The sequence below is a fragment of the Tachyglossus aculeatus genome, chromosome 1 (assembly GCF_015852505.1).
Source record: "Tachyglossus aculeatus isolate mTacAcu1 chromosome 1, mTacAcu1.pri, whole genome shotgun sequence".
Lineage (NCBI taxonomy): Eukaryota > Metazoa > Chordata > Mammalia > Monotremata > Tachyglossidae > Tachyglossus > Tachyglossus aculeatus.
This window is the reverse complement of record NC_052066.1, coordinates 36,198,060-36,342,238: the sequence shown is the minus strand read 5'-3', so window position 1 is coordinate 36,342,238 and position 144,179 is coordinate 36,198,060. Positions and strand designations below refer to the sequence as shown.

At 41.2% G+C, this 144,179-nt stretch overlaps 1 protein-coding gene and 2 non-coding genes across 3 annotated transcripts; 2 read left to right on the top strand and 1 right to left on the bottom strand.

Annotated features, from left to right (window-relative positions):
• Positions 1-34,218: 34,218 nt before the first annotated feature.
• Positions 34,219-117,841, bottom strand: SI (sucrase-isomaltase). Its single transcript, XM_038744099.1, has 24 exons — positions 117,727-117,841; positions 116,764-116,870; positions 113,203-113,320; positions 113,004-113,113; positions 110,722-110,873; positions 103,691-103,862; positions 99,794-99,893; positions 97,653-97,765; positions 96,211-96,336; positions 92,453-92,584; positions 92,246-92,368; positions 80,464-80,577; positions 78,063-78,147; positions 76,607-76,724; positions 74,989-75,160; positions 74,320-74,436; positions 73,532-73,686; positions 64,710-64,794; positions 55,909-55,965; positions 50,556-50,680; positions 48,569-48,657; positions 45,187-45,236; positions 41,063-41,227; positions 34,219-35,040 (listed from the first exon to the last, which is right to left on the bottom strand). Exons 1-24 carry the CDS (start codon positions 117,839-117,841, stop codon positions 34,978-34,980), a joined length of 2,763 nt encoding a protein of 920 aa, XP_038600027.1. The 3' UTR covers positions 34,219-34,977.
• Positions 95,325-95,462, top strand: LOC119933658. The gene has a single exon (XR_005452587.1). It is a non-coding gene; the product is annotated as a small nucleolar RNA SNORA7 (small nucleolar RNA).
• A 3,533-nt stretch (positions 117,842-121,374) lies between the features above and the next one.
• Positions 121,375-121,447, top strand: TRNAV-CAC. The gene has a single exon. It is a non-coding gene; the product is annotated as a tRNA-Val (tRNA).
• Positions 121,448-144,179: the final 22,732 nt, after the last annotated feature.

Sequence of the window (144,179 nt, the reverse complement as noted above, 5' to 3'; positions counted from 1 at the left end):
TTAGGTAGTTACAAAAGATTTAACCATTCCCTTAAAACTGTTTTTCTACATGTATTATTTTTTTTTACAGTAAATAATTGCTCTTTTTTTAGAGCAGTTTAAAGGAAAAGTAGAAGTCTTCCCAGAAATAAAATTGATACAATCCAAATATTTTACTTCAATAATATTGCATTCAAGTAAACTGTAAAGGTTCTCTGTACTCTTTAGATTGTGGTTCTCCAAAGTGGCAAAATAAAATGAGCAGGATATAATAATAATAACAATGATAATAATAATAATAATAATGTCATTCATTCATTCAATCATATTTATTGAGCACTTACTGTGTGCAGAGCACTGTACTAAGCGCTTGGGAAGTACAAGTTGGCGACATACAGAGACGGTCCCTACCCAACAGTGGATTCACAGTCTAGAAGGGGGAGACAGAGAGAAAAACAAAACATATTAACAAAATAAAATAAATAGAATAAATACGCACAAATAAAATAAATAAATAAATAGAGTAATAAATTCATACAAACATATATACATATATACAAGTGCACCTACTAAGGCAAAGCACTGTTCTAAGCACTGGGGAGGTTACAAGGTTATCAGGTTGTTCCATGGGGGGGCTCACAGTATTAATCCCCATTTTACAGATGAGGTAACTGAGACACAGAGAAGTTAAGTGACTTGCCCAAAGTCACACAGATGACAATTGGTGGAGCTGAGATTTGAACCCATGACCTCTGACTCCAAAGCCCATGCTCTTTCTACTGAGCCATGCTGCTTCTCAATAATAATAATGGTGTTTATTGTGTACCAGGCATTATACTAAGTGCTGGGGTGGATACAATCAATCGTATTTATTGAGCGCTTACTATGTGCAGAGCACTGTACTAAGCGCTTACAAGCAAATCATGTTGGAAGCAGTCCCTGTCCCACAAAGGCTCACAGTATTTATCCCCATTTTACATATGAGGCAACTGAGGCCCAGAGAAGTTCAGTGACTTGCCCAAGGTCACACAGTAGACAAGTGATGGAGCTGGAATTAGAACCCATGCCCTTCTGTCTCCGAGGCCCATGCTCTAACCACTGTGCCAGGCTGCTTCATAGAAACATATAAAAATATAAACATATAAGCATATAAACTTGACTGCAAAAGCAATTCATTCTTGTGCTTAATTCTTGAAGTTGTACAAGCTAGCCTCGCACTTGGAGGAAAAAGAAACAGTGATAAGCGCTTAGTACAGTGCTCTGCACACAGTAAGCACTCAATGAATACAATTGAATTGAATGAATGAAAAAGAAAGATGGGTTAGGGCAACTAAACACTGGAGGCTGCTGGAGGAGGAGGAAACTCTTCCACAGACCCTTCACTGAGGGAAAGCTAGAGAGACCTATTAGCTGCTGCTACTTGGAAACCCAAATATTTGGGGGCACTGGGATAGGAAGAGGGGGCTCTAGAATGAAGAAAAGTCCCTCAGCCATTCTGAGGGGAACTGCTTCTTTGATCCAATGCTGTTGAGTGAAGGCACACGAGGAAAATCAGGAATGTGATCCTGGAGTGTGACAGGTAGCAGGAGAAAAGTTCCCCATGGGAGGAATCTGAAGGAAGGATCCCTGATGATTGAGCCTAACAACCCCAAATCAAGTGAAGAATCGTAAGGATTGATGGCCTCATCATCATCATCAATCGTATTTATTGAGCGCTTACTATGTGCAGAGCACTGTACTAAGCGCTTGGGAAGTACAAATTGGCAACATATAGAGACAGTGCCTACGCAACAGTGGGCTCACAGTCTAAAAGGGGGAGACAGAGAACAAAACGAAACATACTAACAAAATAAAATAAAATAGATACGTACAAGTAAAATAAATAAATAAATAAATAGAGTAATAAATATGTACAAACACATATACATATATACAGCTGCTGTGGGGAAGGGAAGGAGGTAAGATGGGGGGGATGGAGAGGGGGATGAGGGGGAGAGGAAGGAAGGGGCTCAGTCTAGAAAGGCCTCCTGGAGGAGGTGAGCTCTCAGTAGGGCCTTGAAGGGAGGAAGAGAGCTAGCTTGGCAGAAAAATATGGAATGCTTCACGAATTTGCGTGTCATATCCTGACATCTGAGGATCTGCGGAAAGGACTCATTCATTCATTCATTCATTCAGTTGTATTTATTGAGCACTTACTGTGTGCAGAGCACTGTACTAAGCGCTTGTGAAGTACAAGTTGGCAACATATTGCCAGCTCAGAGAGGTTTTATATAAAAATTCTTATGTAAATATTCTCATAGTCTACTAGTTTCCCTGTCTGTAACCTATTTTAACATCTGCATTACCCTGTAGACTGTAAGCTCTTTGTGGGCAAGGATTGCATCCACTAATTAGGTTGTATTGTACTTTCATAGTATGGTGCTCTGCACAAGTAAGCACTCTAATCATTGACTGATTGATTGATGGATGGGAAAGGACCAGAAGAACTTGCACACCAGGATGCCTACTGGAAAGCAGTAATAATAATACCAATAATAATAATGGTATTTGTTAAGCCCTTACTATGTGCCAAGCATTGTTCTAAGTGCTGAGGTAGATACAAGGTAATAATGTTGTCCCACGTGGGGCTCACAGTCTAAATCCCCATTTTATGGATGAGGTAATGGAGGCACAGAGACGTTAAGCAGCTTGCCCAAGGTCACACAGTAGACAAGTGGCAGATCCAGGATTAGAACCCACGTCCTCTGACTTCCAAGCCCGTGCTCTTTCCACTAAGCCATGCTGTTTCTCAGTACCTACTAAAAACCCTAGTCAACCTAGAAGCTAGAAAAAGATTCAAATGCTGTTCTACTTGTTATCAAATTGATTTGTAAATTATATATATATATATATATATATATATATGTATATATATATGCCATTCCTCCATTAAACACTCTTCAGAGCCTTACCGTTCTATAGGCCTGTGCTGTGGATGTAGGTGGTTTGGGAGGTGAGGACATGTTTTCAAGGCACTCAGTCAACTCTCTCCCCCACTACCTACCTGCTCTCACTACAACTTAGCCACGTATTTTGCTTCTCTAATATCTAAATATCTGCTGAAATGAGAGCTGAAACTGAAAAAATGAAAGCAAGGGGGGCAGAAAAAGTGTTTTAAGGATGTGGTAAAAAACAGTCTATGATGATGATGATAATGGCATTTGTTAAGCGCTACTATGTGCAAAGCACGGTTCTAAGTGCTGGGAAAGATGCAAGGCGATCAGGTTATCCAGTCAGTCAGTTGTATTTATTGAGTGCTTACTGTGTGCAGAGCATTGCACTAAGCGCTTAGATGATGCTGTGTCAGAGTTGAAAACTGGCAGAACTGGTCTGTATGGTGCAAAATGGAGGGAGTGCCTCTTTTTGAGCAATAGTACTGAAAGAAAGGGAAACAAGGGAAGTACAGAGAAAAAGAAAAAGAGAAATTGGTATCAAATGCTGCAAACTACAAGCACCACAAGATGTGACAACCATTTTGCATGCATAATGTGGTCAAGAATATGGCTCCAACATTAGCCTTCCAAGTCACCTGAGATTAAGTTCACCATCAGTGGCATCCTTTGATAATATAACTGTCATATTTGTTTATTCATCCTTTCATTCACTCAGTCATATTTATTGAGTGCTTACTGTGTGCAGAGCACTGTACTAAGTGCTTGGGAGAATACAATATAACAATAAACAGACACATATTTAAACACATATCAAGCACTATAGTAAGCATTGGGGAAGATGCATAGTCAGTCAGGCAGATTTATTAAGGGCTTGTGTGCAAAACAGTAAACTAAGCTCCTGGGAGAGTACAATATAACAATATTAATTCATTCATATTTGTTAAGTGCTTACGGAGTACAGAGCACTGTACTCAGTGCTTGGGAAACTCTAACAGAAAAATAAACAGTGACATTCTCTGCCCACAGTGAATTTATCGTCTAGAGTGGCAGAGAAAGACATCAATACAAATGAATGAAATTACAGAAATGTCATAGGTGCTGTGGGGCTGGGAGGGCAGAAGAGCAAAGGGAGCAAGTCAGAGCGATGCAGAAGGGAGTGGGAGATGAGGAACAATTGGGGCTTAGTCTGGGAAGGCCTCTTGGAGGAGGTGGGCCTTCAGTAAGGCTTTGAAGTGGGGGAAAGTGGTTGTCTTTCAGATTAGAGAAGGGAGGATGTTTCAGGCCAATCGGCAGTGAGTCAGGCAAGATCGAGGCACAGTGAAAAGGTTAGCTGGTTTGTAATAATAATAATGGCATTTATTAAGCACTTACTATGTACAAAGCACTGTTCTCAGCACTGGGGAGGTTACAAGGTGATCAGTTGTCCCACGGGGGTCTCACAGTCTTAGTTTCCATTTTACAGATGAGGTAACTGAGGCACAGAGAAGTCACCCAAAGTCACACAGCTGGCAGTTGGCAGAGCTGGGATTCGAACCCATGACCTCTGACTCTAAGCAAGGTGAGGTAGAAGGGGGAAAAGTGGTGGAGTGCTTTACAGCCAATGGAGAGGAGTTTTTGTTTTATATGGAGGAGGATGGGCAACCACTGGAGTTTTTTGTTGAGTGGGATGATATGTCCTGACTGTTTCTGTAGAAAAATGATCCAGGCAGCAGATTGAAGTATAGACTGGAGTCCGGAGAGACTGGAGGCTGGGAGGTCAGCAAGGAGACTGATGCAGGAATCCAGGTGGGGGAGGATGAGTGATTGCATTAATGTGGTAGCAGTACGGATAGAGAGGAAAGGGTACATTTTAGTGGTGTTGTGAAGGTGGGACTGACAGGATTTGGTGACTGATCGAATATGTGGGTTGAATGAAAGAGAGGAGTCAAGGATAATACCAGGATTACAGGCTTGTGAGACAGGAAGGATGTTGGTGCCATCTACGGTGATGGGAAAGTCAGGGGGAGGACAGGGTTTGGGTGGGAAGATAAGGAGTTCTGTTTTGAACATGGTAAGTTTGAGGTAATAATAATAATAATGGAATTTGTTAAGCGCTTACTATGTGCCAAGCGCTGTTCTAAGCGCTGGGGGAGATACAAGGTAATCAGGTTGTCCCACATGGGCCTCACAGTCTTAATCCCCATTTTACAGTTGAGGTAACTGAGGCACAGAGAAGTTAAGTGACTTGTCCAAAGTCACACAGCTGACAAGTTATGGAGGTGGAATTAGAACCCACGACTTCTGACTCCTAAACCTGTGCTCTTTCCACTGAGCCACGCTATTCCATTCTGCTGAGGTGAAGGGAGGACATTCAAGAGATGTCTTGAATATAACAATATAACAAACTCATTCCCTGCTCACAACAAGCTTACAGTCTAGAGTGGGAGACAGACACTAATATAAATAAATAAATTACAGATATTCATTCAATCATATTTATTGAGTGCTTACTGTGTGCAGAGCACTGTACTAAGTGTTTGGGAAGTACAAATCAGCAACATATAGAGACAGTCACTACCCAACAATGTGCTCACAGTCTAGAAGGGGGAGACAGACAACAAAACAAAACAAGTAGACAGGTGTCAATACCATCAGAATAAATAGAGTTATAGATGTATACACATTATTGATAAAATTAGTATAGTAAATATGTACAAATAAAATGAATAGAGGAATAAGTACAAATATATACAAGTGCTGTGGGGAGGAGAAGGGGGTAGGGCAGGTGGGATGGTGAGGAGGAGAGGAAAAAGGGGGCTCAGTCTGGGAAGGTCTCCCAGAGGAATTGAGCTCTCAGTAGGGCTTTGAAGGGAGGAAGAGAGCTAGTTTGGTGGATGTGTGGAGGGAGGGCATTCCAGGACAGAGGAAGGATGTGGGCCATGGGTCGATGGGGGGACAGGCGAGAACGAGGCACAGTGAGGAGGTTAGTGGCAGAGGAGCAGAGTGTGCGGGCTGGGCTGTAGAATGAGAAAAGGGAGGTGAAGTAGGAGGGGGCGAGGTGACGGGTAGCCTTGAAGCCGAGCATGAGGAGTTTTTGCTTGATTCAAAGGTCGATAGGCAACCACTGGAAATTTTAGAGGAGGGGAGTGACGTGCCCAGACCATTTCTGTAAGAAGATAATCCAGACAGCAGAGTGAAATACAGACTGAAGCAGGGAGATACAGGAGGATGGGAAATCAGAAAAGAGGCTGATGCAATAATCCAATCAGGATAGGATGAGACATTTAACCAGCAAGGTAGCAGTTTGGGTGGAGAGGAAAGGGTGGATCTTGGTGATGTTGTGGAGGTGAGACCGGCAGGGTTTGGTGATGGATTGGATGTGTGGGGTGAATGAGAGAGTGAAGTCACGGATGACACCAAGTTTGTGGGCTTGTGAGGCGGGAAGGAAGGTAGTGCCGTCTACAGTGACGGGAAAGTCAGGGAGTGGTCAGATTTGGGGATGGAAGATAAGAAGCTCAGTCTTGGACATGTTGCATTTTAGATGGTGGGCAGACATCCAGATGGAGATGTCCTGAAGGCAGGAGGAGATACAAGCCTGGAGGGAGAGAGAGAGAACAGCGGTGGAGATGTAGATTTGGGTGTCATCAGCGTAGAGATGATGGTTGAAGCTGTGGGAGTAAATGAGTTCACCAAGGGAGTGAGCATAGATAGAGAACAGAAGGGGACCAAGAATTGACCCTTGAGGAACCCCTACAGTAAGGGGAAGGGAGGGGGAGGAGGAGCCCGCAAAGGAGACTGAGAATGAATGGCTGGAGAGATAAGAGGAGAACCAGGAGAGGACGGAGTCTGTGAAGCCAGGGTTGGATAGCATGTTGAGAAGAAGGGGATGGTCCATAGTGTCGAAGGCAGCTGAGAGGTCGAGGAGGATTAGGATAGAGTATAAGTGCTATGGGGCTCAGAGGGGGCGTGAATAAAGGGAGCAAGCCAGATGGTAGCAGAAGGGAGTGGGAGAAGAGCAAAAGAGAGCTTAGGGAAGGCCTCTTGGAGGAGATGTGCCGTCAACAAGGCTTTGAAATGGGGAGAGTAATTGTCTGTCTGCCTGAGAAGGGAGGGCATTCCAGGCCAGAAGCAAGACATGGGCCGGAGGTTGGTGGCGAGATAGATGACATCAAGGTACTGTGAGAAGGTTAGCATTAGAAGAGCAAAGTTTGTGTGCTGGGTAGAAGAGTGGAAGTGAGGTAGGAGGCAGCTAATGGTGAGGAGTCTTCTTTTTTTGACATGGAGGTGGATGAACAAACCACTCGAGGTTCTTGAGAAGTCTGAAAAAATGCCCTGAACTTTTCTGTTCAGAAATATGATCCAGATACAGTCCTTATTTCTAATGGGGCTCAGGGAAGGGAGGGGAGAGGAAGAAGAGGTATTTAATACAAAAGGACAGATATTTAATTAAAAGAAAACTAGATTTTAAGGGTAGTTACCTAATGCAAAAGGAAAAACAACATAGAAAAGGAAGAAAATTCATGAAATATTAATTGAAAAAAATCCTGAGCTGAAAAGCAATATGCTCAAATACATCCATTTCATTAACATAGGAGGAAAACCACATCATTTTCCATGAAATGAGGTACTAGTTCAATAAACTCACATTTTTCCAAACTATAGTGTTCAACTGAGATCAGTTTCTGTTTCATTCTTCATATTTTGAGAAATCTAAGTCCATTAAATTTGATAGTAATAACTCCTTAGAAATTTCATGAGGTAAAGTTCAAGACTTAATGCTTTCTAATTCTAAAACCACAAGACAGTAAGTAAACAGCATGAAAGTCTTTGTGAAGCCAATATAGCTTTTTTTGTTCGTTCTACTCCCCTACCACTTATCTAGTCGATTACACAATGCTTTGGGTCCTCCTCCATCGTAATAAATCAGAGACTTTAGTACCTAGAGCTTGACTCGCTTCATCTCAATCATCCATCGATATGATGAACTGTAATGGCTGCTTTAAACCATTATGTTTTATTTGATCAATAAACTTCAGATTAGAGATGTACATCAATAGCACCAATGTAATTTACCGTAGCCATTTCCGTTTCTTGCATGATTGGCCTGTAGGTAGATCTGGGAGACATATTTGAAGTGTTTCTGATAATGAATATACACTTATTGAGAGCCTCATATTCTATAGTATGCCTTCAGGTGAGCTTATTTCTTCTGAGATTGGGCTGTGAGAAGCACTGTTATATCCTATAACAAGTTTGGGTGAATGATATTTAATTTCGTACTTATTTCAAACAGTCTCCTGGGAAGGGGAAATAGAGATATAATGCATAATCCTTAATAATAATAATAATAATGGAATTTATTAAGCGCTTACTATGTGCAAAACACTGTTCTAAGCGCTGGGGAGGTTACAAGGTGATCAGGTTTTCCCACAGGTGGCTCACAGTCTTAATCCCCATTTTACAGATGAGGTAACTGAGGCACAGAGAAGTTAAGTGACTTGCCCAAAGTCACACAGCTGACAATTGGCAGAGCCAGGATTTGAGCCCATGACCTCTGACTTCAAAGCCCATGCTCTTTCCACTGAGCCACACTGCTTCTCTATCAATCAACTGAGTTTTGTGTTAACATACTAAAAGAAGGATAACCAGTTTTTTTTTTTTTTAAGTGCAACTTTGGCTTAGAATGAAGTGAAAAATTTTAAAACCTATGAATATTTAGGGTCAGGATGCTTAAGGTCAATTATGAGTACCAAAATATCATAATCTTGTTTCAACATTGCTTTACCTATTTTAAAATATAAATAATGTTATATAATACAGTTATATCTATGAATTATATGAGAAAATAATTCTCAATCCTTAATTAATATTTCTCAACAGTGAAAATGAGGGAGTCATATAAATCAATCAATTAATCAGTGGTATTTATTGAGCTCTTCCAATGTCCAGAACACAGTACTAAATGCATGGAAGAGTACACTGCAACAGAATTAGCAGATATACTCCCTGCCCACAGTTTAGTTTACAGTTTAGAGGGGAAGGTGAACTCCATTTACAATAAGATTAAAAGGAACCAGGAAAAAATATTCTATCATTTTTGTTTATGCAATGTATGTTTCATGGATTGTTCATAAGTAACATAGATGACTTTTTTCCTTGAACCTAAATAGCCCTTCTCACTTGCAAATATGGAATCCATTCCAGGCCCCAACCTCCCCGAATTATCTGGCTTTCTTTCTCATTCCTTGAAGCTGTCTCTATGTTTCTCTGATCTTCCATACCTCCAACTACTCTGTATCATCAATCATCATCAGTCGTATTTATTGAGTGCTTACTGTGTGCAGAGCACTGTACTAAGCGCTTATCAATCCTTTAAACTTTTATTTCTTTTTCTACAGGTCCAACACTGCTGGTCTTCAATCAATCAATGGTATTTATTGAGCACTTACTGTGTGCAAAATGCTAAGCCATTGGGAAAGCAAAATATAATAGAGTTGGCAGAAAGGATCTCTGACCACAAGGTGTTTACATCCTACAGGGTGAGACAGGCATTAAAATACATTTCTGATATAGGAAAATAATAATAATAATAACAATGGTATTTGTTAAGTACTTACTATGTGCCAGGCACTGTTCTAAGTGCTGGGATGGATACAAGCAAATTGGGGTGGACACAGTCCCTGTCCCATGTGGGGCTCACAGTCTCCATCTCCATTTTACAGATGAGGGAACTGAGGCCCAGAGAAGTGAAGTTACTTGCCCAAGGTCACACAGTAGACAAGTGGCAGAGCTAGGATTGGAACCCATGACCCTCTGGCTCCCAGGCCTGTGGTCTGAGGACATATTTTTAAGTGCTGTGGCTGGAGCTGGGATGAATATCGGAAGTACATCAAGTGCTGACTCCCAGGCTGGATGTGCTGTGGAGATGGGATGGAGGATGGGAGCAAGTCAGGGTGATGCAGATGGGAGTGGGAGAAGAGGAGAGAAGGGCTTAGTCAAGGAAGACTTCTTGAAGGAGATGCGCCTTTTAAAACTGCCTGCGAGAAATAGGCAAATCATACGCTGATTATGCTGACAACAAGCAATAATAATAATAATGTGAGGTGTATTGCTATCCTGTCAGCAATTTTAAATGTTGACCAACAATTACACATTGACATTTCACTAAATATAACACCAAGTCTCATAAATACAAACGGCCTTAGTATTTTTTCTCTTCATCGTAATATAATAATAATAACAATAACAATAATGGCATTTGTTAAGTGCTTACTTTGTGTGAAGCATTGATATAAGCACTGGGGGGATACAAGGTGATCAGGTTGTCCCACGTGGGGCTCACAGTCTTAATCCCCATTTTAAAGATGATGTAACTGAGGCTCAGAGAAGTGAAGTGACTTGCCCAAGGTCACACAGCAGACATGTGGTGGAGCCAGGATTAGAACCCATGACCTCTGAATCCCAAGCCCAGACTCTTACCACTTAGCCACCCTGCTTCTCTGTATCAAAAGTACAAAGGGCTAAGGCATTAGTGCTATTCTTTGCTCGCTCCTTCAATTGGAAATGAAACAACAGCTATGTTGCCATTATAGCAGATATTACCTAGAATAAAATGGAGTTATTAAGGAATTCATATTGAAAAATTGAAAAATTGACATTGGAACTCAGAATGTCAATTGATCATTGTCTTTCCTTCTTATAACCACTTACCTAAAGAGTGCTTTCACTGTCAATGGTTTTAAAAAGACTGCAAGTCACAACTTGTCCATTTCACTTCACAGAGGAAGTGAGGTATTAAGTTCACATTTCCAAAGAGAACATACCTAATTTTCTGGTTGTGCTTCCAGTGGACCCAGCTAAACCCTGACCGCAGCAGCTAATGAATGCTTATCATATCCTTTCCCAATTCTGCCATCCATACAATAGCTGAGCTGGTAGGAGTCCTGCTTATGTATTAGAGAGTTCACCTAGTCCTCTAGACTGTAAACTCCTTTTGGGCAGGGAATATGTCTATCAAACTCTTAAAATTTCTAGCAGGCACTTAGTTCAGTGATCTGCACAGAGTGTGTTCAATGAACACCACCGGTTGATTGATTAATTTACAATTTTATCCGGAGCACAGAGCACTGCCACCAGCTCAGTGGCTTGGCGTTCTTCTGGCACCTGGAATCAGCACTCAGCTCCAGGACTCCAGCTCCCGGGAATCATGAATATCATATTCCAGAAAAGTGCACAGAGATCTGTACAGCAGGTATCACGGGTCTAGCTGGACATCAAATAGTTTCACATGTGAGTTTCCCGTGTGAAACAGTTCATTCATTCATTCATTCATTCATTCATTCATTCATTCATTCAATCGTATTTATTGAGCACTTCATTCATTCATTTAATCGTATTTATTGAGCGCTTACTGTGTGCAGAGCACACTAAGCGCTTGGGAAGTACAAGTTGGCAACATCTAGAGACGGTCCCTACCCAGCAGTGGGCTCACAGTCTAGAAGGGGAAGACAGAGAACAAAACAAAACATATTAACAGAATAAAATAAATAGAATAAATATGGACAGGTAAAATGAATAAATAGGGTAATAAATATGTACAAACCTATCAATCGTATTTATTGAGTGCTTACTGTGTGCAGAGCACTGTACTAAGTGCTTGGGAAGTACAAGTTGGCAACATATAGAGACAGTCCCTACCCAACAGTGGGCTCACAGTCTAGCATATGTTTGTATGAGGCCCAGAGAAGTGAAGCGACTTGCCCAAGGTCACAGAGCAGGCAAGTGGCAGAGCCAGGATTCGAACCCACAACCTACGACTCCCAAGCCCGGGCTCTTTCCACTGAGCCACGCATGTTGTGCTCACAGTCTCAATCCCCATTTTCCAGCTTCATTCAGTCGAATTTATTGAGTGCTTACTGTGTGTGAGATCATCATCATCATCAATCGTATTTATTGAGCGCTTACTGTGTGCAGAGCACTGTACTAAGCACTTGGGAAGTACAAGTTGGCAACATATAGAGACAGTCCCTACCCAATAGTGGGCTCACAGTCTAAAAGGGGGAGACAGAGAACAAAACCAAACATACTAACAAAATAAAATGAATAGAATAGATATGTACAAGTAAAATAAGTAAATAAATAATGTACAAACATATATACATATATACTATGCCCCTTGGGGCCACCAGTCCCTTACTACTGTGTGCAGAGCACTGTACTAAGCACTTGGGAAGTACAATTTGGCAACATATAGAGATGGTCCCTACCCAACAGTGGGCTCACAGTCTAGAAGGGGGAGACAGAGAACAAAACAGAACATATTAACAAAATAAAATAAATAGAATAAATATGTACCAACATATATACATATATACAGGTGCTGTGGGGAAGGGAAGGCGATAAGATGAGGGGGATGGAGAGGGGGACGAGGGGGAGAGGAAGGAAGGGGCTCAGTCTGGGAAGGCCTCCTGGAGGAGGTGAGCTCTCAGTAGGGCTTTGAAGGGAAATGTTTGAAGGGAACATGTTCCCTTCACCATGTTTGAAGGGAATCAGTGAGTGAGCAAATGGGATTTTGTTCAAATTGCTTTATCTAAATAAGTTAATTTCATTTTAATTAATGGCTTATGGGTGAATACTTACATCAATCAATCAACGGTGATTACTGAGTGGTTACTGTGTTCAGAACACTGGGACAAGAAGGTGGGGTGAATAGCAAATACTTAAAGGGTATAAATCTACATGCATGTGACACAGAAAAGAGATGGGAAATTAGGACTGTCCTAATGAATTAGGAATTTCCTAATTTCCTAATTAGGCCTCTCGGATGGGATGGGATTTTAGTTAGACTATGAAGGTAAGGAGAGTTGTGGTATGTTAGATAGGAAAGGAGTGGGAGGGAGTTCCAGGCCAGAGAGAGGACATGGGCAAATGGTCAACAGTGAGGTAATAATAATAATAATAGTAATAATTATGGTATTTGTTAAGTGCTTACTATGTTCAAAGCACTGTTCTAAGCACTGGGGGGATACAAGGTGATCAGGTTGTCCCAAGGGGGGCTCACAGTCTTAATCCCCATTTTCCAGATGAGGGAACTGAGGCACAGAGAAGTTAAGTGACTTGCCCAAAGTCACACAGCTGACAATTGGCGGAGCTGGGATTTAAACCCATGACCTCTGACTCCAAAGCCTGGGCTCTTTCCACTGAGCCACGTTGCTTCACCCAAATTATTGTACACTTTCAGATTTCAAATATTTTTTTTCAACTTAACTATGGTCCCTTCAAGGCCCTGCTGAGAGCTCACCTCCTCCAGGAGGCCTTCCCAGACTGAGCCCCTTCTTTCCTCTCCCCCCTCGTCCCCCTCTCCATCCCCCCCGTCTTACCTCCTTCCCTTCCCCACAGCACCTGTATATATGTATATATGGTTGTACATATTTATTACTCTATTTATTTATTTATTTTACTTGTACATTTCTATCCTACTTATTTTATTTTGTTGGTATGTTTGGTTCTGTTCTCTGTCTCCCCCTTTTAGACTGTGAGCCCATTGTTGGGAAGGGACTGTCTCTATGTGATGCCAATTTGTACTTCCCAAGCGTTTAGTACAGTGCTCTGCACATAGTAAGCACTCAATAAATACGATTGATTGATTGATTGATTGGAATATTTACCTTCACATTTTACAGATCATCTGTAAAATGGGGATTCAGACTGTGAGCCCCCCTTGGGACATCCTGATCACCTTGTATCCTCCCTAGTGCTTAGAACAGTGCTCTGCACACAGTAAGCACTTAACAAATGCCATCATTAATTAATTAATTAACCATTTTGGCCCCAAGCTATGTTATGCAAAGAGATCACGTGAACAAGTATCCATTCAATGTAAGCTTACAGATGACCTCATAAACTACTTTGTTGGCAAAGTTGAAGCATCAGGAGAGAACTGCAAAAGGTTCTGCATTACCTCCTCACCAATCTACTTCCTTCTCCTTATCATTCTCCTGCATTTATCCTTGCTGCTTCCCAAGGCATCTCCCACATACTCTCCCCCTTCTAGACTGTGAGCCTGCTGTTGGGTAGGGACCGTCTCTATATGTTGCCAACTTGAACTTCCCAAGCGCTCAGTACAGTGCTGTGCACACAGTAAGCACTCAATAAATACGATTGAATGAATGAATGAATACTCTCAAAATCTACACCACTGTCCCTATCGCTTTGATTGACAAAAATCACTTTCTTCCACTTTAGTCCCTCCTGCACTGCTACCTTCAATCTCTCACTGTTTGTTAGGGAACACCAGTCATTTCCTTATATTCAAATCCGGTGGTTTCTACTCCAGCCTCATCCACTTTGACCTCTTGGCTGCTTTTGTCAGTGTGGACAGCTCTTCCCTGAAATGTTTTCAGATTTTATTTTTTCTGACAATGGATTCCTGGGTCTTCTCTGTCCATTTCTTCTCAGTTTCATCTGCTGGCTCTTCTTCTGCCTCCATTCCTTTTAAAGTGGCATCCAACAAAACTCTGTTTTGAGTCTTTTACTCATCTTGCTTTATTCAGTTCCTCAGGGAGCAAATCCACTCTCATGGGCTCAGCTACCACCTCTATGTAGATAGCTCCAAAATCTACCTCTCTAGCTCTGTCTTTTCATCCGACAAGCAATCTCACATCTAATCTTGCCAAATAACAATAAAAATAATTATTATTACTGCTGTTGTTATTATAAAAGCAGTGGTATTTCTTAAGCCAATTCTATGTGTCAAGCTCTGTATTAAGCACTGGAGTCTTGTCCTCACTTATGCTGTCAACTTGTCTTTGACCCATAGCAACGCCATTCCATAGATTCTGCATTGCATTAATTATCATTTAGCTGGTCATGGGTTTAAATCCCGGCTCTGCAACTTGTCAGTTGGGTGACCTTGGGCAAGCCACTTAACTTCTCTGTGCCTCAGTTCCCTCATCTGTAAAATGGGGATTAAGACTGTGAACCCCACATGGGACAACCTAATCACCTTGTATCCCCCCCAGCACTTAGACACTTAGAACAGTGCTTTGCACATAGTAAGTGCTTAACAAATACCATTATTATTATTATTATTATTATTATTATTATTATTATTATTATTGACACATCTCTCCCAGAATGCTCCACCTCCATCTGAAATTGTTCTGGTAGTGTATCCATAAAGTTTCCATGGCAAAAAATATGAAGGTAGTTTACCATTGCCTCCTTCTATGCAGTAAACTTGCAACTCTAGAAAGACCTAGAATCTAATCCTGACTCTAGCACTTGTCTGCTGTGTGACCTTGGGCAAGTCACTTCATAGCTCTGCACCTCGGTTACCTCATCTGTAAAATGGGGAGTAAGCCTGTAAGACCCATTTGGGGCATGGACTGCGTCCAACCTGATTAGCTTTTATCTAACCCAGTGCTTATTTGCAACACCTGACACACAGGAAGCAACTTAACAAATACCATTTTTTAAAAAAACCCAGTAAGCATACCAGGCTGTAGTCACAGTAAATGTGAATGGATCCTGTAAGTAAAATACCTTTACAGGCACTTTAGAATGTGCTGCACATCTGCCCACCTGCACTCTAAATTAGCAAGTAGTAGTTGGTGCTGATGGGACAGAACACATTACCAATAATCAATTCCTCCATGCAGGTTCTCATTCATCCCCCACAGGAAACTCTATCATGGTGACATAGGCAGCCGAGAGTTGATAAAATGAGATTTAACTTCCAACAGAATCGTTATAATAGAAATGAATAAAAACCCCATGGAAGCATTACTCTGGGGGAAAGAAGAAATTGAGAACAGTTTCGTCCCAATGTATAATGAAATGAATGTCTGATCCATGTCTCCTTAGTATTTATCGTGTGATATAAACATATGGAAGCATATTAGAAGCAGCGTGGCTCAGTGGAAAGAGCAAGGGCTTTGGAGTCAGAGGTCATGGGTTCAAATCCCAATTCTGCCACATGTCTGCTGTGTGACCTTGAGCAAGTCACTTAACTTCTCTGAGCCTCAGTTACCTCATCTGTAAAATGGGGATTAAGACTGTGAGCCCCACGTGGGACAACTTGATCACCTCGTATCCCCCCCAGCGCTTAGAACAGTGCTCTGCACGTAGTAAGCACTTAACAAATGCCATTATTATTATTATTATTATATGGGTTGCATTTTTTAGCAGATGACTTGAATTAACTATGTTTTTGCCATCTGTTGCTTGGTCCTTCAGACTGCCCTTTCTGTAAATCTCACATGAGGTTAGCACGTTGTGGAAGGACTTTAGAAGAGAAATGGATAAGAACAGAAAGAGAAATGAAAAAAAAAGAATGATATAAAGTAGTTAACAGCTCACTAGTTGTCTAAATCTCTAAGCTTTATCTATCCTACACCTTTTTGTTTCCTTTCGTAGTAAGAATTTTCCCCTCTCAGGGTCACACCTGGAGAGTTTCCAGTACTCTACCAATCTCAAGTACAGGAGGGACTGTCAAGCAGAAGCCTACTCATTCAATTTCTAGCTTGGGCAGTGGCTAGTGAGTGGAAGCCAATCTGCTACAAGTCAAAACTCACCAGTGCTGGGCAGCAGTAACATGGGAGAGAGTTGAGGGCAGAGACTCAAGTTTACTGAGCAGAAGGAGTCTATGGTAAACCACTTCTGTATTTTTATCAAGGAAACTCTATGGATACACTACCAGAACGATTGCAGATGGAGGTGGGGCATCTGAGAGAGATGTGTCCATGGAGTACAGACGACTTGACAAGGTAAGACAAGAAAAGACTTATGAATTTAGACTTAATGAACCAAACTTTCTCAGTCCATCAATGGTACTTCTTGAGTGTTTACTATGTGTAGACCATATCACCTACTTTCTTTTCTTTCTCCTCCATCTTAGAGTTCATGCTTAAGAAGTTGAAATCAACCTTCTTCACTGGGGGGAAAATGACTCAGCTTTTTAATCATTAGTGCTCTACCGCTGAACGGCTTCTGGCAAACAGATGCTATTCCAGGCACACAGAATCTATTAATTGATAGTATTTCAGTAAACATTACTGCAAAGTAAACAGGCCTGAGAGCCAAGAGACCTGTGTTCTCGTCTCATCTCTGCACTGGCCTACGGTGCACCCAATTTGTTTCAGTCCCCTCGTCTGTGGCAGCATGGCTCAATAGAAGGAGCACGGCTTTTGGAGTCACAGGTCATGGATTCAAATCCAGACTCCACCAGTTGTCAGCTGAGTGACTTTGGGCAAGTCACTTCACTTCTCTGGGCCTCGGTTCCTTCATCTGTAAAATGGGGATGAAGACTGTGAGCCACCTGTGGGACAACCTGATCACCTTGTAACCTCCCCAGCGCTTAGAACAGTGCTTTGTGCATAGTAAGCACTTAATAAATGCCATTATTATTATTATTATCTGTAACATGGTGATTAAATATGTATTTCCCTCCTTAAACTCTGCACACCATGTAGAACAGGGACTGGATCCAAACTGATATTTTTGTATCTACACCAGCCTCTAGCAATTCTTGTAGCTACTCAATCAATCAATGGTATTTATTGAGCACTTACTGTGTGCAAAGCACTGTACTAAGCGCTTGGGAAGTACAAGTTGGCAACATATAGAGACTGTCCCTACCCAACAGTGGGCTCACAGTCTAGAAGGGGGAGACAGAGAACAAAACCAAACATGTTAAAATAAAATAAATAGAATAGATATATACAAGTAAAATAAATAAATAAATGAAGTAATAAATATGTACAAACATATATACATATATACAGGTACTGTGGGGAAGGGAAGGAGGTAAGATGGGGGGATGGAGAGGGGAACGAGGGGGAGAGGAAGGAGGGGGCTCAGTCTGGGAAGGCCTCCTGGAGGAGGTGAGCTCTCAGTAGGGCCTTGAAGGGAGGAAGAGAGCTAGCTTGGTGGATGGGCAGAGGGAGGGCATTCCAGGCCAGGGGGAGGACGTGGGCCGGGAGTCGATGGCGGGACAGGCGAAAGCGAGGCACGGTGAGGAGATTAGTGGCAGAGGAGCGGAGGGTGCGGACTGGGCTGGAGAAGGAGAGAAGGGAGGTGAGGTAGGAGGGAGCGAGGTGATGGACAGCCTTGAAGCCCGGGGTGAGGAGTTTCTGCCTGATGCACAGATTGATTGGTAGCCACTGGAGATTTTTGAGGAGGGGAGTAACACGCCCAGAGCGTTTCTGGACAAAGACAATCCGGGCAGCGGCGTGAAGTATGGATTGAAGTGGGGAGAGACACGAGGATGGGAGATTGGAGAGGAGGCTAATACAGTAGTCCAGACGGGATAGGATGAGAGCTTGAATGAGCAGGGTAGTGGTTTGGATGGAGAGGAAATGACGGATCTTGGCAATGTTGCGGAGCTGAGACCGGCAGGTTTTGGTGACGGCTTGGATGTGAGGGGTGAATGAGAGAGCGGAGTCGAGGATGACACCAAGGTTGCGGGCCTGTGAGATGGGAAGGATGGTAGTGCCGTCAACAGTGATGGGAAAGTCAGGGATAGGGCAGGGTTTGGGAGGGAAGACAAGGAGTTCAGTCTTGGACATGTTGAGTTTTAGGTGGTGGGCAGACATCCAGATGGAGATGTCCTGAAGGCAAGAGGAGATGCAAGCCTGGAGAGAGGGGGAGAGAGCAGGGGCAGAGATGTAGATCTGGGTGTCATCAGCGTAGAGATGATGGTTGAAGCCGTGGGAGCCAATGAGGCCACCAAGGGAGTGAGTGTAGATCATCATCATCATCAATCATATTTATTGAGCGCTTACTTTGTGCAGAGCACTGTACTAAGCACTTGGGAAGTACAAATTGGCAACATATAGAGACAGTCCCTACCCAACAGTGGGCTCACAGTCTAAAAGATTGAGAACAGAGGGGGACCAAGAACTGAACCTTGAGGAACCCACACAGTAAGGGGATGGGAGGGGGAGAAGGAGCCCACAAAGGAGACTGAGAATGAGCGACTGGAGAGAGGAGAACCAGGAGAGCATGGAGTCTGTGAAGTCAAGGTTGGATAGCATGTTGAGGAGAAGAGGGTGGTCCGTAGTGTTGAAAGCAGCTGAGAGGGCGAGGAGGATTAGGATAGAGTATGAGCTGTTGGATTTGGCAAGCAGGATGTCATTGGTGACCTTTGAGAAGGCAGTTTCCGTGGAATGTAGGGGATGGAAGCCAGACTGGAGGGGGTCGAGGAGAGAGATGGTGTTGAGGAATTCGAGGCAGCGCGTGTAGATGACTCGTTCAAGGAGTTTGTAAAGGAATGGTAGGAGGGAGATGGGGTGATAACTAGAAGGTGAGGTGGGGTCAAGAGAGGGTTTTTTTTTTAGGATAGGAGGGACATGGGCATGTTTGAAGGCAGAGGGGAAGGAACTAGTGAAGAGTGAGCGGTTGAAGATGGAAGTTAAGGAGGGGAGAAGGGACGGAGTGAGAGATTTCATAAGATGAGAGGGAATGGGGTCAGAAGCACTGGTGGCCGGAGTAGCACTTGAGAGGAGGGAGGAGAGCTGCTCTGAGGATACTGCTGGGAAGAATGGGAGAGTAGCGGAGAGTGTTGAGAGCTGGGGGGTTGGAGAAGTGGGGGGAGTGACTTTGGGGAGGTCAGACCAGATGGATTTAATTTTATTAATGAAGTAGGAGACCAGATCGTTGGGAGTGAGGGAGGGAGGAGGGGGTGGAACCGGGGGCCTGAGCAGGGAGTTGAATGTATGGAAGAGCTGACGGGGATGATGCGCATGGGTGTCAATAAGGAAGGAGAAATAGTTTTGTCTGGCAGAGGAGAGGGTTGAGTTAAGGCAGGAAAGGATAAACATGAAGTGAACGAGGTTGGCATGGTGTGTAGACTTTCGCCAGCAGCGTTCAGCAGTTCGAGCATATGAGCGAAGGAGGCGGGCAGTGCCAGTGATCCAGGGCTGTGGGTTAGTGGTACGAGAGCGGCGAAGGGAAAGGGGAGCGAGTGACTCCAGCATCTAACACTGTATTGGGCATATAGTAAGCATTTATAAATATCATAATCATTATTGAGCATTTACTGTAGGCAGAACACTTGGGAGAGTGCTAGAATATAAGCTCGTTGTGGGCAGGGACTGTGTCATGTTGTATATACTCTCCCAAGGTTTAGATACTAAATATGATCTATTGATTGATTGAGAGTAACATAAGGATAGAAGAACCCAGTCAACAAACAGGGTTGCCATGTTCTGACCATCCAGAAACTCTATAATGCAATGCTATTCATCCTGCTACTCTTCTGGCTCTGTCTAGCCCTGTGCACTTAAGGTGATTTAAAATGGCTTCAGCTAGCCACTAATTTCCTAAAACAGTATGTCTAGATTGATGTTTTTGCGGCCCAAATACCAAGCATAGAATGGTGCATCCTTCATGAAAATAATTAATTTTTCAAAACCTTTATTTTGTTTTTACTTTGGTCTTTAGTTCTTTATACACTTCCAGGATGCTATGGAATCTTCTATTTCTCATTTGAAAGGAAGAAAACATTCTTAAAGAGAGTATGCTAATGTCTAAAAGCACAATGTCAAGTCTATGATGAACTTCTGTTAGGTCATAACTTTCTTTTTAAGAGCTCTCTTCTAATACAAGCAATGACCCTGTTGAATTATAGCTGTCTGATACAAAAAAGTATAATACTCAGGTGAAAATAAAATGATAGCCAAAAATGGAGCATAAAGAGTTTTGCTAGGCATACCAGTATTCAGAGATCTGGATTTAGTTATTTTAAGGACACGTTATTACTGTTTTTCAAAATGGCATTGGCATTCACAACCTGGCAGAGATGTGTGTTCTTCATATAAAGTGAGAAAAACTGAGAATATAGATAATACCAACAACTTGCACATTCTTAGAGGAAAGTTGCCATTTAAACTTAGAACCATACATATGAACAATTCACATATATGTCTTATACAGAACTCCTCAACTTTCCCTTGAAACCTACTACTCTCTCCTAACTTTCCCATATCAGCCAATAGCACCATCATGTTCCCCATTCCAGAGTCCCACAACCTTGGTGTCATTCTTGACTCTGCTATCATCCCACTCACATATTAACTTTACTACCAGATCCTTCTGGTTATACCTTCCTATCCTCCATATCCATTCATTTGTTTCCACTCAAAAGTATTATTGTTATTATTATTATTATCATTATTATTTATTGCACACTTACTATGGGTCAAGCACTTTTCTAAACCCTGCAGTAGATACGTGATAATCAGGTCAGACACATTCCTTATCCCACATAGGGCTCACAGTCTGAGTGGAAAGCAAACCTTCTACCTACCTGATGCAAAATTCTGGTTTTATTCTGGCTACCCAGTAGCATTATCCTCCTCACTGACCTCCCAGCCTCCAACCTCTCCTCCATCCAAGTTAAGCTACATGTTGCAGTGTGGATCATTTTCTCCAGTATTCTTTGGCCCACATCTCTCCTTGACTCAAAACCCTCCATTGGCTCTTATAACTCTCTGCATCACACTGAACATCTCGGAATGTGGCCCGGAATATCCTATTTCTTTATTCCATATTTCCCAAACATCTGGTATATATAGTTCATATAGTGTGCTTTATATAGAGAGCATTGATGTGTTTGTACTTCCCAAGTGCTTAGTACAGTGCTCTGCACACAGTAAGTGCTTAATAAATATGATTGAATGAATGAATTGTACCAAGTGGATGGAAGATAAATGCTACTATTACTACTACAAAATATTTACAATTAGACTTTCATTCATTCAATTCAATCAATTGTATTTATTGAGTGCTTACAGTGTGCAGAGTACTGCATTAAGCACTTGGAAAGTACAAATCGGCAACATATAGAGATGATCCCTACCGAACAACGGGCACACAGTCTAGAAGAGGGAGACAGACAACAAAACAAAATAAGTACACAGGTGTCAATACCAACAGAATAGATACATAGAATTATAGCTCTCTATTCATCATTAATAAAATAGAGTAATAAATATGTACAAATATACACAAGTGCTGTGGGGAGGGGAAAGGGGTAGTGCAGAGGGAGGGAGTGGGGCTGATGGCGAGGGGAGGAGGAGTAGAGGAAAAGGGAGGCTCAATCTGGGAAGGCCTCCTGTAGGAGGTAAGCTCTCAGTAGGACTTTGAAGGGAGGAAGAGAGCTAGCTTGGCAGATGTGTGGAGGGATGGCATTCCAGGCCAGAGGTAGGACGTGAGCCAGGAGTCGACGGCGGGACTGGTGAGAACAAGGCACAGTGAAGAGGTTAGTGGCAGAGGAGCGGAGTGTGTGAGCTGGGCTGTAGAAGGAGAGAAGTGAGGTGAGGGAGGAGGAGGTGAGGTGATGAAGAGCTTTGAAGCCGATAGAGAGGTGTTTTGCTTCATGCGAAGGTTGATAGGCAACCACTGGAGATTTTTGAGGAGGGGAGTGACATGCCCAGAGCTTTTCTGTAGAAAAATAATCCGGGCAGCAGAGTGAAGAATAGCTTGAAGCAGGGAGAGACAGGAAGATGGGAGATGAGAAAGGAGGCCGATGCAGTAATCCAGTTGGGATAGGATGAAAGACTTGTCTAATAGAACAGTTAAGTACTTTTAAATATATATATAATCATTGATTTAGCTTTTACTGTGTGTGGAGCACTGTACTAAGTACTTGGGAGAGTACAATTTAACATGGATGTCAACTACAGCTACTATTTCTACTATTACTACCATGCCCTCTTTCACCATGGCCAAGCAAAGTATCCTTGTGAACTGCTGCCTTCCCTTCTACCACAACTGGCTCCTCCAGTTGTCAGCTGTGTGACTTTGGGCAAGTCACTTCACTTCTCTTGGCCTCAGTTCCCTCATCTGTAAAATAGGGATGAAGACTGTGAGCCCTATGTGAGACAATCTGATCACCTTGTAAACTCCCCAGCACTTAGAACAGTGCTTTGCACATAGAAAGAGCTTAATAAATGCCATTATTATTATTATTATTATTATTATTATTACCACAGAGGGCTCATTCATTCATTAATTCAGTTGTATTTACTGAGCGCTTACTGTGTGCAGAGCACTGTACTAAGCACTTGGGAAGTACAAGTTGATAACATATAGAGACGGTCCCTATCCAACAGTGGGCTCCCAGACTAGAAGGGGGAGACGGACAACAAAACAAAACGTGTTCTGTGCACTATGGGCTGCGGATAAAAGCTACTGTTGCATTCTCTCAGCACACCTTCCACCAGACAGACAGACAGCCATGCTGCCTCCTTGAAAAATTTTCTACAAACAGGCAGAGCTTCACCTGGAAAATTTTCCAAATGGTAGGATTCTAAGACATTTAATAGGTGAAAGGTTTCAAATTATGTAGCTAGCTCATAAAATTCAGATCTAGATTTTCTTTCAAAACTGGGAGAGGGAAGAAGAAAAAGGGGAGATAGGGTAAATCAATCAATCAATCAATCGTATTTATTGAGCACTTACTGTGTCTAGAGCACTGTACTAAGCACTTGGGAAGTACAAGTTGGCAACATGTAGAGACAGTCCCTACCCAACGGTGGGCTCACAGTCTAAAAGGGGGAGACAGAGAACAAAACCAAACATACTAACAAAATAAAATATATAGAATAGATATGTACAAGTAAAATGGAGTAATAAATATGTACAAACATATATACATATATACAGGTGACTGTATATAAAGCTACTCTCCTTTCTGGCTGCACATCTTTGCCACTACTGTCTCCGTCTAACTCTAAGCAGTGGAATGGATTAACTAAGAAGGCAAACTGCTATGATGGTGATCCAAACATTTTTCACATTCCAACTTGACTACTGCATTTGCTTCCTCATTGGTATCCCTGTCACTTGTTGTTCCCCTCCCCAGTCCTTACTTCACTGCTCCCCACGTCATTTTTCCGGAAGAAAAACAATTCAGTTCACATCTCCACAGTCTTCAAAATCTTCAATATAGTTGGTTCTTATGAGAAGAGTAAGGTCAGCTGTCAGAGTGGAAAGGGTTACCAAGGTTTAGGGGAGTCAGCAAGGTATAGAGTCATTAAGAAACTAATGGAAGTGAGTTGGAAAAGAGTGAAGATTGTTAGGGGAGAAAAAGAAATTCGGCTGATCACACTGGGTAATGTGAACTTTGGATGAGGGAGGCAGGGGAGATTGGGAAATTGCAATGTCTTTTGAAATAAGAATGAATGATGATTCTCATTTCAGTCACCATCAGGACACCATGGGTCTCCCAGATCTGCCCTTTGGTAATGATTGAAGGTGTGATCTCAAACTCAAGGTCCCCTAGGGAACCTTGCAGTGATGCCCCCTTCTCTTAATAATAATAAAAATAGCATTTATTAAGCACTTACTATGAGCCAAGCTCTGTTCTAAACACTGGGGTATATACAAGGTAATCAGGTTGGACACAGTCCCTGTCCCACGTGGGGCTAACAATCTTAATCCCCATTTTACAGATGAGGTAACTGAGGTACAGAGAAGTGAAGTGGCTTGCCCAGGGTCACGCAGCCAACAGGTGGGAAACCTAGCAGGCAAACTCTAGCTTGGAATACTCTGATTCATTGGATTTCAAATTCCAACAGTCAAAATCTACCCATAGACAAAGCCTTGGTAATTCAGTAATTTTAATTAAATCACACAAAATTTACTAAAGCACAAACCCATTTAAATTGTTTCGGGCATCATCAGTTCTATTTGTATTATTTCAAAGGCGATAATGTCATCAGACTTTATTTTTATAATATTGATAAAACTGTCCCTTAATCAGCCAATTTTACTTGGCTATTTCAAATATAAAATCACTAAAAAAGAGAAAATAATATTTTTTCAAGATACCCAATCTGCTTCTATATCAGGGTCCAGGTAAATATGTTTTTTTTTTTCTTTCTGTTCAGATTAGAGAAGCAATCATAAACTTCTAGAGAGGTAGAGTGAGAGTAGAATTTCTGTCGGACCAATAGGTCTGCAGTCATTATAATGACTTTATCATGTCATTTATTTCCCTGATTGGCGGTTTAAATTTTCATTTTAAATCTTCCCTTTTGAAATCACCTTGTCTAGCTTTCTGAATCTTTCTGACTCAGTAATACTCCTCTTAATTAACCTGTGGTGACAGCTGAGAAACCAATCATTTGGACGGGCAGCTTCTGCCTTGGTATCACAGGCTTGGTTTCTGGGTCCTCAGAAGTAACAGATTTCTTTGCAGTTATGCTCACTGGGGCTCAATCCACAGGAGTTATGGTCTCATCAACCTCGCTCATGCCTCTCATGAGACCTGAGTGTTTCCAGTTTGGGCTGAATAAAACCTCCAAATGGTGGCTTTCTGGCCTAATAGGTGTTGAAGCCTAATCCCTTCCACCGCCAGGCCACCTAAAATTCCTGTCCCATATCTGACTCCATAGTCACAAGGAGAAGTTGACACCTACGCCTATGCTTTCAGCCTGCACGCTTCGTTCCTCCAACACCAACGTACTCCTTGTACCTCGATCTCATCAATCTCGCTATTGACCCCAGCTGCATGTCCTCCCTCTGACATGGAACTCCTTCCCTCTGACAGACCACCACTCTCCCACTTACAGAGCCTTATAAAATCCCTTCTCCTCCAAATGACTTTTCCTTTCTAACCCATTATTTCCTCTATTTCCTCTCTCTTCTGCATTGTCCATGCGCTTGGATCTGTACCCTTCATTCATTCTGTCATATTTATTGAGCGCTTACTGTGTGTATATATATATATATATATATATACACACACAGTAAGCGCTCAATAAATATGACTGAATGAATATATATATATATGAATATATATATATATACCTGTATATATGTATATATGTTTGTACATATTTATTACTCTATTTATTTATTTAATTATTTTACCTGTACGTATCTATTCTATTTATTTTATTTTGTTAGTATGTTTGGTTTTGTTCTGTCTCCCCCTTTTAGACTGTGAGCCCACTGTTGAGTAGGGACTGTCTCTATATGTTGCCAACTTGTACTTTCCAAGTGCTTAGTACAGTGCTCTGCACACAGTAAGCGCTCAATAAATATGATTGATTGATTAATTGCAGAGCACTGTACTAAGCGCTTGGGAAGTACGAGTTGGCAACGTACATTCACTTATATTCAATGACTTTCAGCCCCACAACACTTAAGTCTGGAGCCATAATTTATTTTTAATGTCTGTCTCCCTGTCTAGACTGTAATCTCCTAGTAAAGAGGGGATGTATGTACTTTCCCAAGTGTTTAGTGCTCTGCACACAGTAAGTGCTCAATAAATACCACTGATTGACTAAGGCTGTTAGGGAAGCTCACACTGTAGGGTTTTTAGCTCCTTCCTATTAATCTGCATATATTAAACTTCTAGACTGTGAGCCTACTGTTGGGTAGGGACCATCTCTATATGTTGCCAAATTGTACTTCCCAAGCAGTTAGTACAGTGCTCTGCACACAGTAAGCGCTCAATAAATACGATTGAATGAATATAGAAAGACATATTTAAAGGCACATGCTCTATAATAATAATGATGATGGCATTTGCTAAGGGCTTACTATGTGCCAAGCACTGTTCTCAGGTGTCTGCGTCTAATGAGGATTACAACCATTAGAATATATGCTGGTCTTTGTAAACATGTCTACACCAAGATTGTACAAGATATCCAAAGTTTCAGACTTGATACATATTGGAGGCTATGTGAAAGAAGGGCCTAGAAGCAATTTTGCCTAATGGATAGAGCATTGGCCTGGATGTCATAAGGACGTGGGTTCTAATCATTCATTCAATCATATTTATTGAGCGCTTACTTACTGTGTACAGTAATCCTTGCTCGGCCACCTATCCATTGTAGGATGGGGGGCTAGTCACTTAACTTCACTGTGCCTCAGTTACCTCATCTGTAAAATGGGGATTAAGACTCATCCATTCATTCATTCAATTGTATTTATTGAGCACTTACTGTGTGCAGAGCACTGTACTAAGTGATTGGAAAGTACAATTCAATAACAGATAGAAACAATCCCTTCTTAACAATGGGATCACAGTCTAGAAGGGGGGAGACAGACAAAAAAACAACACAAGTAGACAGGCATCAATATAAATAAATAGAATTATAGATATATGCACATCATTAATAAAATAAATAGAATAATACATCTGTACATACATACATACACAAAGGCTGTGGGGAGAGGATGGGGGTAGAGCAGAGGGAAGGAGTCGGGTCGATGGGGAGAGGAGGAGGAGGAGCAGAGGGAAAGGGGGCTCAGTCTGGGAAGGCCATCAGGTGAGCTTCTGAGCCTTATGTGGGACAGGGACTGTGTTCAATCTGATTATCTTGAATTTACCCCAGAACTTAGTACAGTGCCTGGCACATATTAAGCAAAGTTGGCTGGCTAGTTATGGCAGCAATACTAAAAGGGAACTCCTAATTGTGCCTTCCACCTTTAGCATTCCATCAGAAACCTGCAATCCAGGAAGGGGGACTGATCTTCAAACCTTGGTGACGTTTTCCTCAACATCAGATACCACCAAAATCACCATTTTCAAGAAGGAAGGGGAAAGGACTGACTGAAAAGGTATGGAATAATCTTCCTGCTTTGCATGTTGGCAGGAATCTAGCCTACAGTTAGCTCAATTGAGCAGGGTGGTTGCTCTCCTTGAGTGGAGGATTTTAATTAATGTAGTAAGGGATAGACTTACAAAAAGACAAAAGACCTTTTGGGAGCAAATTCAACAGTGCAGCAAGAAATCATCCTTCAGTGCTCACAGTATGGACTAGCATGTCATTCTTGCATTTGTCTTTCAACTACATCTGTACACCCAGATTGGATTTCACTGCCAATAGTGTCATCTTCTAAAATACAAGGCAGAAATATGTCTTTACATGTGAAATTCTACTGCCATTTAACTCGAGGCTTATTTTACACTGACAATGCAAATCAAATTCAGTTTCCCTTGTGTGGGTCAAAACTGTGTCTCGAGTTAAATGGCATTACAATTTCAGTATATGACATTTCTTTGTACCCACCTAAACTCATGGTCATGCTAAAATAGGTAATTATGTTTCCTCAGAAAGGACCGGGTTTCATCAATTTCCCACTTTCTAAGCAAGATACTTCAAAAAATTCAGCTGAGAAGAATTGTGTAACATTCTTAAATATTGATACATTTACTTATGTGAAATGCCTCTGCTACTATAATAAATCATTTTTGCAAGCAGTTTTCACTATTTAATAGGGAAAAGTCCAAGGTTATAAGGATGAAAAAAAGAATGATCAGGCAATTCTTGGAACATAGCCTATTCAAAAGCTGAGTATCACTGCTTTTATAAATACCATCATTATTATTATAAATGCCCACTCTGCAAAGTATAGACCAGTTCACTTTCAGTTATTAATATAACCTTTTGCTCACTGCATAATCATTTTTATGAATGAGTGGACAGTTATATGAAGTGAAAAGTGTTGTTTTTTAGTTTAAATCTCAACCGCTGTAGTACCTTAAATGGGTTGAGACAATACAAGTTGCAATTTAACATCATAATCATCATCATCATCATCATCAATCGTATTTATTGAGTGCTTACTATGTGCAGAGCACTGTACTAAGCGCTTGGAAAGTACAAATTGGCAACACATAGAGACAGTCCCTACCCAACAGTGGGCTCACAGTCTATAAGGGGGAGACAGAGAACAAAACCAAACATGCTAACAAAATAAAATAAATAGAATAGATATGTACAAGTTAAATAAATAAATAAATAAATAAATAATGTGCACTATCTCAATAATAAGTGTTTTCACTTCCTGACTGAGAGGTTCTGACAGATACATTTCTCTTCACCATTCTATCCTGTTGGAAGGAAGAGTGCAGTGAGCTTCCAAGAGTGCAGAGAAATTTCAAATGACTTGGCCTAGAGTGGGATGAGAAGGGACTTCTTTCCCAGGTTAAAATGTATAAATATCGTCAGATATGCTGATCTGAACCTGTTCTGCATGGGAACATTATGGTTTTTGAAGATTAACCACAGAAAAGTATGGTTGGACAAATCTGCACTAAGCCACCAGAATATTGAAGAACAACCTCCTTTAGGTTTTGGGATTTTCTACGGTCTAACGTCATTGCTTTGTCCTATGGCTTGCTTAGAGGGAATGGGGGAGTCCATTGAATCCAGAAAGACTGACAGAAGGGACAAGCCCAGTGCAACTCTGCCGGGACCACTAATTAGAATCTTTTTGATCAGATAGGTTCACAGTCTAATTAGGAGGCATGCAAAAATATCTTGATGGCTTGAATTCAACCTAATATTTTTGAGAACTACTATGCAACTTCCGACAAAGTACAAGTATCCAATAATGAGTTGTCTAATGGAATCAATTGTTAAATTTGCCTCTAAACCAGCTGATGGTGACTATAATACTTCAAAGGATCTATTTTCAATAATATTCATTCACCAAATGATATACTTGATATTGCAAACCTACTTTATAAATGGTGATGGCAAGAGACTACGGGAAAAGCAGTAAGGTTGGAATTTTGATGGTATTATCACTCTAATTCAGCATGGCATAGTGGATAGAGAATGGACCTAAGAGTCTGAAGGTCATGGGTTCTAGTCCCGTATCCTCCACTTGTCTTATAGGTGACCTTGGGCAAGTCACTTCACTTCTCTGTGCCTCAGTTACCTCATCTGTAAAGTGGGGATTGAGACAGTGAACCCCATGTAGGACAGGGACTGTGCCTAACCTGATTTGCTTGTATCTACCCCAGGGCTTAATACAGTGCCCGGCACATAGTAAATGCTTAACAAATACCAAAATTATTATTATTGTTATATTATTAATATTATTATTCAACTGAGACTCTTTAACAAGAATGGAAGCATTACATTCAAACCTATGCTCATCAGAAAAAAATCATTTTTTGTTAGTGCTGAGTACCTTTATGCTATTATTTTGACAGAAAAAAGTACTTTCAATTTTCACATATTTTCACATGTCCTTTTCTTATTCATACTTTTTATTTTTCCTACATGAATTTAATTTCAATAGTATTTAATGAGTGCTTACTCTGTACTGATTATTGTTCAGGGCCAATAGAATTAGTAGACATGAACCCTGTCCTCAAGAATTGCATAATTGTTTCAATATTCATTCATTTTCAACATTTTTTTCCTTTCTGATTTATTTCACCATTTCTCTGGGTCACTGAGGCCCAGAGAAGTTAAGTGACTTGCCCAAGGTCACACAGCTGACAATGAACGGAGCCGGGATTTGCACCCATGACCTCTGACTCCAAAGCCTGGGCTCCTTCCACTGAGCCATGCTGCTAGGTCCTTCTGACTCACAGGGCCGTGCCCTAATCACTGCTCTGAACATAATTACTAGGATGAGCCTGACGTTTTGCAATGGAATTAACTACATTAAAAGTGAAAATGAATTTCTGAATAATAGACTGAAATATTCCTTGAGGTGTAGTAATGACTCCCCTAAAATTGCACGTCTGTCTAAAACAAAATACGTGAATTCACTTCACCAAGAGAATGTCACACTTTTAAGTAGTATGGCATGTTACCAAAACGCAGTCTATTATAATCTTAACCCAGTTTGTAGCTTCCTAGTCTAAAAGTAAAACATCTCGGCAACTATGAAAAAGAATTCAAAACAAAATTCAAAGGCTTCTCTTTCAAATCTGAATCTCATTATTTTTCTTCAATTTTAGCATCATCAAGATTAGGCAGGTGTAATTTTAGAAGAATATTTAGATATCCCAAACTTCATATACTTTATCATTAAAATAATAAATCTGCAGATATGAATATGATAGAATGAAAATAATGTAATTCTTGGAATTTGGAACATTTCCACAATGTTAAATGATGGCATTTTGGGAGGACTAAGAAATATAAGAATTGTGTGTTCTGTCATTTAACTTTCATTAATGATGGAAAAAAATGGATTGAAACCAAAACCAAAAAGAATGTGTTTATCTCTCTCTCTCTCTCTCTCTCTCTATATATATATATATATGTATATATATATAATAGATAGATAGATAGATGTAATATTGCAGAGGCCAAGCCTCTGTGGCTACTGAAGGTCAGATTTAGGAGCATAAACTAGCTAGGCAGCTTATCTGCTCAAAATTATTACTGAATCATTTTTCACAACAGTTGTCGGGTTATGCCAATATGAGTCCAGTAACTCAGAGAAAACTTTTCTCCAGGTGCTCCTTCTCAATAACGTGCATGTGAATTTGGTCCTAAAGCAGGAAAAAAAATATTCTGTCATGATTGTGAGAGGCCTGGAGAATGCTTGGGTGGAATTCATCTCTCCAAGAATCATCTCCACCTCAGATATCCATCTTCCAACAGAGTAAAGCAAACTCGGTAATTTTAATTTGAACCTTACCAGGGCTAGCATGAGAAATATCCATTGAATCTTACACTGAATCTTGACAAAATTAAGTATCTCAGAAGAATGCTATAGAGTATATAGAGCCCTTTCTTGACCTGCATAGTGGATTATTTTCAGGGACACTAGCAAGAGACTCCTCTGCTCTAATCAGCAGTTTACTTCACCTGGGAAGAAAGTCAACATTATTTTAGTAACTAATTTGCTTTGTCCTTTCATCAATCAATCAATTGTACTTACTGAGGGCTTACTGTGTGCAGAACACTCTACTAAGCTCTTGGGAGAGTGCAATATAATAGAATTAATAAACACATTCAGAAATAGTGTGGTACCCACTTAACAAAACAATTTCATTACCTATTTGTTCCAAATACAGAGCGTTTCTGAAGGTGGATATTAAACCTGAAACAAAATTTGTGGGGCCCAGAAAAAAAAAACAAAAGCATAGCATACCAAACAAATTATTCTACAGTTATCTCCCACCTTCAAAGAAAATGAGACATTCCCTGTCTTTTCCCTGATTCAACCCTTCTGTGTCATCTATGCACTTACATTTGATATTTACCCTTCCCTCAGCCCCCCAGTACCTATGTGCATATCCATAATTTATTTATTTATAATAATATCATTCTCCCTCTCTAAACTGTAAACTCATTGTGTTCAGGGAATAGGTCTAACAGTTCTGTTGTTTGGTACTCTCCCAAATGCTTAGTACAGTGCCCTGCATAGAGTACGCACTTAACAAATGCCATTGATTGAGTAAATGCCACTGAGTAATTGTAGCCTTATGCGAAGAACTTTTTTGAATAGCATTTTGAATATCATTATTTTAAGTTCATTAAAAAAATAAAATTCCATTTGCACTTATTGCTAATTTTAGAAATTCAAGTAGTCAGTCCTCCATCTTATATATTTTCATTGCATGTTTTGGATAAAACACTATTGTAGAATCAGAATGTTCTGAGAAATTTTGTCTGGGTGTTGATTCAATGGGTGTTGATTGAGTAAGTTTTGCACACATGTGCAGTATAGGTCTCAGTGCCAGTTGAATAGCATGCATTTTCTTCTTCTTAAGGCTCTTCAGGATTTTAACCCATGCATTTTATTAGAACTGTTATGCAAGGCTCAAACATGGGAAGGCAACCAGGATGTTTTCAAAAAAATGAAAAAAATTAGAGTTTCAATCTAAAATAAATTCAGGGATCTAATTCTTTAGCCCACCTGACAAATGAGTAGTTCAGACACTTGCCTGTAGAGAAAATTGAAAAAAAAAATTGTCTGCTTCTTCATCTGAAAAGAATTATGGGTGGAGTTGCTGATTTACAGAACAAGTATAGCCCCCTTCCTTATTAAGGTAAATAAGCTAAGGTATTGAATTATTTTCCCTTCTACTCATTTTTACCCTCATTTCTCCCAAAGCTTTTCAAGAGTTCCTGGGATTGACAGTTCTCCCATCCAAAACTTGTGATAAGAATCCTAGCATCAGCGCAAGGACTGAATTGAGCACTTTTCAGGAAAATTGTTCACTTTTCTAGGAAAGCCCAGCTAGTTTTCTTTTTTCTAATACTAGTGGACTAGAGCTTTGAGTAAAATTTGAAAGGGGAATATGTTGTTATATTCACATTAAACAATTTATCAGATTTAGGGGTAGGCCACCTGTTGAAGATTATTGACGGTCAGAAAATAGATTGCTGCTTTAGCTGTTTGAGGAAGTTGGATGCTATATCCATAAGACTCTACTACATTGACTTAATAAAATAAGCACCATTTGGTATGGAAGCCTGGCCAAAACAGTTCAGTATATTATTAATTAGTATCTGAGTTCTCAATTTTTAGAAAATAGAGAATTATAAACTGTTACTATTACATCAAGTAGATGGTGTTCATTAATTCATCAGATTATCGAAGCATTTCAGACTACTACATAATTCAACAGTAAAAATGAATTACAGTTGTAATGAATTAGCAAACTGAAGGAAACCTTCCCATCATAACTACTGGAATCATATCTAAAGCAGCCTGAACCCATCCATCGCTTTGAAAGAAAACTGTGTTGGGCATCAGGGGAATTGGTTTACCCACTGAATTCCAGGGATGTAAATATTTACCTCTGAAACTGCAAAAGTGGTAAGAGTCTTTCTCCCCTATCTGCAAATCTTTAGGAGCAGGGAGCACTCCAAACTCCATAAATTATAGATGCAAGAAAAGCAAGAGTGGAAAGAGTGCAAGACTCAGTGGGAGATAGGAGACCTGAGTTCTAATCACAATTTTGCCACTGGTCTGTGGGACTCAGAGGTAGTCACAATTTATTTCAACCTCAGTTTTTTCATCTTTAAAATTGGTATCTGGTCTCCTTACTTTTAGATTGGATGCCCCATAAGGACAGGGAACATGTCTGATCTCATCAGTTTGCATCAACCCCTGTGTTTAGTGTCCAGAAAACTGTACTAAGCACTTAGGAGTGTACAGTACAACAGAGTTGGTAAATATGATTAATTGATTGTGGTGCATGGTACTAGACCTTTGGAAATAAAGGAATAATTACAGAATAAAGAAATGATGCATTTCTGCATACATGAAGCTCACACTTTAATAGGAAGGACTGACAAACACTTCACAACTCAATAGGCAAATAATTGAATAAGCAAGCATACAGAAGTGCTAAGAATGGCAATACATAAGTTCAAAGTGCTACAGTTGGCTGTTGGATTGTTGAGGCTTAAGGTTCTGGGACTAGAGGTCTTGTGGAATTTATTGATGGTTGTAGAGATGTCGTTTAGCTAGAAGATGATGTTGTCTATAGCACCATAACGTCATCTAACCTCTTATCCTTATACCTGCAAAGCCTTCTCAATTAAGCTGGTGCACAGATTAATCACTGACAGCCCCCAAAGACAAAAATAAAATATCACACTAAAGTTGAAACTTTTTATTCTTGTTTTAATGAAACATTTTGTGACATTGAAAAAGGTCATTCAGTTTCCAGGCCTCACCATCCTGAATAGACCCCAAGGACATAGTCAATTCTGCATATCATAAGAAATCAAATGAAGGCGGCGAGGACAAGGGTTAGAGAACATAAAATCAGACCTTATCTGTTGGACATGGCTGGGTCTAAGGGTGTTCACTGAGTTAGGCTAACAATTGATACATATGAGTTTGTAGTTTCCACACAAAACACTGAAATGGAAGAAAGGGATGTTTGGAGATGGGTAAAGAGGGAAGAAAGGGAGAAATGTTTGAGAAGGGGACAGTGTGGATAGAAGAGAAGGGATGTCATAAAGGGGAGGAAAGAGGATGGGTAGAAATGAGGGGCAGGTGGGAGGGATGGGAAACACAGTGAGGTGAAGATAGGGTTGAAAGTGGAAGAATGGTATGTGAATGAGACACAGATGAGACTTAGCCAGCCTGTTAAAAGAAATGCTCCCTAAGCTTACCTCAAAAACGTAAACAATTTTTAAAGTTAGGGAAGGCAGGATATTCCCCAGCCACCCAACTCTGTTCATGGTTGTCCATTCTCCAGACCCTTCTCAGGACCAGTCACACCACAGACCAGAATGTCAGCGCTTCATTCAGGAATGGATTAAACATTTGTAGACTGAATTTGCAAAGATTATTTTGTCTCTAAAGAGATTTGATATGCTTCAACTGCTGTTGGTTGTTAAAGACCCCTCTAATTCCACTCTACTGAATAGGATGTTCCCAGGGAAAGACTGAGTCCATTTATCAAGAGAACCTATGAAAGAAAAAAAGCACAAAATGGCATCATTAAACCTATTCAAGATTGTTGCTTTATTATTATTTTAACCTGCCCCTCCTTTCAAAAGTGTGGAATGGTTCTGTATTGACTGAACGAGCTATGAAAGCTAAGAACATGTACATTTTAGATGTATGAAATATTTGGAAAAGTATTCAATATATGTGTTTGTGTGAATAACTTTTGACCTTAATAAAAAATGGTCAGTTTCACCTTTAGGTCTAGACTGAGCCCCCTACTTCTTCTCCCCCTCCTCCCCCTCCCCATCCCCCTCCGCCTTACCTCCTTCCCCTCCCCACAGCACCTGTATATATGTATATATGTTTGTACATATTTATTACCCTATTTATTTTCCTTGTACATATTCTATTTATTTTATTTTGTTAATATGTTTTATTTTGTTGTCTGTCTCCCCCTTCTAGACTGTGAGCCAGCTGTTGGGTAGGGACCCTCTCTATATGTTGCCAACTTGTACTTCCCAAGGGCTTAGTACAGTGCTCTGCACGTAGTAAGCGCTCAATAAATACAGCTGAATGAATGAATGAATGAAAGCCATCATTTTCTATCATTTTTATGAACAACATCTGTGGTCAAGGCTTTCTATTATATCCTTAATTTCAAGGCTTCACAGGGGTTGTGGCAATAAAGAGGCATTCGTGAATGTTTGAAACCCCTTCTTAAATGCTGAGAATTCTCCCTGTGTCTGACCCATCCTCCTAAAGAAGAGAAGCAGAGATAGGCTACTACCCAGGGGCTGTCTTTGGCTCCAGACCTAAAGCAGTAATTGCATGGTGTAGTGGATAGAGCACAGAGCCTGGACATCAGAAGGTCATGGGTTCTAATTCCGGTTCCACCACTTGTCTGCTGCATGACCTTGGGCAAGTCACTTCAATTCTCTGTGCTTCAGTTATCTCATCTGTAAAATGGGGACCGAGACTGTGAGCCCCACATGGGACAAGGGCTGTGTCCAACCCAATTTGCATGTATCCTCCCCAATGCTTAGTACAGTGCCTGGCACATAGTAAGTGCCCAATAATAATAATAATTGTGGTATTTGTTAAGCACTTACTATGTGCCAAGCATTGTTCTAAGCGCTGGGGTAGATACAAGGTAATCAGGTTGTCCCATGTGGGGCACACAGTCTTAATCCCCATTTTCCAGATGAGGTAGCTGAGACCCAGAGAAGTTAAGTGACTTGCCCAAAGTCACACAGCTGACAAGTGGCGGAGCCAGGATTAGAGCCCATGACCTCTGACTCCCAAGCCCAGGCTCTTTCCATTAAGCCACACTGCTTCTCATAAATAAATTCTGGAACTATTATTATTATTATTATGTAGAAGCAGCATGGCTTAGTGGATAAGCACTGGTCTGAGAGTCAGAAGGATCTGGGTTCTAGTCCCACTTTTGCCACTTGTCTTCTGTGTGATCTTGGGCAGGTCACTTCATCATCATCATCATCATCAATCATATTTATTGAGTGCTTACTATGTGCAGAGCACTGTACTAAGCTCTTGGGAAGTACAAATTGGCAACATATAGAGACAGTCCCTACCCAACAGTGGGCTCACAGTCTAAAAGGGGGAGACAGAGAACAAAACCAAACATGCTAACAAAATAAAATAAATAGAATAGATATGTACAAGTAAAATAAATAGAGTAATAAATATGTACAAACATATATACATATATACAGGTAACTTAATTTCTCTGTGCCTCAGCTACCTCATCTGTAATATTGTGGACATGGACTGTGTCCAACCTGATTACCTTATATTTACCCCAGCACTTAGAAGAGTGTCTGGCACATAGTAAGCACTTAACAAGTACCATAAAAATAAAACTTAAATGAAAATAAATCAATGTAGGGTATTTGTGGGTGGCTGGTTGTCCAAGATCTCAAATTAACATTCTGGCTGCCCTGCTAAGGGAGGCTTCAGGATTCACTGGAATTATACAGAAGGCTTGGGCCAAGAAAGCTAGCTGGACCTGCTTCAGATATCATGTGGGGCCCAACTAGGCAGTTTTGGAGAAGTCCATGAGAGTCCAAGTGGAGCCTGATCCAACTGAATAATTGGAATGGGCCTAGCAATCCAGGGATTCTCCAGATCAGCAGCAGCAGTACTAGAGAGTAATCAATCAATCAATCAATCATATTTATTGAGCACTTACTGTGTGCAAAGCACTGTACTAAGCGCTTGGGAAGTACAATTTGGCAACATATAGAGACAGTCCCTACCCGACAATGGGCTCACAATCTAGAAGACAGTCTAGTAATAATCCCCAATGTGTCTTCAAGCTTCCCTGAGCTGACCCCTGCTAGCTTCAGGCACAGTAGGCACAAGAGCTTCTGTAGGATGTAGGGCTCCAGAAGCAGTTAATCATAAGGACCTAGCCAATACCATTATTAGGGCAGATCAATGGTCCATGAAGCCCAGTAATCTGTCTCCAATATTGATATTGGGGTGTTTGAAAGAACAGTCCACTGGCTGTCCTCTTTGATATTCATTCTATTGTTTAGGGCTGTGCTAATAATCAACTTTTCTCTCTGCTACCCTGCCTTCCTCCTAATTACTAATTATTCAAAGTCAGTTTGGGGAGAGAGCAAAGAAAGCAAGCACCCAGGGATGGCAATTTTTAAAGGCTGAAAATTTGTGGTAGCTCATCCATTCAGAACTAGCTTTAGGAGTGGGGTGCCAGAAAGCCACCAAATTAGCCTGTCCCTCTTCATGACCCAGCTTTCAAAAGGCTTGAGATGACCAAGGGAATGTTAGCTCATAATTATCTGGCTCTGTCTGAGCAGTAACAGGCAAACAACATTTTCCTCGCTTGGGAAGAATTTAGAGAGGGAGTAGGATTTAAAATTTTCTTTTCCAGCGGATAAGCCTCTTTCCCTCTTGAACTCTGGGATTTGTCCCTCTCTGGAATCAATGGTTTTCAGGCCCACTTGCCTCCAGTCTGAGTCTTGAGGCACTGAATACTGCAGCATGGCCTTGTGGAGAGAGGCACGGGCCTGGAATCAGAAGGAACTGAGTTCTAATCCCAGCTCTGCCACTGGTCTGCTGTGTGCCCTTGGGCAAGTCACTTTATTTACCTCATCTGTTAAATGGGGAATAAGATTGTGAGCCCCATATGGGACAGGAACTGTGTCCAACCTCACGACTTTGTATCTACCCCAGCACTTACTGCAGGGCCTGGATCATAGTAAGTGCTTAACAGATAAACATAAAACAAAAGCAAAACTGCAGGAACTCAACCCCACATGGGCGGTAGCATCGTTGTCACTACAGCTAAGCCATAACATTAAAAACGTGGTGCTCAGACTCAACGAAGCCAAACAAAGCCGCCTGATTCTGACATGCCAAGACAACAGCTACTTTTCTATTGACACAGTTCCCTGGAAAGACGTGAATAAAATGAGAGTGTTCCTGGATACAGTACATCAGGACAGGCTTTCCACAGGTGACCATTCCTCCTTTCAAGGTGGATTAATAACAATTATTATTACTACATTATTATATATTAACATTACTTGTAATATATTAATGTTATTATGGTACTTGTTAAGCATTTACTCCCCATAATTTTTTTAATATTAATGTCTGTCTCTCTCCCCTCTAAACCGTAAGCTCATTATGAGCAGGGATGTGTCTGTTTACTGTGGTGTGATACTCTACCAAGCTCTTAGAACAGTGCTCTGCACACAGTAAGCACTCAATCAATATAATCGAATGAATGAATGTACCTAGCATTTTTCTAAGTGCTGAGATAGATACCAGTTAATCAAGTTGGACACAGTCCCTTTTCTACATGGGGTTCACAGTCAAAAGCCCCATTTTCCAGATTACTGGGGGACATTCAGTCAATCATATTTATTGAGCATTAACTACTAATAATAATTAATAACTATGGCATTTTTAAGCACTTATTATAAACCAAGCACCATACTAAGCACTGGGGTGGATACAAGCAAATTGGGTTGGACAAAGTCCCTGTACTGCATAGGGCTAACACTCTCAATTCCCATTTTCAGATGAGGGAACTGAGGCCCAGAGAAGGAAAATAACTTTCCCTAGGCCACACAGTGGACAAGTGGAAGAGCCAGGATTGGAACCCATGACTTTTTGACTCTCAGACCTGTGCTTTATCCAACTATGCCATGCTGCTTCTCACTCCCAGGCCAGAGCACTGTACTAAATGCCTGGGAGAGTACAGTACAACAATATAATGGACATTCCCTGCCCACAACGAGGTTAAAGTCCCAAACCAGGGACCCAAACCAGGAAAGCTACAGGCAGTTTGAGACTAATTCAGTATGGTGTTTTTGGTCTGTGAGCTTGTTCTGGGCAGGGAATGTGTCTGTTTATTGTTCTATTGTTCTCTCCCAAGTGCTTAGTACAGTGCTCTACCTACAGTAAGTGCTCAATAAATGAATCCGTGACTCTTGTATTTTAGCCTGGAGTCTTATTTAAGCTTCCGACTGCTTGTAAGTGTGTGTGCTGAGTGCTCCCAAATGGCATCGTACAAAATCATCTGGTGGGACTCCGTGTCTGAGGTGAGGCTCACAGTCTTCATCCCTATTTTACTGACGAGGGAACTGGTCCAGAGAAGTGCGGTGACTTGCCCAAGGATATGTAGCAAAGCTAGCGGGTGGGTTCTGGTCCCACCTCTGCCACTTCGCTGCTCTGTGACCTTAGGCAAGTCAATTAACTTCTCTGTGTCTCAGTTACCTCATCTGTAAAACGGGGAACTATCTCGCCGCCGGCTCATTGTACAAGTCCTGCCTCTGGCCTGGAATGTCCTCCTTACTCAATCCGACAGACAGTGACTCTCCCCACACCCCACCCCATTCAAAGCCTTATTGAAGGCACACCTACTCCAAGAGGCCTTCCCTAAGTCCCCCTTTCCTCTTATCCCACTCCCTTCTGCTTGGCCCTAACTTGCTCCCTTTGTTCATCTCCCCTCCCAGCCCCACAGACCTTATGTCCATATGATGATGATGGCATTTTTTAAACGCTTACTATGTGCAAAGCACTGTTCTAAGCGCTGGGGGAGGTTACAAGGTGATCAAGTTGTCCCACAGGGGGCTCACAGTTTTAATCCCCATGTCCATATCTGCCATTTGTTAATTTATGTTAATGTCTGTCTCCCCTCCTAGACTGTAAGCTCGTTGTGGGTAGGGAATGTGTCTTTATTGTTCTATATTGTACTCTCCAGAGTGCTTAGTACAGTGCTCTGCCCACAGTAAGCGCTCAATATGATCAAATGAATGAGTGAATGAATGAATGCAGCAAAATAATATATAAATAGCTGTGCACAACCAAACAACCAGTGAGGGAGTTCTCCATGGGGTTGATGAAAAGCCTCAGTTTAGTCTCTCCAATGAGTGCTCTAGCTGGAATCCAGCTCTGTTTGGAGAGTAAAATATTTAATATTGTTATTATGGTATTATGGCATTTGTTAAGCACTTACTATATGCCAAGCACTGTTCTGAGCTCTGATATAGATACAAGGTAATCAGGTTGTTCCACATGGGGCTTCCAGTCTTAGTCCCCACTCTACAGATGAGGTAACTGAGGCACAGAGAAGTGAAGTGGCTTGCCCAAGGTCACATAGCAGACAAGTGGCGGAGATGGGAGAAGAAACCACGTCCACTGACACCCAAGCCCGTTCTCTTGACACTGGGCCATGCTGCATCTCTAAAGGTATTTGTTAAGCGCTTACTACGTGCCAAGCACTAATTTAAGCACTGGGGGAGATACAAGGTAATCAGCTTGTCCCACGTGGAGCTCACAGTCTTAATCCTCATTTTACAGATGAGGTAACTGAGGCACAGAGCAGTGAAGTGACTTGCCCAAGGTCACACAGCTGACAAGTGGTGGAGCCAGGATTAGAACCCACATCCTCTGACTCCCAAGGCCATGTTCTTTCCATTAAGTCATGCTGCTTCTCATTCACATTTTCACATTCACATTCTCATTCATATTTCATTCACATTTTGTACCTTTGTTAAAGAATCATAGCTCTCAACGTGAGAGGATGGGACGCTTGCTCCATTCATCTTCACAGTAATATTAGTTGGTTTAACTTGTATTCCAAGCATTCTAATTTCCTCAAATACTAAGTCATCATTGTATCCTTTGTTCAAAACGTGGATGTCTAAACGATTCTGTAAATAAAAATAGAGATTACATGTTAACAAAGGCTATTCATTTTAGAAAAAGTAAAATATGAACTCCAAATATTCCAGTGGAAAAAAATGTTCTTTGGTCTAAGTCTCTCTCCTGTTCCTTTAACATGGTGCTTAATTTGTTCTTTCAGATAAGTGCTCACAGAACAGTTAGTGGAGACATAGGGGGTCCAAATTGGTCCCTTGATCACCAGAACAGTTTTGGGTTAAGTATTGTGAGAGGTGGAACATCGAGGGGATAGGGAATGGGGAGGGATGGGGAATAGGAACAGGACTTTGAGGAGGGAGGAGGTTCCAGTTCTGGGTCTCTTTCTATTCTACACTTACACCCACTCCCTTATAGAGCTCATTCACTCCCATCGCTTCAACTACCACCTCTATGAGTATGATACCCAAATCTAGATCTCCGGGCCTGATTGCTCTCCCTCTCTGCAGTCTCACATTTCCTCCTACCTTCAAGACATCTCTACTTGGATGTCCTCCCATTATCTCAAGCCTAACATGTCCAAAACAGAACTCCTTATCTTCCCACCCAAACCCTGTCCTCCCCATGCCTTTCCCTTCACTGTAGATGGCACCACCACCCTTCCCATCTCACAAGCCCATAAACTTGGCATTATCCTTGACTCCTCTCATTCATTCAACCCATATATTCATTTTGTCACCAGATCCTGTTTCTCCCACATTCACAAAAATCGCTAAAATCCTCCCTTCGTCCCAATCTAAACCGCTATTATATTAATACAACCACTCATCCTATCCCTCCTGGATTATTGCATCAGCCTCCTTGCTGACCTGCCAACCTACTGTCTCTCCCAACTCCAGTCCATACTTCACTGCACTGTTTGGATCATCTTTCTACAAAAATGTTCTGGACATGTCACCCTCCTCTTCAAAAATCTCCAACGGTTGTCCATCCACCTCTATATCAAACAAAAACTCCTCATCATTGGCTTTAAAGCATTCCATCACCTTGCCCCCTCCTAATTCACCTCACATCTCTCCTTCTACTACCTAGCCCACACACTCCAATCATCCAACATTAACCTTCTCACTGTGGCTCTATCTCATCTATCTCATCACCAATCCCTTGCCCAAATCTGATATAGGTAAATCTACATCTCCTCTCCTGTTCTCTCTCCCTCCAGGCTTGCATCTCCTCCTGCCTTCAGGCCACCTCCACCTGGTTGTCCTCCCACCACCTAAAACTCAACATGTCCAAGACTGAGCTCCTTATCTTCCCTCCCAAATTCTATCATCTCCATGACTTTCCCATCACTGTGGATGGCACTACCATCCTTCCTGTCTCATAAACCTGCAACTTTGACGTCATCCTTGACTCCACTCTCTTATTCACCCCACACATCCAATCTGTCACCAAAACCTGCCAGTTTCACCTTCACAATATCGCCAAGATCCACCCGTTCCTCTCCAACTGAATCGCTACCTTGCTGGTTCAATCTTTCATCTTATCCCAACTGGATTATTGCATCAGTCTCCTCTCTGATCTACCATCATCCTGTCTCTCCCCACTTCAGTCTATACTTCATTCTGCTGCCCAGATTATCTTTCTAAAAAAACACTCTGGGCATGTCACCCCCCTCCTCAAAAATCTCCAGTGGTTGCCTATCAACCTTCATATCAAACAAAAACTCTTCACTATTGACTTCAAAGCTCTCCGTCACCTCGCCCCCTCCTACCTCACCTCCCTTCTCTCCTTCTACAGCCCAGCCAGCACACTCTGCTCCTCTACTGCTAACCTCCTCACAGTGCCTCATTCTCACCTGTTCCGCCGTCAACCCCTGGCCCACAACCTACCTCTGGCCTGGAATGCCCTCCCTCCGCACATCTGCCAAACAAGTACACTTCCCCCATTCAAAGCCCTACTGAAAGCTCACTTCCTCCAGGAGGTCTTCCCAGATTGAGCCCCCTTTTATTCTGCTCCTCCTCCCTCCCCATCACCCCAATTCCATCCCTCTGCTCTACCTCCCTCCCCCACCACAGCATGTATACATGTACCTATTTATTATTCTTTTTATTTTACTAATGATGTGTATATATATCTATAATTCTATTTATTTATATTGATGCTATTGATGCCTTTCTACTTGCCTTGTTTTGTTTTCCCTGTCTATCTCCCAGTTCTAGACTGTGAGCCTCTTGTTGGGTAGGGATTGTGTCTATTCGTTGCCGAATTGTACTTTCCAAGCACTTAGTACAGTGCTCTGCACACAGTAAGTGCTCAGTAAATACGATTGAATGAATCTATGCCTACCTATGCATTTTGATATTCATCCCAGCCCCATCCTACCAGATCATTTATATGCATATTCTTATACTCTGCTCCTTCTCCTATCTGTAATCCATATTTATATTATTGTCTCTCTCTCCCCTATTAGATTTTACTGGCTCCTTGACATTGACATCACTGTGGTCAGGGAATGTGTTTGTTACATTATTGTATTCTATAGTGCTCTGTATGTAGTAAGCACTCAATAAATACAATTGATTGACTGATTATTGTAACAGTATTGTACTTTCCAAAGCATTTAATGCAGTGCTCTGCAAATATTCACTCAATAAATACCATCGATGAATTGATTTAAAATAAATCTAGTTAATCTACAGTACAATTGGTCTAGTTTCAAATTGGTTGTTCATTCAACTAGATTTGTTTTCAAGGAAACAAGGAAGAAATAATGTTTTCATGCTAATGGCCATCTCCCCCTTTAGACTGTAAGCAGTGTTGAGGGCTGGGAACACATCTACCAACTCTGCTCCACTGTACTCTCCCAAGCACTTAGTACGTTGTTTTGTACAAGGTACATGCTCAATGAATGCCACTGATGCTAACTACAGTGAAATTAGAATTAGGGTAACTAAGCTTTACTTCAATGTGCAAGGCCATTGGACATCATTAACTGCAATATTAGTGACTTTAGAAAGTTTTTATAAAATATTTTAGACAAGTTTAGAATTTCTGTGACTTCATTCTTTTATCTTGTCCCCATTGCTGCTATTTTATCTTTCCTGCTACTTTATATAATGAACCTTATTGATCTTAAATTGTTCAAAGGTAGGACTGTATATACCCAAAATAATTTTAACGCTGTGGTGCAGGGTCAAATATTTGTGCCCTAAGTGAGTTCAATCAATCAATCATAATTTTTCCAGCACAATTTTTGCATAATTTTGAAGTGCAGACACTCTACTAAGCACTTGGGAGAGTATAATACAGTAAATGTTTGTTGATGTTATTTAGCAGTCTCAGTCAATATATGAAAAGAGACTATAAATTAGATAGAAAATTCAAAATATATCCTTCACCTTTCCTCAAGGCTTTAGAACTAGTTATTTAATGATGTAACTTTTTTTTTAAATGACATCCATCAGCATCCATGTTTCTTACACACAGAAATGACTAAATTTTCAAAACTCAGTGTTTATTATAAGTAGCTGGGCCTAAGTAAATCACTGACAGAAATTTCGTAGAGGGGGGAAAAGTTGCTATTGACAAGTTCTAATCTCTAACTATCACTTTTGTTTACTCTCAATATTTGGATGCTTGGAGGAGGGTTTAAAAGTAGTAGTAGTAATAGTAAAATCAACAGCAGCAGTAGTAATAGTAGGAGTAGTAGTAGCAGTGCAAAGGTATTAATTGAATAAATATATAATCTCAAATGAATGAATTTATTAAATTTATTAAACCTGACACAGGGTTGAAATTATTGGTAATTAATCTTTGAACTACAACCATTACCTAATCTCTGTCACTTGAAGAAGAAATTCAGCCAAGATAGTTTTTAAATACTCACTCGCTGTAATTTAGAATTTGTTTTTGAAATTTAAATGGTGCATATAGTACTGTTCTTTGCAATCAGAAAGTGGTTAATAAATAACATTTATTCATTGATTGATCAACTGAAGACAATACTTACATTAGAAACGGAAAAATTTTGCAAGGTGAAGGCTTTCTTCTCTATACTATCTGAAATAGGAAGAAAGTCAGAAGTTATTCAGGAGTACTTGAGAGATTTGAAAAAATAATTGCGCTAATTATAGACTCATTGTTGAAATTTTGCTGAAGCAGGCCATTTAATGTGAATTAGATCTCTAATATTGACAAAACACTAAACAAAGCTAAAGAAATTACTTTCCCAATTTGAGCGTCCTATTTTTATATTACTAATTCCTTGTACTTAACCATATCCATCTCTCTTCCACTTCCTACCTCACATACAGGCCATTGGAAATTTCTTTTCCCTTGCCCAGCTACCTAATTTATAGGGAGTATGCTTTTTCAAAAAGGTTGGTCAGCTTTCATATATACTACAAAAGCCTCAAGATCTGCAACAGGATTTCACAGCTGATTATCCTAATTTAAAGTTTTGATAGCCAAACAAAATTGAACCTGGCTAAGAAGAGTTTCATATTGAATCAAGTATCTGGATATTTAAAAAAATACATTTTTAACTAACATCATGAGAGTGAGAATTAGAGAGTGAGAGTGGTGCCACTCAAGCCATTTGCACTGTAGACTGCTCCTAATTCAGTACCAGAGACCGTAAATACTAGAATGGCCAATGTTGGTCCTCATTTATGGATATAAATAATGATGGCATTTGTTAAGTGCTTACTATGTGCCAAGCACTATTCTAAGCACTGGGGTAGATAGAAGGTTATCAAGTTGTCCCATATGGGGCTCACAGTCTTAATCCCCATTTTACAGATGAAGTAACGTGGGCATAGAGAAGTGAAGTGGCTTGCCCAAGATCACACAGCTGACAAGTGGCAGAGCCGGGATTAGAACCCGCATCCTCTGAATACCAAGCCTGTGCTGTTTCCATTAAGCCATGCTGCACAGTTGTCCCAAATCTGATCTAATGAAGGAAAAACCTCACTGGGTTCTAATAATTCCATGTCTGCATGTTTTTTTAGTTCAAAAAAAAGCTACAAACCAGGAAACACTTGTAGTTTGAATGCCATTTATAAATTTTAATGGTACAGGAAGAACAATTTATCATCTGTTGTAAATTCATCAGGTAAGTGACTAGTCAAATTAAAGGAAGAAGTGGTTATAACTACTACATTGACACATGGAAGATATTCTAATTATGTTTCTCACTATTTTTAGCCATATCCAGCATTGCCTTACTAATGGTTCTCTGAAAATCACTCTCTGACATAAACTTAATAGCACATGTACTGTCAATCAATCAATTGTATTTCCTGAGTACTTACTATGTGGAGACCACTTTACTAAGCATTTTACCAAGTACAATATAACGATATAACAGACAAATAATTGGTAACATTCAAAACTTTTTAATTCTACAAACTCAAACTATTATTTGTCCTCATGATACCCTTATCCTCCCCTTCCCCAATCCTAGCTTTTTCCCCAATTTTTTCTTCGTTCCACCTACCCCCATTTGCCTTTCTTTTCTCATTGTGATCTATGATGGGTGGTTAAATTGGAAGGGCTGTCTTTTTTAATGGACAAACCACAAACTAGGGTTCTTAAATACTGTTTTCCTTAGGATTGAAAATGGGTTGCAAAAACACCTCCAAAAACCCTAAAACAATAAAACTATTGAACAATTTTCCTTCAATCTTCTTTTAAAAAGGCCTAAGAGTCTACTAAAAGATTGCCCAGTAATAGTTTTGAAATAAATGTTCACTTCATGCTTTTTGTCCTAACACTGGTAATAAAAAGTACATTGACTTTACAATGAATATTAAAACTCCCTTTTCTTTCACAACTCAGGATTTTAATCATTTTCTACCCACTTTAATGTCCCTAGAAAGGAACCCTACCCCAAAAAAAGAAAGGACAGCAGATCTAAACACCTATTCAAGAGCAATCCCACCTGGTCAAATTCTCCAGTCTCTTTCCACCTAACACTCAACAACATGCTGGATAGAACATGGGCCAGAGAGTGAAAAGGACCTGGATTTTAATTCTGACTCCACCATTTCACTTCACTTCTCTGTGTCCTCAGTTACTTCATCTGTAAAATGGGGATTAAGACGGTGAGCCCCATGTGGGATATCAGCATGGCTCAATGGAAAGAGCATGGGCTTTGGAGTCAGAGGTTATGGGTTCAAATCCCGGCTCTGCCAATTGGCAGCTGTGTGACTTTAGGCAAGTCACTTAACTCCTCATGGCCTCAGTTACCTCATCTGTAAAACGGGATTCAGGCCGTGAGCCCCCCATGGGACAACCTGATCACCTTGTAACCTCCCCAGTGCTTAGAATAGTGCTTTGCACATAGTAAGCGCTTAATAAATGCCATTATTATTATATTGACTGTGTTGTGTTCTACCTGACTAGCTTGTACGTACCCCTGCACTGAGGACAGTGCGACACATAGTAAATGCTTAATGAGTACCATAAAAAAGTTATATGACTATATATTTGTATTTTTCTATGGTACCTGTGGTAGAAACAAGCTAATCAGGTTGGACACAGACCTTGTCCCAAATGGGGGCTCACAACGTTATTTCCATTTTACATTTGAGGTAACTGAAACACTGAGAAGTTAAGGACTTGCCCAAGGTCACACAGCAGACATGTGGCAGAGCGAGGATTATAACATATCCTTCTGGCTCTCAGGCCGTAATCTCTCTCTATATGTATATATGTATCTATATCATCTATATCTATGTCTAGATATAGTTATAGATACAGATATACAAATAGATAGATCTATAGATAAATCTATGTTTGGTGCTTAAGGAAGTTGTCAAGCACCTCATTTAAAACATAGCCTAAAATGTATGTTCCATTTTTTCCAGAGAAATTAATGATACACCAGAGAGGGTGTTCTAGAAATTTAAGGGCAGGGAAACATTGGTCAGAGGTGAGTGGATTTTTTTTTTCTCCCAAATGTCTTCACTAAATCCAGAGGACACCCATTGTTGGGCAGGGACTGTCCCTATATGTTGCCAACTTGTGTTTCCCAAGCGCTTAGTACAGTGCTCTGCACACAGTAAGCGCTCAATAAATGATTGAATGAATGAATGAACACCCCTACTGCCAGGTGATTATCACTATGTGCCTAAAGGACAACTGCCACGTGCCTGGTGTCAGGGTGAATGAGGGAACAGGATGCATTAAGGCTGACTCCTCTATAGCAGTCTAGATACAACCTCAAATCTTCTCACTCCTAGTTTGTCAGGTAAAATGTTAGCTGGTAAATTGAAGTTTAAATGCAATCTGGTAAAATGATCAATCAAGGACTGAGCAATTAATTAAATAAGCATACATATCACTACATTATGTGGTTTAATGGTTTTGTCATGATTAGAAAATTCTACCTTTGGTTTCTCCATCATCCCAGAATAAATCTCCTGTTGCCAAACCATTTTCGTCTAATGCAATTATAAGTCCTAAGGGATTTCTACGGCTGCAAAAAAAGAGAGAAAAAAAAACAAAAACAAAATGAGTATTCAAACATCAAATCTATTTTCAGCATTAACAGATCCAAAAAATAAAGCTACCTCACAAAAATCTATGAATTTCACATTAATAATAATAATAATAATAATGGCATTTATTAAGTGCTTACTATGTGCAAAGCACTGTTCTAAGCACTGGGCAGGTTACAAGTTGATCAGCTTGTCCCACGTGGGGCTCACAGTCTTAATCCCCATTTTACAGGTGAGGTAACTGTGGTGCAGAGAAGTTAAGTGACTTGCCCAAAGTCACACAGCTACCAAGTGGTGGGGTGGGATTTGAACCCATGACCTCTGACTCCAAAGCCCCTGCTCTTTCCACTGAGCCACACTGCTTGTCTAATTGCATTGCATTTACTCACGTTGCATTTACTCTATTCATGGATGACCAAGGACATTTCTAAAATCAATTTTAGCTTTTCATAGGAGTTTATCTTTTCAACAACAAAGCAGTTATTCAAATCAGAAACTGCTTCTCTTTTTTTTTATATTGGTAAAGTGCTTATTATGTGCCAGACACATAGATATAAGTTAATCAGGTTGGCCACAATCCCTGTTTTACATGGGGCTCACAGTCTTAATCCCCATTTTAAGGATGAGGTAACCAAGGCATAGATAAATTTAGTGATTCGCCCAAGGTCACACAGCAGACAAGTGGGAGAGCTGGAAATAGAACCCAGGTCCTTCTGACTCTGAGGATGGGCTGCTTCTCCTAAGCGTAACTAAAATATGTAACATTTGGAAGAGTACAATATAGTTCCCTTATAGCTCTATAACAGATGTAAGTTACTTACCACATATGTGAAACAAATAAATCCAAATGATACATATTTTTGAAATGGAAAAAGAAAAATAAGGGCTGATAGTATTCATCCTTACCTTCACTAATTGGCAAGTCTGACGCACAAGAGTCAGAAAACTGTTGGTTTGCAATTTGTAGTGTCACAATATCATGCTGCATATGTATTGGCTCAAATCAATAAAATAATCCTAGTGGTCAATAACATCAAATAACTTGGGATATTATGTATGGCTAGAACCTCATCTTGTCAGTTTCAAATTATATATTCAGAAGCTTCAACTAGAATAATTGAATATTTTTGTTTAAAAAGGGTTCAAGCAAATTGCACCTGTCTATTTAAAATGAAATTATGCAGTGCTTCTCCTGACCCTGATGTCAGTTTGGGAGGGGTTTTTATTTGGGAGGGGGTGGGCATTAAGTTGAAAATCTTCTGTAACCTTTCATAGCAATTAAGAATTTATTTGTAGAGCAAATGCTAAGGTGTTTATCTCTGGGATTTTTGTTTACTTAATTTTATCATGAATTGATTTTATTTAATTTTCTCCCGAGAAATTAAGTTTGAAGCTATAAACTGACTGAGAATTTTGGAATAATATTCCCCTCCTTACCATCCCCTAACTTAATTTTTATGGCCCCATATAGGACAGTGCTTTAATCATTTACTTGTTGGAAACTGAAGAAATGTACTTCAGCAAAGGACTGGCATGTCATTCATTCACTCAGTCAGTCGTATTTTTCATTTTTCTTAGGCCTCGACAATTTCTCACTGTTCATACAACTTTTTAGCAAAAATGAATGTAATTAGCTAGCAGATAATTGATAGAAATGTTTTCAGATGATACATAGCAAGATGTGAAGTATCAAAGATCTGAAGCTAAAAAGCTTGATACTTTTCTCATCCCTTAAAACAAGCTCTCCTCTTACCACCCCATTACACTATTTAGAAATCTACCATTTTTAAAAGACTTCCAATTCGAATACAACAGTGCCAGGATCACATATAAAATCACCATTAAGAGCAATCTAACTAGAAATCTTAAACATTACCTGTAAGTTGTGGTAACATTTGGTTGCTGAGTGGGTAAAATGTAACCTCCCCTCAGATGTAATCCTATTTTGTCTTCTGGAAGGGACATTTTCACAAATTCTTTTTTCCATGGTACTTTTTCGCCCTATATTTGACATATACAAAAATGACAATTAATATGATGAATAATTATGATTATTAGGCCTTTGTTTTAGGTCTTTAGAGATAGGCTGCTGGATCAGGATCAGGGACTTGTGAGAGCCCACGTCGTCTTCCCCAGGATTTCCATGAAAGCACACTTAATTGAAGTAAGGAAAATGAATTTTATACTGTTTTTAATAGTACTTGTTGAGTCCTTACTATGTGACAAGCACTGTTTTAAGTGCTAGAGTAGATACAAGTTAATTAATCTGATTACAGCCCACATGGAGCTCATAGTCCAACGTAGGAGAGAAAATGGAGGGTGTTGGGTGGGATGGACCAGATTTTAAAAGTCTAAGGTCCTTTTTACTAATGAAATAGAACTTCACCCTCAGTAATGTCTTTTTTGAATAGGAAAAACACCTGTATGAAAGAAATAATACTGTAGTCTTTCAGGGTACTTCAATAAATTTCTCAGTCAAATGCTTTGATGAAAATTTGAACCTTCAACCTATCGATGGTAGCATAAAGCTAATCTAACTTAATTGTAATGATGGCATTTGTTATGCACTTACTATGTGCAAAGCACTGTTCTAAACACTGGGGAGGTTACAAGGTGATCAGGTTGTCCGGGGGGGCTCACAGTTTTAATCCCCATTTTGCAGATGAAGTAACTAAGGCACAGAGAAGTTAAGTGACTTGCCCAAAGTCACACAGCTGACAGTTGGAGGAGTCGGGATTTGAATCCATGACCTCTGACTCCAAAGCCTGAGCTCTTTTCACTGAGCCATGCTTTATGGATAGAGATTCTCCTGTGGGACAATTTCCTCTAAATTGAGCATTTTAGAGGTGGCTTAAACTGTTCATTCCCTTCCTCAAGTCTATGAATTCTCAGTTTTACACAGAGGGAGCAGGATTTGGTGGGAGAAGGAGAAGCAGATTAGGGTTTTCAGTGGGTCTTCACAGGGAGGCAGAGAAAAACTGCTAGGAAGGCTCTCCTAGGCCCCTTTTGCTGTCCCAGAAGGATCCATTCACCACCACCCCTCTTCCCCTGCCTCCCAGAAACCACTGCTAATTACTTCTCATTTTCCTGGATTTGGAATCCTGGTTCCCAAATTCTTCCCTCCCTTCAACCCATCCTATTCTGTCCTCCTCCTGACTTTCCCATCACTGTAGGAAGCACCACCATCCTTCCCGTCTCACAAGCCTATAGCTTTGGCATTATCTTTGACTCTTATCTCTCATTCAACCCACATAATCAATTGTCCCCAAACCCTGTCAGTCCCTCCTTCACATCGCTAAAATCTGTTCTTTTCTCCAATCCAAACTGCTATCATATTAATACACTCATTGTATTCCACCTGGATTACTGCATCAGCCTCCTTGCTGACCTCTCAACCTCCTGTCTCTCCCCATTTCAGTCCATATTTCATTCCACTGTTAGGATTCTCTTTCTCCAACAACGTTCAGGACATGTCAGCGTGGCTCAGTGGAAAGAGCACGGGCTTGGGAATCAGAGGGCATGGGTTTTAATCCCAGCTCCGCCGCTTGTCAACTGTGTGACTTTGGGCAAGTCACTCAAATTCTCTGGGCCTCATTTACCTCATCTGGAAAATGGGGATTAAGATTGTGAGCCCCACATGGGACAACCTGTTCACCTTGTATCCCCCCAGTGCTTAGAATAGTGCTTTGCACATAGTAAGTGCTTAACAAATACCATCATTATTATTATTATTATGTCACCCCCCCCCTCCTCAAAAATCTCCAGTGGTTGACTATCCTCCTTCATATCAAATAAAAACTCCTCACCATTGGCTTCAGAGCACTCCATCACCTTGCCCCCTCCTACGTCACCTCACTTCTCTCCTTATACAACCCAGACTGCACATTCACTCCTCTAGTGCTAACCTTCTCACTGGGCTGCAATCTCGCCTGTCTCACTGAAAGGTTAATCAATTTAAGATCTTCCCTATTACAGTCTAAGTGTGACCACCTGTTGGACTTTTGCTGTTGCCTTGAAGTGTTGGCTACACTCCCAGGCAAGAATAAAGTTAAAAGAATATCCTTGAGGCACTCCTGGGGATTGTGGCCACAAATCCTGGGGGTGGGGGGCCCAAGGACACTTAGAATACTGCAAAATGTTGATCAAGGGAGTGACTGTCTGGGGAACCTAGCCAGTTCTTTGGGCAGTCCTCCAGTATTATTATCACTTAAGGTCACACAACAATTTGGCAAAGAACTCTGGTATTTGGCTTAGTGCCTTCTTTGTCTAATTTTCAATATAAGTTCTATGTTAGTCCCTTACTCTTCAGAGTCTCACCCGTAGAGAAGATGTTCTGCTCAGGACTTTCCCGTTCGGGACTCTGGAAGCTGTAACCGGGACTCCCCAGACTTGAAACCAGATGTAGGTGCTCTCCTGAATTGGTGATGTATATCTTATCTACCATTCTTATCATTATCTTAGCTTTTATATGTATCTGTGCTTTTCTGTTCTATTTCCACCCTCAGTTATATTGTCCATGTATTCCTAATAAAATCTATGATTTGGCACACTGTGTATGAGTGAGTTCATTATTCTAGGCAATCCGAACCTCTAAAATGCTGCAGCTGCAAAAAGTATCTCCTTAATGATACACTCACCATCTCCCTCTGGCCCACATCCTGCCTCTGACATGGAACACCCTCCCTCCTCAAATCCAACAATTATTCTCCCTGCCTTCAAAGCCTTATTGAAGGCACTTCTCCAGGAGGTCTTCCCACACTAAGCCCTACTTTTCCTCATCTCTCACTCCCTTCTCTGTCACCCTGACTTGCTCCCCTTGTTAATAATAATAATGGCATTTATTAAGTGCTTACTATGTGCAAAGCACTGTTCTAAGCACTGGGGAGGTTACAAGATGATCAGGTTGTCCCATGGGGGGGCTCACAGTCTTCATCCCCGTTTTACAGATGAGGTAACTGAGGCACAGAGAAGTTAAGTGACTTGCCCAAAGTCACACAACTAATCTTTCCCCCTTCCAGACCCACAACACTTTTGTAAATATCTGTAATTTTATTTCTTTGTATTGATATCTGTCTCTCTTCCTCTAGCCTGTGAGCTCCTTGTGGGCGGGGAATGTGTTTGTTCATTGTTGTATTTTACTCTCCCAAGTGCTTAGTATAGTACTCTGCACAGAGTAAGCACTCAATAAATATGATTGAATGAATGAATGTGTATGTTCCCACCAAGGAAGAAATCTGCATGTTTTTTACGGGGATAAATGGGGAAGGGAGGGAACAGCTCTGGGGCAGATACAAAGTATGATAAGCCTTCTCTCTGATCTCCCATCCTCGTGTCTCTCTCCACTTCAATCCATACTTCATGCTGCTGCCCGGATTATCTTTGTCCAGAAACGCTCTGGACATATTACTCCCCTCCTCAAAAACCTCCAATGGCTACCGATCAATCTGCGCATCAGGCAGAAACTCCTCACCCTGGGCTTCAAGGCTCTCCATCACCTCGCCCCCTCCTACCTCACCTCCCTTCTCTCCTTCTACTGCCCAGCCCGCCCCCTCCGCTCCTCCACCACTAATCTCCTCACTGTACCTCGCTCTCGCCTGTCCCGCCATCGACCCCCGGCCCACGTCATCCCCCGGGCCTGGAATGCCCTCCCTCTGCCCATCCGCCAAGCTAGCTCTCTTCCTCCCTTCAAGGCCCTGCTGAGAGCTCACCTCCTCCAGGAGGCCTTCCCAGACTGAGCCCCTTCTTTCCTCTCCCCCTCGTCCCCCTCTCCATCCCCCCGTCTTACCTCCTTCCCTTCCCCACAGCACCTGTATATATGTATATATGGTTGTACATATTTATTACTCTATTTATTTATTTATTTATTTTACTTGTACATTTCTATCCTACGTATTTTATTTTGTTGGTATGTTTGGTTCTGTTCTCTGTCTCCCCCTTTTAGACTGTGAGCCCACTGTTGGGTAGGGACTGTCTCTATGTGATGCCAATTTGTACTTCCCAAGCGCTTAGTACAGTGCTCTGCACATAGTAAGCACTCAATAAATACGATTGATTGATTGATTGATTGATAAGAAGTTGTTGGTAGGAATCTGCTGAGCTGATAGTTTGGGGGAAAAGAAAGAACTGCATAATGAAATGCAACAAGAATACTAAACGCAAATAATCATCACTACATTAAAGGAAATTAATATTATTAGAATGAGCTAAGCATAAGCATATGTCTTATGCATACTGCTATTCAATGAGCATAGAAAGAAACATACATCACCGACTAATGAGATTGAAGAAATCTTATCTATGCTCCTTTTGATCACATGAAGACAAAGCAGCATTGTGAAAATGTAGTACTACTCAGTGTAATTAAATAGAGTTGAAAAGCCTAGTATGGCCTAGTGGAAAGAACACTGGCCTGGGAGTCAGAGGACCTGGTTTCTAATCCTAACTTTGCCAATCATTTTCTGAGTGACCTTGGGCAAATCACTTAACTTCTCTGTGCCTTAATTTCCTCAACTCAGATACAGATTCAAGCTAGTGAAATCCCTGAAATTAGAACAGACCTACAATGCCTGAACAAGAGACAATAATCTGAAGCTATCTCTAACTTGAAAACTGAACCATCAGGACTTGAACAAACTTCCTAAACTATCCAATATATTTCATGGAGACCTCAGGACAAAAAATAGATATGTGATTAATGTGCCATATTAAATATCCAAACAGTGGCCATGACAGTTACGACTGAGTAACAGGGAACATCAGCCCAGTATAATTTAGTTCTAACTGGTGAAACCTGGGAGAGTAAACTACCTCGAAAGAGCAAACTAAAAGTGGTAAACCTACTAAAATATAAGAGGATTTAGCTTATATAACATCTACCAGTCCCACACTCTCTCTCTCTCTCTCTCTCTCTCTCTCTCTCTCTCTCTCTCTCTCTCTCTCTCTCTCTCTCTCTCTTTCCTCTCTTTCTCATTCCTTTCTTTGTCTCCTCACTCTCGTTCTCTCCATTTACTTCTCCTTCTCCGTAAACCTCTTCCTCATTCCTGGCTGACAAAGATCTTGGGCTCTAGCTCACTGTGACTACTCAGTGAAGGTTGGTGACTACTTCCAAAAAAAAAAAAATGAAGGGAAGAAGAAAGTAATGGGGAGAAGAAAACAGCTGTGTAAACTGGCAATTTATAACAGCTGCATAATGGCCATATTGTTTCCTAATGTTGCCTGAGGATACTTACAGTTTCATAGTCATACCATACTGCATCAGGTATATAAGCGTTTACTTCAGTTGCACCCTGAAATGAAAGCAAAAATGTTTACATCGTGAATGCAAAACAAATCAGGATATTCAATTTCTCAAAATACTAAAATTGGCATAAAAATAATTTGAAGTAGTATTATTTGGAGTAGACAACTTTTTGGAAATATAAGTAAAGGTCAGTGTAGCACACTAATAATAATGACATTTATTAAGCACTTACTATGTGCAAAGCACTGTTCTAAGTGCTGGGGAGGTTACAAGGTGATCAGGTTGTCCCACGGGGGGCTCACAGTCTTAATACCCATTTTACAGATGAGGTAACTGAGGCACAGAGAAGTTAAGTGACTTGCTCAAAGTCACACAACTGACAATTGACTGTCAGGATTTGAAGCCATGACCTCTGACTCCAAAGCCCGTGCTCTTTCCAATGAGCCACGCTGCTTCATACTGTTTCTACGTATATAAAGTGGCACTCAGTTATGTCAACTCGTTTCCCTTCAAAATACTAAAATCGACATAAAGATTATTTGAAGGGAAATGAGGTGACATAACTGGGTGCTACATTATACACCTAGAGTGCGTTACATTGACCACTACTTATATTTCCAAAAGGTCATAGGCAGAGAAAAGAAGAGGCAGAGGCAGTCTAGTCTAGTGGAAGATATATGGGCATAGCAATCAAGAGACCTGAGCCAAAGGGTCCATGATAGGGGCATGATTTGCATAAGAGACATCGATTAGATTATGGATGTGCCCAGGAGCTTTATCTGATCTACTTCCTCCCATTTGCAGGGTTGAATTATGACCTGCTAATGAGATGCATCCCCCATAATTGACATCTGCCAGTCATATGCCCCAATCAGACAAGGGCAATGCCTCATCCACACTGTTCTAATAATAATAATGGCATTTGTTAAGTGCTTACTATTTGCAGGGTTGAATTACGACCTGCTAATGAGATGCATCCCCTATAATTGACATCTGCCAGTCATATGCCCAAATCAAACAAGGGCAATACTTCATCCACACTGTTCTAATAATAATAATAATAATCAATCAATCATATTTATTGAGCACTTACTGTGTGCAGAGCACTGTACTAAGCACTTGGGAAGTACAAGTTGGCAACATATAGATACAGTCCCTACCCAACAGTGGGCTCACAGTCTAGAATAATAATAATAATAATCATAATAATGGCATTTGTTAAGTGCTTACTATGTTCTAAGCACTGGGGAGGATACAAGGTGATCAGGTTGTCCGACATGGGGCTCACAGTCTTAATTCCCATTTTCCAGATGAGGCAACTGAGGCACAGAGAAGTTAAGTGACTTGCCCAAGTTCACACAGCTGGCAATTGGTCCACTCCCAGTCCTCTCCCAACCCCAAGGGCCCTGAAGGCACCATCTCCTATCACACACTTCCCAGCTCTTCTCCCAACCCCTGCAGCCCATCATATGACATAATCCACACACATCACAGGTGCCCACTGGAGGAGAGGATGAGTCAGAGACTGTATCACAGGGCTGCCCCAGGGAGAAGGAGGAGGGAGGGAGACTGTATATTTTTTTTTTTCTTTCTACTTTCTCCTCTCAATCTTGGCATCTCCAGATTGTGACTTTAGTAATGGGAGTTCTGGTGGCAGCAGAAGGATTGTTTCCTGTGACTGACTTTCAGACCCATGAGGGGAAAGCAGGAAGGACCTGGGGGTAGACCTGAAGCATCCCATGAGGAGTATAGATGATGTTGTATTGCCGCATACGCAACCAGAGAGTCGCATGAATATCATAAATGTCAAAAATCTGAGCCTGTGCAGGTGCATATTGAGGTAAAACAAAAACTTCCTTGCAGTAGGGGGATTTGAAACTCATTTCATATCACATGGAAAGAATGGAAGGAAGGGTGAGTGGAGAAAGGGTGGGAAAGAGCACTTAAAAATACTTGAATGATGTTCTTCTCCCTTTGTCAATTACAGAAAAAATAATAGGAAGCTGCCCTCCCCTGTCTTTCATGTGATATGTCTTTCACATCCCTCTGAAGTATGAATTGGTCAACTGTTTTCATTGAGTTCCCACTATGTGCTGAGTATCTCAGGTGCTGGATAGGTGACTAAAAATTGCATTGTCCCAATGTATGATTCATAAGCTCCACCACTTGGCAGCTGTGTGACTTTGGGCAAGTCACTTAACTTCTCTGTGCCTCAGTTCCCTCATCTGCAAAATGGGGATTAAGACTGTGAGCCCCACGTGGGACAACCTGATCACCTTGTAAACTCCCCAGCGTTTAGAACAGTGCTTTGCACATAGTAAGCGCTTAATAAAATGCCATTATTATTATTATAATCAGTATGAATTAAAGTAGTCCTTTTTCATTCATTCATTCAGTTCTATTTACTGAGTGCTTACTGTGGGCAAAGCACTGAACTAAGCATTTTGAAGAGTACAACAACAAGCAGACACATTCCCTGCCCACAACAAGCTCACACTTTAGATCTGTTCATTATTCTGACCATCATCTCTCATGCTTGAACTTGTTTTCTATTTTAAAAGAACTTTGGTTTCTACAAATAGAATTGTTCCTACATGGTACTAAAAAATTATAGATTGCTTTCATTTAAACATAAAAAGTTGTCTTTGATACAACCTTATTTTAATCATAAAGACTAGTCACCGTGTGACCATGAGCAAGTCACAAAGGCTTTGTGCCTCAGCCTGTTTCTATGGAATGGAGAGCAATATCTGTGTTTGAACTTGTTTTGTTTGATTTCTGAGAATTAGATTCCTATTTAATTCTTTAAAAATGTCATATGAATGAATTCAACATATAGGGTAAGTTTCAAAGTTATCTCAGTATATAAATAGGGTGTTGAGAAACTTTTATATTATGAACGTATTTATCATGTCATTTCTGTAAAAAAAAACAAAACCCACTGAGGAATAAAGGAGAGAGAAGTTTGGACAGGAATCCCTTCCTTTGGCCTTTTCCCCTCTCCAGTCCATACTTCACTGTGCAGCCATTTCATTTTTCTAGAATATTATTTTGTGCACATTTTCCCACTTCTCAAAATCCTCCTGGTTGTCCATCTCTGCATTAAACAGAAACTCCTGAAGCCTTCCCTGCTTCTCCCGCAATGCCCATGGGTGGTGGCGGCCCTGTTTTTGCCTGTCAAAATCTGCAGGTGCCAGGATAGATAGAAGAAAGCCACAAGAAAAAACAAAGCCTCTGTGACTTCTAAGTGCTTAGTAAAGTGCTAAGCACTTATTACAGTGCTTTGCACACTGTAATCATTCAATAAATACGATTGAATAAGAATGTCTGTTCTTAGCTGGGTTGCCCGGGAATGGGATAGACTGTGAGCCTCACGGCGGACAACCTGATTCAATCATATTTATTGAACGCTTACTGTGTGCAGAGCACTGTACTAAGTGCTTGGGAAGTACAAGTTGGCAACATATAGAGATGGTCCCTACCCAGCAGCGGGTTCACAGTCTAAAAGGGGGAGACAGACAACAAAGCAAAATGTATTAACAAAATAAAATGAGTAGAAAAATATGTACAAGTAAAATAGAGTAATAAATATGTACAAACATATATACATACATACAGGTGCTGTGGGGAGAGGAAGGAGGTAAGGCGGGGGTATGGGGAGGGGGAGGAGGGGGAGAGAAAAGAGGGGGCTCAGTCTGGGAAGGCCTCCTGGAGGAGGTGAGCTCTCAGTAGGGCTTTGAAGGGAGGAAGAGAGCTAGTTTGGCGGATGTGTGGAGGGAGGGCATTCCAGGCCAGGGGGAGGACGTGGGCCGGGGGTCGACAGCGGGACAGGCGAGAACGAGGCACGGTGAGGAGGTTAGTGGCAGAAGAGCGGAGGGTGCGGACTGGGCTGGAGAAGGAGAGAAGGGAGGTGAGGTAGGAGGGGGCGAGGTGATGGACAGCCTTGAAGCCAAGAGTGAGGAGTTTTTGCCTGATGCGTACCTGATCTCCTTGCATCCCCGCAGGGCTTAGAACAGTGCTTTGCACACAGTTAAATGCTTAACAAATGCCATTATTATTATTATTATTATTATTGTAAAGAAGCAGATCCAGAAGGGGTACATATCAGGATATCCCAGGTTCCATCTTGCCCAACTCTTCAGGTTTGGTCTACTCTGATCCCAAACATGGGAATCAGAGATGCAGAGAGGCCTCTGGTGGAAGGAAGAGAACTGGGCTCACACATGTCCCAGCCTCTATTTTGCCCAGCTGCTTGGCTCCTGTGTGTTCTCAGGCCACACCTTATGGGGAAGGTTAGAGAGGCTACTGCGAGGCTGCTTTGAGAGGGGGATGAATGTGGGAGGAGCGGGATTGAGGAAAGTCCTACCCCCTGCTCTTCCCTGGCACCTTGTCACTAGGCAGGTGACTATGTAACTTAAACCATCAAGGCCCTCAAAAAGCAGCTGAGGTAACTCACTCCCTTGTTGGGTCTTCTTGAAAGACTTCACCTGAACTAATCCTTCTTGGAAGTCCGCCAACACCTCAAATTTAATACGTTCTAAACATAGCTCTCCAGGTTCCCAAATAAGCCCTGTCTTGCTCCTAACTTTCCCATCGCAGTAGAAAACACCACCATCCTCCCTGCCTCACAAGCTTGTAAACTTGCCATTATCCTTGACCCATTTCTCTCATTCAACCCACATATTTAATCTGGCACCAAATCCTGCCTCTATCTCCACAGCTTTTTCTAGAATACACCCTTTCCTCACTATGCAAACTGCTACCGCACTGATCAAAACAGTTCAGCACTTTGATAATCACCCCTACTCCAGCCCCAAAGCACTTACGTACATAGCCATCTGTAATTTATTTTGATGTCTGTCTCCCTCACAATCCTGGAAATTCTTGTGGGTGGATATTATCTATACATACCCATTTTGTATTGCATTATTATAGTTATTATTATTATGGTATTTATTAACTGCTTACTATGTGCCAAGCACTTATTCTAAGCCCTGGAGAAGTTACAAGATATTCATCTTGGCTACAGTCCTTGTCCCACATAGGGCTCACAGTCTAAGTAGAGGGAGTAGGATTTATTCCCCACTTTACAGAAGAGGAAGCTGAGGCACAGAGAAGTGAAGTGAGTTGCCCAAGGTCACACAGCAGACAAGTGGCAGAGCTGGGAATGAATCCAGGTCTTCTGATTCCCAGGCTTGTTCTCTTTCCACTAGACATACTGCTTCTCAAGAGCTGAGTACGGTGTTCTACACACAGTATGTGCTGAATAAATACCACTGACTGATTATCATATCTTCATTGACTATTTCATCTGTCTCCTCATTGAACTCCCTGCCTCCGGGCTCTCCCCACTCCAGTCCATATTTAACTTTGCTGCTGTTATGCCTTTTTTCTAAATAAATCTTCAGTCGGTATCTCCCCGCTCTTGTAAAACCTCCTTCAACTTCCATACAATAATAAAAATAATAATGATGGCATTCATTCATTCTTTCATTCATTCAATCATATTTATTGAGCGCTTACTGTGTGCAGAGCACTATACTAAGCACTTGGGAAGTACCAGTTGGCAACATGTAGAGGCGGTCCCTACCCAACAGCGGGCTCACAGTATAGAAGGGGCATTTGTTAAGTGCGTACTGTGTCCAAAGCACTGTACTAAGCACTGGGGTAGGAACAAGGTAATCAGGTTGTCTGAACATGGGGCTCACAGTTTTAATCCCCATTTTACAGATGAGGTAACCGAGGCACAGAGAAGTGAAGTGACTTGCCCGAAGTCACACAGCTGGTAATCAATCAATCAATCAATCGTATTTATTGAGCGCTTACTATGTGCAGAGCACTGTACTAAGCGCTTGGGAAGTACAGATTGGCATCACATAGAGACAGTCCCTACCCGATAGTGGGCTCACAGTCTAAAAGGGGGAGACAGAGAACAGAACCAAACATACCAACAAAATAAAATAAGTAGGATAGAAATGTACAAGTAAAATAAATAAATAAATAAATAAACAGAGTAATAAATATGTACAACCATATATACATATATACAGGTGCTGTGGGGAGGGGAAGGCGGTAAGGCGGGGGGATGGAGGGGGGAGAGGGAGAGGAAGGAGGGGCTCAGTCTGGGAAAGCCTCCTGGAGGAGGTGAGCTCTCAGCAGGGCCTTGAAGGGAGGAAGAGAGCTAGCTTGGCGGATGGGCAGAGGGAGGGCATTCCAGGCCCGGGGGATGATGTGGGCCGGGGGTCGATGGCGGGACAGGCGAGAGCGAGGTACAGTGAGGAGATTAGTGGTGGAGGAGCGGAGGGTGCGGGCTGGGCAGTAGAAGGAGAGAAGGGAGGTGAGGTAGGAGGGGGCGAGGTGATGGAGAGCCTTGAAGCCCAGGGTGAGGAGTTTCTGCCTGATGCGCAGATTGATCGGTAGCCACTGGAGATTTTTGAGGAGGGGAGTGATATGTCCAGAGCGTTTCTGGACAAAGATAATCCGGGCAGCAGCATGAAGTATGGATTGAAGTGGAGAGAGACACGAGGATGGGAGATCAGAGAGAAGGCTAGTGCAGTAGTCCAGACGGGATAGGATGAGAGCTTGAATTAGCAGCGTAGCAGTTTGGATGGAGAGGAAAGGGCGGATCTTGGCAATGTTGCGGAGCTGAGACCGGCAGGTTTTGGTGACGGCTTGGATGTGAGGGGTGAATGAGAGAGCGGAGTCGAGGATGACACCAAGGTTGCGGGCTTGTGAGACGGGAAGGATGGTAGTGCCGTCAACAGAGATGGGAAAGTCAGGGAGAGGACAAGGTTTGGGAGGGAAGACAAGGAGCTCAGTCTTCGACATGTTGAGCTTTAGGTGGCGGGCGGACATCCAGATGGAGATGTCCTGAAGGCAGGAGGAGATGCGAGCCTGGAGGGAGGGGGAGAGAGCAGGGGCAGAGATGTAGATCTGGGTGTCATCAGCGTAGAGGTGATAGTTGAAGCCGTGGGAGCGAATGAGGTCACCAAGGGAGTGAGTGTAGATTGAGAACAGAAGGGGACCAAGCACTGAACCTTGGGGAACTCCCACAGTAAGAGGATGGGAGGGGGAGGAGGAGCCTGCAAAAGAGACTGAGAAAGAACGACCGGAGAGATAAGAGGAGAACCAGGAGAGGACGGAGTCTGTGAAGCCAAGGTCAGATAACGTGTTGAGGAGAAGGGGGTGGTCCACAGTGTCAAAGGCAGCTGAGAGGTCGAGGAGGATTAGGACAGAGTATGAGCCGTTGGATTTGGCAAGCAGGAGGTCATTGGTGACCTTTGAGAGCGCAGTTTCCGTGGAATGAAGGGGACGGAAGCCAGACTGGAGGGGGTCGAGGAGAGAGTTGTTGTTGAGGAATTCTAGGCAGCGCGTGTAGACAACTCGTTCAAGGAGTTTGGAAAGGAATGGTAGGAGGGATATGGGACGATAACTAGAAGGTGAGGTGGGGTCAAGAGAGGGTTTTTTTAGGATGGGAGAGACATGGGCATGTTTGAAGGCAGAGGGGAAGGAACCAGTGGAGAGTGAGCGGTTGAAGATGGAAGATGGTAAGTGGCGGGAGCTGGGATTAGAACCCACTACCTCTGATTCCCAAGCCCGTGCTCTTTCCACTAAGCCAAGTTGCTCTTTGCCATCGACTTTAAGTCACTCAATCAACTCTCACCTTCTTATCTCACCTCGCTGATTCCTACTACAACCCATCCTACTTCACTCATCTAAACCCAAGTTATTCACTCTACCTCAATCTCCTCAATCTCTACACTGACCATTTACACAAGGCTATGGGAGGTTTCAACTAGCAAGCAATAGTGCATTCTACCTCTTTAGCCTGAGCAAAATTTGCTCCCTACCACCCTCCCAAGAATTTTTGCACATAATAATAATAACGATGGCATTTATTAAGTGCTTACTACGAGCAAAGCACTGTACTAAGCACTGGGGAGGTTACAAGGTGATCAGGTTGTCCCATGGGGGGCTCACAGTCTTAATCCCCATTTTACAGATGAGGCAACTGAGGCACAGAGAAGTTAAGTGACTTGCCCAAAGTCACACAGCTGACAATTGGCAGAGCCAGGATTTGAACCCCTGACCTCGGACTCTAAAGCCCGTGCTCTTTCCACCAGGTCCCAAATACCCAGGCCTAGTATTTCCACTGGACTATAGGACAAATAGTGGCATGTTCTCCATTGGGCCACAGAGGCCAGACTTTATTCAATGCAAAGGTTTGTTTCACCCAGGACAAGGATTTTGCCCTCTGTCATCCCTTCTTATATCTTCTAATAATAACTGTGGTATTTGTTAAGCACTTACCATGTACCAGGAACTGTAATAATCATAGTGATGGCATTTGCACTTTTTCTGTGCCAGACTCTGTACTAAGTGCTGGGGTAGATACAAGCAAATCAGGTTGGACATAGTCCCTGTCCCACATGGGGCTCACAGTCTCAATCCCCATTTTACAGATGAGGTAACTGAAGCACAGAGAAGTGAACTGGCTTGCCCAAGGTCACACAGCAGACAAGTGGTGGATCTGGGATTAGAATCCACTCTCAGATTCATGCTCTATCTATACGCCATGCTGCTTCTAAGTCTGACATCAACAAAGCTGATGAACTGGATACACAGAGCGTCCAAAAGCATCTAGGAAAGGGAGAGGGGTCCATTACAAGATTTGGGTCTCCTCCGTTAAAATAGAAAATAGATCACATGATATTTCAACATAGATTAAATTCACAGAGTGTTCAGTGGATGGATGCATTCTTTAAAATACAAAAATAAAATAAAACTTACTTGGTCCAGAACTGGAGTGATGAGGAACGAAGGGCCCCATAAAAACTGAGTGTCCACATTCCATGTGTTACTGTCGGAATAGAACCTGAAATAATCCCCCAATTAGAATTATAAGCATAGATAAATGTGTCTTCTAAGTAATCTAGTTCTCGAAACAAATCACCTATTTAATTAAAAATGTAGTAAGCAAAGTAATTCCTACTTTAAATAATTTAGTAGTAATTGTAGTCATATTTATTGAGCAACCAGGGGGTGCAAGTCACTTCAATGTACTTAATTATTTCTTCCTTTCTTCCACCAAAGGATTTTGTGAGTTTAAAATGAAATAGTTGATTTTAAAGCACTTGGAAAAGTCTCTAGAAGTTCAAGATAATACTATTATTACTAAAAGATGATTGATTATTCCATCATAATCTTTATATAGATAAAAATGCTGAACTAATGGCCATTTTCCCATTCTCTTCCATGACTCCAAATTCCAAAAGTTCTTGGTGTTTTATTTGTCATGTATTTTCTCTTTGTAGATCACATACAAGATATCCTTGGTGCTCAACAATGGCCTTGGTGATTTAGTATTTTCTGTTTTGCATAGAGTATAGCAATGTGTACATATCTTCATACTTTATTACATCCCCCTATCTCTAATTTATTTTTGTGTCTGTCTCTCCTAAATTTTAAATTCCTTGTCAGAAAGGAGCATGATTATTTATTCAACTGCATTTGCCTAAACGCCTCATACGGTACTTGACATGAGGTGCTCAATAGATAATATTATAACAATTCATTTTGTATATATTCAAATACCTTTCACTCAGTTATGGTATTTATGGATCATTTCAATCCATACTAATCCTCCTCGATCTTTCCCACTCTGGACCACCCACTTATTCCGGAAATATTACCTAATCTTGCTTCACTTTCATTATCCTCTTTCTATCTCTCAAACTGTTCCTTCTTAGTCTCTGTCTCAGGTCCCTATCTACCTCTTATCCTCTAACTATGAAGGTCCAGTAAGAGTCAGTTCTAGGTCCCTATCTATTCTCCATCTAAATCCACTCTCTTCAAGAACTCATTCACTCCCATGGCTTCAACAACCATCTCTATGCCGATGATTTCCAAATCTACCTCTCTCCATCCTTACTGCTCTCTTTCTCTGCAGTCCTGCCTTCCTCCTACCTTGAGGACATCTCTTCTTGGATGTCCAACAGACACCTCACACTTAAGCTGTCTGAAACAGAACTCCCCATTTTTCCACCCAAACCAGAGGAGGCTCTGTCTTTCTCATCACTATAGACAACTCCACTACCATTTTTGTCTCAAAAATCCATGACTTTGACATTATCCTTGTCTCATCTCTCTCATTCAACATAGATATTCAACTTGTCACCAAATCCTGTCAGTTATATCATCAAAACCTCTCTAGAATCTGCCTTTTGTCTCCATCCAAACAGCTACCATGCTGATCCAAACACTTATCATGTCCTACTTGGACTACTGCAACTGTCTCCACGCTGACCTTCCTGCTTACTATCTCTCCTATTCCAGTCCACAATTCACTCTGCTGACCAGGTATTTTTCTAAAGCAGCATGCCATCCATATTACTCAAGGCATCAAAAGCTTCCAGTGGTTGTCCATCCCCCCTCTGCATCCAACAGAAATTCCTAATCATTGACTTCAAGACATTTAATCAGCTCTCCTTATCTTACCTTTCCTCTAGATCTCCTACAACAAACCAGCCTGCTCCCTTTGCTCTTCTAAGATCAAGCAACTCACTGAACCTCATTCACAACTATCTCTCTGTTGATCCCTCACCCACATCATATACCTTTCACCTGGAACCCCCTCTCCCTTCAAATCCAACAGATCACCTCTCTCCCCACCTTCAAAGACCTCCTAAAATCATATCTCTTTCATGAGGACTTCTCCTACAAACCCTCAATTCCCCTACTTCCTCTGCATTCCACCCTAACCCATCCTCAGCCCCACAGCACTTACATGCATATCAATCAATCAATTATTTTTATTGAGTGCTTATTGTGTGCAGAGCACTATACTAAGCATTGGGAGAGTGCAATATTCCTATCCTTACACCCTGATATTTCTCTTATTTGTGATTTATTTTAATGTATGTCTTTGCCTCTATAATAATATAATAAGCTAATAATATAATACAATTAATATAATATAATACAATATAATATAATACAATATAATACAATATAATATAATATAATATATAATATATAATATATAATATAATATAATATAATATAATATAATATAATATAATATAATATAATATAATAATATAATATAATGATATAAGTTAATAATAATATAATAAGCTAATATAATAAGCTTATTGTAGTCAGGGAACATGTCTATCAACTCTGATGTACTGTTCTCTCCCAAGTACTTAGCACAGTGCTCTGCACATGGTAAGCACTAAATAAATATTATTGATTGATTGATTATCATTAATGGATTAGTGCCTTGCACTACAATCAATCAATCAATCACATTTGTTGAGCAGTTAGTGTAGAAAGAGAACCCTTCCCTGGGCTTCAAGGCTCTCCATCACCTCGCCCCCTCCTACCTCACCTCCCTTCTCTCCTTCTACAGCCCGGCCCGCACCCTCCGCTCCTCTGCCGCTAATCTCCTCACCGTACCTCGTTCTCACCTGTCCCGCCATCGACCCCCGGCCCACGTCATCCCCCGGGCCCGGAATGCCCTCCCTCTGCCCATCCGCCAAGCTAGCTCTCTTCCTCCCTTCAAGGCCCTGCTGAGAGCTCACTTCCTCCAGGAGGCCTTCCCAGACTGAGCCCCTTCCTTCCTCTCCCCCTCGTCCCCCTCTACATCCCCCCATCTTACCTCCTTCCCTTCCCCACAGCACCTGTATATATGTATATATGTTTGTATGTATTTATTACTCTATTCATTTATTTACTTATTTTACTTGTACATATCTATTCTATTTATTTTATTTTGTTAGTATGTTTGGTTTTGTCCTCTGTCTCCCCCTTTTAGACTGTGAGCCCAATGTTGGGTAGGGACTGTCTCTATATGTTGCCAATTTGTACTTCCCAAGTGCTTAGTACAGTGCTCTGCACATAGTAAGCGCTCAATAAATATGATTGATTGATTGATTGACTGATTGAGAGCACAAAAGAGTTAGTGAGCACTATCCATGCTTTCGGTAATCTTAGAGTAAAGTAGGGGAGACTGATATTAAAATTATAGTTCAACCACCCAAGTGACAAGATTTTTGTGTGTCCATTGTGAACACAACTGTATGTGACCTTCATAACCACAGACAAACTCATCATAGGAGAACTTCACCATCAGTGATGTCTTCCTTAGATATGACGGACAAGTACATACTGTATAATATGAAGAGAAACCAAACATCTTATCCTTATTTAGCAGAGAGGGAACCTCAGACACAGAGATAGTGACTTGCCCACGTTCACTCAATCAATCATTTACCGGTATTTAGTACAAACTTGCTATTTACAGAACACTGTACTAAGTGCTTGGTAGAATACAATGCAACATAATTCATTCATTCAATCGTATTTATTGAGTACCTACTGTGTGCAGAGCACTGTACTAAGCACTTGGGAAGTACAAGTTGGCAACATATAGAGACAGTCCCTACCCAACAATGGGCTCATAGTCTAGAAGGGGGAGACAGACAACAAAACAAAACATATTAACAAAATAAAATAAATAGAATAGTAAATATGTACAAGTAAAATAAATAGAGTAATAAATCTGTACAAACATATATACAGGTGCTGTGGGGAGGGGAAGGGGGTAGGGTGGGGGGGATGGAGAGGGGGAGAGGAAGGAGGGGGCTCAGTCAGGGAAGGCCTCCTGGAGGACATGAGTTCTCAGGGCTTTAAAGGGAGGAAGAGAGCTAGCTTGGCGGATGTGCAGAGGGAGAGCATTCCAGGCCAGGGGGAGGACATGGGCCGGGGTTCGACAGTGGGACAGGTGAGAATTAGGCACAGTGAGGAGGTTAGCGGCAGAGGAGTGGAGGGTGTGGGCTGGGCTGAAGAAAGAAAGAAAGGAGGTGAGGTAGGAGGGTGCGAGGTGATGGAGAGCCTTGAAGCCGAGAGTGAGGAGTTTTTGCCTGATGCGAAGGTTGACTGGTAGCCACTGGAGCTTTTTGAGGAGGGGAGTAACATGCCCAGAGTGTTTCTGCACAAAGGTGATCTGGACAGCAGCGTGAAGTATAGACTGAAGTGGGAAGAGACAGGAGGTTGGGAGATCAGAGAGGAGGCTGATGCAGTAATCCAGTCAGGATAGGATGAGAGCTTGAACGAGCAGGGTAGCGGTTTGGATGGAGAGGAAAGGGCAGATCTTGGTGATGTTGCAAAGGTGAGACCAGCAGGTTTTGGTGATGGATTGGATGTGAAGGCTGAACGAGAGAGCAGAGTCGAGGATGACATCAATCAATCAATCAATCAATCGTATTTATTGAGCGCTTACTATGTGCAGAGCACTGTACTACATCAAGGTTGTGGGCTTGTGAGATGGGAAGGATGGTAGTGATGTCTACAGTGTTAGGAAAGTCCGTGAGAGGGCAGGGTTTGGGAGGGAAGATAAGGACTTCAATCTTGGACATACTGAGTTTTAGATGGCGGGCAGACATCCAGATGGAGAGGTTTTGAAGGCAGGAGGAGACACAAACCTGAAGGGAGGGCGAGAGAGCAGGGGCAGAGATGTAGATTTGGGTGTCATCAGCGTAGAGATGAGAGTTGAAGCCGTGGGAGTGAATGAGTTCACCAAGGGAGTGAGTGTAGAGAACAGAAGGGGACCAAGAACTGACCCTTGAGGAACCCCTACAGTTAGGGGATGGGAGGGGCAGGAGGAGCCCACAAAGGAGACTGAGAATGAACGGCCGGAGAGATGAGGAGAACCAGGAGAGGACAGAGTCTGTGAAGCCAAGGTTAGATAGCGTATTGTGGAGAAGGGGGTGGTCCGCAGTGTATATACCAACACATAGTTGGTAGACATGATCCAAGTCCACAGGGAGCTTACAGTCTAGAAGGGAGAGCTAGACTTTAACATAAATTACAGATAGCGGAAATGGCAGAGTGTAAAAATATGCACAAAAGTGTTTTGGGGCTAAAGGTGCGGTGAATTTAAAGTATTTACTTGGTGAGTACCAATCCAAGTGTGTAGGTGATGCACAATGGAGGACTTGTAAGGGGAATGAGGGAAGACCACTTGCAGAAGACATAATTTTAGGAGAACTGTGAAGGTAGGGAGAGTAATGGTGTTTCAGATTTTTTAATGGTATTTTTTAAGTGCCTACTCTGTGCCAAACACTGTACTAAGTACTGGGGTAGATAGAAGTGAATTAGGTTGGACATAGTCCCTGTCCCACATGGGGTCCATAGTCTAAGTAGGAGAGAGAACGGGAGTACTGAGGCACAGTTAAGTTTAATGACTTGCCCAAGATCACAGAACAAGCAATTGGCAGAGTCAGGATAATAATCCAGGTCCTCTGACTCCTAGGCCTCCTAGGGCTCTTTCCACTAGACCACGCTGGTCCTCCAAGCCAGAAGGAGGGCATAGGGAAGGGGTCTGTGGCAAGATAGAGGAGATCAAAGAGCTATGAGCAGGCTAGCTATAGAGGAGCTAAATGCTAGAAGATTGGGGAAGTAATTAAGGGAATACGGGTAGAGCTGATCAAATGCCTTAAAGTTGATGGTAAGAAGTTTTGTTTGACATGATGGTGAAAGGGCAAACATTGGAGGTTTTTGAGGAGTGAGCAAAACATGATTAAACTTTTTTTTAGAAAAATGATGTAGGCAGCAGAGTGAATTGTGGTCTGGAATGGGGAGACACAGGAGGCAGGGAGACTAGTGAGGAAACTTATGCAGCAGTCATGGGGAGATAGAAGTGCTCAGATCAGTGTGATAGCAGCTTGGGTGGAGAGGAAAGGGTATATTCTAAAGGTGTTGTGAAGATAGAACCAATGGGATTTGGTAACATATTGAATTTGCAGGTTGAATGAGGGAGATTGAGCCAAGGGTAATGCCGAGGACGAAGATGGTGCTGTCTACAGTGATGGGAAAGATGCCGGGGGGCAGGGGGGCAGAATTTGGGTGAAAAAATGCAGAGTTCTGTTTGGGGCATGTTAAGTTTGAGGTGTTGGCAGGACATCCATGTAGAAATGTCCTCAAGGCAGGAGCAAATGTGAGGCTGTAGGGAAAGAGAGAGGTCAAGGCCTGGATATGTGCAGATTTTGGAATCATCTATGTATACACGGTAGTTAAAGCCATGGGAGCAAATGAGTTCTCCAAGGGAATGGGTATATATGAGAAGCAGCGTAGCTCAGTGGAAAGAGCACGGGCTTTGGAGTCAGAGGTCATGGGTTCGAATTCCAACTCGGCCAACTGTCAGCTGTGTGACTTTGGGCAAGTCACTTAACTTCTCTGTGCCTCAGTTACCTCATCTGCTCCTCCCCCTCCCCATCCCCCCCACCTTACCTCCTTCCCCTCCCCACAGCACCTGTATATCTGTATATATGTTTGTACGTATTTATTACTCTATATATTTATTTGTTTTATTTGAACATATTTATTCTATTTATTTTATTTTGTTAATATGTTTTGTTTTGTTCTCTGCCTCCCCTTTCTAGACTGTGAGCCCACTGTTGGGTAGGGACCGTCTCTATATGTTGCCAACCTGTACTTCCCAAGCGCTTAGTACAGTGCTCTGCACACAGTAAGTGCTCAATAAATACGATTGAATGAATGAATGAATGAATGAATGAATATGGAGAATAAAAGGGGACCTAGAACTGAGCCTTGAAAACAGAATAGGCCAGTGGCAGAACGAGATCAGGGCTAGTAGCCGCAAGTATCCTGACTTACAGTTCTATCTATCTATCTATCTATCTATCTATCATCAATCGTATTTATCATCATCAATCGTATTTATTGAGCGCTTACTATGTGCAGAGCACTGTACTAAGCACTTGGGAAGTACAAATTGGCAACACATAGAGACAGTCCCTACCCAACAGTGAGCTCACAGTCTAAAAGGGGGAGACAGAGAAGAAAACCAAACATACCAACAAAATAAATAGGATAGATATGTACAAGTAAAATAAATAAATAAATAAATAAAGTAATAAATATGTACAACCATATATACATATATACAGGTGCTGTGTGGAAGGGAAGGAGGTAAGATGGGGGGATGGAGGGGGGACGAGGGGGAGAGGAAGGAAGGAAGGATCTATCTATCTATCATCTATCATCAATCATCATCAATCGTATTTATTGAGCGCTTACTGTGTGCAGAGCACTGTACTATGCACTTGGAAAGTACAAGTTGGCAACATAGTTGGCATCTATCTATCCATCCATCTATCCATCCATCTATCTATCTATCCATGTATGTATGTATGTATCATCTATCTATCTATCATCTATCTATCTATCTATCATCTATCTATCTATCCACTAGACTTCATTGCCACTGCATCTTTCCATTTGGTTACTGTAATATAGTCAATTCAAGCATCCTTCATTGAATCCATGGCCTACAGGAGCGAGAATTGGAGGACCTGGGTTCTAATCCCAGATCCACCACTTGTGTGCTGTGTGGACTTGGATATGTCACTTAAATTTTTCTGTGCCTCAGTTGCCTCATCTTTAAAATGGGAATTAAGATTGTGAGCCCTATGTGGAACAGGGACTGTATCCAACCTGATTATCTTGTATCTATTCCAGTATTTAGTACAGTGCCTGGCACACTGTAATTGCTTAACAATGCCATAATCATTATTTCCTATCCTGACCAACTAGTCAGAAATTTCAGGAGTATCATTGCCATTCTTCATCAGTGTCTGGAAATGGAAAAGATACAGAGAAGGGTACAAAAGATAGGGAAATTCTGAAATTTCCTCATGAGATTAGCCTGAGGAGATAGGACTGATAGGCACTTCAGTGACAATCCTTAGGATTGTACAGTGTGAATCAGTTCAGAGTTGTGAAAATGTTTCTGGAAAAGTATGACAATTCAGGATCCATGTATATTTACTTATATCTGGTCAGCTGAGGGACTTGTCTGACCATCCCCCCCTCCACCGCCCCCCCCAGCTCATCATCTGTATCCAAGTGCTCCCTTACTCTCACCCACACACCCATGGTTTGATTTCAGCATCAGTGGATTCATTGCAAATCAATCAAATTTATTGAGCACTTACTGTGTGTAGAGTACTGTACTAGCATTTGGGAGACTAAGCACCCCTTTTCCTCTGCTTTCCTTTCCCTCTACATCGACCCGTCTCACTCCTTTTCCTCTGTCCCCTCCTCGCCCTACAGCACTTGTGCATATATGTACATATTTATAATTCTCTTTATTTATATTAATGATGTGTACATGTCTGTAATTCTATTTATTCATATTGAGGCTACTGATGCCTGTTTACTCGTTCTGATGTCTGTGTCCCCCCTTCTAGACTGTGAGTCCTTTGTGGGCCGGGATTGTCTCTATTTGTTGCTGAATTGTTTTCCAAGCACTTAGTACAGTGCTCTACATATGGTAGGTGCTCAATATATGCAACTGAATGAATGAACTTGAGAGAGAATAATATAACAAGAGTTGGTAGTCACATTCCCTGTCCACAGTGATCTTACAGTCTAAGGATAACTAACTACTAAATCAACGATGGCTGTGTTTAGTTGAAGTTGTTTTCATTTGGACATCATCTCACCCATAAGAACTACCCTTATTCCTACCCAAATTATTATTGATTCAGAAAAACAATTTTATATTTTTGAACCAAGTGACTCACTCATGCAGAAGGGGCCTTGATACAGTATCTCCGAACGTTGAAGCTTTATAAAACAGAGTATAGAGGAAAGGCAACAATTTGTAGCGTATGTTCAAGTAGTGCTTTGATGTGTTCACCAAAAGAGACTGATTTCCAAAGAAAGCAGGATCTTGGGGCTGAAATAAAAAACATTAATGGAGAATTGATATAGAGAAGGCAAGGAAAATCAGCTTTACATGAACTTTACTAAACTTAAACATTGACTTTATCTCCCAGCATCCACTGTTGTTTTACTCTTATATATTGTTCATAGAATCATGTATCTTGGAGAAATATACAAGACCTGAATTTTGAGTGGCTGTGAAGATTTGTCAGTAAACCAACACTGGGGTTGAGTTGAGTGGAGAATGTCAGCAACAGAGGGATTATGCAGTTCCTTTAAAAACTCACTGTTAACATCCTCTAGAGCCTCCCAAGCACTTAGTACAGTGCTCAGCACACGATAAGCACTCAATGAATACCACTAAATTGAATGAATTCACACACCACACAGCACATAGAACTCAGTGTACATTATTACAAAAATAAAGGAAAACCTATTATAAGCAAAGGAACCATCATATCTATAACTGGATTTATAGTCGAGCCCTAAACCATATTAAGCAAATCTCACACTATGCTATTACTCCAATCCCTTGCATTCAAAACTTCAAGATTGTGATTCCTGATGAACACTTACCCACCCGCACACACAAATGACACGATATAATCATGAAATTTGATGAAACTGTATGACCTTTGCAACTTACAATTGGTCCTTGACTATTATGATTCCTAGAAAATGGATAAAATGCTCCCAGTTGCATCCATCTTCTGCATAGCTCTTCTGTGGTGTCTCCAAAGAAACCGCAAATGTCAGCTCCAGCCTGAAAAACACATGTTCAGTGAGTCAATACTGTGTGGAGAAATCCAAATCTACTACCCTGCCTCCTTTCTTTATGTTCTTTTTTCAATTTCACAATTATTTTATACTTTGTTCTTACTTTCTATCCCCTCCATGTACTTCCTGCATCTTTATATGCCTTCCCATGATATTCCTCCTTTAAATTTTCCTTTTTTCAGCTTCATTTCAGCTCTTTTCCTCTACCCATTCACCTCTTCTGCTTTTAATTTTAGCCTTTGGCAGCCACTACCCTTGTCTTTCTTTCCTCCTATTATCTAAGATCTCTTTACCTCGATGCAGATGAATGCACAAATAAATAAATAAAAGCCCACAAAACTCTTTTGGTTCTGGTATTTTAAGAATGCAGTCTCCAGGATGTATAAATATGCTTGAATATTCTTTTAAGTAAATTCCCTGAGAAAAAAGACCGTGTGCCTGTATGCTTAAGATTAAGCTGAAGTTATTGAAAAGCCGATTTGAATAGAACTTGAGCCTTTCAGAGAAAACATTCTGGAAAAAAAAAAAATGTGCTTACATAAGGTATTCCAAACAAGCTGAATTCCAGTAATCCAGGTATGGACCATTTAAGGTGTTCCCACGTAGCAGAATTGTCTCCTAACCAATGTCCTGCATGTTTCCCTGACCCGGCAAAAGTAGAACGTGAAAGAATGAAGCTTCTTTGGTTAGGGAACACTTGTTGAATGGCTCTGAAACAGAAATTGAAATTGAACACAAATCAAGAAAAACGTGTCTTTGTTTTACCTGTCAAGGTTTCCATGCATACTGCTGTGTAATTGGTGGCTTCTAAGTCCAGCTCCCCAACACACACTTGAGGGTGACAAATGAGTTGCCTTCCCCGGCTGTGTGGTTGTTCTTGTTGCTGTTTTAATCATCATCATCAATCGTATTTATTGAGCGCTTACTATGTGCAGAGCACTGTACTAAGCGCTTAGCACTGTACTAAGTTTTAATGTTTTAACGGGACATGTTGTGTGCCAAGCACTCTACTAAGGTTGGGCTCAGTTCCTACCCCACATAGGGCTTACAGTCTAAGCAGAAAGGTGTAGGACTTCATCCCCATTTTACAGATGAGTTAACTAAGGAAGAGAGAAGTTGAGTGATTTGTCTAAGATCACTAAGACAAGACAAAGTGATTTGTCTAAGATCTAAGACAAATTCATTCATTCATTCATACAATCGGACTTATTAAGTCCTTACTGTTTGCAGAACACTGTACTAAGTTCTTGGGAAAGTACAATACGGCAATAAAGAGAGACAATCCCTGCCCACAGCGAGCTCACAGTCTAGAGGCAGGGGAGAAGGGCTGGGCTGGGATTAGAACCCAAGTCCTCTGACTCCCATGCCCATTCTCTTTCCACTAAACCAGGCAGGAAACACCCTGCCTGATGTAACCGGGGGTTGCAGCGTGGATTCCCGGTTGGTCCCGTGGGTATACATATTTTCTACTCTATTTTATTGATTATACACAGTCTTTTAGACTGTGAGCCCACTGTTGGGTAGGGACTGTCTCTATATGTTGCCAACTTGTACTTCCCAAGTGCTTAGTACAGTGCTCTGCACACAGTAAGCGCTCAATAAATACAATTGATTAAAGATGTGCATATAGCTATCATTCTATTCATTATGACGGTTTTGACACCAGTCTACATGTTTTGTTTTGTTGTCTGTCTCCCCCTTCTAGACTGTGAGCCCACTGTTGGGTAGGGACCGTCTCTAAATGTTGCCGACTTGTACTTCCCAAGCGCTTAGTACAGTCTTCTGCACACAGTCAGCGCTCAATTAATATGATTGAATGAATTTTCCAGGATCTTTTCTAGTCCTCCCTGATTTGCTGTCTCTGAGGCCAATATAAATGTATTACTAGGTCCAAAGTCCAAGAATATATATATTTTCCTTCCTTGCCTCTTTTCCGTTAGGCAGGCACACCATCTAAGCACGCTGTCACTGACAGTTCCAGAAAAGGTTTTTATTTCAAAAGTTGATTAATTTGGTAGCCATTTGAGGTCTAAAAATATACTGAAAATTTTAATCAAAAAATGAAATCACATAATTCTATATTGAGTAATTGGTATATGCAATAAATCATACATTTAGGCAATAAATAAAGGAAGTGATTATTTAATTTCTCTTACTCTTCAGTGGCTATAGACATGCTGTATCCATACAAGCTGTGAACATCATAATGCGTTCCCCAGTGTTGCACTGCATCCATGCAAACAGTTTTTGAAAACATCACACCATCAAGAATACCTTGAGATACATATAATACATTTAGTTTAAATGCATTTTAATTTTAAATCCTTTGCTTTATAAATATAATCCAAAAGTGCAATGATTTCCATTTATAATAAAGTTTGTGATAATACTGAATCATGTGATACTACACTCAGTTAAACTGAATTGAAAGAAAGAGATTTATTAATTTGGGTGTTTCCTGTTTCGAGGTCCATAATTTCCTTAATGAAATTCATTTGTCATTGGAAAACACTTAGACAAACAATAAATGTACATGTCTATGAATCTCTAATAATTCCAGGTTGCTATTATCATAACTTTCAAATGTCAAACACCCAGGGCTTTGTAATGGTACGACAACTCCAGGTCATCCACTATGATTACTGTCCTCTGGGATTTGCATAGCTGATTTATCCTTCAATTTTATATCGTGCTGATTGCACATCCTTAACTTCAAAATCCTTTCCTCTCCTTATTGGATTCCTTAAGAGGAAGAATTCCTAAGGGAAGTACTACCTTCTCTGTGAATCAAAACTATTATTACTTAGCACTGTGATTCATTTACATCATCTTCAATGGGGGAACCACAATTTAAAACATAAATGGAATGCAGATTGTCACACTGAATTAATGAAGTGCTAAATGAATATTTTCCTAAGTATATAAAAAGTAAAGACCAGTCAGTGCATTTCCTATAATCAATCAATAATTGATACTTATTGAGCACTTACTGGGTGCAGAGAGCATTGTATCAATCAATCAGTGGCATTTAATGAGCCTTACTATTTGCAGATAGACTGTGAGCCCGCTGTTGGGTAGGGACCATCTCTGTAGGTTGCCAATTTGTACTTCCCAAGCGCTTAGTACAGTACTCTGCACACAGTAAGCGCTCAATAAATATGAATGAATGAATGAATGATAAATGTACTAAGTGCTTGGGAGAGTACAATACAATAGAGAAGTAGCATGGCCTAATTCACCAGCATGCGAATCAGAAGGACCTAGGTTCCAATTTTGGCTTTATCAGTTGCCTGCTGTGTGACTTTGGGCAAGTCACTTAACTTCTCTGTGCCTCAGTTACCTCATCTGTAAAATGGGGATTAAGACTGTGAGCCTCCCGTAGGACAACCTGATCACCTTGTAACCTTCCCAGTGCTTAGAACAGTGCTTTGCACATAGTAAGCACTTAATAAATGCCATTATTATTATTATTACATCGTAACTGCTTAGCAAATACCATAAAAAAAGAGAACAGAAGGGAGAAGGAAAACAGGGCTTAATTGGGGAAAGCCTCTTGGAGGGTACATGACGTTAACAAGGCATATTATATAAGTTCCTAGAGATGACACTTACTGGGAGTGAAAGGTGGATAGTTCAGGTTGTTGTCTTCACATCCTTTTTTTGATCCTCTAATAAAGCTTGATACTTCATTCATATCCTAAATAGATTCAGATGAGGTAAAAACATTCATAAACATATGTTTTATTTACATGCATACTTTTCACTTTTGCTTTAGGAACAGTTCGATATAAACATATTTCTGTATGGATCTGTCATCTAAGGTTCTGGAATTGGGAAAAATATACGTGTGACTTTGGGCAAGGCACTTCACTTCTCTGGGCCTCAGTTCCCTCATCTGTAAAATGGGGATGAAGACTGTGAGCCCCCTGTGGGGCAACCTGATCACCTTGGATACCCCCGGCGCTTAGAACAGTGCCTTGCACATAGTAAGCACTTAATAAATGCCATTATTATTATTATTATTAACTGATGACTGTCAAGGCAGCATGGCTCAGAGGAAAGACCATGGGCTTGGGATTCAGAGGTCATGGGTTCTAATCCCGACTCCACCACTTGTCTGCTGTGTGACTTTGGGCAAGTCACAACTCTCTGTGCCTCACTTTTTTCATCTGGAAAATGGGGATTAAGACTGTGAGCCCCATGTGGGACAACCTGATTACCTAGTATCCCCCCCCACCCCAGCACTTAGAACAATGCTTGGCACATAGTAAGTGCTTAACAAATGCCATCATTATTATTATTATTATTATTATTATTATTACATAATAATAATAATAATAATAATAATGGCATTTATTAAGCGCTTACTATGTGCAAAGCACTGTTCTAAGCGCTGGGGAGGTTACAAGGTGATCAGGTTGTCCCACGGGGGCTCACAGTCTTAATCCCCATTGTACAGATGAGGTAACTGAGGCACAGAGAAGTTAAGTGACTTGCCCAAAGTCACACAGCTGACAATTGGCAGAGCCGGGATTTGAACCCATGACCTCCGACTCCAAAACCCTGGCTCTTTCCACTGAGCCACGCTGCTTCTATCACAATTAGACTTCTGTATCAGCCTTCTTTTTTATGGTATTTGTTAAGGGCTTACTATGTTCCAGGCACTGTTCTAGATGGTGAGGTAGATACAAGGTAATCAGGCTGGGTACAGTTCATGTCCCACATGGGGCTCACAGTCATAATCCCTATTTTACAGATGAGGTAATTGAGGCACAGAGAAGTGAAGCAATTTGCCCAAAGTCACACAGCAAAAAGTGACACAGTGGGACTATAACCCCAGGTCTTTCTGATTCCCAAGCCTGGGCTCCATCCACCAGGCAATCCTGCTTCTCTTAATTGCTCCATGCCAACTGCCAGTGGTTACCTATATCCTTCTGCATAAAGCAGAAATTCTTTACTACTTAATGTCAAGGCTCTTCACCAGCCTTCTCCATTTTTCATGTCAGCTCTCATTCCCTGCTCCTTACTCCCCACACCATATTCTTCGCTTCTGCTAAAATCAGCTCTCCCACTTCCAGCCCCTTGCTCATGTTCTTCCTCAAGCCTGAAATTTCCTTCCCACTAAAATCCACCAGACCGCACATATCTCCCAGCTTTAAATACTGCCTAAAATGCCACTAAGCAAGTAACCACTTCCCTTAAGCCCTTATATAGTATTAACCAACCCCAATATTAGGACTTAAATATTTTACTCCAATTTTTAGCATTATATACTTCTGTAATTGGGTATTTGTATATTAGTGCATTAAATTATTTGTCAAGTAATTTAATCCTGACAGAGTTGTACAATTCGAACTATTTCTTGCCATTTTTTTCTGTCTTCTATAGTGTAATTATTTAGACTGTGTGGGACAGGCACTATATCTGACCTGAAAATTTTGTATCTATCCCAACACTTAATACAGAGATTGGCACATATTATGCACATAACAAATGTATTATTATTAGTAGTAGTAGTAGTAGTAATAGTAGTAGTAGTCTCCCACTCCTTCTATTTGTACAGAATTGTTTTCTACCTATTCAGTCCTTTAGATTGCAGCCTTCTAAAGACAGTAATCATGTGATTTTCTTCTGTTGTACTCTCCCAAACACTTAGTATGATACTTTGCACTCAGGAGGCACTCAGAAAATACACTTGAAGATGTTAATTATGATGATTTGTAAATCAGAAGTTGGAGTGAAAATCATTTTTCTAGAAACCCTACATGTATGTTTATAGATCAGGAATATACCCCTGACTCAAGTCAGACCCACATGGCATATTTGAACTTTACACTCTGCATTTCATTATTTAATGCTTCAACACCTATCTCAGGTAGATATGAAGATTAAGGCCTAATATTTTGAGTTTACTGGAAGAAAGTGATATGCTACCAGGGACATTATTTTATGATATAATAATCATAATAAAATTATATAATCCTTATACCTAATTAACCATTAAGTCACTTACAATCCAAAGTCCATCGTATTCCACTTTGCTGTGAAAAATCTTACATTCTTCTGCCCACCATTTGATACACGTTGGATTGGTGAAATCAGGAAATACAGTTAATCCTGGCCATACCTAAAATATAAGGACAGCAGCAATTAGTTAAATCTATAATTGAAAAGACACAGTACTCTGTACTTCCCTTTGGCTATAAATACGTCAGCTATGCTGGTGCAAGGAAAAGCAAATAATAAGATAGAAACTGAAGACTGCATGCATGACTCAATGCTATTAACCATATTTGATTTACCTGGCTACAGTTTTGATTTTCTAGCAGGCTACAGTTTTGATTTTCTAGCAGTATACAGACAGGATAATTTTAATATTAGAGCTATCAGTTAAAATTCCACATTAAAGGTGCACTTATTTCCAACAGAAAATTTTGCAATAAAATTGTTCTCCTGCATATGGTTTTAATTTGGTCCAGAAATTTCCAAGTGTGGGCTTGCAATATTGGAAACTTTGCTTCCTTAGTGTTGAGAATGGGGCTAAATTAAACCCATCTCTTCCTTGTACTGACTGGAATGTAATTTGCATTGTCTCCTTTCTTCAGGAGCTAAGAAAATCACCATATGGATGGGGAGAATCTTTATCAGGACAGGCTCAATCTCTGATTTCCATGAACCAGGGTGAGATCCGTGAAATTAAGTCTTGCTTTTGCAAATTTATCAGACTCAGTTTCCTCATCTGCAAAATTGAAATAATAATCCCTGCCTCTCCCTGCCTTACAAAATGTTGGCATGGCACAGTGGAAAGAGCACAGGCTTGGGAGTCTGAGGACGTGGGTACTAATTCCAGCTCCACCACTTGTCTTCTGTGACCTTGGGCAAGCCACTTAACTTCTCTGTGCCTCAGTTACCTCATCTGTAATTGGGGATTAAAACTGTGAGCCCCACATGGGACAACCTGATTACCTTGTAACTACCCCAGCACTTAGAACAGTGCTTGGTACACAGTAAGTGCTTAACAAATACCATTATTATTAATATTACTATTATTAATTCAGATCATTGATGTGACAGTTCTTTGGAAATAAAAGTGCTCAGTATTATTGGTTTCACACTTATTCCTACTTTTCTGCATGGCAGAATGCCCACTAACATTTGCTTTTAGGTCAGTTTGTGAACATCCAGGTCAGAAACGGATGTTCCTACCAAAAAAAAATCTGCATATAAATATTCTTGGCTCCTTAAAATATATATGTAACCACAGTCTTCATGTCCTGAGAAAATCTGAAATTTAAAAATTAAACATACCCTACAGGTTCATCCAATCCAATAATTCAAACTATATAAACATCTAAGCTGTTAAAAAGTAAACACAAAATAAATTACTTTTTTTCTGAATGGTTTTGTGCCCCTCTAAGTGCCAGTTAAATTGTTTAAAGTTGTTTCCATCACTTTCCCTTCAGAGTTGTTAGAATATCTGTTAGAACTCCAGTAAAAGACAAATGTCCTGTGTGCACATGGATTTTTCAGCCTCATTTACTCAGCAGTCCTTGCTCATTGAAGTGCATTTCTAATAGTAGAAGAACATTTCAAGTTGAATCACATTTCTTTTTTGGAATAGGATTATATACTGAAATAATCAGAATAATATTTGTTTGGAAAAAACATTAGCCTTCCCAAGAAGTAGGTTTTCTGCTTGCTAGGTAAGAAAGTTCATTTTCCATCATGACTACAGCATCTATCAGTTCAGGCAATCAAGAAAAACCTGGACAAAATTACTAACTAATAAAAGCAAGAAATGATTAGTTTATGAAAAACTGTATTAAAGACAAATGGCTTTGCTATAAACAGAAAGATATAGAGTTTAATGTTAATTTTAATCATCCTTCATCTTCTGGTTTCCATCAAGAATTTGTAATGATCTTTAAAGATAGTCCTTAAAATACTGTATGGCAGGAACTACATGAGATGAGAGGAATATGTACATGCAGTGTAGGATGTTAGACAATCCTTACTTTGAGACTAAAAGGAAAGTCAGAATATTAGCTGGAGTCTTTTGAAATGGGAACTTGTGCACTCTCTTTTTTTCTATCCCCATTTTACAGCTGAGGTGACTAAGACACAGAGGAGTGAAGTGACCTGCCCAAGGTTACCCAAGAGGTAAGTGGCAGGGCTGGGTTTACAATTTATGTACATATATAAACTAGGTATTACAAATCATTTATTTGTATTAATAAATAATTGAGAACGGCATGGCTAATGGCTACAGCACGGGCCTGGAAGAAAGACAACCTGGGTTCTAATCTCGGTTCCGCCACTTGCCTGAAGTTCATTCATTCATTCATTCTTTCAATCATATTTATTGAGCACTTACTATGTGCAGAGCACTGTACTAAGCGCTTGGGAAGTACAAGTTGGCAACATATAGAGACGGTCCCTACTCAACAACGGGCTCACAGTCTAAAAGGGGGAGACGGAAAACAAAACACAACATGTAGACAGGTGTCAAAATCGTCAGAACAAATAGAATTAAAGCTATATGCATATCATTAACAAAATAAAAAGAATAGTAAATATGTACTAAACGTTTTCCAATAGCTGTTAACACTGTCCAGATATTTCTTAACAGTGTTGTGAGGCCCAGCCAAGAGGAGAAAGTCTCAATAACACAGTCTTAAAGATTTCTTTTAAATGTCTGATGCAGAAAGAAATATTTGATACCACCAGCATCTGAATCTTCCTTGCCCCATAGCAGGGCATTGGAGAATTTCATTGTTTGGAGAAAGTCTTGTAGACGGATAACATCTACCCAATCAATGAGTAACAAATATCCTGCGAATTGCACAGACCAGTGTAAAAAACAAATGAGCAAACAAACACTCCAGGGGAAGGGGCAGGGGGTTGGTAAGGAATTTGCACTTAATTACAAAGCTCTGGTACCTCATTTGCTCTCACACAGACTTGTTTTCGAAAAAGAATTAAGCTCAAAATTGAATTTGAATTGTACCCTAGGTGAACAGGATCTGCACCAATGGAAGACTGACTGAATGGAAAGTCTTGACTTTAACTTCTCTGTGCATCAGTTACCTTATCTGTGAAACAGGGGTTAAGACTGTGAACTCCATGTGGGACATGGACTGTGTCCAACCTGATTAGTTTACATCTACCCCAATGTCTAGAACTGTGTCTGCCATCTAATAAGCACTTAACAAATATCTTTTAAAAATAAGGTCTCTCCCCCTACCTAATTGTAAATATGTTGTGGGCAGTCTCTACCAACTCTGTTGTATTGTACTCTCCCCAGTGCTTAGTATAGTGTTCTGTTCAGAGTAAGAACTCAATGCATGGCTCAGTGGAAAGAGCCCTGGCTTTGGAGTCAGAGGTCAGGGGTTCAAATCCTGGCCCTGCCGCTTGTCTGCTGTGTGACTTCGGGCAAGTCACTTAACTTCTCTCTGCCTCAGTTCCCTCAACTGCAAAATGGGGATTAAGACTGTGAGCCCTGCATGGGACAACCTGATCACCTTATATCCCCCCAGCGCTTAGAACAGTGCTTTGCACATAGTAAGCGCTTAACAAATACCATCATTATTATCCAGTGCTTCGTACAGAGCTCTGCACATAGTAAGCACTCAGTAAATATGACTGAATGAATGAATACCACTGACTAACTGATTAATTAGAATCTAGGTCCTCTAACTCCCAGGTTTGTGGTTCATCCACTAGACTTGAGAAGTCGAGGTTCATCCACTTGAGAAGTAGCATGGCTCAGTGGAAAGAGCCTGGCCTTGGGAGTCAGAGGTCATGGGTTCAAATCTTGACTCTGCCGGTTCTCTGCTGTGTGACTTTGGGCAAGTCACTTAACTTCTCTGTACCTGTTACCTCATCTGTAAAATGGGGATTAAGACTGTGAGCCCCCTGTGGGACAACCTGATCACCTTGTATCCTCCCCAGCGCTTAGAACAGTGCTTTGCACACAGTAAGCACTTAACAAATGCCATAATAATTATTATTATTAGACAATGCTACTTCTCCATACTAACCGTGGTATTTGTTAACAGTTTTTTAATGAGAGCCAATTTTTGAAGTAATGATAAGAAATGGTGAAACATCAGAAAAACTTGAATGGACACTTACATGACATATTTCAAAACCTGAAAATACACCTTTAATGTGCTTTCATCATTTTCAAGGTCATTGTGAATTTGCACACAGTTAAGAATGCAATAAATACAATTGAATGAATGAATCAATCACTAAGCATCCTAAACATATTATGCACCTTGTTATTCAATAAACTGGTTTATGAAGTTTCCTTCTGAAGAATTAAAAAATCTATGTACTTTGTTCAATGGGTTTCTTTAGTACTTTTCTATATATCTATTAACCAAGCATTTTCAATTGTGAAAATACTAATGATTATACATCTCAGGAATTAATAATAATAATAATGATAATGTTGGTATTTGTTAAGCGCTTACTATGTGCCAAGCACTGTTCCAAGCACTGGGATAGATGCAAGGTATCAGGTTGTCTCACTTGGGGCTCACAGTCTTAATCCCCATTTTATAGATGAGGTAACTGAGGCACAGAGAAGTGAAGTGACTTACCCAAAGCCACAGAGCAGACAAGTGGGGGAGCCTGGATTAGAACCCACGACCTCTGAATCCAAAGCCCGGGCTCTTTCCACTAAGCTATGAATTGGTATGTAATTATATTTTGCTATTTTGATAAATACAAATGGATAAATCAGCATATTTTAGAACATAATTTTAAAATGTGCTATTGGTACAAAAAGGAAGCACAATTTTTTTCCTTAACTGAGACTTTGTATTATTTTTTATCAGAAAATAATTGCATAGATATACAGGTCACACAATTATTCGGGATCCAATGTTTGAACTTGTACTTTGGTCAGTTGATTTCCTTCTTGAATCACTTCATCACTTTCTATAATCTGAAAGCTCTCCAAGCGTTTAGGACAGTATTCTGCATACAATAAGTGCTCAATAAATACTGTTTATTGATTAATTGATTGATTTCTACTGCCCCTTTGAGGTGCGGAAGATGTAGAAGAATATTGTACTGCATACTGGGACTTTGCCCAGTGATAGCAGGAATAAGCAAAATTTAAATCAGTCCACTTTGCAACCTGTGAGTGAACTCTGTGGAATTAGTCACAGGAGAAGGAACCTTACAAATTGCTGTTTGTAAAGCCTTTCTTGCCAATATTCAGGCCCTCTCTGAGGTAGAACTGTGATAGAAAGGGACTCAATGGGAAGAAGGAAACTAATTCTTGCAAAACCTAATGTCTGGGAACTGTATTTCCCAAAGGCTATAGGCCCACACTTCCCAGAAGTCTCTGGAAAAGAGGATAATCAAGGGAGTGAATTCAGGAGAAAGGTCTTCTGGCTGCCTTGAATCTTCATTTTTCTGCCTGCTTAATCATTCTACACAGCTCCCTGATGGCAGAGAATGTGTCTACCAACGCTGTTGTATTGTACTCTTTCAAGTGTTTAGTGCAGTGGGTTTGCACATGGTAAGAGCTAAGTCTATTGATGCGGTGAGTCTCATCCCAGTTTTATTTTGGCTGGCTAATATGGATATACTTTGAAATACTCTATATCCCTGCCCATCAGCGTGCTCATTGCACTCCATGTTCCAGGAAGGACATAACTAAGAATGTGAGTAGAACTATACAAACCACTAGCACTTTAATTCCTTATGACTTCAGAGTCCTACCCTGATGCAGACCACCGGACACTGCCCAAGGATATAGATGGGCATCGTGTGGATTACTGAACATCACCTGGAACAGAGACCTGGCCAGGGACACTGATATCTCTCTGCTGGGATGGGTCAGCATGCCAAATCACTGGACATGGGAAGAACTGCCTAGCACCCGTCATCACTGAGACTTTGCTCTCGAAATGCTGTGACCAAGAAGCGGCCATTCCGTCATCTTCCCTCTCCCTGCAGCCCGTCCTGAACCCACATTAGAGGACAGGTGTGGCAGCCGGACAACCTGGTGATACAGACCTAAGTTTTCATGTATCAAAGCTGCTTTCCTTTACATCAACCCAGCCTTCTGTTCACTCCTAAACTCCCACCTCTATGTTCTCAAGGACTCAGGGACCTGTAGGCAAGTCTGCAATTTAATCACAGAACCACCTGATTAAGCAGTTACTGCTGTTGATAACCTCACCTATAACTTTTAAACTTCGCTCAGTCCTTAAACTTCCCCTCAATTCCCTCCCTCTAATCAGCCCATCTCATCCTGCCTTCCCATCACTTTCCCCTCCCCTTCCATCCACCTCCTCCTTCACCCCATCCCTGTTATCCTGTCCCGGAACCACCCTTTAAACCCCTTCCTGATGCCAGCCCCCGTCAGCTTGCTCCCATTTAATACCTCCCCACCCCTCATGCTGTCCCATCTCCCTGCCCACTCCTGCCTGGCCTCGCCCCTACAGCCTCAGCCAAGTGCTGCCTGTGGATCTCCACTCCACTGTGGAGAAGTTTCTCTTCGACCTTGACTTGTTCCTGACCTAGTCATTGCTACTCCTTGCAATCATGGGAACCTAGCATTCTCCACATGACAATATCTCACCTGCTACTCTCTCTAGAGGGACCTCATCTTCACCCACTTCCCCCATACTTAGTGACAGAAGGGGAAGTTGGCTTCCTTCTCCCTCCAAATGTCACTTTCACACCACTTTTCCTCCCTCATCTCCCTCTTTCCCTTCCTTTGAAGTGCATACCATTCATCCCAACCACTCACTCCAGTTAGTAGTCATAGTTATCTATGCCCTGCCAGGCACCATCTTCAACTTTAAAAAAAACATTTTCATCCCTTTCTCACATTCCTTCTCTCTTTCTCCCTTCCTACACTGACACTTGGGGACTTGGGGAGAAGTTCCTGATGACCCTTAATAATAATAATAATAATAATAACAACAATAGTAATAATAATAGCATTTGTTAAGTGCTTACTATGTGCAAAGCACTGTTCTAAGCACTGGGGAGGATACAAGGTGATCAAGTTGTCCCACTTGGGGCTCACAGTTTCAATCCCTATTTTACATGAGGGAACTGAGGCACAGAGAAGTTAAGTGACTTGCCCAGAGTCACATAGCTGACAAGCGGCAGAGCAAGGATTCAAACCCATGACCTCTGACTCCCAAGCCCGGGCTCTTTCCACTGAGCCACACTGCTTCTCAGCCACACTGCTTCTCCTGCTGCTCCCTTTCTATCACTCCTCAACTCCACTGACCTCCTGCTCGCCCACTTACCAGCATGGACACACACTAGATCTCATCATCTTTGGCTTCAACTTCAACCTCTCTGTGGACGATACTCAAATCAACATCTTAAGCCCTGATCTCTCTCCCTCTCTGCAGTCTCACATTTCCTATTGCCTTCAAGATATCTCTACTTGGATGTTCTCCCATCACCTCAAACCCAACATGTCCAAAACAGTACTCCTCATATTCCCAACCAATCCCTGTCCTTCCCATGACTTTCCCATCACTGTAGACACCTTTCCTGTTTTACAAGCCCATAAACTTGGTGTTATCCTTGACTCCTCTCTCTCTTATTCAATCCATCCCTAAATCCTCTCAGTCCCAACTTCACAGCATTACTAAAATCTACCCACTCCTCTCCATCCAAACTGCTACCAAGTTAATACAGTCACTCCTCCTATGCTGTCTGGCTTGCTGCATCAGTATCCTTGCTGACCTCTCAGGTTCCTGTCTCTCCCCACTCCAGGCATACTTTCCTTTGCTTCCTAGATCATTTTTCTACAAAACCATTCAGGACATGTTACCCCACTCTTCTAAAAAGTCCACTGGCTGCCCATCCACCTCTGTTTCAAACAAAAATTCCTCTCCATTGGCTTTAAAGCAATCACTTTGCCTTCCCTCACCTCACTTCTCTGCATCTACAACCCAGATGACACACTTCGCTACTCTAATGCTAACCTTCTCACTGTGCCTCAATCTCGCCTATCTCGTCACCATCCCCTGGCACACATCCTGCCTCTGGCCTGGAAAGTCCTCCCTCCTCAAATCCAATAATGATTACTCAACTCCCATTCAGAGCCTTATTGAAGGCACATCTCTTCCAACAGGCTTTCCCTGACTAGTACCCCCTTTCCTCTTCTCCCACTCCCTTCTGTGTCTTCCTGACTAGCTCTCTTTGTTCTTGCCCCCTCCCAGCCTCACAAAACTTGTGTACATATCTGTAACATTTCTTTATAGTAACATAATAATGAGAACATTTATTAAGTGCTTACTATGTGCAAAGCAGTGTTCTAAGCGCTGGGGAGGTTACAATGAGATCAGGTTGTCCCACAAGGGGCTCACAGTCTTAATCCCCATTTTACAGATGAGGCAACTGAAGGCCAGAGAAGTTAAGTGACTTGCCCAAAGTCACACAGCTGGAGCCGGGATTTGAACCCATGACCTCTGACTTCAAAGCCCATGCTGTTTCCACTGAGCCATGCTGCTTCTCACAAGGTGATCAGGTTGTCCCACGTGGGGCTCACAGTCTTCATCCCCATTTTACAGATGAGGTCATTGAGGCTAGGAGAAGTGAGGTGACTTGCCCAAAGTCACACAACTGACAAGCGGTGCAGCCAGAATTAGAACCCACTACCTCTGACTCCGAAGTCCACGCTCTTTCCACTGAGCCATTTTGCTTCTCTCTCCCCGTCTAGATCTAAGGTCATTGTGGGCAGGGAATGTGTCTGGTTATTGTTGTACTCTCCCAAGTGCTTAGTACAGTGTTCTGCACACAGTAAGCACTCGATTAATATGATTGAATGAGTGAATGAATAGTCACTGTACAAATCTACCCTCAACAACTCTGAAATCCCTCCATGCAACCACCACCTCCTCACTTGCCTACTCTCCTACACACCTACTCCCCACAAATCTGTCCTGTTTCACAGAGACCTCTGATCTTTTGACCCCATCCAATTTTGTCAAATCATCACACCCCAGTTAGTTTTCATACCCAAATTATCTTTACTTGACAACAAAATTGACACCCTTGACATCACTCTCTACTGAACTGAACTCAATTCCTTCCCCATTCCTTCCTCAATGGGGAACTCAGTTCCCTCATAGCTCTCATGACAATAACCCACAGCCCTGTATCACCTCCACAGTCTGCTTCTTTCAATCCTGTGCTCAAGATTCATAGCACTGTTGGTGGAAATCCAGATATCAGCCTGATCTCAACCACTGCAGGTCCGTCCTTTCATTCCTCAACTATGCTCTCTACTGTGCCCAGCAAAATTATTTCTCCTTCCTTATTGATTTCCATGGCCATTGCCCTAGCCAGTCATTCCAGATGTTTAATTCCCTACTCAAACCCTTTGTTGCCCTGCATCCCCCATCTCTTGCCCCCAGTGACCTGAAAACATCAGGTGTGATATCATAAAATCTCCGTTGTTCCTCTTCAGTCTGTCCCTCCTCCTGTCCCTTCTTCAACTCTTCTATCTTACCTGGCAGTTATCTCAAGAGGAGATCTTCTACCTTCTCTCAATATTCACCTCCTCCACTTGCTCCTCTGGCCCCATTCCTTTGTGCCTTATCAAAGCACTTGCCCCCTCCCTTCCCCCCTCCCTCCCTCCCTCCCTCATAGCTATCTTTAACTGTTTGCTCTCCAGTGGGTTTTCCCACACTGCTTTCAAACATGGTCATGTCTCCCCTACCCAAAAAATTCCCTTCCTTGACCCCACAGCTCTCTCCAGTTATCACTTAATTTCTCTCCTGCCATTGCTCTCCAAACTCCTTAACCCAGTTGTCTAAACCCACTACTTCCACTTCCCCACATTCAATTCTCTTCTTAACCCCCTCCAACCTGGCTTCCACCCCCTTCACTCAAAAGAAACCACCCTCTCAAAGGTCACAAATGATCTCCTTCTTGCCAAGCCCAATAGCCTCTATTCTACCCTACTCCTCCTCAACTTCTCAGCTGACTTTGACACTGTTGGCCATCAACTTCTCCTGGAAACGTTATCCAACCTTGGCTTCACTGGTAATGTTCTCTCAATGGTCTTCTATCTCTCTGGCTGCTCATTCTATTTCATGGACTCCTCTGACTCTCACCCCCTAGGTCTGGGTGTCCCTCAAGGTTCAATTCTGAGTCCCCATCTATTCTTCATCTACACCCACTCCCTTGGAGAAATCATTCACTCACATGGCTTCAACTACCACTTCCATGTGGATGATTTCCAAATCTACTTCTCCAGCCCTGACCTCTCTCCCTCTCTGCAGTCTTGCTATTTCCTCCTGCTTTTGAGACATATCTACTTGAATGACCTGCCATCACCTCAAACTTAACATACCTAAAACAAAATTCCTTATCTTGCCACCCTCTGTAGACAGCACCAACATTCTTCCTGTCTCTCATGCCCATAACCCTGTCATCATCCTCAATTTACCACTCATTCAACCCACATATTCAATATGGCACTAAATCCACTCTTCCCTCTCCATTCAAACTGTGACCACATTAGCCCCAGCACTTATCTGATGCTGCCTTGATTACTGTATCAGCCTCCCTGCTGACCTCCCTGCCTCCTCTCTCCATCCAAGTCCATACTTCACTAGGCTGCTTGGATCATTTTTCTCCCAAAACATTTAGTCCATATTTTCCCATTCCTCAAGAACCTCCAGTGTTTTCCCATCCACCTCCACATCAAACAGGAACTCCTTATCATTGGTTTTAAAGCATACAATCACCTTGATCCCTCCTACTTCACCTCATTACTCTCCTACTAAAATCAGCCTACAAACTTCGCTCCTATAATGCCAGCCTATTCATTGTGTTTCTCCATTGACATCCCGTCCATGTCCTGCCTCTGATTTCTTCACATTTGACAGATGATCACTCTCCCCATCTTCAAAGCCTTACTGAAGTCACATCTCCTCCAAGAGATCTTCGCTGACCAAGCCCCCTTTTCCTCTTCTCCCACTCCCTATGCATCATCCTTGAAGTTGGATTTATACCCTTTATTCACCCTCCCACAGTCCCACAGCATTTATATACAATTTATTTATGTTAATGTCTGTTTCCCCCTCTAAACTGTAAGCTTATTGTGAGCAGGGAGTATGGTTACCAACACTACTATATTGTATTCTCCCAAGAGCTTAAAACAGTGCTCTGAACATGTTAAGAATTCAATAAGTATGATTGATTGATTGATTGATTTCTCACAAGGAAACTATATGTCCTTAGGCCCCAGAAATCTTAGGAGTACATAGAATTTTCTCTATTTATGCACTTGCTTCCATATTTATTGTGATCTATGTATATACTGAATCCTGGAGAAATATCAGAATGTAAGCATTTGAAGTGCTTTGCTCTTCAAACATAATTTAAAGATGTCTGGGAGTACCATGGGAAATTCTCCTGACTCGACCATTAATTCATTGTCATATTTACTGAGCACTTACTGTGTACAGAGCACTGTACCAAGCATTTGGGAAGTACAATTCGGCAACAAATAGAGACAATCCCTACCCAACAATGGGCTCATACTCTAAAACCATTAACTCTGGTAAATGAACTGCCCCCAAATTCTATGTAGCTGCTGGTTGAAGTCATATGATTTGAAAGTTTTCTCCAAGATATTTTAAAGATCTCAGGGTCCAGAAGAAATTATCTGTGTATAACATAAGTACATGCTTTCTCCAACCAAATTAAAACAGGTATCCAGGAATAGATTGTGCATGAACAATACTACTGGGATTCCAATATATTATCGTGTCTGCAAACGTAGTACTAACCTCTCCAATGAGTGGGGTAACTCCATCCTTCTCCTTAATCCATACATTACTGGCTGATCCTCTCTCATAGGTTTCATATTTAGAACCATCACTGTTGGTTGTATTAATAGAAATAGCAGGATCCTAGACACAGGTAAATGAATAGTTTCAAAATCTATTTATTTCAATCAAAAGGGGGTTTGAAGTGGAATGTACTTAACCACTTACCAGGATAATGATGTATTTCATTCCTTTGCTATGTAAGTCTTTAGCAAATTGAGGAAGATCAGCAAATTTATCCTTATCATAAGTAAAGTCTTTTTTTCCATCCATGTAGTCAATATCTGTGACTTGAGTATCCTGAAAAAAAGTATTCAAATTCAACAAGGGATATGAATACCTTCTCAACTAAAATATTATTTAATTGCTTAACCATTTCATGTCAGTTTAAGAGAGTCTATATATATATATATATATATATATATATATAAATAGTAAATAAATGAAAGGTGACATCAACAAAATTATTGTCAAATATAAACTAATCAAAGCTCTATCTTCTGAGGAAAATTAGGATTGCTGAAAAATGTGAAAGCCCTTAGGCACTGTTTTTCAGTCTTTTCCCCAAGGATTTTACAGTGAAGTTGAATGATATGGAAGATATGGATGAAGTTAATAACGTATTGTGGATCATTGACTCCTATATAGAGAGTAGGTGTTAGATTCAAGTTGAACAGAAGGAAAACCTTCAAGCAATCAATTGTTTTATTGAGCTCTAAGTCTTGGGATGCCACAGTAGACATAAAACACACTATTCCTCTAGTCCTATGTATAAGCATTCATTACTACAGGAAATGTGTAGGGTCAAAAACAGCTTGTGGGCAAACAGTAGAGGGAAAATTAGGGATGTTAGATGGATTATTTTAGATGATCCATTCATAAACACTAGGATGCCAAAAAGAATAACCATTATAGAAATGGTTCCCTGCAAGCATCCTTTTGACATTATTGGCAGCTGAAAGCTGTCTTGAATGATCTGATCTAGTGATTTAAATTTTATGTTTGAATGTTTTTGTTTTTTATGCTATTTGTTAAATGCTTACTTGATCCACCCTTTCCTCTCCATCCAAACCACTACCCTGCTTGTTCAAGCTCTTATCCTATCCTGTCTGGACTATTTTATCAGCCTCCTCTCTGATCTCCCATCCTCCTGTCTCTCCCCACTTCAATCCATACTTTATGCCACTGCCCAGATTGTCTTTGTCCAGAAAAGCCCTGGGCATGTTACTCCCCTCCTCAAAAATCTCCGGTGGCTACCAATCAACCTACGCATCAGGCAAAAACTCCTCACCCTCAGCTTCAAGGCTGTCCATCACCTCGCTCCCTTCTACCTCACCTCCCTTCTCTCCTTCTACAGCCCAGCCCGCACCCTCTGCTCCTCAGCCGCTAATCTCCTCACCGTGCCTCGTTCTCGCCTGTCCTGCCAACAACCCCTGGCCCACATCAGCCCCCTGGCCTGGAATGCCCTCCCTCCACACATCCACCAAGCTAGCTCTCTTCCTCCCTTCAAAGCCCTACTGAGAGCTCACCTCCTCCACGAGGCCTTGCCAGACTGAGCCCCTTCCTTTCTCTCCCCGTCTTCCCCCTCCCCATCCCCCCAACCTTACCTCCTTCCCCTCCCCACAGCACCTGTATATATGTATATATGTTTGTAGGTATTTATTACTCTATTTATTTATTTTATTTGTACATATTTATTCTATTTATTTTATTTTGTTAATTTATTTTGTTTTGTTCTCTGTCTCCCCTTTCTAGACCATGAGCCCACTGTTGGGTAGGGACCATCTCTATATGTTGCCAACTTGTACTTCCCAAGCACTTAGTACAGTGCTCTGCACACAGTTAGCACTCAATAAATACGATTGAATGAATGAATGAATGAATGTGCCAAATACTGTGCTAAGTGTTGAGATAGATGTAAGATAATCAGGTTAGACACAGTCCATGTCTCACTTGAGACCCACAGTCTTAATCTCCTTTTTATTTTTATCTTATGCTGTAAAATCACCTCTGACCCATTGCTACGCCATGGACACATCTCTCCCAGAACGCCTCACCTCCATCTGCAATCATTCTGGTAGTATAGCCATAGTTTTCTTGGTAAAAATACAGAAGTGGTTTACAATTGCCTCCTTCCACGCAGTAAACTTGAGTCTCCACCCTCTACTCTCTCCCATGCTGCTGCTGCCCAGGTGAGTTTTGACTTATAGCAGATTGTCTTCCCCTCGCGAGCCGCTGCCCAAGCTGGGAATGGAATGGATATGTCTCTGCTGACTCTCCCTCCTGTATTCAAGATAGAGTACTGAAAACTCTCCTGTATATATGTATATATGTTCGTACGTATTTATTACTCTATTTATTTTACTTGTACATATTCTATTTATTTTATTTTGTTCTCTGTCTCCCCCTTCTAGACTGTGAGCCCATTGTTGGGTAGGGACCGTCTCTATATGTTGCCAACTTGTACTTCCCAAGCGCTTAGTACAGTGCTCTGCACACAGTAAGCGCTCAATAGATACGATTGAATGATTGAAGGAATGTGACCCGGAGAAGGGTAATCCCCATTTTACAGATGAGATGACTTGGGCACAGAGAAGTTAAGTGACTTGCCCAGGGACACACAGCAGACAAGATGCAGAGCAGGAGTTAAAACCCTGGTCCTTCTGACTTTCAGGCCCATGTACTTTTAGACTGTGAGCCCACTGTTGGGTAGGGACTCTCTCTATATGTTGGCAGTTTGTACTTCCCAAGCGCTTAGTACAGTGCTCTGCACATAGTAAGCGCTCAATAAATATGATTGATGATGATGATGATGTTCTTTCCCCTAGGCCATGTGTCTTCTGCCACTTACAACAGAAAACTAAAATCAGGCGTAGAATTGGAGAAGAGCTACAGCCAGTTCAGGGCACCGACCCCTAAAACCTTAAAAAGGTATACCTTAAAAGGCATAAATTCCTTTTAACGCTAGCTTATAGATTTACATAAACAGAAAAGTTACAATCCTATATTACCCTTTTTTTTAATCCTGTGGTTAGCAGTTCCCCTTTCAGGGTCATACCTGGAGAGTTGCCAGTACTCTACCAGTTTTGACGATAGGAGGGGGAGTCAAGCAGAGCCATAACTGTTCCATTCCTAGCTTGGGCAGTGGCTAGCCAGTGGAAGGCAATCTGCTTCAAGTCAAAACTCATCTGTGCTAGGCAGCAGAGGCATGGGAGAAAGTTGAGGGCGGAGACTCCAGATGAGTGGGCGGAAGGAGGCAATTGTAACTACCTCCATATTTTTACCAAGAAAACTCTGTGGATATACTACCAGAACGACTGCAGATGGAGGTAGGGCAATCTGGAAGAGACGTATCCATGGCACCACTATGGGTCAGAGACAACTCGTCAGCATACGACAAGACAAGGCTCACAGTTATTCTTTTCTTCTTGGGTTGAATGAAAAACTGTACATTTGTGACCATTTTTAGTACTTCATCCACAGAAATCCATGAGGGAGAGGAGCAGGGTTTCACCTGATTATCTTGTATCTGTCACAGTGTTTAGGACAGTGCTTAACAAATTCCACCATTAAGTCAGTGACATCCTCATCATTCATTCATTCATTAAATCGTATTTATTGAGCACTAACTGCGTGCAGAGCACTGTACTAAGTGCTTGGGAAGTACAAGCTGGCAACATATAGAGACGGTCCCTACCCAACAGTGGGCTCACAGTCTAGAAGGGGGAGACAGAGAACAAAACAAAACATATTAACAAAATAAAATAAAATAAATAGAATATGTACAAGTAAAGTAAATAGAGTAATAAATATTACTCATGCACATATACACATTCATACATATAGCTTGAAGGCGACATCATCGACAACATCTAAAATGAACTCATTTGACCAAGAACTCAGCTAGACACGAAACTATTACTTACGTAAGGCAGACCAACTGCACGGTTTCTTTCCACAACGGCTGTCACTTCATTCAGACTTCCATAATCCCAACGACTCAGTTGGAATCCAAGACTCCAATATGAAGGCATTGCTGGCCGTCCAATAAACTTAGGTTTGAAAATTTAAAATTTGTGAGTATAGAGAAAGGCTTTAAGAATTCGAATGTAGAAGAATTATCATCAGGATGCCAAGATACCAACCACTTACTTCAAATCTATTATAAATTACACCATGAATACGGAAGTATTTTGAAAAGTGATCCATTATGATAAATTAAGCATTTTCCTGATTATGTTGTAAAGTTTGATGTACTTCATAATATTTTAGCTTGTGGCTATGTCTGTCTGTTTGTCTCTATCTTGAGCTCTATTAAAGTACACAAGCTGTGTGACTTTGGGCAAGTCACTTCACTTCTCTGTGCCTCAGTTACCTCATCTGTAAAATAGGGATTAAGACTGCAAGCCCCCTGAGGGACAACCTGATCGCCTTGTAACTTCCCCAGTGCTTAGAACAGTGCTTTGCACATAGTAAGCACTTAATAAAATGCCATCAAAAAAAGAGTATACAAGAAATAGCATAGTCTATAGGAAAGAGGAGTCATTCATTCAATCATATTTATTGAGCACTTACTGTGTGCAGAGCACTGTACTAAGCACTTGGGAAGTACAAGTTGGCAACATATAGAAACAGTCCCGAGCCTGAGAGTCAGGAGATATGAGTTCTAATCCGGCTTCCACATCTGTCTACTTGTGTGACCTTAGGTAAGTCACTTAACTTCTCTGTGTAAAAATAGGGATAAAATATTTATTCTTCCCCTCCTTAGACTGCAAGTCCCTTGTGGGGAAGGGACTGTGTCTGAGATGCTTATATTGTTTATTACAGTGATCGACACATAGTAAATGCCTAAGAAATACCCTAAAAAAGTAGTGGAATAAAGTGAAACATGAACAGCAAAATTGAATATTTGGAATTCAGCAAGGTCAAGCCAAATAAAGACTGTTTATTAGCTATACATGGAATTATAATACATGGGGTCAGAGAAAAATTGATTTGTAATCTGAAATGTGCTCCTTTAACAAAGAGAAGAAAATACCTTTGAAGACAGGAACAATTTTTATACAGGTTTTGTTTTTTTCTTAAATGGTATTTGTGAAGCACTTGTAATGTGCTAGGTACAACACTAAGCATCTGTGTCTCATGTAGGGCTCACGGTTTTAATTCCTACTTATAAATGAGGTAACTGAGGCACAGAAAAATTAAGTGATTTGCCTAAGGCCACACAGCAGACAACTAGCAGAACTGGGATTAGAACACAGGTCCTCCAACTCCTAGGCCCATGTTCTGTAGATTTTAAAAAAGGTTGGCTCCCCAAGTTTAGTACATACTTTATGTTTTCTTGATGTGATGTAGGCTTTAAACATACCTCTAGATATTCCTTCACAACTTGCTCTGGGGTCTCTCCTAAGAAGACGTAAAAATCCAGAACGCCACCAATAACCCGATAAGTTATTATCGGAGTCGGCTGGATGAAAATTTCTGTAGAAATGAAATTTAGGAAAAGAAAGTCAACTAAAAACAATGCATAGTTAGACTGCAATTATAAAACTAGGGCTATGGTATCAGTGGTGAAGGTTTCTGGCTAAAAAGCTAGGGACCATCTCAGAAGGATAGCTGGGATGAACGTGAGTTTGGATGGCAGAGGCTTCAATGGCTACTGAAACATCTGTTGCCTGCTTGTATAAAGCAATGCAACACAGCTCCAGCACTATGCTGTGGTTAATTTGGCTATGAGTTTTGTAAGTAATGCATGCAACATGAAACAAGCTGCACTGATGTCTAGCTCCTTGCTTGTTGTCCCTATCACTCTAGTGGAAACATTAAAGAAGGCAGACATTGTTAGTAATAATAATAATACTGGCATTTATTAAGTGCTTACTATGTGCAAAGCACTGTTCTATGCGTGGGGGAGGTTACAAGGTGCTCAGGTTGCCCCACAGGGGGCTCACAGTCAACCCCCATTTTACAGATGAGGTAACTGAGGCGCAGAGAAGTTAAGTGACTTGTCCAAAGTCACACAGCGGACAACTGGCAGAGTCAGGATTTGAACCCATGACCACTGACTACAAAGCCCGTGGTTTTTCCACTGAGCCAGTGTTAGTGGCCCTGAACAAACAAGTGTAGTAATCAATTCCTTCACACAGGTTCTCGCTCTTAAAGTCTTCATTGTTAGACCAAGAATGACCGGTAATTTATGGCAGATTCATTCATTCATTCATTCAATTGTATTTATTGAGCATTTACTGTGTGTAGAGCACTGTACTAAGTGCTTGGGAAGTACAAGTTGGCAACATATAGAGATGGTCCCTACCCAACAGCGGGCTCACAGTCTAGAAGGGAGAGACAGGCAACAAAACAAAACATATTAACAAAATAAAATAAAAAGAATAAATATGTACAAATAAAATAAATAAATAAATAGAGTAATAAATATGTGCAAACATATATACAGGTGCTGTGGGGAGGCGAAGGAGGTAAGGTGGGGGGATGGGGAGGGGGAGAGGGGGAGAGGAAGGAGGGGGCTCAGTCTGGGGCAGATGTGTATTTAAGACTCCATCCATCCATCCACCCAGCCATATACAGTGCCATCATTTTATTGGCACAGACAACTTTTGAAAAATGTTTTAAAATGACCTTCATTAATTTTGATTTTACACTGAACTGTTTTTTTTTAGTAATACAGTGTCTATAACCTTTTTTCCTAACACCTTCTTTTTGACCTTGTCATGCTCAACTCATATCTGTAAAGGACTACACAGTTTTTAAAGCGTAGTTAGGATATGAATTTTACATTTTCATTTTCTCTCCTCACATTTCTTGAATCCGGGCTACACTGAGCAACTATTGTGAAAGCAGCTAAGCTGTGTTTTTTAGGTTTATTTTGCAGGTAGGGGTATGAATATTTACAGCATTCATGATTTAACATCAGCACATGCTTGTATTAATCAACCATAGTGATGGTCACCTAAACTTCCCCCACCCATAAAGGTGGAGAAAACCCTCAGACGTTGCCTAAACTGGTAGTATATTATCACACCTGGAAGTCCTCTCCCACAGGGAAAACTTTCTGCTTAAGTACCATATGCTTAGCTGGGGGTTCCACCTGACACAACTAATTAATGGGGGAAAAAAGGAGAAAGGGGTACTTAATTGCCAAGGGAAGAAGCTGCTAAATCCTAGGACACTTGGGGCTGGTGAGGTACTTTTGGGATTTGTTTTTCCTTATTGAAGGCACATCTAGTCCAAGAGGTCTTCCCTGACTAAGCCCTCTTTTCTTCTTTTCCCCACTCCATTCTGCAATGCCCTGGTTTGCTCCCTTTATTCATCCCCACTCCCCACGCCACAGCACTTAGGAACATATCTGTAATTTTATTTATTCATCTAGACTGTAAACAACTCATTGTGGGCAGGAAATGTACTGTACTCTCCCAAGCACTTAGCACAGTGCTGGCATACAGTAAACACTCGACAGATACGATTGACTTCCTACAAAGAAATTATTCTTACCCATGGCATTGCTGTTCATTAAGAAAACGCCAAATGATGCTCCAGTTTCATCTTCTAGGCACATGAAGAAAGTTTGAGCACCATATAAATTATGATTATTCTATGAGACAAACAAAAGTGCATGAAGACTCAAAACATTTAAGATAATGCAAATAAATACCATGCATTTAAAAAATCAACTTACATAGCTGATATATATGATAAAACCAAAAATTTGATTCTGAAATTTTGTTTCTTATTTTCCTATAGCTTCTTTCTTTACACTTTTTATATTTGCTTTATCATTTGAAATAATCTTACATACAAAGTAGCTACTACTACCTATGAATGGGTATCACATATGAATGGGTATCACATAGAGAAGCAGCGTGGCTCAGTAGAAGGAGCACAGGCTTTGGAGTAAGAGGTCATGGTTTCAAATCCCGGCTCTGCCACTTTTCAGCTGCGTCACTTTGGACAAGTCACTTAACTTCTCTGTGCCTCAGTTACCTCATCCGTAAAATGCAAATTAAGACTGTGAGCCCCACGTGGCATAACCTGATCACCTTGCAACCATCCCAGCGCTTAGAACAGTGCTTTGCACATAATAAGCACTTAATAAATGCCATTATCATTATTATTATTACATATCTATTTCTCTTATAGAGTGTGAATAAATCTTCCTAGCCAAAACCCATGAAAGGTTAAAGTGACATTTGTATTTTCTTATATTTCCCCAATTTCTGTTCTGGTGTCCACATTAGCCCTGTGCCTCTAAATTTCCATTTAAAAATGCCTTCTCTTAGTATTAACTGCTTGTCTCTTCTCTTTTCCCCTGACGACTTGCATCTCTACACTCTCTTTGCCTCTGCCTTTTCTTGACACCCCCAGACATCTCTTTCCTCTGATCCTGGTTACTGGCTGAACCACAGTGCTGCAGTTATGCATTACTTGTTATGTCTAGAACAGCTTTAGAGCTTTAAAACCCAGGATCTCTGCCAAAACTATCAGGCATGTCTTCTTGACCTCATAGATCAGTATTAAATAATTGTAGCTACTCTAGAACCACAAGCTTCAAGGATCTAGTGTGGTGATCACAGGAAGTTGCCTCTATATTTTGATGCAGAATTCTGCTTCTACTTCAGTTTGTCTAGTCAGCTTCACTCCCTCAACTCCAGTCCTAGTAAGTATTCATTCATTCAATCGTATTTATTGAGCGCTTACTGTGTGCAGAGCACTGTACTAAGTGCTTGGGAAGTACAAGTTGTCAACATATACAGTCCCTACCCAGCAGTGGGTGTGTATGTAGATGGTATATGGTTACTTGAGGTGAAAAATTGACTTATGCAGATTTACCTTTACTAAAACCCCCTTGTCTAACATACTGATCATCCTTTGTATTTCATGGTTACTACCAAGTATATCAGACAAATATCTAAGACACGGGCCAACAGGTAGCGCTTTGGAAGTGTGGGTAGGACTCATGGAAGATGGGTCAACCACAAAAACACTATGTCCTACATGATCACACTGGCAGGTAAGTTTAGGGGTGGGTGTTCTGTGCCCAATCAATCATTCAATCATATTTATTGAGCACTTGCTGTGTGCAGAGCACTGTACTAAGTGCTTGGAAAGTACAATTCAATAAATCAATGGTATTTATTATGAGTTTACCATGGGCAGAGCATTGTACTTAAGCAGCTAGGAGAATACAATACAAAGAAAATTGGTATAACCAATCTCTGCCTACATGAAGTACTCTTTCATCAAAATTGAATGTCAGTGTCCAGACCACCCTCTAGAGAAGCAGCGTGGCTCAGTGGAAAGAGCACGGGCTTTGGAGCCAGAGGTCATGGGTTCGAATCCCAGCTCCACCACATGTCTGCTGTGTGACCTTGGGCAAGTCACTTAACTTCTCTGAGCCTCAGTTCCCTCATCTGTAAAACGGGGATTAAGACTGTGAGCCCCACGTGGGACAAACTGATCACCTTGTATCCCCCCAGCGCTTAGAACAGTGCTTTGCACATAGTAAGCACTTAACAAATGCCATTATTATTATTATTATTATTAAATGCCTACTTCAGTGCTGGGCAACTCGGTATTGTCTTAAAATAAAGGTTTTTGTTGAACCCTGGTGTATATATCATTTTGTTTATTCTTCCTAGTGGAAGAGTGTCTGTGCATTCTAAAGGTGCCTAAATTATAATCAGAGAACAAGAAAGAAGACTAACTAATTACCATTAAATATTGACCACGATTATACACTGGACTGAAGTTCAGCTTGGCCATGTTTCCCAGGTTCACTTCTGACTAACCGTGAGAGCATAAACCAGTCATGTAACTTCTGTAACACAGTATTCAGCCAGTCAGGCAGTCAATCATACTAACTGAGTACTTACTCCATGAAAAACACTGTACTAAGTGCTTGTGGGCAGGGGTTGTCTCTCTCTGTTTGCTGTATTACACTTTCCAAGCGCTTCGTATGGTGCTCTGCACACAGTAAGTGCTCAATAAATACAAATGAAAGAATGAATATAACAATTTAACGGACACATGGCCTGTCCATAACAAGCTTATGGTCTCAAGTCTTATCCATTCCCTTATTTGAATGATCTAAATTTGAGATTTACATGAAAGGCCTCTTAGCGCTACTGAAATAACAACCTATAGACATGCCAGCTATTATTAGAGCAACATATTGGAGCACTGACTACCTTTTCTTTAGAGTATAACAAAATGAGAGGATAAGCAATAGTACCTGCACCAATTTAATATAGCTAATGGAAGAGACTTAAAACTTTCATGAAAATTTCAAGCGTCTATAGCCCCTGAGTTGGTAGCTTCTTGTTTCACTGAATCTTCCTAGCATCACTATGTACCAATTGTCTCCACCAACTGTCAGCTGTGTGACTTTGGGCAAGTCACATAACTTCTCTGTGCCTCAGTTACCTCATCTGTCAAATGGGGATGAAGACTGTGAGCCCCCCGTGGGACAACCTGATCACCTTGTAACCTCCCCAGTGATTAGAACAGTGTTTTGCATGTAGTAAGTGCTTAATAAATGTCATTATTATTATTATTATTATGTACAGCGTGGCTCAGTGAAAAGAGCCTGGGCTTTGGAGTCAGAGGTCATGAGTTCAAATCCCGGCTCCTCCAATTGTCAACTGTGTGACCTTGGGCAAGTCACTTAACTTCTCTGGGCCTCAGTTACCTCAACCGTAAAAATGGGGATTAATACTGTGAGCCCCCTGTGGGACAACCTGATCACCTTGTAACCTCCCCAGTGTTTAGAACAGTGCTTTGCACATAGTAAGCGCTTAGTAAATGCCATCATTATTATTATCTGAACTAGAGAGCATTGGATTTTGAGAAATTTCATTGCTACACTAAAAGGAGCATTGCCAAGTGGAAATTGCTCAGGTCTGAGAGTTAGAGGATTTGGGTTCTACACCCAACTCTGCCACTTGCTTGATATATGACCTTGGGCAAGTCACTAAACATCTCGGTGCCTCAGTATCCTCATGGGTAAAATGCGGGTCCAGTACCTGTCTTCTGTCCTACTCAGACTGATAGCCCTATATGGGACAGTGACTGAGTCTGACCTCATTAATTTATATCCCTAGAATATAAACTCACTGTGGGCAGGGAACGAGTCTGCCAATCCTGTTCTAATCCTGTACTCTCCCAAGTAATTAGTACAGTGTTCAGCTCATAGTAAGCATTTAATAAATACCCTTGATGACTTATCTACTCCAACACTTAGAACAGTGCTTTAAAGATAGTAAGCACTTAAAAATACCATAACATTAATTATTATTGTTAGAATATGAATAATCGTATAACCTCTAAAATGAATAATATGCTTTGGCATTTTGTAAATCACTTGTAACCACCAGCACAGAGATAATTTCTTACTCCACCAGGTAGTTCATCTCGCGTAAAGATAGGCCACGTTTTCCAGGAAGAATCATGCTGATATCTCTGATGAATATGCTCTCCAAACCCATAAAAGTATTCACTAGGAAGTTTGGCTGAAAGTTGCATGTACTGGTCAGAAAACACAAGAGGCCCAACGCTTGTGTCAAACCTGAAAAATACAATAAAATCTACAAATATCAACTAATATTGGTTCATGTCCTATATAACCAGTAATCCTGTAATTAATAGGTGTTATTCTTGAGTAAGTACCCCTCTTACTTGCAACGATGTGTTAATGGAAACTTTATGGGAAAGTGAGGTCCTCTTTTTTCAGTGAAAATATTCAAATAAGATTATTATGAGTGCCTTCCTCATTGCCTTGTCTTCAAAATGTTAGGTAGAAAAGTATAGATGCAAGAGCTTAGTACAGTGCTCTGCACACAGTAAGCACTCAATAAATACGATTGAATGAATGAATGAATAGAATTAAAATCCATCTAGAAAGTCTCTAAACGTCTTTCAGGAATGTCCCACTTGAAGGCAGTTGTTAGCTGATGAAACTCTTTACAGATCATCAGCTGGTCAGTCAGTCAGTTGTACTTATTGAGTGCTTAAGTTGTGCAGGGCACTGTACTAAACATTTGGGAGAGTACAGTCTTCTAGACTGTGAGCCTGCTGTTGGGTAGGGACCGTCTCTATACGTTGCCAACTTGTACTTCCCAGGAGCTTAGTACAGTGCTCTGCACACGGTAAGCGCTCAATAAATATGATTGAATGATCTACAGTATAACAATATTACAGAGACATTCCCTGATGATAACGAACTTACAGTCTAGAGGTGGAGATAGACATTAATATAAATAAATAAAATGGCAGATATGTACATAAGTACTGTCGGGATGGGAGGGGGAGGAATAAAGGGAGCAAGTCAGGGTGATGCAGAAGGGATGTTGCCAACTTGTACTTCCCAAGCGCTTAGTACAGTGCTCTGCACACAGTAAGTGCTCAATAAATACGATTGAATGAATGAATGAATGAAAGAGAGTGGGAGAAAAGGAAAAGTGGGCTTAGCCAGGGAAGGTCTCTTGGAGGAGAAATGTCTTAAATAAGGCTTTGAAGTTGGGGAGAGTAATTATTTGTCAGATATGAGAAGCAGCGCGGCTCAGTGGAAAAGAGCACGGGCTTTGGAGTCAGAGGTCATGGGTTCAAATCCCGGCTCCGCCAATTGTCAGCTGTGTGACTTTGGGCAAGTCACATAGCTTCTCTCTGCCTCAGTTACCTCATCTGTAAAATGGGGGTTAAGACTGTGAGCCCCCCGTGGGACAACCTGATCACCTTGCAACCTCCCCAGTGCTTCAAACAGAGCTTTGCACATAGTAAGCTCTTAATAAATGCCATCATTCTTATATGAAGAGGATGGACATTCCAGGCCAGTAGGAGGATGTGGGCGAGAGGCCAGTGGCAAGATAGATGAGACAGAGGTACAGTGAGGAGGTTAGCATTAGAGGGGTAAATTGTGCAGGCTGGGTTGTGGGTGCGAGGTGAGGTAGGAGGGGGCAAGGTGATTGAGTGCTTTCAAGTATTCAAAGATCAAGTATGAGTGATGCAGTAAATGTTAATTTACTTGGGAATTTCAGGGAAGTCTAATCATGGTCTATAAAAACACGTGTAATTCTAGATATGGGAACAGAATGTATCATTTTGGATCTCTGGATATCTTGTAATATGTTAATTGTCCCTGCCCCTGCCAATTCTCTAGCTGCGTGAGAAATAAAGTAAACTTGTCATCAATTTTCCCACACTCATGCATCTGCTGTTGATAGCTGCAAATTATTTTTTTATATCTGTAAATTATTGATTTATATTAATGTCTGTCTCCCCATCTAGACTGTAAGCTTTCTGGGGGAGGGAAATGTGTCTACCAACTCGGTTGTATTGTACTCTTCCAAGCACTTAGTATGGTGCTCTGCACACATGAATATAAAATACTGTTGTTCACAGAGATAATTTAGCGGAAAAGCCACTTTGCAACTAATCTTGCATCTTTTAGTCGGGGCAATAGGGATGAAGAGATACGAAGAGTGGGCTAGCAGCGGCAGGAAAAAGAAGAGGAAGTAGCATGGTCTAGTGGAAAGGACACGGACCTTGGGGTAAAGGGACCTGGGTTCTAATTCCGGCTATGACACTTCATATCTGTGTGACCTTGGGCAAGTCAATTTAACTCAGCCTCAGTTCTTTGACTTGTAAAATGGGAATTCAATATCTGTTCTCCCTCCTACTTAGACTTTGAGCCCCATGTAGGACCTGATGATATTGTATTTTCCCCAGCACTTAGTACAGTGTTTGGCATATAGTAAGCACTTAACAAACACCATTATCATTATTATTACTATTATTATTATTATTATTATTATTATTATTATTATTATTATTGGGTTAAGAAATAACTGTCGTAACCGGGTTTATATGAAAACAAAGTAGCACCTGTTACAAACCTTCTATTCTCCATCTACACTCATTTCCTTGGAGAACTCATTTGCTCCCATGGCTTCAACTACCACCTCTAGGCAGATGTTTCTAGACTGTGAGCCGGCTGTTGGGTAGGGACCGTCTCTATATGTTGGCAACTTGTACTTCCCAAGCGCTTAGTACAGTGCTCTGCACACAGTAAGTGCTCAATAAATACGATTGAATGAATGAATGAATGAATGAATGAATGTTACCCAAACCTACATCTCCTCCCCTGATCTCTCTCCCTCTCTCCAGGCTCACATCTAATCCTGCCTTCAAGACGTCTCTAATCAGATGTCCTCCCTTCATGTCCAAAACAAAGCTCCTTATCTTCCCATTCAAACCCTGCCCTCTCCCTGACTTTGCTGTCACTGTGGAAGGCACCACCATCCTTCCTGCCTCACAAGCCCATAAACTTGGTGTTATACTCTCTCTCTCATTCCACCTACATATTCAATCCGTCATCAAATCCTGTTGGTCCCACCTTCACAACATCGCTAAAATCCGCCCTTTCTTTTCCATCCAAACTGCTACCACGTTGATACAATCACTCATCTTATCCTGCCTAGACTTTTACGTCAGCCTCCTTTCTGACCATCCAACATCCTGTCTCTCTCCACTCCAGACCATACATCACTCCACTGGCCAGATTAGAAGCAGCATGGCTTAGTGGAAAGAGCATGGGCTTGGGAGATAGAGGACATGGGTTCTAAACCCAGCTCTGCCACTTGTTGGCAGTGTGACCTTGGGCAAGTCACTTCACTTCTCTATGCCTCAGTTACCTCATCTGTAAAATGGGGATTAAGATGGTGAGCCCCAGTTGGGACAACGTGATGACCTTGTATTTCTCCCCCGCCACCCCAGTGCTTAGAACAGTACTTGGCACATAGTAAGAGCTTAACAAATACCGCCATTATTATTAAGATTATTACCCCAATGTTTAGAACGCTTAGTACAAGCGCTTAGTACAGTGCTCTGCACACAGTAAGCGCTCAATAAATATGATTGATTGATGAATAAATACAATTGATTGATAGAACAATATTTGGCACAGAGTAAGTGCTTAACGAATACCATTATTATTATTACTGCCTTTCTATAAAAACGTTCAGGACATGTTATCCCTCTCCTCAAAAATCTCCAGCGGTTGCCTATGTGCTTCCTTATGAAAAAAAACTCCTCACTATTGGCTTTAGATCACTCAATCCCAGACTGAGCCCCCGTTTTCCTCTCCTCCTCCCCTCCCCTCCCCACTACCTCCTTCCTTTCCCCACAGCACTTGTATATATATTTGTACAGATTTATTACTCTATTTATTTTACTTGTACATATTTACCATTCTATTTGTTTTGTTGATGTGCATCTAGCTTTAATTCTATTTGTTCTGACGACTTTGACACCTGTCTACATGTTTTGTTTTGTTGTCTGTCTCCCCCTTCTAGACTGTAAACCCATGGTTGGGTAGGGACGGTCTCTATATGTTGCCGACTTGTACTTCCCAAGTGCTTAGTACAGTGCTCTGCACACAGTAAGTGCTCAATAAATACGATTGAATGAATGAATGAACTCAATCACCTTGCCCCCTCCTACCTCACCTTGCTTCTCTCCTTCTACATCCAAGCCCGCACACTCTGCTCCTCTGGTGCTAACCTTCTCACTGGGCCTCGATCTCACCCGACTCACCGATGACCCCTGGCCCACATCCAGCCTCTGGCCTGGAATGCCCTCCCTCCTCAAATCCAACAGACAATTACTGCCCCCCCTTCAAAGCCTTATTGAAGGCACATCTCCTCCAAGAGGCCTTCCCAGACTAAGCCCCACTTTTATTCAACTCCCACTCCCTTGTCCATTGCCCTGACTTGTTCCCTTTGATCTCTCCTCCCCTTTCAGCCCCACAGCATTTATGTACATCATCAATCATCAATCGTATTTATTGAGCGCTTACTGTGTGCAGAGCACTGTACTAAGCCCTTGGGAAGTACAAATTGGCAACATATAGAGACAGTCCCTACCCAACAGTGGGCTCACAGTCTTTTAGACTGTCTTTTAGACTGTGAGCCCACTGTATATGTACTGTACTGTACTGTATGTATATGTACTGTACTGTATTTGTATATGTATATATGTATATATATGTATATATATTATATATGTATATATCATTCATTCATTCAATCGTATTTATTGAGCGCTTACTGTGTGCAGAGCACTGTACTAAGCGCTTGGGAAGTACAAGTTGGCAACATATAGAGACGGTCCCTACCCAACAGTGGGCTCACAGTCTAGAAGCAGTACATGTATTTATTTGTATTGATGCTTGTCTCCCCCTACATCTAGACTGTGAGTTCACTGTGGGCAGGAATTGTCACCGTGTATTGTTGTTTTGTACTTTCCCAAGTGCTTAGTACAGTGTTCTGCATTCATTCATTCATTCAATCATATTTATTGAGCGCTTACTGTGTGCAGAGCACTGTACTAAGCGCTTGGGAAGTACATGTTGGCAACATACAGAGACGATCCCTACCCAACAGCGGGCTCACAGTCTAGAAGGGGGAGATAGACAACAAAACAGAACGTATTAACAAAATAAAATAAATAGAATAGTAAATATGTACAAGTAAAATAAATAGAGTAATAAATATGTACAAACATATATACAGGTGCTGTGGGGAGGAGAAGGAGGTAAGGCTGGGGATGGGGAGGGGGAGGAGGGGGAGAGGAAGGAGGGGGCTCAGTCTGGAAAGGCCTCCTGGAGGAGGTGAGCTCTCAGTAGGTAGCTCTCTGCACACAGTAAATGCTTAATAAATACGATTGAATGGTTGAATGAAAAGCAGTGTGAAAAGCAGTGTGGCTCAGTGGAAAGAGCCTGGGCTTTGGAGTCAGAGGTCATGGGTTCAAATCCCAGCTCTGCCACTTGTCTGCTGTGTGACCAGGAGCAAGTCACTTCACTTCTCTGTGCCTCAGTTCCCTTATGTGTAAAATGTGGATTGAGATTGTAAGGCCCAAATGGGACAGGGACTGTGACCCTCTCTGATTTGCTTGTATCCACCTCAGTGCTTAGTACGGTGCCTGGCACAAAGTAAGCAATTAAGCGCTTAACAAATACCATCATATCTTTAACACCCATCTGAGGTTGTTTCTGTATGTCCCTTTTCAGTTCCCTATGGAGAGTTTGTTTGTTCTCCTGTTGCCTTCTATTCTTGTCACACATTCCAACCAGGAGGACTATGTTGCTGCAAGTCTTGCTTTAATGTTTTCATTTCAGGCCTCGTTAGTGGTTATCTCGTCCTTCTATTTGAGAAGCAGCATGGCTCAGTGGAAAGAGCCCGGACTTTGGAGTCAGAGGTCATGGGTTCAAATCCCAGCTCCGCCAAGTGTCAGCTGTGTGACTTTGGGCAAGTCACTTCACTTCTCTGTGCCTCAGTTACCTCATCTGTCAAATGGGGATGAAGACTGTGAGCCCCCCGTGGGACAACCTGATCACCTTGTAACCTCTCCAGCACTCAGAACAGTGTTTTGCACATAGTAAGCACTTAATAAATGCCATCATTATTATTATTATTTGATGTTCCATTGGTTTCCTTTATTATGCAGTTAAGGCAAAATGCATGCAGAGCTTGGTGTGACTTTGCCATTTGCCTCCTTGTCTCTTGTTCCTTAAGATCTTGAGAATGGTTCATGGTGGACATCAATGAAACTATTCCAGAAACCCCGTGTGTCTTCAATATTACATTGAAGACTCTTAGACACTTGGAAGGTTGGGCATAACAATAATTTCATAGATCTTCATTGTGGAATAGAGCTTATTGCCCCATTGCTTCCACACCCTGTCTTGCAGACTTCTAAAGTCTAAGTCGGCCTTCTTGATTATACTTTCTATAGCGAACTTAGCATCATTAGACAATGTCCTGCCTAGGGAATAGCTTTTGGTGAGGCTCCAAATTGTGTGTTGATGGTTAAAACCTTTGATTACACCGAAACCTCAAAGTGTCAGGACAGCAAAGGCCCTTTTACTTCTCCTTCACTTCTAAAAATTGTGTGAGTTCATAGCCTATAAATAATTAAAACCCATGTCATGATCATATCATTAGTGCTTTTTTCATGAGATACATTTATGAATAGTAATTTTAATATTGCATCAATTTTAAATGTATACAAATAATATGTTTGAATAACTACCCAATCATAAATGGTGACCAAGGGTAACACTTCTAAGAGCTTTGGCACGGCAGTATCTTCTCATTTTTATCACACTAAGATTACTTTTATTTGCTTCAGTATTGCAGAATAAATATTTAGTTTCATTCAATATATTTGGCTAGGGCATAGCCTTCTAAGAAAGGCATTAGAAGCATGATTTTTGAAAAAAGGTACATCTTCAGGGCTAAATGACAATCTAGGTAATGATCTTTCATTAAAAGGAGAATATAATTAAGTCTCTTTTGTACCCAGAATCTGCGGGTTTCATAAAGCCCATACAATTTCAACATTGTTCATATTAACTAAGAAACACTTACAGGATTTTGTTGTTGCTTTTTCTGGTCACTTTGAGGCTGAATGGATTCTCTGTAACCTCAATTTTATAGTTTGGATTGGAAGATGCATTTCCAGTAAAAGGCTTGACGTGAGCATGAGGGACCTCAAATCTTTCTTTATTAGGATCAGTAATCTGAAAAGAATAAAATATTCAATTTAAAATGCTAGATTTCCTAAAATTGATATAGCTCCACGGCTTCGGAGATGTGAATGAACACTTAAATTATGAGATCCACATGCGACTGTGTTCGATCTCATTATCTTGATTCATTCATCAATTCAATCGATCACATTTATTGAGCATTTACTGTGTGCAGAACACTGTACTAAGAGCTTGGGAGAGGAAAATAAAATGATAAACCAAGACATTCCCTTCCCACAGTGAGCTTTCAGTCTACAGGATGAGTCTAGAGGACAAGTTTACAGGCTAGAGGATGAGCTTATTGATTCTACCCCAGCTTTTAAGAACAGTGTACAGAGTAAGTAATCACTTAACAAATGCCACTATTTTTATTACTTTCTTGTGAAAAATAATATTCATTAGTTATATATATTCCACATAATGAATATCAGGACTTTTAGAATTTTCCTTGAATTAACAAACATATTCCTCAACAGTTTTTTTTAATTAAAGCTAATTGCTGAGAAAACCCTTCAAAAATTCAAGTTTGAAATTTTTGCCAAGTTGTTCCTAACAAATACTACTAATCATATATTAGGGATATTGAATTAGTCATCACCTAATTATTTGAAGTGACTCATTCATGAATTTATATTTTCAGAATGGCTAGAATTCCTTAGTATTTAGTCCAGTGATTATGCAAGGAATTGCCTTCATTATGGCCTATGACAGTCTTTTTTAGATAAATCCTCCAAAATAATTGGATAAGCTACCACAGTATCTTGACACGTATTCAATTGTCTAAGTGGTTGAAACTATGTTAGTCTCTGGCATATGGTCATACATTTCCATTTCCTTTAGGACCTCTATTCTTGGATGCTCCACCAACACCACACATTTAATGTGTTCAAAATAGAACTCATATTCTCCGTCAGATCCTGTCCTTCCCCATACCAGAGTTTCCTGTCATTATTGATAACAGTGCCAACCTCCCTGTTTCCAAAGCCCCTGGATTCTAATCCTGATTCCACCACCTGTCCGCTGTGTGACCTTGGTCAAGTCACTTCCATTATCTGTGCCTCAATTACCTCATCTTACAAACTGGAATTAAATCTGTGAGCCCCAGTGAGGGACAGGGACTGTGTCCAATCTGACAACCTTGTATCTAGTGCTTAGGACAGTGCCTGGCACATACTAAACAATCAACCAATCAATCAATCATATTTATTGAGCGCTTACTGTGTGCAGAGCACTGTACTAAGCGCTTGGGAAGTACAAGTTGGCAACATATAGAGACAGTCCCTACCCAACAGTGGGCTCTAAGCGCTCAACAGATACCATTAAAAAATAAAAGACATTGGCATTAGACTAGACATCTTTCCAATTCAACCCACATATTCAATTTGTCACCAAATCCTGTTGGTTCTACCTTTGCCACACCTTGAGAATCCAGCTCTCCCTCTCCTTTCAAACTGTTACGATGCCGATGCGACTTTCACTACTGCATCAGCCTCCTTTCTGACTTCCATGACTACTGTCTCTCCCCTCTCTAGTCCACACTTTACTCTGCGGCCTGTTTTTGAATAGTGGCCATTTCTGTAAAAGTTTCTGATCACTTAAGTCATTTGAAAGTTTCGCCTACTTTTGGCACGCATGAGAAATTATTCCCCGCATCTTGAGTGATTATGTTCACGATTAAATAAATCCTCCCTACAGTTTCATTTGAGTAGACCTGCTTTCACAACCACTCCTACTCCAATTTGATCATTTAAGAGTAACGATATTAGAACTTTGAGCTGTTACCAATCGAACACCCTTAATGAGGGGCAGCGTGGCTCAGTGGAAAGAGCCCGGGCTTGGGAGTCAGAGGTCATGGGTTCTAATCCTGGCTCTGCCACATGTCTGCTGTGTGACCTTGGCAAGTCACTTAACTTCTCTGAGCCTCAGTTACCTCATCTGTAAAATGGGGATTAAGACTGTGAGCCCCACGTGGGACAACCCGATCACCTTGTATCCCCCCCAGCTCTTAGAACAGTGCTTTGCACATAGTAAGTGCTTAACAAATACCATCATTATTATTATTATTATGTGAGTTGCCTTAGCAGTTCGGGAATTGTAACTTTGAATTTTAGAGATCCATACCTTGAATCGGAATCGATTGGGGGTCTGATTTTGGGTTGTGAAGAGGACCGTGTGGCTGTCATTTCCGAACAGGGAGGGTGCTGACAACCGGCTTAAACGAGCTTCTACACCTTCAAGGCAAGAAAAAGAAGAGTTATTTTATTGCAGTGCAAGCTAACGCAAGCATTACGTTTCAAAGGGAATCTAATGTACTGCTCACCAGCCTCCGTGGATGCCTGTTCATTTATTCTGTAGCCATGGTTGTCTGCAAAGAAGCACCAGGGAATGTGCCTCTCAGCCAAAGGCCTCCAGCAACAACCTCGCTGGGCACACACTTCCTATCAAGAAAAATTGAATTACTCTGGTTGCTAGTTACTGCACAGTCTGACTTTAGCATTCAACTCTTTGTTAAGGAAATCCCGATTGTTTCTTTCTGAGTGTGCAATAAAATGTTTTGTCTTAAAAGCTTCATCAATCCACTGAATCCTGCAATTCAAGCCTGCAGCAGTTCCTCAGCTAGCCATACACAAGTTGTCTGAATGGACAGCTTTCTTCGGATTATCAGTATCAAATGGATATATTTAGTCCTGAGCACTGAAAGTTTGGGAACATATGAAATAAGTAAGAGGTGATCCTTGCCCAGTAAGCACTTGATAATGCTGATTAATTAATTCATTCATTCAATTGTATTTATTCAGTGCTTACTGTGTGCAGAGCACTGTACTAAGCACTTGGGAAGTACAAATCGGCGACATATGGAGACAGTCCCTACCCAACAGTGAGCTCACAGTCTAGAAGGGGGAGACAGACAACAAAACAAAACAAGTAGACAAGTGTCAATAACATCAAAATAAATAGAATTATAGCTATATGCACATCAGTAATAAAATAAATTGAGTAATAAATATGTACAAATATACACATGTGCTGTGGGGAGGGGAAGGGGGTAGGACAGAGGAGGGAGGGGGTGATGGGGAGGAGGAGCAGAGGAAAAGGCAGGGCTCAATCTGGGAAGGCCTCCTGGAGGAGGTGAGCTCTCAGTAGGACTTTGAAGGGAGGAAGAGAGCTAGCTTGGTGGATGTGCAGAGGGAGGGCATTCCGGGTCAGGGGGAGGACGTGGGCCAGGAGTTGACGGTGGGACAGGCGAGAATGAAGCACAGTGTGGCTTGATCACAGGGCTGGGAGTAAGAAGGACCTGGGTTCTAATCCTGACTCTGCCACAGGTCTGCTGTGTGACCTTGGGCAAGAAGAAGCGTGGCTTATTCATTCATTCATTCAATCATATTTATTGAGTGCTTACTGTGTGCAGAGCACTGTACTAAGCACTTGGGAAGTACAAGTTGGCAACACATAGAGACGGTCCCTACCCAACAGTGGGCTCACAGTCTAGAAAAAGAGCATGGGCTTGGGAGTCAGAGGTCATGGGTTCTAATCCTGGCTCCGCCACTTCTCGGCTGTGTGACTTTGGACAAGACACTTAACTACTCTGAGTCTCAGTTACCTCATCTGTAAAATGGGGATTAAGACTGTGAGCCCCACGTGGGACAACCTGATTACTTTGTATCTCCCGCAGTGCTCAGAACTGTGCTTGGCAGCTTGGCTCACCAAAGCCCAGGCTTTGGTGTAAGTGGTCATGGGTTCAAATCCTGACTCTGCCAACTGGCAGCTGTGTGACTTTGCACAAGTCACATAACTTCTCTATGCCTCAGTTACCTCATCTGTAAAATGGGGATTGACTGTGAGCCCCCCGTGGGACCACCTGATCACCTTGTATTCCCCCAGCGCTTAGAACAGTGCTTTGCACATAGTAAGTGCTTAATAAATGTCATTATCATTATTATTATTATTAAGAAATACCATCATCATTATTATTGCCTAACTTCTCTGTGCCTCTGTTGCCTCATCTGTAAAATGAGGATTTACTGTGAGCCCACCATGGGAGCACCTGATCACCTTGTATCCCCCCAGAGCTTAGAACAGTGCTTTGCACATAGTGATCACTTAATAAATGCCATTATTATTATTATTATTAAGAAATACCATCATCATTATTATTACTTCTCTGTGCCTCTGTTGCCTCGTCTGTACAATGAGGATAAGAGTGTGAGCTGTATGTGGGACGTGGACAGTTTCCAACCTGATTAACTTGTATTCATGCCAGCACTTAGAACAGTGCTTGGCACATAGTACGCACTTAGTAAGTACCATAATAACAATTATTATTATTATTAACTGCTAATTAATAATAACTGATAGTAGCAGTTGTATTGGCAGTGTTAGGAGTAGAAATAGTAGTAATTATTGATCACCCAGCTAGGACAAAGCACTGTACTAAGCTTATGGAAAGTGCGAAACAGAAAAGTTACATGTTTACAGACCATGAAGAGCTTATGCTCTACCTGCAGAGACACTTCCAATATATGGAGGAAATGAATAACAATGGGAAGGTAGATAACAAACAGACTCAGAATGTTGAAGTCAAGATGGAATGATGTGACAACAGAGAAAATTATTGATATCCATTGTTAAATAACTCCTGGTGAAGGTAGGTTTTGAGGAAAGCTTTGAATTCGGAATGGACATGGTTTCAGGAGACAGGATTGAGGGGGATCCAGTCAGAAAATGGAAATGATCACTATCTCTAAGGAGGAAAGAAGAGAAGAAAGAACATCTGGGAGTATGATCAAATGCTAAAGAATCTGCATTTTTGACTCAGTGCAGTCAATCAATCTTGTTGCCGTATCGTGGAGGTCGAGGATAGATGATAAAATTTGGTCCCTCATTAAAAGTATACAAAAACAGTTTCTAATATTCCATTTGGAAATGTTTCCTCTATTAGACTCTAGTGTTCTTGGCTAATCAGTATATTACACTGAATATAATATATTCAGGGTATGTAATTCGGAAACAGAGCACAAAAGAGTTGTTTTTCCATAGATCTGAAAAGTAGCATTAAGGACAAGAATTAGCCTGGGTTATGGAACAAATACCTTTATCCAATTTAGGATAGGTTATTTTACTAATTAATTGCTTTCCTGCAATCTGCTGCAGTGATGAAAGGTAACTTCAATTGGAAATTTGCCGTCTATTTACACAATTACCTACCAGAAAAACTGACTTTAATTGAACAAATAGTTCAAACTCATGACAAATTTCTAGTAGTGATAATGGCTCAATCACAAATATGAACTTGGAGCCTGATTTGCTCAAAGCTCTGAAATATAAGCTACTAAAAAAATCATATTTCAGAGTGAGTGAGAACCCTACTTTACCCTACATCTAAACCCAACAAAGTTCTAAAATAAAAATTTCTTTGAATCCTCTTCTACAAAGGGAAATTTTTAGAGTTACAGGATTTGGGTGATACTGAATGACTAATAGACAGTGGCTCTCATACATTTTGATGAGACCGAAAAGTAGCATTTATTGCTCTAATGCAAACATACAGGCTGAGCTTCAAAATCATTAGACATCCCATTCTGTCATCTATAGAGATAGTATTTCAGGAGTTAGGTTAGCAAGTTGCAGAGAAAACACAGAGGATGAGGGAAAAACAAGTCAAACCTATTCATATTTCTTTCAGGTACCTAAGGGAATTATTCATGTGAACACAAAAGTATCAAGAGGCAAGCAAATGTAACCTTTTCGGATCCTGATTCATGAAGCATTTAATTGAGTGTATTTTTCATGAATAGTCATCAGATTAATGTAAGAACATATATACCAAAGGATAAATAAAATGTCACTTCATAAATGTGACCTATATATGTAATTTTCTAACCTTTGTTGCTAGTTGATCTGGTATGCAGTTTATTCTTCCATTTATATGGGCATTTGGATCACTTGGGCATTTTCCTGGAGTAGGTGGTGGGTATCCTGATACATATTCTAGAATAAAGACCGGCAAGCAAAGTAAAATATGACATTCACACTTTCGGTATACAGGGAAACATTTTGAAGAAACTAATACTTTATGTGTTGTAAGCAAATGCATATGACATGTTTAATTGTTTTGAATAAACATTCATACATTCAGTAGATTAGAATCTATTTGCTGTCTGCATAGATTTCATCAGGAGATGCTTAAGTGGGAAAGAACTTGAAAATTCTGGAAGACTCCCTTGGCAGTTTCCAATACAGTTCTTATCCAGTATGATGGAAAAAAGTTATAATGGTCTTCTCATCATTTTCCCTTTTCAGACTCAATTCTCTAACGCTCACTCCAACAAGAGGAGAAATTAGGAGGAAAGAAAGAAGGAGTTCCAGACCAGAAAAGGCAGGAAGTTGGACAGGGAATAAATTCAAACAAATTTACACTGAGCTTATTTAGCATACACATCAATCAATCAATCATATTTTGGGCAAGTCACTTAACTTCTCTGTGCCTCAGTTACCTCATCTGTAAAATGGGGATTAAGACTGTGAGCCCCCCGTGGGACAACCTGATCACCTTGTAACCTCCCCAGTGCTTAGAACAGTGCTTTGCACATAGTAAGTGCTTAATAAATGCCATCATTATCATTACTTGCATAAGTCAGAATCATATACATATACAGCTATCCAGTCACTCTGGCAACATCCTCAGTAATAAAATCCTGGTTTGATTTTGGGGTCTATCAGAATCACAGGATCTATTCATTATTAATGATAACGAAGTATATTACCATCGATGAATAAACAATTATTTAATCCATTACAATGTAGATGGTTCATAGCTCATCATTCATCATTCAATAGTTCATACCTTTGACTGCAGGTGTTTTTGTTGCTAAAACAACAACCAAGGCTACAGCTATTATTGTCACTATGGAAAAAAGGACTATCAGAAAAATTTCTAATCCGCTGAACTTCCTCGCCATCTAAAAGGAAAGAAACAATATTTTTTTAGGTAATAAGGATTTTATCAACTTAACTGATTCTAATACTAAAAATAAAAGTTAATTTTTGCTATCAACCAAACAGTACAGTGAGAGTAAGACAAAAACCAAAGATAAAACAGCCAGAATATTTTTAAAAGGGTTAAATAAGTGAATAAATAAGAGGTTCATTCATTCAATCGTATTTATTGAGCGCTTACTGTGTGCAGAGCACTGTAGATAAATAGACGTAAGTGTTAAGTGGCTCCTGGCTTGATAGAATATTGGGTCTTGAGATTTAGACCCAGAGAAGCAGCGTGGCTCAGTGGAAAGATCTTGGGCTTGGGAGTCAGAGGTCGTGGGTTCTAATCCCGTTCCGCCACTTGTCAGCTGTGTGACTTTGGGCAAGTCACTTAACTTCTCTGTGCCTCAGTTCCCTCATCTGTAAAATGGGGATGAACACTGTGAGCCCCACGTGGGACAACCTGATTACCTTGGATCCCCCCCAGTGCTTAGAACAGTGCTTTGCACATAGTAAGCACTTAACAAATGCCATTATTATAAGGAGGAGCAGCGTGGCTCAGTGGAAAGAGCACGGGCTTTGGAGTCAGAGGCCATGGGTTTGAATCCCAACTCCACCACATGTCTGCTGTGTAACCTTGGGCAAGTCACTTAACTTCTCTGAGCCCCAGTTACCTCATCTGTAAAAGGGCAATTAAGACTGTGAGCCCCACGTGGGACAACTTGATCACCTTGTAACCGCCCCCCCCCAGCGCTTAGAACAGTGCTCTGCACATAGTAAGCACTTAACAAATGCCATTATTATTATTATTTAGTCAGATATTGACTTCTGTACTATTGCTTTCAGGACAACTGAAAATGGGAAGGGCCGAGACGGGGAAGGTTGAAAGTGCAGAAAGTCCCAGACAAGAGGAAGGGAATGAGTAAGGGATCAGAGGCGGGAGAATCAATAATAAGATATGGTAAGGTATCTTTGGGTAACTTCGAAACCAACAATCTACCCTTGGTTTCTATGACCTTTCCTGGTTATCTTTCTACCTCCCTGACTGTTCATTCTTGGTCTCTTTCACAGGCTTTTCCCTATCTGTGGGTGTCACTCAAGACTCAGTTCTAAGTCCTCTTCTATTCTCAGTCTGAACCTACTCTCTTGGGGAGTTTAACCATTCTCCAAGCTTCAACTATCGCATCTATGTAAATGACTCCCCAATTCTATCACAATAGCTCTGACCTCTTCTCCATCTTGTCCATCTCACAATTTCCCCTTGCCTCCAGGATAGTTCTACAGGAATGTACCTACAGCACTGCAAGTTCAACATGTCTTAAGGATAACCAACTCCATAGCTTCTTTCCCCAGTCCTCTTCTCCCCAATTTTTCCTATCATCACCATTCTCCCATCTCTCAAGTTGGAAATCTTGTCATTATCTTTGAGTCCTCTCTCTCTTTCAACTCACCTCATTCCTCAGTCACCATATACTGCCAGTTCTTTCTTCACATCACCAGAAACCACATCTTCCTCTCCATCTAAATTTCCACCGTGTGGGTCCAATCACTTATCATATGCTGGTACTACTTCCTTCAGCTTTTCCCCTTTCCAGTTCATAGTCACTCTGCTGTCAGAATCATTTTTCTATAGGCTCTTCTGTCACATGTTTCCTCAATCCTCAAAATCCTCTAATGGTTACCCATTCTTCTAATATACGTCAAGTATAGCCTCCACCTGACTTTAAAGGCACTTGTTCAACTCTCTCTCCCTATTACTTACCTACCCTCGCATATTTCTCTCCCCCTTCTAGACTGTGAGCCCACTGTTGGGTAGGGACCGTCTCTATATGTTACCAACCTGTACTTCCCAAATGCTTAGTACAGTGCTCTGCACACAGGAAGTTCTCAATAAGTATGCTTGAATGAATGAATGAATGAATTTCTCATTACACATAATAATAATAACAGTGGTATTTGTTAAGTGTCTACTGTGTGCCAGGCCCTGTACTAAGTGCTGGGGCGGATACAAGCAAGTGGGGTTGGATACAGTCCCATCCCACGTGGGGCTCTCAGTCTCTAATCCCATTTTACAGATGAGGTCACTGAGGCACAGAGAACCTAAGCGACTTGCCCAAGGACACACAGCAGGCAAGTGGCGGAGATGGGATTAGAATCCATGACCTCCTGACTCTTGGGCCCATGCTCTATCCACTACACCATGCATACTTTACTCCTCTGCAGCCCCATTTGAATTTCTCATCAACCATCTACTGCTAGCATCTACCAATCTATTGCTCACACCCTCCTTTCTGTCATCCAATCAGTGGAATATATTGAATGCTTATTGTGGTAAGAGTCCTGGACCCTTATGTGTGTGAGTACAATACAATGGAAGTAGCAGGCACAAGCCCGGACCTCACAACTTGCACATCAGATTTATTCCAGGAAGTATTCCCTCATCTCCCGAACCTATCTCCATATTGCCACTCCAGAACTTCACTATCAACTAAGCACTTGGGTATTCACTTAGTAGGAGCCAGGTGACCTAGTGGAAAGAGCATGGGCCCAAAAGTCAGAGGGCCTGGGTTTTAATCCTGGCTCTTCCATTTTCCTGTTGTCTGACCTTGGTCAAGTCACAAATACTCTGTGCTTCAGTTTCCTCATCTGCAAAATGAGGATTCAATCCCTGTTCTACCTATTACTTAGATCGTGAGCCCTCCGTGGGACAAGGAGAGTGTGTGACCCAATTAACACATCTAACCCAGTGCTTAGAAAGTGCTTGACACTCAGATCAACTGTTATTTAGTCTACTGAATTATTCTCTCTTGGTTTGCCTCCATTCATTCTTTCACTCATTTAAACCTCCTTTACCATCTTCCTGTTTCAGGTGGAGAATCTGGCAACTACAAATATTTAACAAATAAAATGTTTAACAAATAAAATAATTACTACTATCTTTCAACTGTGTTGCTTTCCCAAACTTGTAATTCATTTTATTCTCTGTCTTTCCTACCAATGGGCATTTAATACCATATCTCTTATTCCTCCCTCTCAGGACGTGAGCCCTAATTGTCTTGTATCTACGGCAGTATTTAGCACAGTGCTCAGCAAGCACATAGTAAACACTTACCAAATGCCACAAGAAAAATAACAATTGTTCAGATAGTCTTAGGAATCATTGAGGTTTTGGATAAGTGGATGTAAGCGGTTATTTCTTGTTTATTGTTATTGCTTGTTTTGTTTTGTTGTCTTTCTCCCCACACCCCTCCCCACACCGCTTCTGCAGCGCGGCTCAGTGGAAAGAGCACGGGCTTTGGAGTCAGAGATCACGGGTTTGAATCCTGGATCTGCCACATATCTGCTGTGTGACCTTGGGCAAGTCACTTCACTTCTCTGAGCCTCAGTTACCTCATCTGTAAAATGGGGATTAAGACTGTGAGCCCCACGTGGGACAACCTGATCACCTTGTATCCCCCCAGTGCTTTGCACATAGCAAGCGCTTAACAATTGCTATCATTATTATTATACAGCAGTTTCCGTAGTGTAGTGGTTATCACGTTCGCCTCACACGCGAAAGGTCCCCGGTTCGAAACCGGGCGAAAACACTTATTTTGTTAGTCTGTTTGGTTTTGTTCTCTGTCTCCCCTTTTAGACTGTGAGCCCACTGTTGGGTAGGGACTGCCTCTATATGTTGCCAACTTGTACTTCCCAAGCACTTAGTACAGTGCTCTGCACACAGTAAGCGCTCAATAAATATGATTGATTGATTGATTGATTGAGCCTGTTGTTGGGTAGGGACAATCTCTATATGTTGTTGATTTGTACTTTCCAAGCGCTTAGTACAGTTCTCTGCACACGGTAAGTGCTTAATAAATACGATTGAATGAATTTCTGAAATAGGATCCTGAAGAAAGGAGAGGTTGGTGACAAGGAGACGAGTGAGAAGACTAATGTAGCTACTGAAGAATCTGGGTGACTGCATAACATCAATAATCACAAGGGTTTTTTCCTAGGTGCCAAGCAGGCCTCCATAGATTTCATGCACTATACCTCTAAAGCTATAGAATCTTCTCAAATTGGATATCCCACAAAGTGATTCAGTGTTATTTGTGGATGTGTTTGTGGGGTGTGTTGGATGCAGCCAATTTTACAATCACCACAGCAACATTATCTTTGCCCCAGGTACCTCCCTCATAACCCACGTAAGACAAATTTATTATTGGGGGAAAAATAGGTCAGGGCTGATCCCTTGCCAGATTCTCCACCTGAATCAAGAAGATGGTAAAGGAGGTTTAATGAGTGAAACAATGAATGGAGACAAACCAAGAGAGAATAATTCAGTAGACTAAATAGTAGTTACTCTGAGAAAGGGCAATGAGGGAGAATGAACCAGGAACAATTTAACCTCTCCCACCATCTTCAATATTGGCCAGATGTGTGATGCTGGTTAGTTTTCCTTTTAAATTTCTGTTAAAATGTCTAACCTCCTCAATCCTCCCACCAATGGCACATTCTTCCAATATGCACATCCAAAATGTTACAGTTATCCAACTACAACTTTTTGACATTCTTTCAATCAAGACTCTGGAAATAATTAATGTTTTAACTAATGAACTGAAATGAAAGAACTCAATTTAATATGGCATTAGGGAGGCATCGTAGCCTAGTGAAAATAGCACAACACTGGGAGTCTGGAGACCCAGATTCTTGATCAGATGTAATCTGTGTAACCTAGGCAAGTTAATTAGCATCACTGTGCCTTGGTTCCTTCTTTTGTAAATTGAGAATAAGACAAATGCTGTCCCACTGGCTCAGGCTGTGAGCCTTTATGAGATAGATTTTGGGTCTGATCTGATTACTCGTATCTACACTAGTGAAAAGTATAGTGCTTGGCCCACAGAAATGCTTTATTATTATTATTATTATTAATAATAATAACAATGATGGCATTTATTAAGCACTTACTATGTGCAAAGCACTGTTCTAAGCACTGGGGAGATTACAAGGTGATCAGGTTGTCCCACGTGGGGCTAACAGTCTTAATCCCCATGTTACAGATGAGGTAACTGAGGCACAGAGAAGTTAAGTGACTTACCCAAAGTCACACAGCTGACAAGTGGCAGAGCCGGGACTAGCCCCTTGCTCTTTACACTGAGCCATGCTGCTTCTCTAAAAGCATTCTGTGCATGTCTTCCCTGTTCTCTGAAACCTCCCACGGTAGCCCATTTCTCTCTGCATCAATCAGAAACTCCTGATACCCTTGTTTTCTGGGTTTCCAGGGATTGTGACAACCGCGAACAATGTGCTTCGAAATCAAAACTTTATTACTTATACTTATTATTTTATACTTATCTTCACTCCTGTCCCACAATGCCCCAGTTTGAACACTATACTCTCTCCAGACATCCCTCTCATAAGTGCTTTTTTTTTCAAGTTTCTAAGAGTTGACTTCTTGCTAAAGCTTTTCCTTTTACCTGGAACTCCCTCCCCAATCCCATCAAACAGTCCACTGCTCTCCCCATCTCCAAGGCCATTCATATCACATCAACACCCAGTGGCCTTCCTTTGTTTATCTCTAATTTCCCCACCTGATTACCCCACACCAAACTCACTGCAGCACTAAGCACATGGTTTTTCACAGACCTCTGTTGCTCTTATATACATATTTTTATATTTTACTGGGAAGCAGCGTGGCCTAATGCATAGAGCACAGGACTGGGGGTCAGAGGTTCCTGGGTTCTAATCCTGGCTCCGCCACTTTTCTGTTGGCAAGTGACCTTGGCAAAGTCACTTCACTTCTCTGTCTTTCAGTTCTCACATCTGTAAAATGGTGATTAGGATTGTGAGCCCCTTGTGGGACAGGGACTGTGTCCAACTCTATTTGCTTGTGTCCACCCCAGCGCTTATTACAGTGCCCGGCAGATAGCAAGCAATTAACAAATACCACAATTATTATACTGCTAGTGTCTACTAACTCTATTGTACTTTCCCAAACATTTAGTATAGTACTTAATAAATGCTTTTGAAAAGTAGGTATAAAATTTACACATTTATTTTGAATCAATCAGTCAATCAATCAATGGTATTTATTGAGTATTTACTGCAAGCAGAGCACTGTACTAAGCACTTGTGAGAATACAATACAACAGAGTTGGTAATAGGTTCCCTGTAAAAAGGATCTTACGTTCTAGAGGGGGATATAGACATTAATACAAATACATAAATTATGGTTTTGTGCATAAGTACATATGTAAATAAGTGCTGTGGGGGAATATAGAGAAACAGCATGGCTCAGTGGAAAGAGCACGGACTTTGGAGTCAGAGATCATAGATTCAAATCCCAGCTCCGCGAATTGTCAGCTGTGTGACTTCGGGCACTGTACATATTTACCATTATATTTATTTTGTTAATGTTGTGCATCTAGCTTTACTTCTATTTATTCTGATGACTTGATACCTGTCCACATGGGTTTTTTTGTTGTCTGTCTCCCCCCTTCTAGACTGTGAGCCAGCAGTTGGGTAGCGACTGTCTCTATATGTTGCCAACTTGTACTTCCCAAGTGCTTAGTACAGTGCTCTGCACACAGTAAGCACTCAATAAATATGATTGAATGAATGAATGAAGTAACTTCTCTGTGCCTCAGTTACCTCATCTGTGAAATGGAGATTAAGACTGTGAGCCACCATGGGACAACCCGATCACCTTGTAACCACCCCAGTGCTTACAACAGTGCTTGGTACATAGTAAGCACTTAATAAATGCCATTATTATCATTCAGTGCTTAGAACAGTGCTTTGCACATAGTACACACTTAATAAATGCCATCATTATTAGTATTATTATTACCAAGTGCTTTTAATGTTATATTAATGCAAGTACTTTTCCTATGCCACCTTGATTATTGTACCAGCCTCCTTGCTGACCTTCCTGCCGCCTGTCTCTCCCCACTCTAATCTATACTACATTCTGCTGCCCGAATCATTTTCTGTCAAAAATGTTCAGAGCATGTTTTCCCACTCCTAAAGAAACTCCAGTGATTGTCCATTCAGCTCTGCATCAAAAATCCTTACCTTTGGCTTTAAATCACTTAATCACCTTGCCCCTTCCAATCTCATCTCACTAGTCTCCTTCTACACCCCAGCCCGCACACTTCATTCCTTTAATCTCTATCTCATCTATCTCACCACCAATCTCCCGCCCACATCCTAACTCTGGCCTGGAACTCTCTCCCTCCTCATATCACACAAGTAATTGCTCTCCCCCCACTTTAAAGCCTTAATGAAGGCACATCTCCTCCAAAGAAGCCTTCCTTGACTAAGCCCTCCTCTCCTCTTCTCCCACTCCCTTTTGCAACCCTTTTACTTGCTCTTTCATCCATCCTCCCTTCCAACCCCACAGCACATCAGTATATATCTGTAATTCATTTATTTATTTATATTAATGCCTGTCTCCCCCTCTAGACTGTGAGCTCACTGTGGGCAGGAATGTGTCTGTTGTTATAGTGTACTCTCCCAAGTGCTTAATACAGTGCTTTGCCCACAGTAAGCACTCAATATGATTGAATGAATGTATGAATTATGCCTTGTAAATTTAGCAAATTTCAAAGATACTTACTTGAAAGATCAATATTTTAATCATTTATGAATATAATTAGAATTTGGACTCTGACATTTCAATAGTCATTTATGGGTTTATAGCTTATTTTATGGGGTATATAAACTAAAACACTTCCAAAGCAAATGAACATCCTGGAGTCATATTCAGGCAGCTTCCCTTCACTTTAACAACTTCCCTTCATCGGCTTAAACAAGCCGACGAAATAATCTGTATTGTGTGCTGCTGTTTATCTAAGATGGGTAAAACAGGAACTCGATAACAAAGGGACTTTGAAAGCAAAGATATAATGTAATATAACTCCTGTATATTAAAAGAATCATTTGACATTTTTGAAATAGCTTTCTAGAACCAATAGTTTGGAATTATACTTGTTAATCACCTTCAGTCATTGATAGCAACTTTTTTTGTTGTTTTCAGCGAAACGGGATGGAAAGGGAGATGGGCTTTTAAAGAGGGAGTAAGTAGGTTGAAGCTTGTGAGAAGCAAGCAGGTTCGGAAGACCTGCTCCTAAGTGTTTACAGTCATGATTGAATCGATCATCTTTACAGAGCTCTTACTGTGTGCTGAACACTGCATTAAGCACTTGGGAGAGTACACTATAAAAGACTTGGTAGATATGTTCCCTGCCTATAGTGAGTCTACATGCACGATCACTTCTAAAGTTTTTGATTTGAAGCACTTTTGAATAGAAGCTGTTTGTGGTTGTCATAATCACTGGAAACCCAGAAAACAAGGATGTGCCTAAAAGTTTAGATTATTCCGGTGATATCTGGAAGTATCAGATTAGCCTCAGTCCTAAAACTTCAAGGACAAGAATCTGGACAAAGGAATTGATTGAAACTCAAAGCGTATTGTGCAGTCTTCCTGCTAAATTGTTTTCTTGCCAGGCCAGCATGCAACAAGTGAGCAGCAGAGCAAGAGGACAGCACATTACTTAGCAGACACAAATAAGTTTTACAAGCAGTGATACAGTGCATTGTATTTGATGGTAGGGAAGGACAAAATAAAGAAGATCACACTGATGTTCATGATGGGTTCACATTTCAATGGAGAACATAGACAAACAATAATTATAATTAGATTATTCTAAATAAATAACAATATATAATTGACTAAACATATCTACTAGCCTTAAATGTGGCTAGAAATAGGTTCATAAATGATCATTGATTGGTGGGTTCTATGATTGGGGGCTCTGGGAAATCGATCAGACAAGCCTTATTAGAAGAGGTGGGATTCTAGGAAACTTTTCTGTCAGAAACCTTTACCACTGAGGTCATAGCTCCAGCTCACAGACGCATGATTAGAACTCTGTTTCTTGATTCCCAGAGCACCGCTCTTTCTCCTGGTCACATCCTTGTTGCTTAGTAATGATAATAATTCACTAAAGAAGCCTTTAGATTTAGCAAGCTGTTCAATCTTGTGTGAAGGACATGGATCCATTAATGGTTAACTTTATACAAACAATAAATCTCATTTAACTAATCTTTAACCTTCAGGTCGATGCAGCAATGATAATAATCACATTTTCCATTATGTTAATAGCATCACCACTTGACAGTCTTAATAGAAAAAAAATCACTTAGAGAAAAACAACGGTTTTTTTTAGTAAAGTCCTTAAAACAGAGGAGCAGTACTAATAAATAAATAATGGCATTTATTAAGCGCTTTCTATGTGCAAAGCACTGTTCTAAGCGCTGGGGAGATTACAAGTTGACCAGGTTGATCCTGGTTGTACCAAGGGGGGCTCACAGTCTTCATCCCCATTTTACAGATGAGGTAACTGAGGCACAGAGAAGTGAAGTGACTTGCCCAAAGTCACACAGCTGACAAGTGGCAGAGCCGGGATTTGAACCCATGACCTCTGACTCCAAAGCCCAGGCTCTTTCCTACTGAGCCACGCTGATTCTCAATCTAATGACCTCAATCTAATGATTCTCAATCTAATAATCTAGTGCTTAAAGCAGATATAGCAGTTTCTATGAATCAGTCACATATTTAGACATTTTTGAGTCCACACTTACAAGAAGTTCCAATCATCAAAATGATTAACTAAATATATCACTAAAATAACTAAAAGGAATTAAGTGGCAGTACAGAACTTTCTAATACTTTGGCAAATAGAATAATTGGAGTTATGCAGTTAGGAACAATGACCCAAATTTTGGGAAAAGGAAAAAAGAGACAGAAAAATGAGAAATAATATAACATGGTATAAGGCAGAATGATAGATTAGAGAGATGGTGTGGGGATGGAAAAGAAACTGAAATATATACTGAGAGAGATACAGCCAATAAATACCATCAATTGAAAGAAAAATATGATGGAAACATCATACAGAGATTGACGGCTCTCCGTCACCTTGCTCCCTCCTACCTCACCTCCCTTCTCTCCTTCTACATCCCAGCCCACACCCTGCGCTCCTCTGCCGCTAACCTCCTCACTGTACCTCATTCTCGCCTGTCCCGCCGTCGATCCCCGGCCCACGTCCACTCCGTGGCCTGGAATGCCCTCCGTCCGCACATCCTCCAAGCTAGCTCTCTTCTTCCCTTCAAAGCCCTACTGAGAGCTCACCTCCTCCAGGAGGCCTTCCCAGACTGAGCCCCCTTTTTCCTCTCCTCTTCTCCATCCCCCCGCCCTACCTCCTTCCCCTCCCCACAGCACCTGTATATATATTTGTACAGATTTATTGCTCTATTTATTTTACTTGAACAAATTTACAATTCTATTCTTTTTATTAATGATGTGTATATCACTGTAATTCTATTTATTCTGACAGTATTGACACCTGTCTACTTGTTTTGTTTTGCTCTTTGTCTCCCCCTTCTAGACTGTGAGCCTGTTGTTGGGTAGGGACCGTCTCTATATGCTGCCAACTTGTACCTCCCAAGTGCTTAGTACAGTGCTCTGCACACAGTAAGCACTCAATAAGTACGATTGAATAAATGAACGAAAACAGAAAGGCAGAAGTACAAAAAATACAGAATGACTCCTAGAAACACAGATGAAAGAGAGAATGGAAAGATCAGAGTGACACCGGAAAGAGCACCGGTCTGGCAATCAGGAGACTGGGCTCTAATTCCAGTGCTGATACTTGCCTGCCGAGGAACCTTGGAAGAGTCACTTAACATCTGGTCTCCCTTTTCATTCAATCGTATTTATTGAGCGCTTACTGTGTGCAGAGCACTGTACTAAGCGCTTGGGAAGTACAAGTTGGCAGCATATAGAGACGGCCCCTACCCAACAGTGGGCTCACAGTCTAGAAGGGGGAGACCAAGAGCAAAACAAAACAAGTAGACAGGTGTTAATACCATCAGAATAAATAGAATTCTAGCTATATCATCATCATCATCAATCGTATTTATTGAGCGCTCACTGTGTGCAGAGCACTGTACTAAGCGCTTGGGAAGTACAAGTTGGCAACATATAGAGACAGTCCCTACCCAACAGTGGGCTCACAGTCTAAAGCTATATACACATCATTAATAAAATAAATAGAATATTTCCCTTCGAGTGTGAACCCCGTGTGTGATCTGATTGGATTGGATTGTATTGACCCTGCTGCTTAAGAATTGAATAGACACAGATGTCAATAGCCCCTTCATCGCTGCTCACAAACATCCACACACACACACAGACACACACACGTTCACCCTGACTTACTTAGACGTTGTATCCCTCAGACAGCAGCAGGGATGACTGCAGGAGATTATCTTCGTGGTGCCTCTGCCGAACGGTCCCGTTTCTTTCTCTAGGTTGGAAGGGAGGTGGCTGCTCTCAGACTTCAGGACAGGGGAACTATGTGCGCAGCAGTTCCAGAACCTGGAACCTTGGATAGGAGTAAGTGATAATACCAGAAACCCCTTCAGCCTGAAAGCCTCCTTTCCGGCTTCCCTGCTGTGATTTAGGTGTCTTGCTAGCTGCAGGTAACCTCACATTCAGCTAAACGTTTGGCATGGCTGATTTCAACTCTGCCTTTATTTCCAATACTATGAACCCCACTTCAGGTTACCGTAACCGCAACCCAAATGATCAGAAATCGCAAGATGAATTAATGCCTTTTTGCCTCAAGATGTCCCTTAGCTACCCCCAAAGAAACACTACTTAACGAGGTGGAAAGCGTATTAACTGAATCACAAAATGATTTACAAGGGATACGAGAGAAATCAAAGTGCTTTTAAAACTGAAGTATAATAAGTTGCTTTACCCTGCAAAAAAATAGGAGTCATTGAGAAGAAATATGGCCTAGTGGAAAGAGCACAGGCCTGGGAGCCCGAATGTGCCTCTTCATTGTTATATTGTACTCACCCAAGCCCTTAATACAGTGCTCTGCACATAGTAATATTAATAATAATAATAATGATAGCATTTATTAAGCACATACTATGTGCAAAGCACTGTTCTAAGCGCTGGGGAGGTTACAAGGTGATCAGGCTGTCCCATGGGGGGCTCACCGTCTTAATCCCCATTTTCCAGATGAGGTAACTGAGGCCCAGAGAAGTTAAGTGACTTGCCCAAAGTCACACAGCTGACAAGTGGCGGAGTCAGGATTTGAACCCATGACCCCTGACTCCAGAGCCCGGGCTCTTTCCACCGAGCCACGCTGCTTCTCTAGATTGCTTCTCTACTAAGCAATCAATAAATATGACTGACTGACTTACTGACCTGGGTTCTAATCCTGGCTCTGCCAGTCGCTTGCTGTGTGACCTTGGGCAAGTTACTAAACTTCTCTGTGCCTCAGTTGTCTCATCTGTAAAATGGGACTGCCTGTTCTCCCTCCCACTTAGACTTTGAGCCCCACATGGGACAGGGACTGTGTCCGACCTAATTAACTTCCATGTATCCTGGTGCTGCTTAAAAGGGTGTTTGACATGGTAAATGCTTAACGAATATCTTTAAAAAGTCATATTTGAAAGATAGTCATTTTGGCCCTAATTTCTACAAAATGTTGGTTGTAAAACTAATGAAATTCAAAGATAATTTTCCTCTGTTTTATCAGTTAACTATATTTGAAAACACTTTAGATTTTAAAACAATTGAGCAGATGTTTATTTCATAAAAACAATTACCAAATCTTGTTGTATATTTTAGTGTCATAAAATCACAGGCCATTTTTACTCTTCTTATCCTCTCATTCTCAGAATTATAAAGAAGGATCTGTAAATATGATACCTTAAGTTTTAGGCACATGTATAACAATACTATTAGAATAGCAGAGTTATGAACATCAATGAATCCAACTTACCTCATCACCTATTGCATTTCCAATCTGGTACTGCTACTGAGTAACACAAGCAAATGGTCACCATCCTAAGCAGTCTAATTATATATTGGCTTTTTATTGCACTTTTATTGCACTGTTAACCTGGATATCATACAGATTGTAAAATGCCTTACCTCAGGAAATGGTTAACAGGGATATTTCACAATTAATAATTACTTACTTTGGTATCATTTCTTGTTGGCTATACCATGTCAGAATAATTTAGTGACAAGAAGGATCAAGATTCATGTCAATTTGGAGGTCTATAAAACAGAGTAATTCTCCTTCCTTCTAAATGGCTAAGTGAATCAACCACAGAAGGCACATCCAGTTTCTTACATAGTCCCACTAAAATCACCTAGAAGTCAAGTGCTTAGTACAGTGCTCTGCACACAGTATGTGCTCAATAAATACAATTGAATGAATATTGAACATCCTGGGGGCAAGACAAGGTTATCATTCATTCATTCAATCATATTTACTAAACACTTACTGTGTGCTGAGCACTATACTAAGTGCTTGGGAAGTACAAGTCGGCAACATATAGAGATGGTCCCTACCCAACAATGGGCTCACAGTCTAGAAGGGGGGGAGACAGACAACAAAACAAAACATGTGGACAGGTGTCGAAATCATCAGAACAAATAGCATTAAAGCTATATGCACATCATTAACATAATAAATAGAATAGTAAACAATGAAGGCCTGAATACAGTCACATCAGTTACAATGAGTCTACCGTATCTTCAACAGTCAATGAGTGGTATTTATTTAACTCTTACTATATGCAAAGCACTGCTGTACTCTTCACTTGACATTCACCATGCCGGAAGGCACCAGTTCCAGGGCAGCTCCACCACCAGATGACCCAGAAGGTATATTCATTCAATCGTATTTATTGAGCGCTTACTGTGTGCAGAGCACTGTACTAAGCACTTGGGAAGTACAAATTGGCAACAGATAGAGATGGTCCCTACCCAACAGTGGGCTCACAGTCTAGAAGACTATATGGCAGGGGGCAGGGACAGGAGGGGATGGATGGCAAGGGTGAAGGGGTGGTATGGGTCAAGGTGAACCGTGGCACCCACCATCTCAAGGTCTAATGTTATCTTGTGACTGCCCAAACCACAAAGCGGAATTTGGAATGGCAGGCAGGGCATCGCACCCGCAACCAAAACCTCTAGACATCCCATGCCAGGAATACAGAAGGTGTCCATTGCCCCTGGGCCAACCAAATTAGATAGTGAGAAGCAGCGTGGCTCAGTGGAAAGAGCCTGGGCTTTGGCGTCAGAGGTCATGGGTTCAAATCCCGGCTCAACCAATTGTTAGCTGTGTGACTTTGGGAAAGTCACTTCACTTCTCTGTGCCTCAGTTTCCTCATCTGTAAAATGGAGATTCATTCATTCATTCAATTGTCTTTATTGAGCGCTTACTGTGTGCAGAGCACTGTACTAAGCGCTTGGGAAGTACAAGTTGGCAACATATAGAGACAGTCCCTACCCAACAGTGGGCTCACAGTCTAGAAGGGGGAGACAGACAACAAAACAAAACATATTAACAAAATAAAATAAATAGAATAAATATGTACAAATAAAATAAATAGAGTAATAAATGTGTACAAACATATAGACATATATACAGGTGCTGTGGGGAGGGGAACGAGGTAAGGCGGGGGGATGGGGAGGAAGAGGATGTGAGACGAGGGGGGCTCAGTGTGGGAAGGCCTCCTGGAGGAGGTGAGCTCTCAGTAAGGCTTTGAAGGGAGGAAGAGAGCGAGCTTGGTGGATGTGCAGAGTGAGGGCATTCCAGGCCAGGGGGAGGACGTGGGCTGGGGGTCGATGGCGAGACAGGTGAGAATGAGGCACAGTGAGGAGATTAGTGGCAGAGGAGCCGATGGTGCGGGCTGGGATGGATTATAAACTGTGAGTCTCCCCTTCCCCTACCCCGTGGGACAACCTGATCACCTTGTAACCTCCCCAGTGCTTAGAACAATGCTTTGCACATAGTAAGCACTTAATAAATGCCATTATTATTATTATTATATGGAGGAGTGGGGAGAGGGACAAAGAGAGTGGACAAGCAAACCAGAAGCCCAAATAGCCCAGAAAAACAGTTGATAAATATCTGCCACCTCCAATGTTCTGGGCAGCGGATCGAGACTTGCAGCAGCTGGCTGCTTGTCACCTCTGCCCAGACTGTGGGTTGCCCATTTTGTCTGCACCAAGTGAGGAGCTGCAGGAGAGACAAGTGTCCAGCAGAACGCTCACAGGGATGGAAACTAGGTTGCTTCGCCACGTTTGTAAAATGCATAACTGTGTTCTTCCTGAGTGGGAAGTAATAATGTGTAGGAGCTAGATGCTTTGCTATAGGGAACGCCTCTATATGTTGCCGACTTGTACTTCCCAAGCGCTTAGTACAGTGCTCTGCACACAGTAAGCGCTCAGTAAATACGATTGAATGAATGAATGAATCAATGAATTCCTTCCAGGTGGGAAGCATTTGTGGGTGGGAACTAGGTACATCTCCACTTTCAAGTAAAGTATGTGCATTCCTCCTAAGAGGGAAGTTCAATTCACAGCATGTGAATAACCGCATGTGAATAACTCAAAGCAAATGTATTCCTCCTGAAAAGTAAGTTCAATTGACCAGGTAGAATAATCTTGCATGGCTCAGCCTTTTTCACCCTGATCTCTTCCTATCACCACGACAATCCTCTAATCTGTCCTGGCGCAATGGGTGACACCTCTCCAGCCCCAAAGCATTTACATCTATAATTTATTTATTTGTATTAATGTCTGTCTCCCCCTTTAGACTTTAATCTCACTGTGGGCAGGGAATGTGTCTGTTATAGTGTTGTGTTGTGCTCACCTGAGCACTCATTACAGTGCCCTGCACATAATAGAAGCAACGTGGCCCACTGGAAAGAGCCCAGGCTTGGGAGTCAGAGGTCATGGGTTCAAATCCTGGCTCTGACAATTGTCAGCTGTGTGACTTTGGGCAAGTCCCCCGTCTATCCCCCCACCTTACCTCCTTCCCCTCCCCACAGCACCTGTATATATGTATATATGTATATGTGTTTGTATGTATTTATTACTCTATTTATTTATTTATTTTATTTGTACATATTTATTCTCTTTATTTTATTTTGTTAGTATGTTTTGTTTTGTTCTCTGTCTCCCCCTTCTAGACTGTGAGCCCACTGTTGGGTAGGGACCGTCTCTATATGTTGTCAACTTGTACTTCCCAAGCGCTTAGTACAGTGCTCGGCACACAGTAAGCACTTAATAAATGCGATTGAATGAATGAATGAATGAAAGTCACTTAACTTCTCTGTGTCTCAGTTACCTCATCTGTAAAATGGGGATAAAGACTGTGAGCCCCACATGAGAAAATCTCATCACCTTGTATCCTCCCCAGGGCTTAGAACAGTGCTTGACACATAGTAAGCACTTAACAAATGCCATTATTATTATTATTATTATTATTATAGTGAGCACTCAATAAATATGATTGATTGATCGATTAATTCACCCCACCTACAGCCCCACAGCCCTTATGAACATAGCCATAACTAATTCATTTATATTAATGTATGTTTTCCCTCTAGGCATAAGCTTGTTGTGGGAAGGGATTTTTCCTCTAACTCTGTTGCATTGTAATGATGATGATGATGATGACAATGGTATCCGTTTAGTGCTTACATTGTGCCAAGCACTGTTTTAAGAACTGGGGGAGAAACAAGGTAATCAGGTTGTCCCACGTGGGGCTCACAGTCTTAATCTAAATTTTACAGATGAAGTAACCGAGGCACAGAGAAGCTAAGTGACTTGCCCAAAGTTACACAGCTGACAGGTGGCAAGGCCGGGATTAGAGTCCATGACCTCTGACTCCCAAGTCCGGACTCTTTCTGCTGAGCCACTTTTCCAAGCATTTTGTACAATGCTGTGTAAAGACCAAGTGCTAAATAAATGCCACAGTTTGATTGATTGATTGATGTGAACCCACTTGTGGGTAGGGACCATCTCTATATGTTGCCAACTTATACTTCCCAAGTGCTTAGTACAGTGCTCTGCATGCAGTAAGTGCTCAATAAATACAACTGAATGAATGAATGAATGAACTGAGAAGCAGCATGGCCTGAGATGAAGCATGGGCCTGGGAGTTGAAAGGACCTGGGTTCCGATCTCAACTCTACCGCTTGTCTGTTTTGAGATTTGGGTGTGTCGCTTAGCTTCTCTGTACCTCACAGTTACCTCATCTGTAAAATGGGGTTTAGGATTGCGAGCCCTATGTAGAACATGTGGACAGTGTCAACCTGATTATCGTGTATCTACCCCGGCACTTAGTGCACTTCCAGGCACATAATAAGAGTAGGTAAACGTATTTCCCAGATCACAAAAAGTTAACAGAACTAGCGTGGGAGATATTCATTCATTCATTCATTCGATCGCATTTATTGAGTGCTTACTGTGTGCAAAGTTCTGTGCTAACAGTGAGACAGTGAGACAGACATTAATACAAATGAGTAACAGTGATTATGATAATTATAATAATAATGATAGTGGTATTTGTTAAGCCCCAACTATGTGCCAGGCACTGCAATAAGTGTTGCGGTAGATACAAGCAAATTGGTTGGACAGAGTCCCTGTCCCACATGGGGCTCACAGTCTTAATTCTCATTTTACAGATGAGGTAACTGAGGTCCAGGGAAGTTACTTGCCCAGGGTCATAAAGCAGACAAGTGGCAGAGTTGGGATTAGAACACAGGTCCTTCTGATTCCCAGGCCCGTGCTCTATCCACTAGGCCATGCTAATACATATGTACATAAGTATTCTGGGGGTTTAGGAGAGGTGAATATTCATTCATTCATTCATTCAATCATATTTATTGAGAGCTTACTGTGTGCAGAGCACTGTACTAAGCACTGGGGAAGTACTAGTCAGCAACATATAGAGACGGTCCCTGACCAACAACGGCCTCACAGTCTAGAAGGGGGAGACAGACAACAAAACAAAATATGTAGATAGGTGTCAAAATTGTCAGAAAAAAATAGAATTAAAGCTATATGCACATCATTAACAAAATAAATAGAATAGTAAATATATACAAGTAAAATAAAGTAATAAATCTGTACAAACATATACAAGTGCTGTGGGGAGGGGAAGGAGGTAGGGCAGGGGGGATGGGGAGGAGGAGAGGAAAAAAGGGGCTTAATCTGGGAAGACCTCCTGGAGGAGGTGAGCTCTCAGTAGGGCTTTGAAGGGAGGAAGAGAGCTGGCTTGGTAGATGTGTGGAGGGAGGGTGTTCCAGGCCAGGGGAAGGACGTGGGCCAGGGGTCAATGGCAGGACAGGTGAGAACGAGGCACCGTGAGGAGGTTAGCGGCAGAGGAGCAGAGGGTGCGGGCTGGGCCGGAGAAGCAGAGAAGGGAGGTGAGGTAGGAGGGGGCGAGGGGATGGACAGACTTGAAGCCGAGAGGGAGGAGTCTTTGCTTGATGCGTAGGTTGACAGGCAGCCACTGGAGATTTTTCAGGAGGGGAGTTGACATGCCCAGAGTGTTTCTGCACAAAGATAATCCGGGCTGCAGAGTGAAGTATAGACTGAAGTGGGGAGAGACAGGAGGATGGGAGATCAGAGAGGAGGCTGATGCAGTAATCCAGTCGGGATAGGATGAGAGATTGAACCAGCAAGGTAGTGGATTGGATGGAGAAGAAAGGGTGGATCTTGGCGATGTTGCGGAGGTGAGACCAGCAGGTTTTGGTGATGGATTGAATGTGTGAGGTGAACGAGAGAATGGAGTCGAGGATGACACCAAGGTTACGGGCTTGTGAGATGGGAAGGATGGTAATGCTGTCTACAGTGACAGGAAAGTCAGGGAGAGGTCAGGGTTTGGGAAAGTGCTTAATATGCACAAAACAAATTACAAAGGTTATGTAGAAGGGAGGGCTTTGATGAAGAATAATCAAATCAGTCAGTCGATCATATTCATTGAGTGCTTTCTGTGTATAGAGCACTGTACTAAGCACTGGGGAGAGTACAGTATAAAAATATAGCAGACACATTCCCTGCTCACATGACAGACATTAATATAAAGAACAAATTACAGATATGTCCATAGGTTCTGCAGGCCTGGGATGCATAAAGACAGTATGTCAGGGCAACCCAGAAGGGGAGTGGGAAAAGAAGAAAGTCAGGGAAAACCTATTGGAGGAGATGTGCATTCAGTAAGGCTTTGAAAGAGGGGAAAATAATTGTCTGTGGAATAAGAGGAGGGAGGGATTTCCAGGCTAGAGTCAGGAGGTGGGTGAGAGTTCAGTAGTTACAAGATAATAATAATAATTATAGTAGTTGTTAAATGCTTACTATGTTCCAGGCACTATACTAAGCAGTAGGGTGGATGCAAGCAAATTGGGTTGGACACAGTCCCTGTCCCACATGGGGCTCACAGTCTCAATCCCCATTTTACAGATGAGATAATTGAGGCACAGAGACATGAAGTGACTTGCCCATGGTCACACAGCAGGAATGTGTGACCATCACAGCAGGCAGAGCCAAGATTGGAACCCCCAACCTTCTGCCTCCCAAACTATCCCATGCTGCGTTATAGTGAGAAGGTTAGCATTCTTGACTGTGAGCCCGTTGTTGGGTAGGGACCATCTCTATGATGTTACCAGCTTGTACTTCCCAAGCACTTAGTACAGAGATCTGCACACAGTAAGCGCTCAATAAATACGATTGAATGAATGAATTAGAGTAGTGAAGTGCAAGGGCTGGTTTGTAATAGGAGATTAGCTAAGTAAGGTAGGAAGGAGTAAGGAGATTGAGTGCTTTAAAGCTAATGGTGAGGTGTTTCTGTTAGATGTGGAGGTGGATGGACAACCACTGGAGGTTTTTGAGAAGAGGGGAAACATGGCTGGAACATTTCTGTAGAAAAATGATTAAGGTAGTAGAGTGAAGTACGGACTGGAGTGGGGAGAAACAGATGGCTGGAAGGTCAACAAGGAGGCTGAAGTAAAGTCTTAGCCAGGGAACACCTCTTGCAAGGAGATATGATTTTAGTAGGGCTAAAGGTGGGGCTGGGGGTGGATATGAAGGAGAAGGGAGTTCCAGGACTAAGGGAAAATTGCGGGCAAAGGATCAATGGTAAGTAAGATGAGATAAAGGAGCAGTGAGAAGACTGGTGTTAAAGGAGTGAAGTGTATGGGTTGGGTTGTAGTGGGAGATCAACAAGATAATTTAAGAGGTGGAGAGCTGATTGAGTGCTTTAAGCACTCATTACTGTTGGTAATTCGTTAATTCTATTTGATGTGGAGATGGATCAGTAACTATTGGCGATTTGTGGGGAAAGATGAGATGTGGACTGTGTGTTCTTTTAGAAACAGATCCAGGCAGCAGAGTGAAAATTAAAGTGAAAAGCAGCGTGACCAAGTGGAAAGAGTACAGGCCTTGGAATCATGGGGCTTGGGTTCTAATCTTAGTTCCACCACGTGTCTGCTGTATGACCTCCAGCAAGTCACTTAACTCCTACATGTCTTAATTACCTGATCTGTAAAATGGAGAATTAAAGTTGGAGGCCCCACATTGGACATGGGCTGTGTCCAACCTGTCTATCTTGGATCTACCCTGTTGCTTAGTACAGTGTCTGGCACATACAAAGCAGTTAACAAATACCATAGAAAAGTATGGACTAGATTAGGGTGAGAAAATAGAGAGCCAGGAGGTTGATGCAGTAGTCAAGTGGGATTTGATAAGTTCTTAGGTCAGCATGGTTGTAGTCTGGATGGAGAGGAAGGGGTGGATTCTAGAAATATTGTGAAGGTAGAACCAACAGGACCTGGTAATGGACTGATTACGTGATTTGAATTAGAACAATGTCGAGGCTTTGGGCTTGTGAGACACGGAGTATAGTGATGTTGTCTACAGTTATGGGAAGCTCTTGGAAGGTGCGTTTGGGTGGGAAGGTGAAAAGTTCTGTTTTGAACAAGTTAAGGTTTAGTTGCTGATGGAACATCCAGGTAGAGATGCATTGAAGGTAGGAGGAAATCTAGACTGCAGAGAATGAGAGCTGTTAGGTTTGGAGAGGTAGATTTGGGAAATTGGTTTTCTAAGGAAGTGGGTTTAGATGGAGAATAGAAGACCCCAAACTGAGCCTTGAGGAATCCCACAGTTAAAGGATGGGAGACAGAGGAAGAGCCAGCGAAAGACACTTAAAAGGAATAGCCAGAAGGATAGGAGGAAAACCAGGAGAGAATACTGTTAGTGAAGTCAAGGTTAGCTAGTGTTTCCAGAATGAGGGGATAATCCACAGTGTCTCAAGCAGATGAGAGGTCAAAGAGAATGAGGATGGGGTAGAGGCCATTGGATTTTGACAGAAGGAGGTCATTGGTGAGTTAGGGAGGATAGTTTCTGTAGAGTGAATGGAGCAGATTGCAGGAGGTCAAGGAGAGAATTGGAGGAGAGGGAGCAGAGGTAGCAGGTACAGATAACACCACTCTCAAAGAGTTTGAAAAGAAACCGTAGGAGGGAGATGGGGCAATAACCAGATGGTTTCATGAGGTCATTTTTGTTTATATTTTTCAGAATAGGGCATACACGGGTATGTTTGAAAGTGAAAGGAAAGTGGAGGGTAAAATTATAAATCATTTGCTCACAGTGAACTGAGGAGCCATTGTAAGGAGAGAATATTTTAATATGGTGAAATGCAGTGTCAATCAATATTGCATGGGCTTTTGGAAAATGACCACAGCAGATAGATAAGATTTGGAGGAAGAAATCAAATTGTTCATGTTGAGGAGAAGCTTCATGTTAATTGCTATGCCAAGAGGCAATCCCTGAATGTGACAGATACATCAGCTCGGAATCATGTCCACACAATTCATAATGGATTGTCGATCCCTTATCAGTCTTTGACCCATACATGCATACACAAATAGAATTTCACCAGCAAGAAGATCATAATAGATATATGTATGCACATATGTATATGAATATCTTTTACAATTTATTGGTCAACTATGTAATAAAGCTACTTTCAAGAATGGAATCAGAGAGGCAGCTTAGAATAGACTGTATTGTGCCTGCCCAGTTCACCTTAGGCAAGGTGACTTTTCCATTATTTTTTCCTTTAAATACTCTTCTCCCAGTAAGTTTCTTTACCTCATAGTAGAGAATTAACAAAACAGAAAATAACTTGTTTGAAAGTGTTGTACTTTGGAACCACCCTCAAGATTGATTCCTAATGGTGGCAGAACATTTATCTTGGAAGCTTAATAATTTAAGCCAGTCACCTGACAAGATGCATCAGTCAAGTCTTAGCAACCATCAGCATTTCCAAGGCTCTGTGTGCTTCTTTATAAATGAAAGTGGTGATTAGATTTGCTGCAGTTAATGGGTGTGGTTAGGGCAAAGTTAAAACTAATAAACTGTGCTCCACATTCAACAAACAGGTTTCATGGTGTTCACTATATTAATTCCAGGGAAATCAACTACAGATATCCTATGTAGGAATATTATTCATATTTCTATCTCTTTTGGACTGGTAAATGAGGATATCATTACCTGCTTTAGGTAGTAGAAAAGCATTTTGATGTTTTTATGTCTTCTGAAAACATAACTATTTCTAATTTTAAGTGTTCAGATGGAAAGGATAAAGGGTACCTGTGAAGTTATTAAATGAAATCACTTCTCTAATGAAAGCAAACATGCAGTAAATTCATGGAAAAAAAGGATTTTAGATTTTTTGTTCTTGTTTTTTCAGGCTAGTATACTCACATAGGTGGATTCAAAGTCCAGGTTTATTGATAAGACTTCAAAACTGACTAAGCAAGAAATTCTTTAATTTTACCCTTGTATGCATTCACACAAAAACATAAATTTACACACACACACACAAACACACATGCACATATGCTCAGCACATAGTAACCACTTAATACATGCCATTCTTATTCTTATTATTATAAATACCATTGATTAATTGATCGATTTTGGGCAACAACAGCTCTGTAAAAAGGAAAGTCCCCATGCTTAGATACCTAGCCTATGCATATCCAGAAAACTTGGTTAACAAATTTTTGGTGGTGATAAACATTTAGAGGGGTGTGCTATTTATATTCAAGTCACTATGTATATATGTTTGTACATGTTTATTACTCTATTTATTTATTTTATTTGTACATATTTATTCTATTTATTTTATTTTGTTAATGTGTTTTGTTTTGTTGTCTGTCTCCCCCTTCCAGACTGTGAGCCCGCTGTTGGGTAGGGACCGTCTCTATATGTTGCCAACTTGTACTTCCCAAGTGCTTAGTACAGTGCTCTGCACACAGTAAGTGCTCAATAAATACAATTGAATGAATGAATGAATATGAATGAATATGTGAATACATACAGCTACGTAGATATACACATCTATGTAGATATGTACATGCATCTATGTCGATACACACATCTATGTAAATATAGATCTTTAACAAAATGGTTCTTTAGCAAATCCTTATTCAAATGATATACAAAAACATAGGCTAGGTAATTTCATATATGCAGTGTTAAAAATTTAATTCACATAAATAGTTAAAATTAGAAATAAATAATGTAAGGAAAAAGCTTGATGTCATTTTTGTGATATTAGTCCCATGAAACAACAGAGAACTGTTTCCTCAAATAAAGTGTGTCATCCAAATTTGGTGATACTGGCCTTACATTATTTTCCTTTGGATAGAAGTAAGTAGCATTTTTTGAGCAGGGAACTTTACTAGATTTTAGGGAAGCACAGAATAACATTGAGGATGATGATGATGATGATAATGGTAGTAATGATAATAATAATGTTAAGTGCTTACTAAATGCCAAGGACTAACATTTTCCCTGGCTGTAAAGAGGGAAGAATTGTAGAAAATTGTAGAAAATTCCTAAAAAGTCTATCCATTTGTAATTTCATCATCATCAAGTCATTCTTTAATATCTGGGGGCAAAGGAGGATCATCAATAAGGCAGTTCCTACAACTAAACTTTGCTAAGTGGGACATGGAGGAGAATGGGTGATAATAAAAATAATAATGGCATTTGTTAAATACTTATTATGTGCAAAGCACTGTTCTAAGAGCTGGGGAGGATACAAGGTGATCAGGTTGTCCTACGTGGGGCTCACAGTCTTAGTCCCCATTTTACAGATGAGGAAACTGAGGCTCAGAGAAGTTAAGTGACTTGCCCAAAGTCACACAGATGATGGGATTTGAACCCATGACCTCTGACTCCCAAGCCCATGCTTTTTCCACTGAGCCATGCTGTTTAGCAGGTTAGCCAAATAGCTGTTGAATGGTGAACTGAAGTAGAAGAAGTAATAATAGTAATGATATCTACTAAGTACTTACTGCATGCAGAGCACTGTACTAAGGACTGGAGAAGAATACACAGGAGGGAATTAAACATGATCCTTGGCCTTCGAGGGCCTCACAATCTATCACAGTAAGAAGTGAATCATTTGCAAGCAATAAGGGTAAAACAAATGTTTTAAAGACATGATAAAGCACAGTCTTAAACAATAGCATTATAATTGCAAACTATAAGTTCCTGTAAGTTCCTTTTTGGCAGAAAACATAACATACTTTCCCAAGCAATTAGGACAGTGCTCTATAAACTGTAAACTTGATGTCATCTTTTGATATTTGTCCCATGAAACAACAGAGAACTGTTTCCTCAAATAAAGTGTGTCATCCAAATTTGGTAACACTGGCTTTTCATTATTTTCCTTTGGATAGAAGTAAGGTAGATAGATACAGTAAGTTTAACTGTAAACTTAATAAACACAACTGATTGATTGATTGATTGTAGTAAACCATTAGGAAGCAACAGAATCAACAAAGTATGATTATATTGCTCCCTGCTAAAACTGTAAACTCCTCTGTGAGTTGTATTGCCAACTTGCATTGCTAACTTGTACTTCCCAAGCACTTAGTACAGTGCTCTGCACACAGTAAGCGCTCAATAAATACGATTGATCGATTGATTGATTGTAAAGTCATTTAGGGTAGCAATGGTGTTTACCTATTATCCCGTGTGCTTATTACAGTTCTCTGCACAAGCAGTAAATAAATAGGATTGAGTGTGGCAAATTTCCCTGAATAATGAGCCCAGATTATTGGGATGACTCGTTCTGATTTAGTAAATCAACCACATTGACTGAATGTTTATGGTGTGTAGAGCACTGTACTAAGTGCTGAGAAGAGTACAGTATAATAATATAACAGACAAATTCCTGCACACAATGAGTTTAATTCTTAAAGGGGAGACACATTAATATCAATAAATAAAATTACAGATATGTACATAAGTGCCGTGGGCCTGGGAGGGTGATGAATAAAGGGAGGAAGTCAAGGAGGTGCTGAAGGGAGTGGGAGAAGCGGAAAGTCAGGGATGACTTCTGGGAGGAGATGTGGCTTCAATAAAGCTTTCAAGGTGGGGAGAAGAATTATCCAGTGGATAGAAGAGGGAGGACATTCCAGGTGAGAGGCAGGACATGGGTGATAGGTCACTAACAAGATAGATAAGAATGAAGTACAGTGAGAAGTTTGGCCTTAGAGAACAAAGTGTGCGAGATGTGTCATAGAAAGTAGCGAAGTGAAGTAGGAGGGGGCAAGTGATAGAGTGTTTTAAAGCCAAAAGTAAGGAGTTTCTGTTTGCTGGTGGTTGGACGATCACTGGAGGTTCTTAAGGAGTGGAGAAACATGGCCTGAACATTTTTGTATAAAACTTCACTCTGGGCAGCAGAGTGAAGTGTGGTCTGGAGGGTGAAGAGACAGGAGCCAGGGAGGTCAGCAAGGAGGCTGACACATTAATCAAGGTGAGTTTGGGTAAATGCTTGTAATAACATGGTAGCTGTTTGGATGGAGAGGAAAGCACTGATTTTAACAAAGTTGAGCAGGTCAAATTGACAAGATTTAGTGATGGATAGAATATTAGAGAAGCAGCATGGCTCAGTGGAAAGAGCATGGGATTTGGAGTCAGAGGTCATGGGTTCAAATCCCAGCTCCGCCAACTGTCAGCTCTGTGACTTTGGGCAAGTCACTGAACTTCTCTGTGTCTAAGTTCCCTCATCTGTAAAATGGGGATTAAGACTGTAAGCCTTCCATGGGACAACCTGATCACCTTGTAACCTCCCTAGTGCTTAGAACAGTGCTTGGCACATAGTAAGGGCTGAACAAATGCCATAATCATCATCATCATCATGTGGGTTGAATAAGCGGAGCCCCTCAACATGGCTAGTGATCAAGTAGGCTGTAAGTGCATTGCGCCTATCTGTTTAAAAAATATTTCTTTTTAAACTTATTCTGTCACCATCAGCCCCTCCTGCCATTCAGCCCCCACTTCCTGAAACCACCAGAACTATAAGGAAGGAGTTAGGTCAAGGCAAGATAAGGAGAAAGGGATAGGGCCTCCATCCGAACCTGTCTGGTGCA

Excerpts from the sequence above, each read along its gene's own strand:
- SI (XM_038744099.1), bottom strand. The coding sequence starts at position 117,841 with ATGGCGAGGAAGTTCAGCGGATTAGAAATTTTTCTGATAGTCCTTTTT. Across the intron at positions 48,658-50,555 it reads AATGTTACCACAACTTACAG|CCGTAGAAATCCCTTAGGAC; the intron begins GTAATGTTTAAG and ends CTTTTTTTGCAG. Across the intron at positions 45,237-48,568 it reads GGATGATGGAGAAACCAAAG|ATAGTATAGAGAAGAAAGCC; the intron begins GTAGAATTTTCT and ends TTCCTATTTCAG.